The sequence below is a fragment of the Podarcis cretensis genome (genome assembly GCF_951804945.1).
Source record: "Podarcis cretensis genome assembly, chromosome: 3".
Lineage (NCBI taxonomy): Eukaryota > Metazoa > Chordata > Lepidosauria > Squamata > Lacertidae > Podarcis > Podarcis cretensis.
The window spans coordinates 31,551,216-31,681,599 of NC_137172.1; the positions used below are offsets into that span (position 1 = coordinate 31,551,216).

Consider the following 130,384-nt stretch of genomic DNA (forward strand, 5'->3'; position numbering starts at 1 on the left):
ATTAGTCATAATCGCTTCATGGGCATATCTTATTTCTGGATACTCAGGGAGATTCACAGCAAAGCATGAAAATAATGTAAGTATATCAACAGTACATTGTTCTTAATGGCACCTTCCTATTTTAAAAAAAAACCATTCAAAAGTTTCATAATTTAAAAGTTACACAATTGAAAACACTTCGGTATCTTTTTCCCCCATAATTCATTGCTAAAGGGAACAAAGTCAGATGTCCTGTGCCTTAGGAGGTGGTAGCAATTATATGCCAAATTGCTCCCCAGGTCTGACTGCCTGTGGTTGAAAACAGCATGCTTTTCTTCAAGTAAATGCAGGTGCCCCAGCTATATTCTTTCCTTGAGCATTTCACCTTTCCAGCATTTATGTAATGGATGAAAATTAGGGCTTAAATCCTTAATTAATTAACCAATAAAGCTAATCAATGGGAAAAAAAACCCACCTTTTGTTAATGTGACCCCAATAAACTGGAAAGCAGACTTTAAAAAACAACAAGCGCTTATATAAACTGCAGAGCACCATATTAAACAAAGGCATTATTCCTTCACACAGAGAGACATGTCTTTGCTTCTTCAGGCAAAGTCAGGACAGGGCAGCAGGCTGATCTGGATGCAGGCTTTCAACCTGTCTTGAACTTGGTTGCACTTCCCTCAAAGGACCAAGATAACAGCCTGGGGATTCTCCTGGAATTGGCAATGTCTATGGAATTGCAGCTAGCAGAAGTTGCTAAGAGTGCTTTTTACCAGCATCCCCTTCCCCGTAAAGGCCCTTCCACAAATATGCTTCAGGAGTCTTGGGGATGCTTCAGAATGAAGGAGGCTGAAGGGGAAATTGACAAAATTTGACCCTTATTCCCCTATCCGTTTCTACGAGCAGGATCACCTCCTAGCATGACAGACATGTGAAATGTCTATGTAATCCAAAGGGCAGTGCTACTTTATCATTCTTCCACAGCCATGTGAATCCACCTTTTCATTGAACTTCTTTCAGACTCCAACTGGATGCTAAGACTTAGGAGAAATTCATTTACAGTAACATCCAGCATACTCCCTGTGGTCAACTTGTTTGTGTGTGTGTTTCCTCAGTCTCTTTCAAATCTACCATTTCCTTCCTACTTTCCTTCCTTCCATATTCTACTTTGTTGTCCCCCCACTCATTATTTTTTGCCTTTGCTGTGCATCATCATCATTCACTTTCTTCCCAGGTGACTCAAAGCAAACAAAATATAAACTCTAGTCTAGAACAAATTATAGTAAACCACCAATAAAAATTTAAACAACACATGTTTCCCAATAAAAGGCAGGACTTGCAGATCCTGCCGTACAAGAGGCAACAAATACTTTAAGCCATTCAAATCATAGGCAAAACTGCATGTAATAAGGAACTTCTTTTGCCTGGTGTTTAAAATGGAAAAAGTTGGCACCAGCATGGAGCCCCCCTGGGGAGAGCATTCCACAAGTGAGGAGCCACCACAGAAAAGACCCCTTCTTTGTTTACATCTTCTGGATGGAAACCCAGGGAGAGGGTAGCCAGAAAAGGGATTCAGGTGGTGATTGCAGGGTCCGGGGTTGGTTAATATGGGGAGAGGCGCTGGAAGTTTACAAGAGGGGCTAGAGCTCCCTGCGTTGTTATTCATATGACACCATCAGCGTGCATAGCGCTTTACAGAGTATAAAAGGAGCAGATCCCTGCCCCGAGGGGCTTCCAGTCTAAAATTCAACACAAGGGCGACGCCAGGAGAAAGAGAAATGGGGGCAAGGCTTAGATGCCTATCCCACCCGAAGAATCCGGCATACATTCAAACCATGCATTTCAAGTATATAATCTAATCGTCCCAAGCTGCATTTCGCAATTCGATCCAGGTTTTTATGAGACCCTGAGTCAAAAAATGGTAGTATATCCCTCCCCTCCTCAAAGGGGTAAACGTATTAGAAAGGAGCAAGGGCACGCGCACCAGCCGCCAAGCTTTTCCACCTCTTCCTGCTCCTGGAAAACCCGCTGCCCTATACCAGCCGCGGCTGCAGCGAGCCTAGAGCGCGTCGGGGTGGCGCCACGCTCAAGATGGCGGGATCGCCTGCGCGCCACGCTCAAGATGGGCGGCTGCTCCCCTCCCCTCTCCCTCTCCCTCTCTCCCTGGCCCAGACCTCTTCCCGGCAGTGATTTCCGGAGCGAGAGGGATTCCGTCCCATGGTAACAGGGCCACGGCGGGGGACGCCAGAGGGGCTGCTCACTTCCTGCCCCGCAGAGAGACGCGGCGCGGAGAGAAAGGGAGAGGACGAGGAGGAGGACGAGGGCGACGAGCTCCACACGCGCCCCCTCAGCAGCAAGCCGGGCAGGGACCGCCCCCTCGCAGGGACCCAGGTAGGAATTGGTCCTGCGCTCCGCGGGGTGGGGACGGGCAGGGGGCTTCTGCCCCGGGGATTTGCACAGGTAGCCAGCGCCTCGGTTGCTGAGGAGGCCCAGCCTTGTCTGTGCGGACTGGGGAGGTGAGCGCGCGACTGCGGGGGGAGCCGCGAGGACCCGCTGGGGAAAGGAGGAGGAAGAGGGGGGCCCCGCTGCTCGTGAAGCCGCGTTTGGCCCAGCAAACTGGGGCTTGCATCTCTGCAAGCCTGGCTCTACGGTTGGCTGCAGTACCCTTCCTCCTAAATAATGCTAAAAGTGAAGAGTTGCGATTTTTTACTTACAACCGCCTCCCTCTTGAAGAGCTTAAGCATCTTCTCTCTCGGGTCTCAGTGACAACTCTCGTATGCAATTGTTTGCAAAGTGTGTAGAATTTCCTGTCTCTTACCCGCCTCACAAACCCCTTTCCAGTGGTGCATAAGGTCCAGCATACCCAAAATGAGCTTCACATCCGACTCTTTGTTAGTGCTGTATCCATCTTCTGGAACGGAGGAGGATTTCCTTAGGTAGACTGTTGCTTTCATCAGGTTTCACCCCAAATTTAGGTTTCATCACCAGAACGGCTTTGTTTCCCTGCACTCTTCACATGCAAACATGTCCTTTGTATGTGGTGTTCTGCATATTTTGGGGAGGAAACTTGACTAAAGTTCTGGCAGGCATAGTCAAGGTAGTGATGTTGATTTAGCTATCACGCTTGATCACTTTCTGGTTGGGGCTGATGGGAGTTGTAGTCCACAACATCTGGAAGACACTACTCTGGCTACTGCTGTGTTGAGTATGATGTGCTTCCTTTTGGATTCTAAATTGCACAAGGAGCATTGGAGGTGACGTGGGGAATTTAAGGGATCTTTTATTCAGCTAAATATGTGAAAAGAGCTAGGAAGGCAACACAGCCTGTGCTGTTCTCCATCTGTGTATGGGGACTTTCGTATAGCTCAGTTGTAAAGCACACATACCTTGCACAGAAAAGGTCCCAGGTTCTCTCCCTTGCATCCGTAGGAAGGACTGGAAAAGGCCACTGTCTTGAGAGCCTGCAGAGATGTTGCCAGTCATCATAGAGCTAAATGGACCAATGGTCTCAGCATATGGCCACTTCCTATGTTGCTGGTTGAGGACTGGACTCTGGGGATCGGAATTGCTGAAAAGGTGCTTTGTGAACTCTACAAATAGAGCTGTCTGGTCATGTTATTGTTAGAAACATCATCTGACAGAACCCTGTTCTACTTCGCAGGGAGATGGGAAATGTTCCACTGATGGCTCATTCTTTGATTCGAATAAGACTCCTTTAATTAGTTATTTTCTGTGATGCAGGATTTTTATTCGTGTGTGTTTGAATTGGGTATTAAGAGGGTGCTTATGCACACATACGGTATCTTTCTAAAGGGGCTTTTACAGATAAAAGATACATGTTGACTGAAGGTCAAACATGGAAGGTGGAATTTGAGGGAAAGGACCACATGGTTTGTCTGGTCCAAGGTTAGTCAATATGGTGCCCTCCAGTTCTTGTTAGACTTCAGTTTCCATCATTGTGACTGTTGGCCATTTTAACCTAGTGTCGCCTGCCTGCCCTAAAATTGGATCCAATTCCAAAGCCATCTCTGACACTTAAGTCAGAGACAGTAGGGAATTTCACTGCCTTTGGGGGTTAATTGAAATTATATTTAAATGCATTATCATATAAAGTTTCTGTATGCTGGGTCAGACCATTAATCCATTTAGTTAAGTATTGTTTACTTCGCCTAGCAGCAGACTCAAGGTCTCATTTGTTTCTCAGTCCTGGCATCTGAGAGCCTTTAATTGGAGGTCTCTGAGAGTGTACATGGGACCTTCTGTGCTGGTTCAGTGAGCCGCAGTCCCAATAATCCTTTGGTTAATTATTTGGTGTACAAGAAACTGCTACATCAGAATATTTACATTCCTGTGCTAAGCACATATTCAAAGCAAAGAAAGCTCTTTTAACTTTAGCCATAACATTTATAAAACGACTGCTGCTTGTCTTGGATTGTTCAGAATTAATAAAGGCTCTGGTCGTTTTATTACCCTGTAGTAGAAACAGAGGCTCCAGATATTATTCCACTTATTTATTTTTTACCTCAGAGGGGGCAAAATTTAGTTTGAGTTTGCAACAGGGATTGCATTTTTAAAGTACTGGAAGCTAAGGCTTATGTTCATCTCCCCTCTTCCAAATATATCAAGGCTTGACAGTATTTCTTCTATCATTGAGGTGGGTTAGAACATGTCATTTCCCACTGTTTGTGTAGTTTTTTTAAAAAATAAATACATTGACAACATTTGGTTTCCCCCTTAATTTCCCTTTTCAGTCCCCGCCCATCATAAAAGAACTCAGACATAGCTCATTGATACAAATGAATACAAGAGAAATAAATAAAGGTAACTTATTTTTATTAGGGACGTGGGTGGCGCTGTGGGTTAAACCACAGAGCCTAGGACCTGCCGATCAGAAGGTTGGCGGTTCAAATTCCCGCGACAGGGTGAGCTCCTGTTGCTCGGTCCCTGCTCCTGCCAATCTAGCAGTTCGAAAGCACGTCAGAGTGCAAGTAGATAAATAGGTACTGCTCCGGCGGGAAGGTAAACAGCGTTTCCATGCGGTGCTCTGGTTCACCAGAAGCGGCTTAGTCATGCTGGCCACAAGCATGTATGCCGGCTCCTTTGGCCAATAAAGCGAGATGAGTGCCGCAACCCCAGAGTTGGCCACGACTGGACCTAATGGTCAGGGGTACCTTTATGTTCCACATGTCAGAAGAACCTTGGCTGGTCTTCCCTTAAACGGAGGTGAACCTAGAGTTGCAACCCTTGGCATACTTACCGTATTTGTGAGTAAGTCCCACTGAACGTAAGCGGGATTTAGGTCTGAGTAAACTTGTATAGGATTTCATTACATGTATATCAACAGCATAGTAGGACCATCATAAAAATGTTATAAGGTGAACCTTTTTACGTATCGGTGCTCCTCAGCAAACCTACAATCATGTGAATTTCCTGAGTTGATGAATTTTTAAGGTAGAGCATGCCTAAATTAGAAACAAAACAATTATTCAGTAGTAATGTAAACCTTCGCACCTCATCGGCTATCCAGCTGATTTTAGTAGTTGCTTAGGTTTCCTGTTTGGAATGGGATGTAGAATTCTGGATACTTTCCAGCACATCTGGTGGAGGAAGAGGGGAAAGAAGCAACCCTTTAAACTCAGCCTTTCCCAGCCTAGTACCTTTCAGATGCTTTGAACATCATTACTGAACACTGGTTGATGGGAGTTGTAGTCCAAAAATATTTGGAAGGCACAAGCTTGGAGAAAGATGCTCTAACTTCTCTGTTGTGCCTCAAGGATTTTTTGTTAGTGAAATGGAAGTGGCCTTCAGCCATATTTTGGCCTGTTACTATTTCAGATATTGGGTTATCTGTGGCAAAAGACAGAAGGTGATCATCCCAGAATAAGTATGAACATTTCTTCTTCCCCCACACCCCCTGCTTCTGCACTGGAGATGTAGACAGTGTCAAACATTGGAACTCGGAATATGTTTTAAAGGGTTTTCCAGGAAAGAAGTACGAGTTCTTACAATGCTGACTCCTAAATCTTCATATTTTACAGCAGTATGTGTCAGTTTCCCACATAAAGCATCTCTTTTCAAATGCTATGTACAGTATTCTTCTTTGAGATTAGTCACCCTCTTAAAGTTGGCTAACAGACCAGAGTTAAGGTTTTTTATTCTTTTTCCTGGTAGCTTAAATCCTAAAGTCACAAAGTGATGGGAAACAGGTGGGGTAGGTATTCAGGAAGGATACAGTTTGTCACTCACATGCAATGTCTAATGAGTTGTACTGAATTTTTAGCCACGTTTTGGAACATTTCAGATAATTCCACTAGGTGTTAGCCAAGGGGTGTATGAATGAGCATGTGTGTGTTTGTGTGTGTATAAGAGAGACAGATGTCAGGTGACAACGTCTTGGAATATTTCAAATCTGTTGTCAAGCCTGCATGATTGGGATCATCTGAGTGTTCTTTTTCCCCCAGCAACCACCCAAATAGGGCTAGAGTTGTAAAATCTATGGGAAAAAAGCCTAAGCACAACTAAGTTTTGAAACCCTCCCCCCAAACTGCTCAGTTCATAAAATTTCAATAAATATTTTTCATCTTTCTGGAATCCTCTTCAGATGTTAATGGCTTGTACACAAAACTCTATCCTGAAGATTTGTGGCAGCTTAACAGTGTTTTAAAAGCATTAAAAAGCCTAATCAGTAAAAATAAAACCTACTATTAAAACTCTTCCACCATACCAGACACCAAAAGCCAGACTAATTTTTTTTTTAAAGCCTTAATAGCATTTCCAGAAGATGCTCACATGCTACTTTGGAGGAATCCCTGGGGAGGGGGAAATTGAGGAGCAGAACTGATGGACAGTGACTTAATGTGCTCTTGCACTCTTAAAAGTGGGTTAGTAACTTTTTGCAATATAAGTAGTATTAGAAATTCTCCATTATGTGTGGGTGTTTTTAATTAATGCTGAAACCATGTGAGGCTAAGCACTTATTTGCATGTATTGTATAGTATTGAAGAAGCTTCTCTCACAACATTTTCTGACTGTGACTTTTCTCTTTGTACTGACTGACTGCTGAGCTTGTTTTTAGAAGATATTTCACTCAAGCTTGTATTACTTCTCAGAACTAGTGATTTGGAACTGTTCTGTATCTGAAATAAGTCTTGAAAGTGGACCATAGTAAGTGTGTGTAGTTGAGCTGCATTTACATTTTAAATTTGCTAGTGTCTTGCCCATTAAAAGGTAAATGTACCCCTGCCCTTGCGGGCCAGTCTTGTCAGACTCTAGGGTTGTGCGCCCATCTCACTTAAGAGGCCGGGGGCCAGCGCTGTCTGGAGACACTTCCAGGTCACGTGGCCAGCGTGACAAAGCTGCTCTGGCGAGCCAGCACCAATGCAGCACACGGAAACACCATTTACCTTCCCGCTATAATGCGGTACCTATTTATCTACTTGCACTTAAGAGTGTTTTCAAACTGCTAGGTGGGCAGGAGCTGGGACTGAACGACGGGAGCTCACCCCGCCGCGGGGATTCGAACCGCCGACCATACGATCGGCAAGTCCTAGGCGCTGAGGTTTTACCCACAGCGCCACCCGCGTCCCTCTTGCCCAGTAAGGCCTTCCTAAAAGGTAAAGGACCCCTGACAGTTAAGTCCCATCGCAAATGACTCTGGGGTTGCGGCGCTCATCTTGCTTTACTGGCCGAGGGAGCCGTCCGCAGACAGTTTTTCTGGGTCATGTGGCCAGCATGACTAAGTCGCTTCTGACAAAACCAGAGCAACGCACAGAAACGCTGTTTACCTTCCCGCCAGAGCGGTACCTATCTATCTACTTGCACTTTGATGTGCTTTCAAACTGCTAGGTGGGCAGGAGCTGGGACCGAGCAACGGGAGCTCACCCTGTCGCGGGGATTCAAACCGCTGACCTTCCGATCAGCAAGCCCTAGGCCCAGTGGTTTAGACCACAGCGCCACCTGAATCCCAAGGCCTTCCTACACAGACACATTTTTAAATAAGTTACTTTCATCAGATGAAGGCTTATTTAAAATGTTGTCTCTGAAAAACCTATGACTGTTGTTATGAAATCCTTTAAATAAATGTAATTTCTTCACTATAGTACATAATTTTCCCCCCTCTGAAAATGTGTTGCAAACACGCAGTATTTCTATATAAGCTAAGGTTGAACCTTGACAAGATGGAGTTGCTGCAGACTGGAGTTCCCGGGTTTAGGAATTGGGTTCACAGATTGCTTTGGGTGGGGTTGCACTCTCCCTAAAGCAGGAATAGGGAATGTGTGGCCCTCCAGATGCTGTTGGACTATACCTTTCATCATCCCTGACAATAGGCCATTTTGGCTGGGGCTGAAGGGAACTGTCATGCTCTGTGTTCCTGGACAGAGATAGCTTAGTCACAGTAATCCATGCCCTAGTAGCTTCCCAGCTTGCCCACTATAAGCTGCTCTCTGTGGAGATGCCCTTGAGGGTGGTTTGGAGGCTGCAACTTGAGCAAAATGCTGTGTGGGTACTGACATATTAGTGGCATACACAATTTGGAAACATTTGCACTGGCTACCTGTTCATCACTGAGTCCAATTCAAGGTGTTAACTTTGATGTTAAGCTCTGGACTGTTTGGGGCCATTTAGCTGAAAGACTGCCTCTCCTGATATTGTGAGTTGAGATCTGCTGAGAATACCTTGTTGGTTGTCCTATCATTATACTTGGTGGGAACCTGGAACACGGTCTTCTAGAATGTGGCACCGTGGCTCTGAAACACTCTTCTTCCCTGCTCTCCCTCTCCCAATAACAGGCAGACTCCTACAATGGGTGGATTCTGACAGGTTAAGGCATTTCTGTTTCACGCTGACTTTGAACATCATTAGTGACTTAGGATTGAATTGTTATTAGATAAAGGATTGAATTCTGTACTTCTAATTTTAACTAAGATTCTTTTTTTGTGTAATTTGGCTTTGTATTATGTGTGTATTTGTACAAATTATAACCACAGGGTGAAGGATGGGATATAAATTGCTTTAAATAAAAGAAATATAGAAAACTGCTTGAACATTGTGAAAATGTTTAGTAGGACAGTAAGCCCGCAACTTACACACCTAAAGCCAAAATAGTGTATAGTCAAAACACATTGGGTTCAATGGTGGGTGGGATTGCCAAAGTAATTTCCCGCAGAACCTCATCCTCTTTCTGGCCCCTTTTTATTTATATTTTATTTTTTGCCGCGTTTGTAAAGCTGAATGTACACAAGTTGTGCAAGTTGTGAGCTTACTGCATTGCATTGCACATTCTAGTTACAAATCCACAATTTTAAAACCGTAACCACTTAAAATGGTAAAATATTTGCGCCTTGAGAAACAGGAGAAGTGAATTCTTCTGTTCCTTTTTAAGTTAGGTGTATTTAGTCCTAGAGTAAACTTACTTTAAAATTCAAGGCTCTGTTGGGGGGCTAAAAAAAATAAAAAGGATTAACTGTGGGAACAATTCACACACCTCCGGTTTAGCTGGAATGCTAAAGAATGATATTTCTCACATTACAGTTGTGCTTCAGGGTTAATGGCTGATTTAAAGGTGTGAACTAAGAATGCTTCATTGGAAACCTTGTGTGTCTTTAAGTCTGAACAAAGAAAATGCTTACTAGTCTATTCAAACAAAGTTGCTAGTTAAGACTTTGCCATAGGCTGCAAAATTGCTTGGTAGATATCCCCTTCTTCTGGCAAAAGATGCTCCTAACTGGCCAACATTGTCTCAGAACTCTCTACTGTCTCAGAATTAAAATGCAGCACTTCTTAATCCTTGTTTGTTTACTGTGTGCCATTCCCCACATCAAAAAGGCCATTTAAACTTCTATTCGAAAATCTTGCCATTTCTTGGTCTCCTTCACCACTATTATTTATAGCCTGCAGTGTATTGATTGATGGGTTAGGTTAATCAATTTTTAAAGAGTGCCCCATATTAATTGGGTAGTGGATTTTTAAGAAATTCTGTGACTCTCAGGACTGAACTATGTGTTCCTTCTACTCTTGTGGTGAAACAGCATAATCAATTATAGACGGGAGAGAGGAAACAATTATGTTGGAACATTCAGGGTTTGTTAGGGTTTATTTTTTGGAAAAGTGGCCTAAAAATAATACCATACAAATTTGTCTATCTAGGTTAGAGTATACAGTGGATGCTCAGGTTGAGAACATGATCCGTGCGGGATGCACGTTCGCAACCCGCAGCGGCATGTCTGCACATGCACGGGTTGCAATTCAGCTCTTCTGTGCATGTGCAAAGCACAGTTTAGCGTTTCCCTCAAAACCTGGAAGTAACCTGTTCTGGTACTTCCAGGTTTTGGTGGGTCCGTAACCTGAAAAAAAGCATCTGTAACCCGAGGTATGACTGTATATGAGTGAGCTTGCTCCAGTGAGAGATTATTCTGGGTTCCTTTTTTGCTAACAATACTAGAATTATAAGAGGGTTGGGTTGTTGTTTTTTTAAAAGGTGAGATGAGGTGGTTGAGTGATGGGTGGGTCCGCTCACCTGTCAAAACGACCCACAGGGTGGGGCAGCCCGGCAGCCAGCCAGCCAGATCTTTTACCCCACATCTCATTTAGTGGGTTTTATGTGGGACTTGGGTGGCTCTGTGGTCTAAACCACTGGGCCTAGGGCTTGCTGATCGGAAGGTTGGTGGTTCGAATCCCCGCGACAGGGTGAGCTTCCATTGCTCGGTCCCTGCTCCTGCCCACCTAGCAGTTCGAAAGCACGTCAAAGTGCAAGTAGATAAATAGGTACCGCTCCGGCGGGAAGGTAAACAGTGTTTCCATGTGTTGCTCTGGTTTTGCTAGAAGTGACTTAGTCATGCTGGCCACATGACCCGGAAAAACTGTCTGTGGAGAAACGTCGGCTCCCTCGGCCAGTAAAGCGAGATGATGAGCCCAGAGTCGTTTGCGACTTAACCTTTACCTTTACCTTTTATGTGTGACTTCAGATAACTGCATATTTAATCAAGAATTGTGGTATTAGCAAACAACATAGCAACAGCCCATTTTTTCATGGTATGGTGTGGTATAATGTTCTCATAATTTGTAGCTGAGGAAATGAGAAGAAAAAGAGAGTACATACCACACACACACCCCATCAGCAGGTTTGCTTATTTGGAAGTATATATCTAGGATTGCAGCCTAGGAGATGGAAAGGGTGAATTAATATCTGCACATCTAAAACTCAGCACAACCATAGTGTCTTAATGAATAGCTATGTGAGCTTTGCTTGAGACTGCCAGGAATTTAAAAATTCGTATTGTTGGAGTTTAATTGCAGGAGTAAAGATTTAGCTAGATTACGCAACGCTTTAATTACATAAGAAGATAAGCTGTCCCAAGGTTTGTCATTATCGTAAACAATAGTCCTCTGAAATTTTACTATTGGTAACTAAAAGATGTCTGTAAAAAAAACTGAATTCTGTTGCAGTTGAATGTAATGTCCCATTGACAGTTTTATGTAGATGCTTAGAGCTTTGCACTACTTGGAAGTAAGCCTTCCCAAGTTCAGGGGTGGTGGTGTTGCTTGCTAGTAAATATCCCTAAGATTGCAGCTTTACAGTTTTTGGAACCAGCCCCTCATGAAGTAGACTGCTATGTCTGAGAAACTTGTTCCTGCTTGCTTTCTAAAGTGTCACATTGGCTTCAGACATGCCTGCACATCATGCATGCTTCTTTGTCCAAAAGGGTTCTTAAAATATAGGTTTTCACTTTGGCATACATTCACATCTGAATATTGTTTTGCCTCTAGTGCTTTTTATGGCTTGAAAGCTGCCCCCCCCCCCCAATAGCTGGCTTCAAGCACTGCTTAAAAAATGTCTGTGATTTATTTATGGCCTTCTAGAAAGTGACTAGCAAGATGTAAAGAAAACTATTTTGGATCAGTTCTGAAGAAAACACATGTGGTGCTTGCTTTTCCCTTTCCCCTTTCTGCAGTGTTCACCCTTACCCCAGTCTTCTTTATTTCAGTTTTGTGTTGGCTCTGGAGGTGGTGGCTTCTTATCTAAAGTTGGAAAGTCATACCTGTTTTCATGCACTCTAGAACAGATCTACAAGCTTTATTTCTTCAGTGGTTAACTGTGGGATGGTGACTTAGCCTCTCTACCAGTACCAGCTAAAAGGCAATCATAAAATATTCCCAATTGAATTTTTAATTTTTTCAAATATTTTGAAATTTCACCAATACTTAATACGGTACTTATATTCTGCTGCTTTTTACCCATTTGAAAACCAGTGCTTGCTGTTTGTTCAGTAGTACACTATATCTATATATATTGCTTTAATGTACAGGAAGAAAATCAGAACAATCTATCTACTCAGAGGTAAAGTCAAATCTGCACAAATTAGTTTTATGGATGAATATATTTCAAGCAGCAGATGAAACTGCTTCAGTCATCAGAGCGCTGCTTATCTCCGAAACTTCAGACAACAAGTGGTTAATTGTGAAACGCTGTATAAACTGATAAAAGCATTGCTGTGGAAGAGCATGTGTAAAATTATAAATCATCCTTCACAACCAATGTTGGCCATAGCTCTGAAAGACACTTAGGCTGGAAACACATCAGAACTGGATAAAACCCGTAATGTGTTTCTTCATCACCTTAGATCACGAGCCAAATACGTACTGCTCCATATCTTCAACAGCTGCCTGGAATGCTGTGCCAATCCTAAAACGCTGTGGAAGGCAGAATTTTATTGCAGGAACTAAACCTGGCAAAACTGTTTTGCGTGAGTTTTTCAGTGACATGTCCTATGGTTAATCTATTTCAGCCTTGAGATTCCAAGCAAACTTTAGAGCAAGTTACTTGGCTAGCTAAAGATTTTTATTGATTTCCTCCCCTGCCGAGCCATTGTGCTATATATTATGCTATTCTGCCGGGGTTCCTGAGTTTAAATTTGCCAGTTTGAGCATATCTTGTCACTCTTGAAAGATCTGCAATGCACCAAATTGTTCCTGGACACATTTCAAAGTTCTGATGTTAAAACCCCAAATAATTTGAGACCTGGTTATTTGAAGGACTGCTGTTTCCCATATGAATGTGTGGTGGGGTTTTTTTTAAAAAAAAAAAATCTTAGAGAGAAGAGGTACATCTCTAGGTACCTGAGAGAGAACATGTGCTTCCCAGCAACTGATATTGAGAAGTATGCAGCCTCTGTTACTGGAAGTACTGTACAGTGGTACCTCAGGTTACATACACTTCAGGTTACAGACTCCGCTAACCCAGAAATAGTACCTTGGGTTAAGAACTTTGCTTCAGGATGAGAACAGAAATCGTGCGACTGCGGCGCAGCAGCAGCGGGATGCCCCATTAGCTAAAGTGGTGCTTCAGGTTAAGAACAGTTTCAGGTTAAGAACGGACCTCTGGAATGAATTAAGTACGTAACCAGAAGTACCACTGTAGTACATAGCCGGTGAAGACCTCTTCATTTGTAGCATCATGTCTGTGAAATGCCTTCCTTACACGAGGGGAGGGCACTTAACATTGACTAAGGTAACAGTGACTGTACCTACTTACTTAAGAGTAAACCCCATTGAACCCAATATGACTTATTTTTGAGTAGAATGATGTATAGGATTTTACTGTTCGGCACAGAGTTAAAACTTAATTTTATCAATATGTGGTTACTTCAGGATTTGCTGTCTTAGCAGCTCTGCTTCCTTACCGTTTCTGACTAAATGGTTTAATTTTGTTTGTGTTTCACTGGTTATGCTGCTGTTTTTTATTTTTCTCTCTAATGGTACATTTCAATTTTTTTATAGGCTGCTTTGTAGATCTTTTGATGTAGAAAAGTGGGATACAAATGTTGAAATAAAAGATTCCTCACATATCTTCCTTAGAACAAGACTTTTGAAATGTCCAGTCGCATGTACTTTGATTTTATTGTTCTCAACAGCTCTTGCTGACTTCTTAAAGACACACTCAAAACATTTTAAAATTAAACATCTTAAAACCAGAATTAATAAAGTTGTCTCAGCATGATGAGGAGTGTTTTCTCTAGGATGTTAATAAACTGACTTGTCTATATTGTACACATTTACACTCGAAGACCCAGTGAACTCAGTGGGTTTCGCCTCGGATGATACATGTATATAGGATTGCACTCTGAATCTTATTGCAGTGAGCAACTTGCAGTTTTGAAATACATGTACAATTCAGTAAAACTTGTATTCAAATATTGTGTGTCTGAAGCAATTTCGGCCAGGAACTTAAACATCACATATTTCTCCCTGTGTTAAACTTGGTCGATAATGACTCGTATCTGTGCATAGTGTAGTGCTGGCTCTATGTGTTCATCTGAGCAAGTGGAAGTTTATTCAAACCTTTCCCTTTTAAGTGAAATCCCTGGTGCATTACATGAGCTAAAACAAATTCAGACATTTGGTTTTCATTAGCTTTGTAACTGAAACAAAAACATATTTAATCCCAGAGTATTTTGAAGTTAATGTGCAACTTTGCTGGGAAGGTATTTAAACCGTGGTATCAGTTGCAAGTCGGCCACATGCCAATGTCTCAAAACTGTCACTGAGCAAGATGTTAAATTACTTTTAACGTGCGCAAGATTACATTTGTGTGGTGTAGTGGTATGAAGAGATTTGAGTGAGGTGCAAGAGGGGCTTGAGAACAAAAGCAACTGGTGAAAAAAGCAACTGATAATGAAATGCAAAACCAACCCTTGCAGTTGTTTCTGCAATGATGGCTTTCTTGTGGCCATTGTGCAATTTTGTCAGCAACAGGCAGGAGTCTGAAGGGTGGGCAGAGGAGGCAGGGGACAGGAAGATGACCCAGAAGAAGGAGCTGGTGATTTGTGGGGTTTGGTGCTACCTGTGAGGCAGGGGGAGAAGAAGAAGCTGGGCAGACAGAGACAGAAGAAAAGCAGGCAGAGGGAGAGCTGCAGGGAGGCATAGAAGTGGAAGAGACATTTTCACAGAGAGAGTTGGCTCTTTAGAATCTCCTCCATCCCACGGTCTCCAAGGTCAAGGAGGGGCTTAAGGGGCGACAGGAGCAGGTGGAGATGCCTCACAAGAGAAGTCGCTTGTGCACGCCACATCAGAAGAGAGGGTCTAAATCAGTGATGGCCAAACTTGTTTTGGGACTACAATTCCCATCATCCCTGACCACTGGTCCTGTTAGCTAGGGATGATGGGAGTTGTAGTCCCAAAACAGCTGGAGGGCTGAGTTTTTGCCATCACTGGTTTAAATGGTCTGGAGGAGGCCTGGTGCTCCAACTGCTGGGATGGAGCACAGGTCAGAGGAAGGAGATGTCCAGCTAGCTATTTAGCAAGAGCGGTGCTTGAGATTCTTGCACTTAGGAGCTGATGTATTCAAGTGCTTTGCCAATAAAGAAGTAAACTTCCAATTGCATGTCCTCCTTGCGGGGGACTGGATGTGCTCCGGAAAGATTTGTCCTTGTTATTCTACTTGGGAGTATTTAGTTTTAAAGGAAAGGAACTAGGTCTGTCATCTCACTAAGGAAATCTTAGCTGGATAAAAAGTTTTAATTAAATCTGCAGGAATTGGCAAATGAATTAAAAACAAGGGAAAATATACCTTATTTGTGGGGGGAGGGTTTTTTGTTATGGCGATGGATATGTGTGTTATAGCAGGCAACCTCTTAGAAGAGGCCTCCTATATAACAGTGTCAGGGGGAGGGAAAGATCATGCATTTTCCAAGATGGTGCCCACCTCCTGCAATTTTCATAAATAATTGTGTTAGAGTTTTGTTTTTCTTTTGAAAAAATCTGGGAAACATTTCTTAAAATTCCAAAAAAGGACCTTGACAATCAATCTACCCAGCCCTGCAGACCTACAAAAAACCATTGTGGACAAAGTCTGTGGAACAGCAACAGGAAAAGAGGGCATAATGGAGAAGTGATGAGGATGAGAGATCCCAGACAGGATGCAACATGACCAAAGAAATGGAAAAATGTATAGACAGGAGAACACAATGTGCTGATACAGGATGTTTGGATTGAAGGAGCATGCTATTACGGGCAATTATCACGTAAAATACTATTTATTGTTACTCATTTATATACTGCTTATATGCCAAAGTAGTTTCTAAGAGCTAATAATAATAATAATAATAATAATAATTTATTTATACCCTGCCCATCTGGCTGAGTTTCCCCAGCCACTCTGGGCGGCTCCCAATCAAGTATTAAAAACAATACAGCGTTAAATATTAAAAACTGCCTTCAGATGTCTTTTAAAGATAGGATAGGTACTTATTTCCTTCACATCTGAAGGGAGCCTGCCAGCTATTCATCTGAGAACTGCTCTCAGTGTAAATTATGACATCATCATCATAATTATCGAATGGTAGAATGTTAGAGCTGAAAGGGACCCTGCGAATAATCTCAGCCAATCCCCTGGAATGGAGGATTATACATTTGTCCCATACATACAGGGATCAAACCTGCAACCTTGGCATTATTATGAATGTTTTCTACCCAGTTTCTTATATTGCTTAAGGGATAGTGTATGTTACTGATGGAAAACTATAGAGTGACTGCACAATGTGTTTTTTGTTGTTGTTTAGTCAGTTAGTCATGTCCGACTCTTCATGACCCCATGGACCAGAGCATGCCAGGCACTCCTGTCTTCCATTGCCTCCCTCAGTTTGGTCAAACTCATGTGAGTAGTTTCGAGAACTCTGTCCAACCATCTCGTCCTCTGTCGTCCCCTTCTCCTTGTGCCCTCAATCTTTCTCAACATCAGGGTCTTTTCCAGGGAGTCTTCTCTTCTCATGAGGTGGCCAAAGTAACTGATTTTTGAGGTACTATCCTAATTGAATTATTCATATTTCCTTACCCTGATTATTTATTTATTTTATTTATTTATTGAATACATTTATATATCGCTTAATACCAGGACAGTCTAAGCAGTTTACAAAAAGAATAGTGTGTGTGTATACAAACAATGAAACTAAAATACTGCAGTATGAGATAAAACAGTAAAATCTCCCCTCCTGCCCGAAGGCAAGAAACACAGCACATTTCGAAAACATCTGAAGAGTCAGCGACCCCTTTGCTTTGTTGCAAAGGTTTCAAATTCTTCTCTTCAAATCATATAAGTTATTTTGGTGTCACATGAACTGCTATGTAAGTGGATGCTTGCAAAATTGGTCTTTTATGCCTTGGAGGGAATAGTTTAGCAAGAAGAAGAAGAAGAAGAAGAAGAAGAGGAGGAGGAGGAGGGAGGAGGAAGGAGGAGGATAATTTTAACATGGACCTGTCTGATGGAAGGTGTGAGCAGAACAGAGAGGGATGCAATTTTTAGTGACTGCCCCCCACCAGTCCCTGAACTTCCCTAAATTTACTCTGGAGGGTTGTGGAGCCCAGAGCAAATTTTGGGGGTGCAGGGTGCTTCAGAGGAGAGAGAAAATCTCCCTCCTCTTCCACCTGACTGATGCCTTCTATCAGCAAAGGGCAACAGCACCAGATACCCCCGGTTCTTCTTTATAGCAGCTCATTGGCTATCTTGACTTGAACAAGAGTTATCTCGGGGGGGGGGTGTATTTCTTTAACATTCAGGAAAAGGGCCAGGATCCTTTCAAAACTGTTTGTAGATTTAAGGTTAGGTTTGGAAAGTTCATGGTGAACATACCAGTTTGATGTTTAAAAGCACAATATATGTCAAAATGTCTTCAAATAATTGGGCCTTAATGGCAAAGTTCTGACCGTAACTGCCAGGCAGAAACAGCCATCTGTTCTCCATGTCATTTCATTATTTTCATGCATGCTTGAACCATCCTTTGATTTCCACTTGCTTACTCCATTTCCTTTGAACTAATGTGCTTAATAATTTTTAGGAATGTGAAAGCCTGAAGAATTTAAAAGATGTATATTGGTGTCTCTTTAAGGTAGCAAATTGGAACTGACAACCTTTAAAAGGTTGTAATATTAACTTGAAGCTTTTTATTTTTCTTTGAGAAGTCAGATTAAGGATGCTCAAGATGGAAATAATCCAGTTTTGCTTCTAATGCAAGTTTGCCAGCTAAAATAGGGCAAATGTGCTTCCAAAGCTAATGTAGAAGTGGTCAGAGTACCTTTGCGGAAGAGCTGCCTATTAAAATCTTCACACTGTCAGGTCCTTCAGGCTTCTGATACTGTTCTCTTTTACTGCAGGAAAGATTTCTGATGTCAATGCACTATTCCTCTTTTTTTTGGGGGGGGGGTCATTTTATAGTTCAGTACATTGCAGATCTTCGATTTATTCAGATACATTTCTGAATTTCTTGTGGCTCTTTCTGTGATGCAACTTATTTGCACTTCCTTTTAAAAATCGAAACTCCAGTTTTGGAGAGGGGTGGTACAAAAGCGTTTTATTATAACTCACCCTAAGAAAAAAAGAATGTCAAAAATTACACGTATCTGAACTGTAATATTAGATTTTGTGTGTATTTACTACATTTTAACAAATACATAAGGGACACGGGTGGCGCTGTGGGTTAAACCACAGAGCCTAGGACTTGCCAATCAGAAGGTCGGCGGTTCGAATCCCTGCAGCGGGGTGAGCTCCCATTGCTCGGTCCCTGCTCCTGACAACCTAGCAGTTCGAAAGCACGTCAAAGTGCAAGTAGATTAATAGATACCGCTCCGGCGGGAAGGTAAATGGCGTTTCTGTGTGCTGCTCTGGTTTGCCAGAAGCGGCTTAGTCATGCTGGCCACATGACCCGAAAGCTGTACACCGGCTCCCTCGGCCAATAAAGCGAAATGAGCGCCGCAACCCCAGAGTCGGTCACGACTGGACCTAATGGTCAGGGTGCCCTTTACCTTAACAAATACATTGTGGGAAGAGCCAACAAAGTTCAGTATATAGTTGTAATGGCTTTTACCATACTTTTTCCAGTAAACGTAATATTCTGTTTCATTTGGGGGATTTTCTGTTGCTGCAGCACAATGATGATCTATGTTTCCTTGATGTACCTCCAGTGTGCCCATCCAGTGCTAGTTAAAATGTATTCTTTATTACCTCAGCAGTGCTGAGCCAATGGATTTCATTACGGAACCATTAAGAAAACACCTCTTACCTTTTCTTCTACAACAGAAAACTTACCGGTACTAATCCAGTCCGGTTTTTAGAAAACAGAACAGAACAACGCTACTCCATTGTGGGCTTGGATGTTGCCTTACTTTAGAGCAGGGTTTCTCAAACTTGGGTCCCCAGCTGTTTTTGGACTACAACTCCCCTCATCTGTAGCTTACGTCATGGATGATGGGAATTGTAATGCAAAAACAGCTGGAGACCCAAGTTTGGGAAACCCTGCTTTAGGGTAGGAAACTTCCAGCCTGTGGGCCTGTTCTGGCCTGTCATGGGGTCCAGTTGGCACATGCCATTTCCCCCAAACCATGCTCACCTGTCAGTCAGGTGATGCTTGTGGTATGCAGGCTTCAGCTGTTGTGGAATGGAGAAAGAAGTGATTTGCCAGTGCGTTGCTCAGAGCTTCTTAAAGTGCTGAGCATAAGGCTAGCAATGCCCCATGAGCTGTGGTATCCAAGGTATTTTATTTTGATGTCTCCAGACAAAGCAGAGGTATCATAAAGCTATCATAAAAAGCTGAGAGAATGTTTCAGTCCTGGATGAGAATGGAGAATGAGAATGGAGCTGTGAAAACATATTTGCAAAGGGCGAGGAATAAGAAGAAGAAGAAGAGGAGTTTGGATTTGATATCCCGCTTTATCACTACCTGAAGGAGTCTCAAAGGAGGGTGGGACTACTGTAGGACTAATTGCAGTCATCAACAGGTTTACCATACCCACTGAGTCAATCACTCATCCCCTACTACCCTTCTGAGAAAAACCTCACCCCACCCTCCCACTATATATAAGGGTCTGGTGACTGCATGCACACGAAAGCTTATACCCAGAACAAACTTAGTTGGTCTCTAAGGTGCTACTGGACAATTTTTAAATTTTTAAATTTATTTCGACTGCGTCAGACCAACACAGCTACCTACCTGAATGTAAATCTACGGACTGCAATATGAGGGAATTGTAAAGGTGGTGTATTTTCTTTTTTCTTATTGCTGATTCTGTTTGGTGCAATAAATACTATCTGGTCCAGTTTGGGCTACTAAATTGTAGTTTGAACTCTGCATCAGGCAGAATGGAAAATAATCAACTATATGGAGACCACATTATACTCTCATGGTTTAAACCTCGGCACAGTAGGACGGAATGCTCATAGTGGGTTAAATCTTTTTGCAAGCATCTATAGTCTTGTGACTGAATCCTAATAGATGGTATTTTTCTTGAAACTGGATTTCCTTTCTATGTCTCTATAGAAGGAAGTGGTTTAGCCAAAGAACACATTTAAGGACACAGAATTTAATTCTACTGTAGTCGAATATTCAGTTTTGATAAGAAATAATCTTTTGGACTAGGGATATTGTGTACATTTTGAATTCAAATAAAGTTTCCAAGAGCCTGTTAGTGTTATTTTTTATCTGAAAAGATTAAAGTAGGCTGTTATTGCCTTCTGTCTCAACTTTCCTATTAGCCGGCAGAATTATTTCTGCTTCACTGTTCCAGATTGTTAAGCTGTTGCAGAGAAAGTTATGGGCATACGGCTAGAAATTTCTGATAACCTCATGGCTTAGTCCAATTGATCCTATTAAAACTATGCATAATCCACCATTGGGGGTGGGAGCAGTGGAGTTTCTTTGCTCTTACACTCCACATATTTTTACAACCAGTAGTTGTTATTGTTGTAATAGCTCTTGAAATGCATTTTTTTTTAAAATCCAAGGAAGTTATTCCCTGTTAGCTTTCACTGTATCAGAAAGCACAACTATCTCATTATTACCCTGATTCACTGGGTCCCTTTTGCTAGAAAACTGTCAGGTATGCAGTAAATAAGTTTTGTTATTTTCATTTAATTGAAGTGCATTGTATTTACAGTGGAACCTCGGTTGTCGATCACTTCGGAAGTCAAACGTTTCGTCTTCCGAACGCCAACAACCTGGAAGTGAATGCTTCCATTTTCAAACGCGCCTCGAACGGCTTCCGAGGCGTGTTTCTCCATTTTCTCAATTGATTTTGCTGACCGGCAATTGATCCTCGGTTGTCAAACGTTTCGAAAGTTGAACGGTCTTCCAGCATGGATTACGTTTGGCAACCGAGGTTCCACTATAGCACATGTGGAGGAACCTCTGGAAGAAATTGCTGTGCATGCAATGAATTGTTTCCATGAATCAGTTAGTTGCCGCTGCTTAAATAGCTGGTCTTTGGGGTGGTACCGGGCCATGAATGGGAAGGATGGAATATTTCTGATGTGAATTAAGACTGGTTGGCCATGAGCCCCAGAAGAGCCTCCTATATGTAGGGCCAGAACCTGAACCCTTCTGGACACCATCCTCTGAGTCTGAGATGCCAAATAAATGCCTTCCCAGGACCTCACCAGTGCAGCTGTGCAAGGAATGCACCAGCCAGGAGACCAGGGAATGGAGTGCCTGTATTCAATCCATCAGCACGGCCTGTCCACCAGCCAGAAGACTAAGGGAATGGAGTGCCTGACTCCAGTTCAGAAGGCTGGCTCTTTGAGAATCTACATCTGGTCACAAGGGAATGGAGCATGAGAGAGAGGTAGTCTTGAGAGCAGGAGCTTAAAAAGGTTTGGTCTGCTCTCAGTCTTCGTTGGATCAAGTTGCTCACTCGGACCTAGCTGCGGTCCTGCAACCCCCTGATCAGCTTTGTTTCTAGCCTTCGCTGGTCATGCCTGCCCACCTTGGTGTCAGACCCATAATCTTTCTTTATGACCATCCACTTTAACTTTAGCCATATTTCGATTTTGGATCAGTGGTTCTCAGATTAAGTGGGCTCCCTGAGTAGAGCATGCCTGGCGGGAAGGGGTGGGTGGGAGACACATTCCTTCCAGAGCAGTGATGGCCAAACTTGGCCCTTCAGCTGTTTTGGGACTGCAATTCCCATCATCCCTGACCACTGGTCCTGTTAGCTAGGGTTGATGGGAGTTATAGTCCCAAAACAGCTAGAGGGCCAAGTTTGGCCATCACTGATCTAGAGGGTAGACCCAGCAGTGGGCAGAATTGAGACATTTTCCTCCAAGTAGCAGGGGTCGTGTTGCAGCAATGTAGACCGCTTTGCCAACCATGGACACTACAGGGAGGGCATTGGGGAACCCTCCAGAGCTGGGGAGGAGAAATGAAAGGCCCATTATACAATTGAAACTCAGCATAGCATTGGAAACAACCCTAAGAAAGGAGATAGTAGAAAACCCACCTCTTAGCAAGGACTCTAGTCCAGGAATCAGGAAGAATGATGCATACATAATGCTATAATAATGTCTGTTCCAGATATTTTAGATAAATGAAACTCAATTTTACAGTTGTTATATATTCAAATAGTGCATTGAACATTGGCGAGTTCTTCTGTAAACCAGTTATACCCTGCAAACAAGGTGGTCCAATATGATCAAATCAGCAACAGCCTAACAGTATGTGAAACCATCACATTATGGATTACTTTTCTGGGGCCTACTTTTGAATACATGGGAGACCTAAGGGAGTTTTCTCCAGTGCAACTTAGATGTGTTTCTTACTTGCCAAAACCATCTTCCATATAACTCTGATTAGTAGTGATAATAAATTATAGACACTGAGTTAAAGTGGTCCTTGACTATCTTAGCCAAAAGCAAACAGTGCTTGGTAGATATGGATTGTATTTTCATAAACTTGCCATTTTATATTGTAAATGTATTTCAATGTGCTGCTTTAATTCACAATGTTTGCCTCAGATCTGTGAGCTGCTGAAGTACTAAGTTTGAAGTTCCGACAAGCAGATCTTGTCTTCAGGTAGATCAAACGTTTTGTGGAAGGCTGAATCAGTCTTCACTTCCAGTAAGAAATGTTGGCTATTTATTATGTCATAAAGACACAGTAAAACGCATCTTAGATTTTTGTGTTTCTTTGTTTAGAATATTTTTGTTTAAACCCCATTTTTAATTTTCTACATCAAGTTAACAGCTGGGTTAACCGTTGCATCAAACAGATTGATGTGTGCTAGTAAAATAGAGGTTCAGTTAATGTTTCCCTTTCATCAATTTCCATTGTAAAATGCAGCAGCTGGAGAACTTTGAAGAACCACAATAGTATGTACACGTAGCTACTTGACTTTAAAGCAGTGTTTATTTTTTGAGGTAGTAATTTTTTTTGAATGCTTTGAAGTTCTGGTCATCATCTCTAGAAATGGCTTTGTAAAAAGATTACATGAGAGTTGATTCTTTAACGGGATTAAATCAGTGTTTTTGTTTTTACCAGCTATTACTATGCTACAGACTGTGTGGGGCAAGGCAGGTGTAGGATTTTATCATGTTTGATTATATTCCTGTGTGGATATTTACTTTCTTGACATAACTGTATTATGATAATGAACAGGGTGGTAAGAGATTTCCTGTTTTGGCAGATTCATAATCACAGAACATGGCAAACGTGATTTTTGTGTGTGGTGTTACACCAGTCTCTTTCAACAGCAGTAAGCATACATGTACACAACTTAAAATGTCCACATATGTGGAGCTGGAACCCCTGATTGCTCCAGGCTTCCGAGGAGGATGCACACAGGTCTTTATAAATGTTTTGCACTTGAATATGATAGCCGTACTCTGCTTATGGCCTTTCCCCAGTTGATGGAGAAGTTAACTTTATTTATATTTTCCTGGATCTTTGTTGGGGTATGTTCTTACACTTTTGGGCAGCTTCACCTATACAATATATGTTTAGGGAAGTTTTTAATGTTTGATAATGTTGCTTTTTTATTATTGTTATTGGTGTTCTGTTGAGAGCCATCCAGAGTGGCTGGGGAAACCCAGCCAGATGGGTGGGGTATGTATGTATGTATGTATAAATAAATTATTATTATTATTATTATTATTATTATTAATTATTAATGCCTTTTTGAACCTTTTCTACCTGCTTTAAGACTGAGGTAGGAAAAAATAATGTTGCAGTTGGCCCTTCTCTAGGAAATACTTTTCCATAACAAAAATCACATGTTATAACTGTTGTGGCTCCATACTTCAGGTGATAATTGTGCTCCTCACTTAAAAACACGACATATGTAAAGTGTGAAGGATATTCTAAACTTTGAGCATCAAGGTATTTACATCACAGGGGCCGTTGCTAAATCAGGACTATGCGGAGATGTGCACATGGATCTGAATCAATTTTAGTTGCATAAGCAGACAGTGACTTTGGAAATTAATGCATGTATATACAGCAGCTTTGGTCTTTTGGCAGTCATTAAGTGGTTAGTCTGAAACTAATTAAGCCCCATGAAGGATTTATGGCACACCTTGTCATCTCCCTTAAATATGTTTTTCACATTGTTGTAACATCTTCTAAATGGAATTTTAATGCACGCTTTAAACTTGATACTGATTAGTCAGTACAAACTAGCTTGAATTTTGGGTGGGAAAGCCCTAGGCACAAATCCTGCTGCAAGGTCCTCCAGGGTGAGGAGGTTCGCATCTAGTGGAAAGGAAGCCCTGTAACCAAGACCCCACCACTCCCCCCCCCTTATGGGGGGAGGGAACCATGTTTAAAATTGCTAAGTAAAGATAGCTATCCACCTGTCCCCTCCCTCTCCCTGCCCTGTTTCCTCCAATTGGGGTTCCCACAGGTGCTCACCCCCAAATGGTAATGAAAAGAGTAGCAAGGCTGGTTGCGCCAGTGATTTTTGAGGTACCACTTCAGGTGACAATGGGTAGACAATGGGACCCTGCCCGACTTCCCTTGTGTGGTGGCATTTCTTTGCGTGTTCAGACCCAGAAACCTCCTCCCTAAATAAATTTACACTTGACTCAAAATTTTGGTTTGGTTTTTGGCAGAATTTAGGTCACAACTTTATTGATTACAGAAAGTGACTGGTTACATAGGCTCTGGTTCAATTAGCTCCCTGCCATGCAGGTAGCGCTGACCCAGGGCACCAGCATAGGTCAGCCAAGGGTGAACACCTGGATAAGCGGAAAGCCGGGAACAGGCTAGCTCTGCCATCCAAATGGACTCAGGCACGGGCACTACCCCCTCTCAGGGGTTGACCAAACCATTGAGTCCCTGGATTCCTTTAATGGAATACCTTCACATAGGGATGGCGAGAGTGTTCTCCCATTCCTATCACCTGAACCAGAGCCTATCCGCAACCTTACAAATTGTGATGATTTGCTACGCGGCAGGTGAAACCCAAATGGCAACAGCCTGTCAGCCAAGTGGGGAAAATTCCTGCAGTGCCCCAGTCCTAATGACAGATGGCACATAACGACATAGTAAGGTCAAGCGCAACAAGCCCTAAAAGTAGGGAGAGGTGGGTGGGTGTTCCGAATGCATGCACTGAAAGAGGAAGCTCTGGGTCACGTGCATGGGCATAAATAGGTCCCTCAAACCGTTTAGACTGCGTCCCATTGGCCAGATTGTACCCAGCTTTGAGGGACCTACCAATTGGGTGTTGTGGCTAAACAATTGTACCCACCCACCCACAGCACAGGGTGTCTGTTGTCCAGGTCTCACCGCAATACGTGCCCTCTTTAAGGGAGGACCTGATTTTCCTGAGGCTCTCTGCCTGTGTGTGTGTGTGTGTGTGTGTGTGTATATATATATATATATATATATATATATATATATATATGCAAATGCTGGTAGAGGGTGCCAAACTGGATCTTTGACCCTGGTGAAATAAAGGCTAGTTTCGCCACTGCTTGTATCTCTTTTAGTCTTGAATAAGTTATGACTGGGTATGTGCTCACTGGAAGGACAGATTGTGAAGCTGAGGCTCCAATACTTTGGCCACCTCATGAGAAGGGAAGACTCCCTGGAAAAGATCCTGATGTTGGGAAAGATGGAGGGCACAAGGAGAAGGGGACGACAGAGGACAAGATGGTTGGACAGTGTTCTCAAAGCCACCAGCATGAGTTTGACCAAATTGCGGGAGGCAGTGGAAGACAGGAGTGCCTGGCGTGCTCTGGTCCATGGGGTCATGAAGAGCTGGACACGACTAAACGACTAAACAACAACAAGCTACGTATAATGTTCAAGGAAGGTTATAAAGGATTCTGGTTTTGTGTAGGGGTGTCAGAGAATATGTAAGCTTCGCCTCTCATGGAGAACCTGTTGTAAAGCTAGAGATTCATTATGAGACACTGACTTGCGATAGCTGTGTTTTGCGATGGCTTCTGGCTTTTGTGGGGGGGAAATTAGAAACCAGAGCCCTTTCATAGTGCAGTAATAACAATATTGCGACCCTTTTCTTTGGGCGAGTTAGTTAGAAAGCTCTCTTTGACTTTAATTATTAGTTTACCCTGCCATGTGAGCAGAGCACCTCCTAAATCCAGTTTGTGCCTTGAAGGCGTGAGAATTTCTCTACCCCTTGAGGTCTGTGCAAATCATCTGCACTACAAAGGAATCACATCTCAGTCCATTTTGGTAATCTGGGAAGGACAAATATTTAGAAACGGCTGTGTAACAATAGCAAAAGGAGAAGTAAATTAAACTGTGCTGGGATCTTGTCCTAAATTGTATTTGACTTGAAGTTCAGGAAGGATAAAAATGCCTTCTTTGGTTTAGTTTTTTAAATGGGAGGAGGAACTAGAGCATCCCAAGAAAGCAAAAATAAGCATTTGATTTGTTGTTTTTAAAATAGTGTCTCAACTTTTTAATTTGATTTTTTTAAAAATACATTGGTGTAGCACAAGCTTTATTTTATAATTCAGAACAGTTGAGAAATTGTTTTATTTGTCTTGGCTGTTGCACCTTTATTTAATGTACTTAAAACATTTATCCTCTGTTGAGCTTTAGAGATCACGGTAAACATGTAAAATTAGGAATTAGCAAATAAAACTCTCAGTATAATATTACATCACTGCAATATTGTGGAGTATTTGTGTATATTCTGCACATGAGCAGAAACCTGCTGCACCTGACATAAATATGCTTCAGAATAAAATAATTAAATGTGCAGTAAAACGACACTACAATAAAGTGAAAACTCTGAGGTCCTGTTGTTCTGCCCAGTATCTGAACTAGAGACTCTGAGGCCTGATTTATAGTTGTTGTAGAGAGGAGTGATATAAAATTATTAAATAGTGAGTGACCTGACTTGGTTCTCTGAAGGTTTTAGAGCCTACTTCAGGCACAAAGAGAAATGGAGTTGTGAAAGGTTGTTCTTTGCAACAGACAGACTTTACGAAGCCAGTGGATCCTGAGACAGATGGATGCCAACAAGGGGAAAGTCAAATAAGTAGATTGGCCATGCCTGGCTTAAATACCTAAGAGCCTGACCTTTTGATCCAGCAGGGGAAATACAGCAGGACCTTCTGCCTGCTGATTTTAGGCATCCAAATATTTCTAGTTCCTTGTAGCTCAAATCTCCAGCTGTAGCAAGCGAAAAACTGATTTTTGTTTAGTAGTCTTTGTTGGAACTACAGCTGCAGAGAACATTCAGTGTGTGACTTATAGAATCATAGAGTTAGAAGGGACAACAAGGGTCATCTGGTCCAACCCCTTGCAATGCAGGAATCTTTTTGCCCAACACGGGGCTCAAACCCACAACTCTGAGATTAAGAGTCTCATGCTCGACCAACCGAGCTATCAGGATCTTAAGAGGTTAATTCTGTTATTGGTCTAACTGACAGCAAACTTAATTGGCTGGAGGTTCTAGGCTGTTGGGTTTTAGCTGTGAGTGAAGAGGAAGATTGAAATTTGAGTAATGGAGGAATTGGAGAGGAAAGTGGTTCTGCAGGCAGTTTCCTCCCTTTTTAGGCTTGACGTAACAAAGACACCCCCCCCCTTTATTTCTCATCATATTATATGCTGTTCTTGTTCAGTTGGGTAGCATTAAAGTATTATCAGAATTTCATTTTCTCTCTGGACTCGATTCTGCTTTATTCTTGTCACTCTAATAATGGTCGTTGGACATGTTAAACACACACAAACAGTTAAGTGCAAGGTATTGAACCTGAGATCTTTTATGTACAGTACTTGAATTTAGGAAAATGCCTCTTGAGCAAATAGTTTGAAGTCCAAGTCAGTCCTCATACACTAAATCTCTTTCAGCTCCTACCTTCCAGCCAGGCAAGCAGCCACACAATTTCTCTGCCATAACAAAAATATTCTGTTTCTACTACAGCTCTATGAAGACCCACTGTTTTTTTTTTTTTTTTGGGGGGGGGGGTGTTTGAGCTGGCTAGTTTTATGTTTTATTTCCTTCTCATTACTGCACTTGGAAAAGCACAAATTTGCTATAAGGTTTAGCCAGATTATTTAATGATGAGAAGCAGTACAAAGTCATGGTTCTGCTCTTAGTAGATTTTAGCAGAGCCTGTTGTATGGCTGGCTGCTTATTTAACATATCTGTGAATATTAAAAGAACAATCACATTAAAAATCACATTAAAATTACTGGTCCATGGGTTTGTCACATTCTAAATTGCTTAACTTTTTGCATTCAATTAGACCAAATGAAAGTTGTTTTTTGTCAGAACAATTTGGTAGCTAGCAATGTCAGTGTCTGCTTGCCTTCTTTTTCTTTTTCCATACTTGCCTGCTTTAAAGTGCGTTTGTTTCTGATCTTCATGAGCAACTGATGATGAACAGAGTGTGAACGAGCACTGATGGTTCTGTACTCTCAGTGTATTGTGCATAATTTCCCCTGACCTGAACTGTAGCCTGTATTGTTGGGTAGAAGTGTGATACAGCACACCAACCCTTCTGAGAAATTATAGGGGTGGAGCCAATCCAGACACTGTTTTCATTAGCCTTCAGATTACTGAGAATGCTTGTCAGAAACCTTTGGTTTTGGAGGGTGATGTCATGATCATTGCACACGTTGCTTTTACAAGGGGGGCAAATATACAAAAAAGGCCTTGTGCAGTTCAGCCCTGAGATTGGACATGATGACACTTTAACAAGTATATCTTGGAGAGAGGGAAAAGGAAGGGTCTGGCCAAAGGAAAATGTGAAACTTGTTATTTTGCATTTTATGTACCGTTGGTTGTTACTTTTTATATATAGTTACTCCACTTTTACTAAGGTTATTTGAGATCACTTTGATTAAGATCCTACAACTCAAACATGCATTTGTTTTAATATTAAGGCTGCATTCCTAAGGTTGCAAGGGAGAGGAACTGAAGGCATTTGAACTGCTTTATCCTGCACCTGGCTGGGCCTATATGCAAGTTTCCAACAACAACTGTACTCTTAACGCTTTCCCTTCCCCTTTGACTGGCAGTGGTTTTCCAGACAGGAGTCTTTCTCATCCCTACCTAGAGATACCAAAGATTGATCCTGGGACCTTTTCCATACAAAACATGTGGTCTGCCATGAGGTAGAGGAAAAGGGAAGGAGAGATTTAGACATGCTCAGAAGTTTATTTAAATTTCTCTCTGGTTTGTGGCCTGTCAGAGTGCCAGGAGGACTTTGGACGCAAGCCACATCTCAAGATAGCCTCCTTCTGCTTCTTCAGATTATGGAACTCTAACATCTGTTGGCTTTGAAGGAACCAGCCATAGGGAGGGAACCAGCCAACGTCAGATATCTGACGTTGGAGGGGTAGATTTGACCTAACTTGCAGCCCCTGGAATGCCCTTTCAGATATTGTAGGGTTACGCTCTGGGTTTTTTCATTTTGACAGTTTTCAGGGTCCTACTATAGAATCATTATATCAGCCTTTGTTTCCCTACCATTGGGGAAGGCTCAGGGGAGAAGTTCTGTTTCGCAGATGGGTTATTTCAAAATATGGATGGCTCTCTTACCCACTTGAGAAGTTGGCTGCTTCTTTGTGATGCACACTCATCCCTTTAGCTTTCAGATAATTTTCACTTCAAGGCAGAGGTGCCCCTAGTAGGCTAATTTTGTGTGTGTGTGTGTGTGTGTGTGTGTGATCAGACCAGCACCTAATTGGTGCTAAACAAATATTTAGTTCATGACAAAACTTTCTGTTTGAGAGCAGCGCCTTCATTTCATCTTTGATATGTTTGTATCAACACCAGGTGAATAGCCTTTCTGTTTTCTCAAAATTGATGACTGTTTCATGGTCAGTTACTTTACACAGGTTAACTTATGGGGAAATGAAATTGCCCTCAAGTGTATTGATCAGGAATCAGCTTCTGATTTGATTCCAAACTAGATAGGATTATGGCACTTCCATGTGCTTAAACAAGAATTGTCCTGGGAACTTAGAGCAGGGTCCAAGTTTTAAAACAAAAAGGGGCATACAGATGAAATTCAAAGCCTCCTTACCTGCAGCCCCCACTCTTCTGCTGTGCATTGGCAAAACACTTTGGGGAGAAAAGCTATAGGTGATAGGGTAGTTTTGTACTTTGCATCTGTGAACTCTTCTTGGCTTCAGAATCAGACCCTTCCCCACAAATGTTCTCGATTGATTGGGAAAGTTCATGTTTAAGTGCATGGGATTGCCATCATCAATTACATTTTCGTCCTTGGCTTCTCATTTTTACTGTGTGGATTGTAAAAGTTATAGCGCAATTGTGAAAGCAGCATCTAAACTAGCATTGATGCATATCAGTTTGATGCCTCTGTCATTGCTGTAGAAGACTGTTGTGCAGTGCCTAACTTGCTGTTTGGAAGAGTTTTTATCCTGTGCACATCTCCTTCTGGTAGCTTAAAAAAATCATTTGTCATTAGTTAAATTTATGGTGGCAGTTTTAGATTTTGAGGAAGCTCTAGTGACCTCTCAGGTAATTCAGTGAACCTGTCACTAATAATTCCATTCCTTAGCTAATAGTACAGAGTTTAATACAGAAATTATGAGCTAGGCCTCTTTCCCCCCAGGGAAGATTTTTTTAAAAAAAACGTTTTTGAAGGGTCAAGGTGCATGTGTAGTGTATTTAAACAGGGGTTAGGAGATTTTGTACTTTGAAGAGGAGTTAAGCTTTCTCTAAGCTCTAAAAGTGTTCTCTTTTTAAGAACCCTCTTGGTATAAATCAGTTATATAATAACCCTTGATTCTTAACTTTCTGTTCCTTACCATGAAACTATACACAAATTAATATGAACGCTATTGGAATATCGGTGTACTTCCAAAGTTTTACATAGTTCTAATATTACAACAGTTCCAGTTTGCCCAGCCATATACAGTATGTGGGCTCTGTCCTCATAACTTTCTGGCCTGGCTACAGGTTTTAGGGACTTGGGAATGTGAGAAGAAAGAAAGGCATTGACTGTTGAAGATGGAGTCTGAGGCTTGCACTGTCTGTCTGTCTGTCTGTCTGTCTGTCTGTCTCTGTGCTGTGGTTGGCATGGAATTAATTAGCAGGCTCATATGTTGTGTGAAATTTGTCCCCATCAGTATTTTTTGGAACCCTTTTCCAAACCCTTTTTGGAATGCCCTTTTCACTGGTATTACAGATGTTGAAAAGGTTTTTGAAAGGAAACTGAGAGCCTGTAGAATGCAAAGGCTGACAAAGTTAATTTGGAACTAAGTGTTAAAACACTTATCAGCATTACAACACACTTTTAAAAGTAAAATAACACTGAGAATTACAGGTGGGTTTCCTCCCCCCCCAACTTGGTTGTCATGGGTGCGGGGAGAGAACCAGTTTCATATGCGTAATACTAGCTTTTCTGCAAGTACAGCTCTTCACTCATTGCTGTTGGAGAAGATGGAGCCTGAAGCGCCTTCACATATAGAGCTTCCAAAAACAGCTATGATATATACTGTAGTTATATAATTGATCATCGTTCAACTATATTTTCTTACTTGTGAATAACAGTGAGGAGGCTGACAAATCCTGCATTAGTTTAAGGGCTACGGAAAGCTGTGCAGTGGGAGCATAAACCTCCTTCATTGCTCATGGTTTAGGTTTTTTGAACGTTAAGCTGGTGCAACTGTAAATGGGTTGAACGTTTCCCATAGCCTTGGTGAGTTTGGAAAGGAGCCCTGATAAATTTGTGGGAAGGAGGCACAATGGATTATTTCCTTCTGTCTCTTCAGAGACTGTCAAATCGATGTAATGTCAGAGCTTTTTTAAAAAAATGAAGGTATGAGGGTACTTTATTATTATTATTATTATTATTATTATTTTATTTATACCCACCCATCTGGCTGGGTTTCCCAGTACTTGCAAGAGTGAGCCAACACATGTTCAAATAATCTTAAATGCACATGATGATTAGCGATTTCTATGACTTATTGCCTTGAAATTAATGATAACTTTATTAAATAAGTCACAGTAAGTTAAAGTCCCTTAGTAGTGTACTAGTTGTGCTAGTGGAATGGCTTGCACAGGAGACGGGCCGCAAGGCAGCACAGTTATTAATGCTGGTTGTGAAGCAGATTATGGTATCCCTGATACTTGTTGCATAACAAGTTTCCGCTAGTATTGCGATGGATTTCTTATTGTGCAGCCATTATTCTTGTGCTTAATGCTACTGTCACAGCCCTTGCACCGACAGTCAAAAAAATGTTGAATTTGGGCTTCTGGTTTGAAAAACATAGTTGAATTTATGCATTGTTTTCAAATAATAATAAAAATTATCTCATATATTTGTTGAACTAATCCATTTTTAAAAGTTACCAGCTTATAATTAGAGCTGGTGGTTTTCATTTAGTGTGAGCTATGCAAAACTGGAGCGTCCCAGAGACATTTAACACATGCTTCTGAAGGCACTGAAGGTTAGCTCTCTCAAAGCCCGGCCATTGATTTATCTGCATGCAAGAGGAATTCCCAGGCTCCCATCTCTTTGCCAAGAGACAACTAGAAAATATTGTCTCCGCATTGGAAGAGCTGTGTTTGGGCAGTGCTCTCAAACCCAAGCAGCCTAGTGAATAAACATTTAAATTTGTGCTCAAACAACATTTTCTCTTGCCTTGTCTGCTTCAGCCTTCATTAGTGTGTCAGCAAATCTCAGATTAGATAAAACCTTCTGTATGAGCTGTTGCAATGTCCATTTACTCAAATCACTTGGACCTCTTTTGTAAAGAAAAAAACTCCTGTAGTCTTAATACTTATTTCATTACCCTAAGCAGGAAAAAGTGTAGGTGCTGAATAAAGGCAGTTATTAGAGTCCATGGTGTTACAGTTCTCTGACTTAAGCATCAACCTCCCAGGTTGTTCATTTGATAAAAGAAACATTTATGAGAGCCATATACATAGCTTAAGTTGTCCCTAATTGAACATTCACAGCCTCCCCCTTTGTGTATGGAAAAACTTTAGCACAGGCAGATTCCAGAAGCCTGCAGAGAATGTAATACAGTGTTATAGAATATCCATTTGTTAAATGCTAAAAAACGCAAATCGAGTAAACCAAACAAGCCATCATAAGATGCAAAGCAGCACAGATTTTTTTTTTAATTAATGGCTGCACTCCGATTCATCTGGCCATGTAAATAGTTGATATCATCTCATAGAGCTTAAAAGCATAGCCATGATGAAAACAGACATAAAACATCAATAACAGTCTTGCATAATGCTAGTTAATAATGAAAGGTAGTGTTCTAAATTAGCTGGGTGAGTTTTGCGACTGGCAACCATGTAGAAATCTCTGGATGCTAGGTTGGCAATGGACGTCTCCATCTAGCTGGCCCCTCCAGCTTTCTAAAGCAGGCAAGCAGAAGGGCTTATTTAATGTATTTATATCCCAGCTTTTTCTACAAGGAGTACATGGTTCTTCCACTGCTCAGTTAATCCACATAACACCCTTGTGAGGTAGGTTAGGTTGAGAAGCAAAATGTCTCATAGAAAAGGATCTGAAATATTTTCCTTGAAGCTTGAATCTGTTTTATTCTGTGTTGTTGTATTTGATGTACTGTTTTTGGGGGACAGGGAGCGGGTGGGTGTGGGGGATTCCCTGGTCCTGAATGGGGTAACTGTGCCCCTGAAGGACCAGGTGCGCAGCCTGGGAGTCATTTTGGACTCACAGCTGTCCATGGAGGCGCAGGTTAACTCTGTGTCCAGGGCAGCTGTCTACCAGCTCCACCTGGTACGCAGGCTAAGACCCTACCTGCCCGCGAACTGTCTCGCCAGAGTGGTGCTCTAGTTATCTCCCGCTTGGACTACTGCAACGCGCTCTACGTGGGGCTACCTTTGAAGGTGACCCGGAAACTGCAATTAATCCAGAATGCGGCAGCTAGACTGGTGACTGGGAGTGGCCGCTGGGACCACATAACACCAGTTCTGAGAGATCTGCATTGGCTCCCAGTACGTTTCTGAGCACGATTCAAAGTGTTGGTGCTGACCTTTAAAGCCCTAAACGGCCTCGGTCCAGTATACCTGAAGGAGCGTCTCCACCCCTGGACACTGAGATCCAGCGCCGAGGGCCTTCTGGCGGTTCCCTCATTGCGAGAAGTGAGGCTACAGGGAACCAGACAGAGGGCCTTCTCGGTAGTGGCGCCCTCCCATCAGATGTCAAAGAGATAAACAACTACCTGACATTCAGAAGACATCTTAAGGCAGCCCTGTTCAGGGAAGTTTTTAACATGTAACGTAACGCTGTACTGTTTTTAACATTTGATTGGGAGCCTCCCAGAGTGGCTAGGGAAACTCAGCCAGATGGGTGGGGTATAAATATTATTATTATTATTATTATTATTATTATTATTATTATTATTATTTACTGGTATTTGATGTTTAAATGTGTTGTAAACTGCTTTGATTTTTCCCCCTTTAAAATGTAAAGCGGTATAGACATGAAATGAATAAGAACAATAATTGGACCTGCGCCAGTAGCACAACACGCCTGGCACTGGGAGAATTTTGAACACTGCTGCAAGACCCTGAGACGGAAATGCTATGTGGTCCAGAATCACCTGGAACCAGCTATCCACATATAAGCAGAATCACTACAACCCAGTGTTGTCTCCACCCAGCTTGGACCGCTGCTCCAGAATTCCATGACTGATGATACCGAAAGCTGCTGAGAGAGATTGTTACTAGCTCTCCTGAAACTAGTAACAATAGAGATTGCCAGGACTCTTCATACCCCACCCATCTGGCTGGGTTTCCCTTGAATGGTTTCCCTTGAATACAGTGCGGCTTCCAAACTTTTAAGAGTTGACCAGGGTGTGGGTGGGTGCAGTTAGACAGCTAGCTCCGATATGGTGGTTGTGCTTTTCACCTTGTCTTAATTCTCACAAGGTAGAATTGAGAATACTTCCTTTTTTGTTCTAACAGCATTGTACATAAATGGACAGGTGATGTCTTCTCTAGATGCCTGCCAAGCAATGTAATCAGTGTGTAACATCGAGATGGTGGGATTTCTAAAGTACCAACCTTGTCCAATTTATGAAGTGTTGCATGTGGCTTTTTGCATCATTTATTATGTTTACGGGTGATGGACTCATATCATCTCCTGCCTTGGCTGCTTGTAAAAATAGCCCAGTCTGGGGGTTTGCGTATACTTGTTCAAGTTTCCTATTAGTTGTAACTCATAGTGGAAAGCCAACACCTGTGATAATGGAATGCATATGACTGTGTAACTTTGTATAAATGTTAGTACAGCTGCACTCCAGTGTAAGTCATTTATTATTGGTGCATGTTTGTCAGACCAGGCAACTTACTTGAAGTTACAAACAGGCGTGTTAAACTCTACTTTAGAAAGTCAAGCTTCTATGACTGTTGAAACAATTTAATTTCCTCATCCAATTTTATACATTTTGAGAAAGGTACACATTTTGAATGTTATTTGAAACATGCAAATTTTTGCACCTTTTTATATTTTAAACCATACGCTGCAGTTGTTTTATTTCTTTCAATAATTTTGGTTTACATCAGTTGTTTAACAAGCCTTTATGGTGTATGATGGGGGGAACGACTGAATTGATCTGCATGATTTGTTTGTGTTGTGACTTTTAAAATCATAACATAAATTTTAATATTTACATTTTTATACTTATTCTGAGATCACTTGCAGTTACTTTATGTGGTACTACAAATGCATGGCAAGTTGCTGTTATGAGTAGCCAAATACACAGGAAATGTGTCAAAATGAGAACATATTCACAAACAACTTGAAATTGTTGAAGGCATTATTCCGCCCCATGTGTGCACTGTTGCACAAGTGAGAAGGGATAAGCATAGTGTCCACTCCCTGCTTAATGCTTGGGTACCATAGATATTTTCTTATTTTTAACAGAATAATGCAATCCTCTAGCCATCTTCCTCCTCTTGTCGATCTTGCTCGGTTTAAAAAATGACGTGTCCAAGGGTTTTATCATCTGGGGGAAGGAAAATGGGCACAGTGATGTAGTAATAGTAGTTGCTAGTAGTAATTTTTCACCGTACATAGGACAATGTGATCTTGAAAGATACCATACCATCAGCTGCCTCAAAGCGACAACTTAAGTCATAGTACACACCAAACCTATCCATTCTTAAGGAAATCAGCCTTGAGTGCTCACTGGAAGGACAGATCCTGAAGCTGAGGCTCCAATACTTTGGCCACCTCATGAGAAGAGAAGACTCCCTGGAAAATACCCTGATGTTGGGAAAGATAGAGGGCACAAGGAGAAGGGGACGACAGAGGACAAGATGGTTGGACAGTGTTTTCGAAGCTACCAGCATGAGTTTGACCAAACTGCGGGAGGCAGTGGAAGACAGGAGTGCCTGGCGTGCTCTGGTCCATGGGGTCACGAAGAGTCGGACATGACTAAACGACTAAACAACAACAACACACCATAGTGCATGCTGTTATTCCAAGATCAGATGAGGTTGTCTCTTAGTTGTCAGAATAACTGGACCTTGGGGTACATTACGAAACAAATGATTGAATTAGCCAGCAGGGAAAAAGCAAGTCAGACTGTATTTATTTAATTTCTTTGGACTTATTCCTGCATATTTGCAGAATATAATATGCATGTATGCATTCTTATGTTTATAGGTCCATAAGTGCTATTAAGGTTGGCATAGGGCCAGCTATCATACCTCATAATATGCCACCAGAGCTTTTAAGCTGCTAAGGTAAGATACATATGACCCAACTCCACCAATGTCACACATTCCTTTGCTTATAACCAGCTGACTGTGTGTAGCGGAGATCAGCCTGTTTAACAGATTTTGTGGTTTGATTGAAACTCCACAGGTGTGTGTAGTGTTCCTTTTGAACTCAAGAGGTTATATTGTTGGTTAGCTTATCCATAAATAATTGAAATTAAAGCATGCCTGCTGAGGTTATTAGTCGGCCTCTATTGTATGAAACCCTTTTGGTTTCTTTACTTAAATGCCTGTCTTCACTACACGTCTCTATCACAACCACACCTATTTATTTATAGAAAGAGAAGATTTTTGTGTCTGAAAAGCAGTAGGTAGCAGAAAATTGGCCGATAAAATCATGCTTGTGGGAAATGATCATCACTAGCCATAGAAACAAAACAGACAGATTTTTACTGCTCATGAATTGTGACTTCACAGCTGAACTAGGCATCTTACTGCTTTTCATACGTGTTTAATAAGAAGTGGCTGCCATAGAGGCCAGTTGCATTTCTGTAGTCTTCCATTGGTTTTCAGCCTGTCTTCACATGTTAACAAAATGCTTGTTCTTATTTTTGAGAGTTTGGCTACATCTTTCTTCAACATTTCTCTGGTTACTAGAATGCTGCATAATGCTAAGCTTTAAAGGAGCTTACCTTTAAAGGAGCAATTGCATAACTTGGGAATTCTTGCTGCCCTGTTTAGGGAAGTTTTTAATGACTGATGTTTTAATGTATTTTTAATCTTTTGTTGGAAGCCGCCCAGAGTTTATTATTCCTGTCTCACCTTTGCTCCCGGATGCTTGGTTGACAGTTGTACCCATGAGTGTCATTCACCTCTTCTGATATAGTGTAATAAAAAATAATAATGTAATATATAATATGCCTTCCTGGAAGATGGTGATTTGGGAACTGTGGTATGTTCCTTTCTAAATTTCTGCAGTGCTCTGAATCGCAGTGGAGAGATATTTTATTTCAGTGATTTAAGTCAACAAGTTAAACGGCTGATTTAAGAACATAAGAAGAGCCCTCTGGATCAGACCAGCTGGCCATCTAGGCCAGCATCATGTTCTCACAGTGATACTATGGGAAGTCTGCATGAGCACAACATGTAGATTTGTGCTCAGTTGATTAGAACGTAGTGCTGATAGCACCAAGGTTGCAGGTTCAATCCCCATATGGGACAGTGGCATATTTCTGCATTGCAGGGGATTGGACTAGAATACTAGATGAACGTCAGGGTCCCTTCCAACTCTGTAATCCTATGATTCTTCCTATTTGTGCTCCCTAACATGCAATGGGTCTCCATCTTCAACCAACCATCCACTTCAACCACAGGATTTCTTTCCTTGTCAGTTACTGCCAGTTCAGGCACCATATATATGAGGTTAGATTTTTATTTATTTTTAATTTTTGCCCCAACATGCATCACTTTCCGCTTGTTCGTTTTGCCGTTGCAATTTTATTGCCTATTTACCACATTTGGGTAGATCCTTTTCAAACTCCTCTCAGTGCCTTTTTGTTTTGACCATTTGTTGTCACCAGCAAACTTTGCTCTCTCACTATTCATTCCTAACTCCAGGTCACTTATGAACAAGTTTAAAAGCTCAGGTCCCAATATGGATCCTGAGGGACTCTGCTTCTTACATCCTTACATTGTGAGAACTGTCTTTGTTTTATTTTTTTACCGTCTGCTTCCTGTTCTTTAACCCACTACTGATCCATAAGAGGGCCTGCCCTCTTACCTCATGAGTAAGCTTGGCTTAGCTTCCTCTTTGATGAGGGAGTTTGCCAAGAGCTTTTTGAAAGTCAGAGTATGCAGTGCCATCTAGATTGCCCCTATCCACATGCTTTTTGACACTCGAAGAACAAAACAGCTTCAAGTGGATTTGTTTAAATATAAGTGGTCTATAAAAATAATCCAAATAAATAAACGCTAAAAAGGTCATACAGGCAGGGTTTCTTTTCACTAAGACTTATTCTTCTAAGTCAGGGGTAAGCAGCCTAAGGCCCGGGGGCCAGATGTGGCCCAATTGCCTTCTCAATCCGGCCTACGGACGGTCAGGGAATCAGCGTGTTTTTACATGAGTAGAATGTGTCCTTTTATTTAAAATGCATCTCTGGGTTATTTGTGGCACCTGTCTGGTGTTTTTACATGAGTAGAATGTGTGCTTTTATTTAAAAGGTGTCTCTGGGTTATTTGTGGGGCATAAGATTTCGTTTTTTTTTATTATTATTATTATTATTATTATTATTATTATTTTCAAAATATAGTCTGGCCCACCACCTGGTCTGAGGGATGGTGGACTGGTCCACGGCTGAAAAAGGTTGCTGACCCCTGTTCTAAGTGCTTGGTAATTCTAGCTTTATTATCAGTATTGCTTTCTTTCAGTTTTCCCAGAATGGGCATGTAATTTTCTAGATCTTCCTGCCCTCTATCCCTTTATAAAAATAGCTGTTACACTGTCCAATTTTCAGCCTTCTGTAATGGAGGCTGATCTTACAAGTTAATTTTTTTTGTTAGAAGATAAGCAATTTCACATTTGAAATCTCTTGGGTGGATGCCATCTGGAACTGATGATGTATTGCTTTTTATTTTGTCAGCAAGACCTAGATTTCCATCTCTTGTCACAGCTGTTTACCTCAGTTTCTCAAACTTCCTTCCTGAGAAAGTTAGTTCAGGGACTGGGCTCTGTCCTGCATCTTCTTCAGTAAAGATGCAACAAATTCATTCAGCTTTTGTTGTTTAGAGCGTAGTGCTGCTAACGCCAAAATTGCAGGTTCAATCCCTGTATGGGACAGCTGCATATTCCTGCGTTGCAAGGGGGTGGACTAGATGAGCCTATGGATCCCTTCCAACTCTACAATTCTATGATTTCCTCCTTTTGCACACCTTTTGACCTCAGATTCTGGAAACATAAATGATGTGACCGCAGATTCAGGAGACATAAAAGAAGGTGATTCGTTTATTAAACCCACTGCCACAAGATTTGGTGGCAGTGGCATCTCCAGACTTAAATGTCTTTTAAAAGGGTAGACAAGTTTGCGGAGGATAGATCTATTCGAAATGATACCTAAATAGAACCTTCCAGGTTCAGAGACGGAATGCCTCTGCATACCAGTTGCTGGGATCTGGAGAACAATGGGAGAGGATAATTCCTTTATTCCCTGCTTGTGAACTTCCCAGATGCATTTGACTGGCCTGGCCTCTGTTGGTAGCTGAATGTTGGAATTGGTAGACTTTTTTGGGACTGACCCAGCCGTGCTTCTCTGCTGTTCTTAGTGTAGAGTGGACCTATGTTTGCAAAGTGTAGTGAAAAATCCATATACAAATCTTACAAATGAGGTACCTGGACGCTGGAGTTTAAAGTTTCTCTAAAATAGCAAACCAAATAAGGCCATCTGAAAGAGTCTTAATCTAGCAACTAGTTCAGTTTAAGAGGAAAAACACAGATATGTTTAGCAGCAATATTATGAGCTTCTCCTGCAAAAACGGTGGGGGGGGGGCACGTTAATGGTAATATCCTGCCTTTCTAACCTTGCATGGAAATCAAGCCTTTGCCATACCAGCTGTTACCACTGAGCCCTTGCCCCTTGAGGCTCATTAGGAGAGAAATTCGACTGTCCAATAGGAGAAAGCGAGCTAGAAATCCCAGCCCCCAGCAAGCCTGATTTAAGGCAATTTGCATGTGCGTGTCATACAGACTCCTCTCTGCAGTATTGCAGAGCAGCCTCAACCAGCTATTTTGTCTCTGCTGTTCTGAGCAGTTAACCAACAGCTTTTGCCGCGAAGACTTCATAAAAGATCGCGCATATAGCTTCGAGTTTTCTTTAGTTCATTTCAAGATAACGATTTGAATTCTTCAACACTGTTTTTATTTGGCAGTCAAGGAGAGATTTCCTCCCCAAATATTTATCTCTAGTTTCTGCACTACATTTTTTGATGCGGCTTAAGCCAGGAATTTCAGAATAATTGGGTGAGTTAATGCAAGTATTAAGAACTTATGGGTTTGTTTGTTTGTTTGTTTGTTTGTTTGTTTGTTTGTTTGTTTTTTGCAAAGCCGTGTTAAGTATGCAAATGATTGTTGACTTACAATGAGGCTGCAGTTGAAGGGGGAGACTTAAAAAGCCTGAGAATAAGTGGGGCAAAACTTAACGGGCTGCCAGGGAACGTGTCTAAAGTAAGAGATTTCCTGGTTTTGTTCGGACCCAGCAGAAGGCAAAATGCTTTTATAGTGATTGAAGAGAACAAATGCAAGTAGGTGTTGTTTTTAAGGAAGCAGAATGTGACTGCAAAACTGGCAGAAGGCATTCAGCAATTAAACTTGATTGGTATCTTAAATTTACTTGGGGATATGCATGTACAACAAGCAATTTTCTCATCTGATAAACTGAGATTAGGAAACCTGCACTGAATGTCATTTAAAACATGTTCATCGTATGTCTATTTAGCATACTAAAATATTGTATGGTTTTATGACTTTTTTTACAACAAAACAGTTATTAAGTGCAGAAGTCTAAAGGTATTCGAACTATATTGTCACTTTGAAAAGTATGCACATGTTTAGATACAAAAACATTTAACCAGTTATATTCTAAAATCATAGCTCAGCTGTCCTTAATGATTCCTGTGTGTCAAAGCCAGTTTAATTAATTCAGCTTTGCAACTTTTGTTAGCAGAGCACACTGGAAGGTTCTAGATAATACACATTATCCAAAATCGGTTTCAAACTTACTGTGTTATGTGCCTTTCAAATGCATGTAGCAGAACAATTCTTTTACAGTTGTGCATTATCTTAACAGGATTTTCTACTGCTGTGGGTTACTCTAAATATTGACATTCCCTGTTTACATAATTTATTGTGGGTTCCTGTACATGTTTCAGTTCATTTTCAGTACAAGTTATTTCCTTTTTCAGCTGAAAAATAGCATATCACTGTGTGTGTGTGTGTGTGTGTGTGTGTGTGTGTAGCATTTTTGTAAGAATAAAGGATTTATCATAATGAAAACTTTCCTTTACATAGCAATGAAAAGTCATTAAGGTGTGTATATAAGATTTAGTGTAATGACGGTGCTTAAAATTGTAGGGTGTATGATTTTAACTTCTTGCATTAGGATTCTTAGAATCCTTTTGCATTGTGCTAAGAGTGCACAGCTTTCCTTGCTTGATACAGGGATGTCTTGCAAGCATAAAATTTCTAGTCTAAAATGTTATTTGTAAATTTACCTAACTCTTAAAAATGGCTCTTTTGCTGTTTGGTGAAGAAGCTATTGACATATTTAGCTAAGAGTTCTGCCAGTTCCTCAAGTTACCTAATACATTTAATTTTTTCATCTCGATTTACTTTAAGTTGTACAGTGTTGTTCTAAACAGAAACTACAATTGTATATTAAAGTCCCTTCTAGTTAGTTTGTTATCATCCCAATAAAGGCGAGAACCCATTACGTGGGTTGTTCTTACACTTGCATTTAATCTTTACCTTTAGCTTCTTCTAGGTAAGTTAACCTGTTGACAGATTAAAAAATATATGGCTTTTAACTTCATCTCTCCATCCTTACTGCTATTCCCAGCAGTCATTCCTTCACTCTATTGCTGCCAGTGCTGAATTAATGTGCATTCTCTGTGCCTATCTGTAAAGCAATTTTTATTACCTTGGCATGGTGATATCTGGGAAATCCCTGTCAGTAGAATTGCAATTCCTAACCCAGCCTTCAGCCCTGGAAATGAAATAATTTCTCAAGGTCAGGGCAGAAACATCAAGTCTTTTGGGATGTGGATTGGCAGTAATGCAACAAAACACTTAAATACGAGAGAAGATTAATCCTAAAAATGTTTCGTGATTTGGAAGGTGTTGAATAATGTGATGGATCCATTTAGCTTTTTATGAGGGACTGGTGGATTATGTTGTGACACAAGAACCAGCTTTCTCTTTAAGACCATGTTCATGGAAGACAGTCTTACTCTGCTATGAGTGATCACCAAAGAAGAAAAAGAATAGGACAATAGAGGCCCAGATTTAAAACACCCTCCCCTTGGATGTTTGGCTAGTGGCACCTACAGTGTAGTAGTAGTAGTAATAATAATAATAATTAATAATACTGCACCCATCTGGCTGGGTTCCCCCGGCCATTCTTTTGGTGTATTACATACTTCCCCAGCCTTCATAGGTGTTGAGACTATATAATGCGTCCATAGCATTTTAAAAAAATAAACAATTCATTTGAGAATTGGTTTTATCTGCTTTATATGTTTATAACACACCCTGGAGTCAAGAATGATGAAAGACAGTATAAAAGTTCAGTGTGTGTGTGACACATACATATGAGGATTTTAGCAAATGAATATTTGCAACAATCAGCTGAGTGACCCCTCTGAATTTATGTGTTGTGAGCAAACGCTATGCATTAATGATTGATTTAGGTTTAAGAAGGATGTAAATTTTAAGTAGCATCTGCAATAACATATACTTACACCTGTACATAATTAAAACCCATCGCCTGTGCAAAAAATGGCTGAGGAAACATTCACATCCAAGCTTCAAGGGTGAAGAATCAGATAATGGGCATCCTACTTACCTTAATACATGAGTGCTCTCAGCTCCAAGCTCTTATTAGGAGGAGACAGAAAAGGGCTGTGCTCAGGTGGTGATGGAGGGAAGAAGGCTATGCAAGCATATGCCTCCACCCTTGTTTGAAGGAAAGGAGTTAAAATACTTCATTTTAACCATGTTGAACTTTACTTGTTAATACTTATTACAGCAAGCTTGTTGGATTTAACACACACACATTTTCATTGTACACATTAAAGTAGACCTAAACTACTTCAATTAGGGAATGGCATTCTGCAGAAACAGAGCTTCCTCGAGGAATAAGTTATCATAGTTAAAGACGAGTGTTCAGTGTATAGCTAGCGGCCTATAAACAAAATAAAAAGCAAGTGCCAGGAAACTGTGGGAGACTCCCTTGGCCTGTGAATAGCAAAGGCACTAGGGAATTTCAAAAATGTCTAGCTGAGAGCCGGAAGCTAAGATCAGTGCTTTTTTCTGGGGGGACGCATACCCCTAAACATTTTGTGAATCTAAGTTTGACCTCATTGAGGGGCAGTATTTTAGTATAAGTAGGAAAATGAGAGTACCCTTAAACTTTTTTTTTAAAGAAAAAAAAGCACTGGCTAAGATCAATGACATTAAGCATTTTAAAATCTCCTTAATTGCCTTAGGAATACTGGCTTGAGAGATAGATAGAAAATCCAAATATCAAGGGCCGTCTGTCGCTTCTCTCTCACCCACACACCCACATAATTTTGTTGTAAAACAAGAGTAGCGGAAGGGTGCAGGCTTGCTGTATAAACATTCTGTAGAAAATCATAGAATTTATTTTAATAATTATACAGGTTGTTGCATATCACTCTGTTGCATATTGCTCAGTTTGTCTGTCTTGCAGCATTTAAAGAAAACACCTTAATGAAGACTTTAGAATGAGAAGACATATTTCCATCAGCTAGCATACTGCAATCTCTTTATCTGGCAGGAATTCAATGATTTAAACCAGGCATAGGCAAACTCGGCCCTCTAGATGTTTTGGGACTACAACTCCCATCATCCCTAGCTAGTGGTCAGGGATGATGGGAGCTGTAGTCCCAAAACATCTAGAGGGCCGAGTTTGCCTATGCCTGATTTAAACAGCACAACCCCCCTAAACCAGGATTGTTTGTTTGGGAGCTTTCTTTTCCAGCTTATATATGAAATAATTTCATGTGCAAGTTGAATCTAGGTTAAATGTTATAGAACAGTTGTCATCAGTTTTTTAAGTTGAGTTTTTGTTGGATTTAGGAGAGGCTGGGGATGAATGGTTCAACAGCTAATTAGCTGGTTCCTAAGGCCATCTAAAGATTTATAATGCTCTGCAAATGAAACCACATTTCCAGTACTTCATTCCCACCTGATTTTGCACTTGTCTTTTTCAATAGTAAGTGGTGTTAGTCCAGATGGCTTTTCTTGAACCAATGTTTTTTTAAGCCTCCTTCTCCCACCCCCACACCCTTTCTTAATAATAACATAAAAAACCTCTTCAGAGTAATGAAATACGTCATCTTGGCCTGAAGGAATGGGAGAAGTTTACCCACATCTAAAATTAATATTCACTTGAGTGAACACAAAATCCTGCACACATGTCTGAGTGCAGTACAGCATTACAGTTCTTCCTTAAAGTCTTGGACCAAACACAGGTGAGAGTCTATGTGGAGGTGATGGCATCAGAGACGGCTCAGTTTATAGCCACAATTGCATACTCTGTGAACTACCTAGGGGACCTTTTCCTAAAGCTGAAGGGTCTGGTTAGTATCAGCCCAGCAGATGTAGCAACAGATCACTGAGTAGCCCACTGTACTAGTTTTGTGAAGCACTTTGAGGGCAAAGTCACTAATTTCCATCCCTAATTTGATGCTACTGTTGAAGCAGATCTCGGGGACATTCCTTGAGTACCGTCTGGTCCAGGTTTGTGGGATCACTTTCACTTGGTTTGGCCTGAGGATATGGGCATGGGTTCTGACTATCTAGAGCAGGCATAGGCAAACTCAGCCCTCCAGATGTTCTGGGACTACAACTCCCATCATCCCTAGCTAACAAGACCAGTGGTCAGGGATGATGGGAATTGTAGTCCCAAAACATCTGGAGGACCGAGTTTGCCTATGCCTGACCTAGAAGAACGTTTGGGAGTCGCTTTGCCTTCTGTGCAACTGTGGGTAGAGACTGAAGTTGCTATTGTTTGTTTGCAGTTTGATGTTTAATGCTGAGTCCAAAGTACATTACTGATGGCGTTGAAATTAAACCTGATGGTCATGAGTTTTCTGTCTGTAGTCTCAAAACTCAGATGAAAGATATTCCTGCACCTTGACATAACATCAGAATATTATTAAATCATTATTAAAGCTTTTTCATAATACAATAAGATAAAAGAGATTTGTATAAATTAAAACAGAGAGAGAAGAAAACAGAGAGTCCTGTCTCAAAGGTAGCTCTTAACCTTTGTCTCACACAGAAAGTGGTGGACCCTCCCAGCTCTCACCTGGGAACTTTCCTTTCTTCTTCCAATCTCTCATCCTGGGATGTCCTCCTTTCCCCTACCACTCACAGGGTCCTTCCATTCATCCACTGCCTTCATGTGTGTGTAATCCTTGGACCCCCAAACTGGCCCTGAGCAGAGGACACCAAAGGAAAGAAAAAAGGGGGGGGGAATGAAAAGAGAAAGATATTGCCATTGCTGATGTACTAACCATCCCATACCAAGGTAAATCCTTTACTTGAGTGGTTGTCTTAGCAGAAAGACAAACCCCCAGAATGGAGAATCAGTTGTAGGATTAAAAAGAGAAAGGAACAAAGCCCCCCCCCCTTTCTGGAGTTCTGTAATAAACTGCTACCATAGCCATATACACCTTTGCTTCTTGTATTTTGGTCATAGTGCCAGACTCAGAACAAATTCAGACAAGTCTGCTGAAGCCTGGTAAACCAGTTCTCCAGATGATACCCTGGCAGCCCCCTCTCCATTCTTAACACCAGTACTACAATTTTCAACCTTCCCCGCAGTCTGTTCTTCTCTTTGGGGCAACAGCTTGCTGAAGGAGCCCCATGAGAAGCAGGTTCGCCACCAGGTTCTATGGAATAGCCTCCCACAGTTTGACACCTTCCCTTTCAGCATTTTGCAAGCAGGTTAAAACACATGGGTTTCACTGTTCTTTTTGTTGCTAGCTTGCTGCTCTTTTATTGCTGATTTGTGTGTGTCTGCTGTGGCTCTTGTCTCTTATCATGAGCAGCCGGGAACCTGCTAATCTTTGCCCTCTCATCACAGAGAACAAAGAAACCACAAAATGTTCTCTGTAGACTTGGTAGGTCATAAAGTCATTTTTCAGCTGCCTTTTTGTGTATTTGCATCCTAACAGCAAAGGAATTGGTCTGTCTTGTCCCAGTCATGACCTTTTTGGGTTGCCCGGAGTTCAGATCAGTAAATGTTTATACCTACTGCTTTAGAAATCCTAATGAAAATATGGAAGAAGCTATTGGTTGACTTGGATGCTTAAATTTCCTGTTCAGAAGATAGTGATTCTCCAGCGTGTCAATGTGCTTCTGAATCTATTGCACAAAAGGAAAAGTGTACAGATGTCTCTTTAAGGGACAAAATATTCTTCTTTTTAATTGTGTGCTTATCCCTTTCTGTAGCCATTCTGAAATTGCCAAGCAATCCATGAGAAAACTACTCTACTTCAGCCATACAGTATTTTAAAAATTAAATATTTTCAGACAGCAACCAGCTTCATTCAGCTGCTTAAATTTAAACTTGGCAAGTGTGTGTTCAGTAACTTTTTAATGGAGTCTACTGGTTTAGGGTGCAGTGGGTCGGGAAAGAATATTAAACATAGGAATGCAAGGAATTGGATTCTGAAGGAAAATATTCCTGTCTTGAAAATGCTGTCAAGTTTTGACTGGTTGCCGTTTGGTATTAACTTTGCAGAGTGTCTGAGTGTAACATAGAACAAATAGTTTTAAGTTACATTATTCAGGGCTTTTTCTCCCCCACCTCCTTTAGCTTTAGGCATTGAGGATTCCAAACCCAAATGGCTCTGAGAATCAGTATCCAGGGTTGCTATGGGCAGCATTCCATTGTGCCTAGCACCTTCTGTTCGATATTAGTGATGAACCAATTAAATAGCTTGGCTGGCTGTACAGTTTCAGGCACTCTTAACAGCTCAGTAGTAGAGAAGAAAGGGAAAATTAATGTTTATGGGTCCCTGTAGAGCAAGCAGAATCTTAGCAAGCTATTAACAATCACAAAGCTTTAATGTTATGCACATTCTAAAGATGTTAAATCAGTGGTAGCAGTTTCCTTTTCTAGATCAGGGTAACTAACCTTTGCCCAGTGTTGTTGGACTCAAATTCATTTGCAGTTAGCTTGGTCAGTGGTCAAGGACAATGCAGAAGTCAAGATGTGGAGGGAAACGTGAAGCCAGCCAATGTCTATACTGTACTTAAAAAGGTAAAGGACCCCTGACAGTTAAGTCCAGTCGCTAACAACTCTGGGCTTGTGGTGCTCATCTCGCTTTACTGGTCAAGGGAGCTGATGTTTGTCTGCAGACAGTTTTTCTGGGTCATGTGGCCAGCATGACTAAGTCGGTTCCTGCAAAACCAGAGCAGTGCACGGAAACGCCGTTTACCTTCCCACTGGAGCAGTACCTATTTATCTACCTGCACTTTGACGTGTTTTCGAACTGCTAGGTTGACAGGAGCTGGGACCGAGCAACGGGAGCTCACCCTGTCGTGGGGATTCAAACCATACTGTACTTAGTTCCATCCTTATTTTAGACATTGTGATATACAGTGGTACCTCGGGTTACATACGCTTCAGGTTACAGACTCCGCTAACCCAGAACTATTACCTCAGGTTAAGAACTTTGCTTCAGGATGAGAACAGAAATCGTCATCCTGCGGTGCGGCGGCAGCAGGAGGCCCCATTAGCTAAAGTGGTGCTTCAGGTTAAGAACAGTTTCAGGTTGAGAACGGACCTCCGGAACAAATTAAGTTCCATTGGTATACAGCAATGTTTAGCTGGCGACATATTGTGATGGTGAAAACCAGCTATTGCCCAGCCCTAATTGTAACTGTACAGATACTTGGTGCATCCTTAATCCAGGTTTCTCTTTATTCAGCAGATCATATAGAACACTGAGACCAGTATATTATTGACAAAATTGTGCCTTTTTCATTTTTAACTTACTTTCTTTCTTTTTCTCCCTTCTAGAAGCATTGCAGACCACCAGAACTTTGGAGCATGGCTACAAGCAATGGGAGCAATGACTTTGTCGTTCTGAGCAATGGTAACATCCCGACCAATGCAACTAGTCCTGATCTCCTTGCAACCAGTGATGGCAATGTTGCCGTCCAAAACCTCCCACCTAAGGAAACCACAAGAAGAAAAGTGAGTGCAAATGGGTGCCTTCCACTTAATGGCATGCTAAAACCATCGTTTCTGCCTGTAGATGACCAAAGAACTCCACAGGTATTATCACAGTGTTGTCGCCCTTGCCCATACCATCATCAGCCTCTAAATCACCATTGTAATCAGCAAGAATGCCTTTCACTGTCTGGCAATGCGGCGCCATCTCCATTAACTTCCTGCTGCCCAAACCTTCATACAGAATATTCAGCATCTGCTTGCCAAAAACATACACCCTTGTATCAGACTGCCTGCTGTCTTCAGTCCTCGCCTTCATTCTGCCTACATCATCAGTGGCCTGAACATTTTCAGCATCAGCCTGTGCAACAACATATAGCCAATATACGGTAAGTATATTCGAATTGTAGATTGGAAGGGATTACAAGGGTCATCTAGTCGAACCCCCTGCAATGCAGGAATCTCAACATATGGTCCCCCATCCAATTTGAAACCATACCGCACCCTGCTTAACTTTGCAAATGTGCTAGCAGTTTTATTGCTGGACCACTAGGAGGACAGTGGCTCTTTGCTATAGTGTCTGAATTGTTATTTTTATAGGCTTTCTACTTTACTTGTTTCACAATGTAGATAAGAGATTTTAAAGCAAGCCTATAGTGAGTTAAATACTTCTGACTATAGTTCTAGTGCATCAGACATGTTTCATCTAGAAATATGTGCAAACTTACCCTCCAATAGCCCATGTTGAATTAAAGATAAAGAAGGTTTGGTTATTTTAGATACCTTACATAAGTCATGGCATATCCAAAATTGTAAGTCTTAATGATTGATTGGCAGGATGTTAGGGGTAGCAGAATTTCAAATTGACCCAAGTTAGTTGGTTGGGATTGTTGATGCCCCTCTGAACAGGAATAATAAGGATCATTATTTGTTTATCTCACAACGCTTGATTGTAGTAAAACAAAGTTTACAATAAAGAATAAAACAATAAAATCATCAAATTATTTAACCCTACAGACTACATAATTGTCTGGGTGAAGTGCACTCATTTATGTATGAAGCCTTCTTTTGTGTCGGTAAGGCAAGTTTAATCATCTTGGAATAATCCAAGTGCAATCAATTTTCAGTTTTAAAATGTGCATCAATTCTGAAGTTACTAAATTTTGTAGTAATAAAATCAATGCAGCATATTCTTTCACTACAAAAATACTATTTTATTACTTACCACCCCAACATCTGCTACACGTGATCTAAAACTATTTCTATCTTAAATATTTTCACATTAAGACATGCCATTTTGTGACTTATTACAAATACTTTTTGATGTGTCTTTCATGTGGTGCCTTGTTTCCTGAACTCAATCCGTTCTCGAAGTCCGTTCAACTTCCAAAACGATTGCAAACCAAAGCGCGGCTTCTGATTGGCCCCGGAAACAATGCCGACAGCCAGAATAGACGTTCGGCTTCCAAAGAACATTCACAAACTAGAACACTTACTTCCAGGTTTGTGACATGCAGGAGCCAATTTGTTCAGGAGCCAAGCCATTCAGGAACCTAGGTATCCGAAACCTTGGTTCTTGGAAAGCACTCATCTTTACCACACATTTCCCAGGGGGTACATTATTTGGTAGAAAAACAGTGTTAGGATGCAGTTCTATACCAACCTGGGTAACTCAGTGGGACTTGCTTCTGAGTAGACACACAGTATTTCATTGTTAATCATATATATGTAATATCTTATAGTGTGGCTGAAGACAAATCAAGTTGAACATCTGACCAGGACAGTAGGCAAGCTATGTGTCCTCATAAATTTACCTTTCAGATTACTGCAAGGTGGAGGTTTTTCTCTTGACTAGCTTACAGTTAGTTGTCTCATACGATCTCTTGGTTAAAATACACAGAATATAAAATTGTAATGAGAATTGTTGTTCTTCAGCAACATCTTCCATGTCAAACCCTTTTCGGATCCCAACAGTTGAGCTAAACTAAATGCAGTTAGATCAGTGTTTACAAGGATTGTGATCTGTGGATTTTAACTTGGGCTTTTTTGATTCTTTGTACTCTTCAGTATGATGATCCTAAAGAGATTTACAAACAAAAAACAAAAAACCTAACACTTGGTATTGGTAGGAAATGGCATTTCATAACCAAAATGGACAGCACATTGATCCCCACATGAACTAGGTATATAGGGTGTTTTTGGAATGATCTCTGTAAGAAAATATACACGAAATACGTAATGTCAGAATTTTATCTCCATTGTGGACGTTACTGGAAAGTTCTTTGAGCAGAATACTTGATTCCTCTTTAGACGGTCCACCAGGACTGAGCAGCAGGCTCTGATCCATCTGCCCAATTCTTTTAGTGGTCCAGCCCAAACCAACATTACACCGTGGCATCTGGCTCTGCCACCTGCTTAGGTATTTCATAATTGGGTGCTGGCATAGGCTTTTCAAACTTTCTCTGGCACTTTGGCAAGCTCTCCTATATCTCAATTTCTGTTCTTCTTCTCTATACCCAGCCTGCTTGGCTTTCTTTTAGTATGAAGACGGAATCAAATCTACTTTTCTGGTAGCCCCCCCCCCCCCCCGGTGTAAGTTAAAGTTAAATTAAGCATCCTTGGTTTGGAAGTTGAACATTGTGTGTTGTTCTATAAATATCCTTATCTTTTATTTTTAAACCTCAAATTTATTAAATGGTGCTATTTTTCAAAAGTGGACATGAAATTGACTTTTCCCTATTGCATTAGATCTATTCCACACACAAAAATGATATTCTTACATAGAAATAATGTAAGGGTTTTTTGTTTATTTCTATTTTTAAATGTGCACATTGCCCTGCACAGAGCATACAGACCTCGGTTTTGTCCAAAAGCTGGGACGGCAATTTAAAAAAAAAGTGTGTAAAACAGCCCTAGTTGGAAGTCGTTCAGCACTGCAGTGTGCATGTTCTGACAGTGTAATATTAAATGCAGGTGTCCTTCCATTTTTGTATGACACATTAATTAAATTTAGTGTATAATGAAAGCAACTTTCATTACTGTATATCTCCACATTGTTAACTTTAATTGGGAATTGAAAAAGTAGGGGGGAACCAATATTACAAAGGAAAGATCTCTCTACAAATTTAACGAAAAATTGAGACTTGGCAAGTAACCAGTTTGGCACAGCAGGTCATAGCAGGTTTTTCAATCCTTCTAGAGCTTAGCATTTGTCAGTGACCTAACATTAAAAGAATGAAGTGTTGATTCTTCGTGTTCTAAATCAGTTTTTAAAAAGTGAAGAATTGCTTCTGCTGTTTTTCAGCTGAATTGAATTCGGCATAGTATTTACCTTTGAATTACAGAAACTCTAATGAATTTGAAATAACTGTGTACACTCAGATTGGTTTCAACATTTCAAATAAATGTACTGTAGTTGGTTTTGTTTCTAAAAGTAAAGCTGACACTATAGAGCTTGATATCAATAACTCACTAACTTTTTCACTTTCTTATATTATGGAGTAGTAGACAGCAGGGACATTGTGTCCCTGTTTGCTGCCCTGGGTGGGCACGCACGCCAGGGGATGCGGTGCGCTGGGGGCGGGCTGGGCTCACCCACTGGAGCCCAGGTGCCGGTGCCCCTCTCCAATGATGCTGTGGATCAGGGGTCAGCAACACTTTTCAGCTGCGGGCCGGTCCACCGTCCCTCAGACCATGTGGTGGGCCGGTCTATTTTTTTTAAAAAAAAAATAGGAACAAATTCCTACACCCCACAAATAACCCAGAAATGCATTTTAAATAAAAGGACACATTCTACTCATGTAAAAACACCAGGCAGGCCCCACAAATAACCCAGAGATGCATTTTAAATAAAAGCACACATTCTACTCATGTAAAAACACGCTGATTCCTGGACCGTCTGTGGGCCGGATTGAGAAGGCGATTGGGCTGCATCCAGTCCACGGGCCTTAGGTTGCCTACCCCTGCTGTGGATGATGCTGTGATCAACCGCAGTTCCAGGACAGAAGCATTGGAGAGGTGGCAGTGCCCCTCTCCGATGCTGCGATCGCCTGGAGCTCTGCCCCTGGGCAACCTGCAGCCGATTGGAGAGGGGCTCCCAGAGCTGCGGCCGATCTCAGCATCAGAGAGGGGCAGACTTCCCAACATGCGAAGCACCCACTGTTGCTTCTACAGCCCGCCGGCCAGAGCTCACATTCCCCTGGCCAGCTCGATTTATCAGGTCCTAGCAGCTTGCCAAAAGAAAAAAACTTTGTCTTTGCTTTGTTTTTTGAAAAAAGGCAACCCCTGGTGGAAGGGTGGATTTTTTTCCCCAAATGAAAAAATGAAAATACCCCCCCCCCTTCCTCTCTTTTTCTTCACCTCACTTTCAATGATTGTGTTGTTGTTGTTGTTGATTACTGCATGTTACTTATCCTTCAGGGTCCGGCAGATCAGGGCTCGGAATATACCTTATTAAAACACCACACTTTCAGAACAAACAAACACACAGAACCTGAAGGAGAGGGGGAAGAAAGTGAGGTGTTAAGATAGCCTTCAGAAGCGAGAAGCGCAGGGATTTTGTTCCCCATCCTATAGGCACTTCAGGCTTTCCAACCAGTCCCCCAGATAAGACTTTTTTAGAAGGAGAAGGGGCTGCAGTTCTTGCCCATGTGTGCAAAACACACACACACACACACACACACACACACACACACACCATATTGAGTCCTAGGTTCCTGAGGGTTCTCGCCTCGCCTACAGAACTTCCGGCACAATTGCTTGAGGCCTCCTCCAAGGATACCTTCTCCCCTTGTAATTTAGTTGTGTTTAATCAGAAGCTCAAACTTGATAAGTTCACAAAAGGGCTAAACAATTGATGTAATGGATTTGGGACCCTTTTAAATTGTATTTGTTTGTTCCTGTAATAAAACAATGGCTCTAGCAACAATTGTGGCATTCTACTTCTGCAACAGACTTCCACTTGCACACGGGAACTTTTCCTTCCTCTCCTCCCCCCATGCCCCCCAAATCTGCTCTAGATAGTTGGAGGACCCTACAGAGCAGACTTGGGGAGGGACAGGGGGAATTGGGGTAAGGGAGTCCCTTTGTATCCGCTGGCATGACATTGAAGCTGGCCATATATTTTCCCCAAAAGTCTGCTTATAATCCCTTTGGTACAATGGCCCCCAAACAGGAACAAAAGAAACTTCAGAGCTCACATCTGCACTCCCAAACAGCCTCAGCTGTTACTCGAGTCATAAAAGAATTGTACTAACTTCACACGCAGCTTGCAGTGTTGGGAATGGTCATTTGGGGGTCTTGTGAGGTGTCATCAGCATGTAATCAACAGAACTTCTATTTCTCTGTAACATTTGAAGCGGGAAAGGCTGTAGAAACCCAAACTGATTCTGAATCCTGACAAGATGGAGTATGTGAGTGGTTCTCAAGGCCATTCAATTGACCAATTGCCTTATGGTGATAGTCTGGGAGTGCTCCTGGATGCATCTCTCTTGCCAGAGGCACAGGTGACCTCAGTTGCCAGGAGTGCCTTTTACCATATTTGGCTGGTGAGACAGCTATGGCAGTTTCAGGACTCTGGTAGCCTGACCACTGCTGTAGTATGTACACCACTGCATGAGTGCTATTCAAAGAAGTGGAAAGGCTGCTTGTTTTAGAATGGAAGCATAGTGTTCTGCAAAATAGAATTTGTTTCTACACCCACTCTCATTTAACATTGTCTTGTCATCTCCTCCCCCTCTACGGACAAAGTAAAAAGGAGACTGCCCAAGAAACTAATGCCCATAAAAGCTGTGGGTTGTTTGTATGCAGTGCTGTGCAAGCAGTGTTTTTGGTTGTACAAGAGGACTTCTCCTCTCCACATGTGCCCCAAAACCACTCCAGAGAATCCTGCAACCCTCTGCAGCAGATTTTGAGGGTGCACAAGGAGTTTCAGCAGAGAGATGAGAGGGAAGTTCCATTGCACAGGTGTAATGGCAACACTGGATATAATCCTATGTTTCCCCTTGTCCGCACAAAATTGGAAAAGGTTTTCCAGTATCTGACGCCTTCAGAATGACACATTTTGTACTCCAGAAACTTATGATCTATGGGTTCTCTGGAATGTCAGTGCATCATCGACACTTGCTAGGCCTGCCTAGCTCTTTGCTCAAATAAATTAGTCACAGTCAACATTAATTTAGAAAGTTTGTTCAGGCTTTATTAATATCTTTCCACAGATCCCATTTTGCTTATTTAGTGTGCATATGAAAGCAATATGCTGTAGTTTCATTAAAGCGTTCCCCATTGCCTTAGGTTCTATGCAAATATACCACACTGTATTGAAAACCATTTCAAAGTTAATGTCTGGCAAGTTAATGTCTACATACAGTCTGTAGAGGCTAAATTTTCTTAGTTTAATAAGATAGCACATTACATAGTCAACCTAAGGCCTTGTTGTAATTACTGTCTTTTTAGAAACAAAGTTCTTTGCAGTTTCCAAAAGGGTTTTGCTTTGGCCTCTGCTCCACAATCCCGGAGTAGTTTTTGACCTTTAGAATCTGGCATTTGCAAATGGTAGCAACAAAGTGTTTGAAAACTCATTTCCCATGCCCTTCATCTCTCACCTTCTAAGAAACAGAAGAATATTCAGTACTTAACCTAGTGATCTGTTAGTCCTTTGAACTGTAGCGTGCAAATGAGATAATTAATATAACAAGAATATACCTCTGCCCCACTGTTAATTATGAAAAGTATTATTTCAGTCCATTTTAAAGCTTGTAGCAAGTTATGAACAAGCTATGCTTGATAGTGCTCAAAATGTACACTGAATGAACTGTGAGCATCTTAATTCAAGGACAAAAAGGCTGAGTTATTTTGGGATGATAGATGAATAGCTTTCAAAACACTTAAGCAGCAAGGCCCTAATTCTTTAAAAGAATCAGGATAATTAGGGGGAGACCAGACTCAACAAGGGCGTCTGCTTTTCAACATTCTTGAATGTGTGCAAGTGCTAGACTTTTTATTTTTCTTAAGTTTATTTATGGAACGTGAATGCCAAATATTTGCATAGTTTCAGATATATATTGGGAATTAGAAAGGTTACTCATGACTTCATGACATTTTGGTTGGTTCTACTTTACTGTAGATCTTGGATTTCTCTCTTTCTAATGGATTATCTTCCAAGACTTCCTCTGATCTCCCTTCTTTACATAACGTTCTTAGTATGACCGCATATAATTTTAGAAGTTTACATGTTAAGTTTTCAACTAATCACAAATCAATTGCATTTTACCAAAGGAACTTCTAACACAGTGGTGCTATGAAATTTGTTCCTATGATGCTTGAAATAATCATGTTCCACTATAAATGTGAGTAGAACATGCAAGGACCCAGCCACTGTTGTTGGCTTGTTCTAGTTTGAAAAAATACAAGGGTCTGCCTTCAGGACAAAATAGACATGGTGGCAGCAGGCCAGAGTTTGAATCCCCACTCATTTGTGAAGCTCGTGGGGCAACTTTGCGCCATTTGCAGTCTCCCAGACTAACCTACCTCAAAGGGTTACTCAAGGATAAAATGAAGGGGGGGGGGGCTTCTTGGACGAAAGGTGGGATATACATGTAATAAATAAAATGTATATGTATGTAGGAGATTTGAACATGGTGGGGGGCAGTTGAGCTGAAAGCTGAACACTTCACTCCTCTCTCGTACTACATTTCACTCCACAATTTGCCAACTATTGTTCCTCTTCTGGAACTCCAGAAGCAACCCATACCGGGAAAAAAATGGCTGGGGAGAAGTGATGTTGGGAGACAAAGGAACATTGGTGGGGAAAGGTTCAGGAACCTTTTCCATGCCTCCCAACTGCACATTAAATCACAGACCCTACTTTATAGGGATTTGACATGATCCAAATGTTCCACTGTAGGGAAATAACTAGGTTTCCTTGCTGGAGGTCAATAATAACACAGTAGTAAATCAAAAACATTCATTTTGCACGTGCAAGGTGGCAACTCCAATGCAGAAGTCGCTGCAAAGGATTCAAACGCAATGCAAGCATAGGTAACAGCAACGTAAAATCACCAAACCCACCCCCCTCTTTACTGTTAGTTCAGCACAGTCTCAAAGCATCATTTCAGCAACACTGACTAATTAAAGCATTATTTCAGCCATGCTGACTTAATTAGATATGCTGTTAGTCCCCTTTGTTACTACCCTGTTTTACACCACCAGCTATGCATAAGTGCTCAATCATCCATTCTCTTTGAAGCTTCTGTAGCATGATTTGTTGCATTCTCCCATCTCCTGATGGCTCCAATATGCGTTCTTATCTGTAACGCAGCTCATTCACTCCCTTTCTATCATGTCCAACATGGCCTTGTTTTCTTTCCACCCTCCCGTGCCCCAGCTGAACCGTACAAAGAAGTTGCCTTGTCCCAGGCTCCCACTAGGTGCTGGGGCAAAACTACCTCAGCTCCCACAGTGAGAGCTGTGGCAATTTCCCCTGGCGCCTTGCAAGCTGGGGCCAGTGCAGCTTTTTTTCCAACATCGCGGTATATCACCAGGCCGCGATGTTTGGCTGGTAATATATCACAATGTTGAAAAGCTGGTATCGCCCAGCCCTATTGACTTGGGGGTTTCTCTAGCATGTCCCTGGAGTAGTTAAAAAATCCTTTGGGGGCATTTTCTTAGTTCTTTTCTGTGGATGAAAAGAAACAACTCTACTAAAAGCACACCTTGTGCATATGTGCAGCCTTATCTGACATTCTGAGTCACGGAATAATTTCTCAGGGAAGCAACATTTTGATTTGTTATACATTTGAGTGCTGCAACCTTCCAACAGCTTGACCTCACTCCCAAAGGGACACTCCTCCATTGTCTCCCTAGACAGATGGATGCCAACAGCATTTGAGGACTGTAAGGTGGACAAATCTGTATATTGTACCAAGCAAGTACAAACTTTACAGCAGCATCACAGCTCGAAATGTTAGTTTTTGCTCCTCAAACATGCATTTGGCTTAGTCATGCTGGCTCCATGACCCAGAAGCTGTACGCCTGCTCCCTCAGCCAGTAAAGCAAGATGAGCGCCACAACCCCAGAGTCATCCACGACTGGATCTAATGGTCAGGGGTCCCTTTACCTTTACCTTGAGTTTGCTTTACATAAAAATCATAATGGAGGTTCGGAGGCAGGCTAGCACCGTTTCCCCTGACATCTGTGTACAAGAACTTGTCATATCTATCCGTCCCATGAGCCTCCACCTCTATTTTCAAGTGATTCCGTCTAGACACAGATTTATCATCTGAGAAGCAGGCCCAAATTTTGGGTGTAAGTACATATGGAGAAGTGTTCTTAGTATCTACCCCCAAAACATGGTACTCCTTTCCCACAAGAGTATATGACATGATAATGCCAATCTACTCTAGTTCTCTTTGTCCCAAGCCTTTTGGAATGGCACAGAAATGTAAATAAACACTACTGTGTTTTGTATCTGGTAGTTAAATTCTCTAAATCTTTTAACTTTTGCTTTAAAAGATTAAAAACAATTCTGTACAGGAATCTCCCTTCCATTTCACGGCTCAGTACTATAAGCATTTTAATGCTGCTAATGCTATTAAATTTTATCCCACTTCTGTTCAGTTACTCTCTGTATTTTTATTTTATTTTATTTTGGTTCTTTCCCCACACATAAAATCAAATGCTGAACTAACTAACTGGCATTTTATTTGGACGTAGCCTCAAACCTTTCTTTCACTTTTCTCTTAATGAAGACACCAGATTAAAGGAAATGGGGGGGGGGGGGTTTCCCTAAGCAAAGAAAGTAAGTGTCTAAACTAGCTAAAGAAATTTAATAACTAGGTGTGTCAGGAGTGAGTCAACCCCCATTACTGGATATATAAGCAAGATACTTTTTTTATACAGCTTGTGGCTAAGCATTGAACATGCTCTGTGAAAACTACTAGTAGAATCTAGATCTCCTTAATGTTGATGCTGGGCTCCCAGTTTCTATGAAAACTGAGAGAGAAATAGCAGTAGAAAAAGAGGGAGGAATGTATAATTATATGGGCAAATACAGCACAACCCAAATTTTCCAAATGACCTAGCTGACATCTAAGTCATTCAGATATGTTTGGAGAGCAGGAATACTACTTTACGATGGTTTTGTTGACTTAGGCCCAAAGAGTAAAACGTCCAAAATTAGGATTGCAAACTGTTTTGAAGATGTGTGTTTTTGTAGGGGAGTTGCTTTGTACAAGGTACAGATTTAGCTAACACCCTTCAGGCTGTTTCTAAATTCCATCTGTTAAATAGCAATGTTCCAAAGCCGAACTACTTGATTCATTTTTAAAATCCAAGACAAGGCAAAGCAGCAAACTATAAAATGGCTTATGTCAGGGGTTGCAAGCCTGGTGCCATAGACAGCTGCAAAGGCTTTTCCTGGTGCCCCTGGGCAGATGCCGCAGACTCTTAAGCTTTAATTTTTCTTTTTGAAAATTTTTCTAGCCCTTGGAAAAAGAAAGCTGTGGGGCAGAAAGTGCAGGTATCATTTAACCGATTTCTGTGAAATGAGAGTGAGTAGTGTGGCCACCTTGTATATTTTTCCTGGCACTTAGGAATGTGGCCTGTTGCTATTAGATAGCAATGATAACAGTGAGTGAGTGTGATTGTGATCCACAATTGGGACCAGTAGGGCATAGCTGACTTCCTATGGTTTCACATAAGGCTGCCAGGGGTGGCTGCCTCTCTAATTTTGTGTTGTACCACACATATAACACTCTCTCTCTCTCTCTCTCTCTCTCTCTCTCTCTCTCTCTCTCTCTCACACACACACACACACACACACACACACCACAACAGCTGTTACATGACTGGTGCCCCAAGCACTCTCTCAAAATTTGAAATGATCCAAAAAGGTTGGCGACCCCTGCCTTGGATCCAGGCGACCTTGCAAATCACCACATCCAACACGACCCTTTCCATTCCCTAAGCTCTTACAGAGAGGCCCCTTCTCTATGTTCCAACTATGGAACTTCGACTGGTGGGGATGGAAGAAAGACCTTCTTTGTGGCTGCATCTAAAATATGTGAACTCTGCTCCATAAGGCTTGGTTGGTCTCCTCTGTGGTGGTTTACTCTATGGTCAAAATCTTTCTGTTTAAGCAGGCTTTAAAAAAATTATCTGATGCTTTTGGTTTGTCTGCTGTGTACCTATCTGCTTTGTTATATTGTCTCAGTTTTTATATTGTGTTTTTAATTGTTAGGTGCATGAGCACTAGAAAAATGTGGAATAAAAATATGTGTATAAATACATCAAACCCCCACCCCTCGCTGATCCATAATGCATGAGTAGCCTTTTGAAAGCCTTAGATGCTATGACAAACATTTGTAATATTTGGCATGTTTTCACAAATATCTTGAGGATTTCTGTGTAAGTGCATGTGTTATCTTTTGGAAGGTCTCTGCATCATAAGAAACTTTTAAGGGATACTAGGAAACACGCAGCTTTTCAAAACTGTAGTTTGGATACAGTAAAGAGAGAATTAGTATTTTTAATGAGCAACTATAATCATGCATATAACTAACAATATTCACCCTTCATGTCTCTCCTCTTGTGCAGTTTTGGAGGAGTCTGTTGTCTCGTGTGATTTTTGCTGAATCGTTTCAGTTTCCTCTCAAATATATTAGTGACCTTGACCTTGTGATGCTGCTTGAAATAGGAGGTGTAATGAAAGCATACAAATAAAGTCTTTTATGGAAGCAACTATGTGCCAAAAATGCTGCTGAAAGCCACTTGGTCATCATTTAGGCCAACTATTATTCAATTTCATTTCGGTTATGGAAGGGATGTGGAGAAGGCAGCACAAAAGAATTTCATCTTATGAAGTATTTAGTAGTAAAATGCCTGCTCCAAATTAGATGTTGGCCTGTTCTCAAATTGTGACTCACAGTGATATTAAACTTTTATTGTCTTTGAATATTTCAGAACCTTTTATTTAGCTAACCCAGCAAACTGTATCTTTTCATGAGAGGCCTGAAAGTGGGGTTGGGGGAGAACATTATATGCAGAAATGTGTGCACCAAAAAGTGTTGTTGCCATGTCTGTTAGGGTAAAGTAGACTTGGGCAGGGTTGATTTGGAGGAGAGAAGAGCCAAGGGGGCCCTTTCTTTCTACTCTGGCCCGCAGACTTCCAGATGTGTGCATTTACTCTCACAAATGTGCACCTGTAATTGCTAGAGGGAAAAGCAGTTGAGGAGGTGGAAAAGTTGCAAGTAAAAAGACGAACACCTTCCTCTTCTGCCAAGCATTTGATGTATAAGTCCTGTGCTGGGATAGATGTGAGGGATATTGGCAGTTCTAATTACTTTTACCTGGCCTTACCTTATTTTAAATAGTTGTTACCTATCTTGAAATACCATATATATATATATTATAAATAAAAATAAAATCACCTTCTTCTTTGGCGAGCACTTGTAGCCGAGTAAGATTGTCTTCCATAAACACGGTTTTAACAATGAGCCCGTAAGTGACTGTGGAGGCCAATTCTGGACATTCAGAGCATTATGCATCCATGCCAAAGTAATGCACTTTGCATCTTTGTGTAGGAAAAGGTAATGTTTGAAATGGTCCTGCTGGTTCCAAAACTGAAGACAGAGAATGTCAGAAAAAATAATTGCAATGGGCGATTCTCAAGGAAAAATAAAGATGCACAATCCTTTGAAATGCAGTATCTCATTTTTGCCTTCTTCTTTTTAAATGAAAGGTAGTGACAGCTGGAAAAACGGCGATCTGTAAATCATTTCTAGTAAATTCCATTTGTCCCAAAATCCAAAGCTTAAGCACCATTTTGGATCCCAGCAAGCCCTCATCCATTTATTTTCAGTTCCTTTGATTTTCATGCCAGAGACGAATAGCCCTAGTGTTCAAAGGCTGCCAGTACTTTGTAACAGTCTATTTGGATGATAAAGTAATGCATAGATCTCAAACATTTAGCTTCAGTGCTAGGGAGGAGGTGCAGAAAGGGGATCTGGTTTAACCATCAGTCTCTTAAGAGAGTAAAGAATGCAGACCCATTACCCAAATATGATACAGGGAAGGAAACATTAGTACTGTAAAATCTTAGGTAAGGCTAAAGGCAATGCAAGCTGTTCTAAGATACAAATCCCAGCATATGGGGACAGCATTTTCACTAGCACAACCAATGTACCAGTTTCTAGATTAAGCTACTGTAGTCACGTTTCACTATATATTTGACTGCTCTGGTGGTTTTCTGTTAGCATAGTGGCAGGCAAATTGTAAGAAATAACATGAAAATCAGGGACTTTGCAATGATATTGAAAGACAGAGTGGCAGGATCAAATTGACAATGAAAGGCACTTGGTGGTGGCGTGACAACTTTGATACACATTTGTCTTGAGTTTTTCAATTGTTTTTATTGGGTGAAAATGAGAGTACTGTTCAGTATGCATAGACCTTTTCCCTGTAACTTTCCTGCAGTTGACGATCTATATTGCCCATTTGGTGCAAGTCAGGCTCTCTCTGCTCTAAAAGTTACAGTCATAATGAGAGCTACTTTTCTTTAATTACAGCAAGATTTCCCTCTTCCATGCTATGGCACTGTGGTCTAAACCACTGAGCCTCTTTGGCTTGCCGATCAGAAGGTTGGCAGTTCGAATCTGCACAATGGGGTGAGCTCCTGTTGCTGTGTCCCAACTCCTGCCTAACTAGCAGTTCTAAAGCACACCAGTGCAAGTAGATAAATAGGTATCGCTGTGGTAGGAAGGTAAACAGTGTTTCCGTGCGCTCTGATTTCCGTCACGGTGTTACGTTGTGCCAGAAGCGGTTTATTCATGCTGGCCACATGACCTGGAAAGCTGTCTGTGGACAAACACTGGCTCCCTCAGCCTGAAAGAGAGATGAGCACTGTATCCCCATAGTCGCCTTAGAATGGACGTAGCCATCCAGGGGTCCTTTACGTTTACCTACCTATATCCAAAGACCTGCAAATACTGGGATTTTTCACATTCTGCTCAAGCAGGGATGAAGTACCTCCCCCCTCCTTGCATATTATTGGGCTACAACTCCCATTTTCCCTCTCCATTGGCCATGCTGTCTGGGTCTTATGGGGAGTTGGAGCTCATTAACATCTTGAAGGCTATGTGTTCACCTTCCATGAACTAAAAGATTTGTCTTGATATGCTGCCTCTTAGCTAGAAACTTATTTTGAACCAGTTAATCATATTGATGAACACTGGTGCAATGTGAATCACAGTGTTGTGCTTAGGGAAATGTAAAATAACTTGCAACTATTACAGAATGCCACTGTTAACGATGGAATATAATAGCGTTGGCACTCCCCAAACCACCTCTTTCCAACACGAGACCGTAATTAGGCTGCAAATACCCCCCTTCCCATCTAAATACTAAGCTTCAATTATAACAATTTATTTTGGATTTCCATTACTTTCACCGACTTCAATATACTGGAGCAAAAGACAAAGTTAGAAATCATTTGAAGCCAACATGACTGACAGGAAAGCTTCTGTTAATATGCACCCCAATCACCCATTATTAAGCAAACTACAGCATCCTGTACCAATTTTGTGCTCTATGTATACTTGAACCTAAGCAATAGAACCTTGAAGAAATACAGGCCTATTTATGAGTGACAAGACACATCGTGAGAAGAAAAGTCATGTTCATCTTTTAGCAGAGCCGAGGGGCGAAATAAAACTAGATGCTTTTTCTCAGAACTACTAGCCAAGCATATGAAGCTTTAACTGTGGCACTGTATACATTTAGAGATATTTGTTCTGCATTTGTCAGAATGCCAGCATCCTGAAATCATCTGTATTGAACTGTAAGTTCAGGGATCGGCTTAATATGCACTCATGACTTAAATTATATATATAGTAGTGGAGGCATATAAAATAACACTTGAACCCATGAATGTGTATTCTCAAAAGTTGGAAGGTAAGGGTTTGTAGGGAAGAAAGCCTCATTAAACATTATCATGTTTATAGTATCCCAGGTAAGTGTTTATAGTCGCTTTCATGTCCCCTTTATTTACAATATATATATATATATATATATATATTTAAATAATTTTTATTCGTTTTTCAGACAGATAATAAAAACAATATAGAACAATATAGCTTCAAAGTCATCATTTCATACCCTTCTTTCTTTTGACTTCCCCATACCTCCCCATCCCTGCATCCTTGTTTAATGGTTCTTTAGCAACCCTTAGGTCCATTGTCTTAATTCCCTTTCATAAAGTTTCCTTTAGTTTTTTTAATTACTGCTGCAATTCTTTACCTCTTACCCCCTGACATCTTAACATTCCTCAATTTTACAATTGTTTTTAAGATATATTTTAAATTTCTTCCAGTCCTCTTCCACTGTCTCTTTCCCCTGGTCACGGATTCTGCCCGTCATCTCGGCCAGTCCCATAAAGTCGATCCCTTTATTTACAATATACGTATACTGCTTTTCAACCATAATTGTTCTCAGAGTGGTGGCGGATTATTACTATTTTTTTAAAAAGTAATGCAACAGTAAAAAGTAGTGCAGCAATTAAAGCAATGTTTATCAAACAGTTTGCAACGAAGACCTTTATCTTACTTTTTTTCTTGCGTATTAGATTTATACCCCACCTTGAGGAGCTTCTCTGAGCAGCTTTCAATAAGTTAACATTGCAACAATACAATTTTAAAACAAAAGCATGATAAAAACACCATGATACGAAAGAGCAGTATAAAGGCAGTCGGGATTAAAAGCAAACACCAAGCAGCATAAAAGCAATGTAACAGGATTTTAAAAGCCTGGGAAACTAAAAGGATCTTGTGTGGTACCAAAATGGCAGCAACCTTTTTTTTACGCCGGCTGTCCCGGGCAAGTCAGTTCAGTATCTGCAAATGGAAATAATGAACAGTAAATACCGATTGTTCCTGTTTTCATAAATGTCCTGTAGGGTTATTTATAAAGGATGAATACAATATGGTATCCTTTTCAGATCTGTGACATGGTGCCTTTCTATGTTGGCATGCCCTGCTTTCCTTTTCCAAGAGTTTATCGGTCAGTTTGCTTACATCTGCTACAGGGCAGACAGTTAGGTTTGTCTGAATACAAGTGTTTAAATATGAAGCCTCTCCCTCCCCCCCCCAACCCCCCCCCCCCCGAATTCATTTTCACCAACATCTAAGTTGATCAGGAAATGGCTGCTCTGGAAATAATACAATTTCCCCTTTTACTTCATCTTGAAAATGATGGCAGTAGTTTTGCCAAGGCAGTCTTCTCTCTCATCATTCTGAATGTTGAGTTGGTTTACTAACTTAGCCTTGAACTCTCTCCATAGTATACGATTTAGAGAGTTAGTTTATTAAGCAGAGCCCAGAGACCCGAATTCTGTTCTTGAGCAAAACAAATTAATTTCTTCAGAGACCATAAGCTATCAGTGAGTATCTATGCCAGTATTTATTTCTTATGTCATACTTGGAGGAGACTCTCTGAAATGAATGGACTTAAGTCTGCTGATTTCAATGGGCCTATGCTGAGTATGACTTTATTTGAGATAGCGTTTAAAAATAATTCACACAACATCTTTCTGGGGGAAAAGGACATGAATCCAAATAATTGCAGTGCAGCATTTTGTTTTCAAAAAGCAGGAACCACCCATACCTTTCCCCAGCAATACTTCAAAGCAGGCCACTCTTTAAAAAAAAAAAAGTTTAAGGAGTTTGAAAAGCTTTTGGTGACATGGCATGCTGAAAGTGTTTAACACACACACACACACACACACACACAGAGAGAGAGAGAGAGAGAGAGAGAGAGAGATGATCTGTGCAGGCCAATGAATATGCCCAAAATTGTTCTGGAGAGATCCCAGCTTGCATCTATGTTTCCTTTTCTACCAACTCAGTGGCTTTAAGCATATTTGAGCTCCACAAAAGCGATGATTAAGTCCTTCAAGTCTGAAATGTTAAAGGTCACACCTGCTATCAAACTGTTTTGTTTCCAAAAGTATGCATTAAAAAAGCTGTGCACCAAAATGAAGCCCTGCACTGTAACCAATACGTTGCAGCTGTTTTATGACGACTTTATTATGTTGGTTAGGAACATTATCCATCTTTGACTTCAACAGTCTTTTCTGTTATGCTTAAACATAGAAAGGCATAGCAAAATAGAATTTTCCCGCTGCGTTAATGGATGATATGCACAGTTTTAAAAGGTCTTTTTTATGCTCCAGTTTGGTTTGTCAAGAACACCTTCCCCAAACTGCTTTGTGGAGAAGGGCAAACACTCCCCACAAGAGAATTGTGAATTAATGTAATTTATCCATGCATTATCCAAATGTTATCAAAAAGTGCATTCCAGGCAGGGCTTGGTACAACATAGCAGTATAATGAATTCTATAGAATGCCTAATTAAAGCAGTGATAAAGCACAACTAGGTCCCCGCATGCTTTGCCCTAGATCCAAGTGTAGGCATTTTCTGTTACATATTGGAGAAATGTGTATATTAAGGACTGAAGAAGATGGAGTGCATAAGACTGAGGCTCATGTGTTTAAGAACACACTGCTGTTGGTTGCATTGTCAAAAGTGGGCCACTATGTCAATTGTGATGGTCTTTGAATTCACAGTTGCTTTTTATGGTTTCATCAATAGCATTATCATATAGCAATTTTGAAAACTCTCTTTTTTCAAAACTAGAAACATTATACCTTTCTACGAATGAACTTTTCTTGAAAAAAACTATCCACCAACTCAGTAGCTTAGGAGCAAACAGAAGCACCTTTTAGAATTGACCTTCAATGTGAAGTAACTTTTCTTTTCTTTTTTACCTGAAGCTTAGCTTAAGTTATTTCTGAACATCTGTTTGTTATGTTTGCCATGTCCATATATCTGGCATTTTTCAGAGGATTTTCAGCTTTCCCAGGAGGCCCTTTTTTAGTCATCTGATTAGAGTTTGGAAACCAAAACTTGAATTGCTTTTTCTAAATCAGAGCATGACCTCTTGTTTGTTTGTTTGAAGGGAGCAAACAGCTCAGAACTCTTGGCCACGTTCTCTTACTAAAATAATATTAGCATATTTGTACTTAGGGATCCAAGTAAAGATAATGTGTATTGCATTTTGGTGTGCACATGAAATATTTTCATATTTAATGCATAGCAGTTTAAAAGCAAACTGCTTTTAAACGATCTAAGAATAGAGGTTTGTAATTTCCTATTTGTTTCTTTCCTGTTAGCCAAGAAAATCACTGTTGTATAGAGTGTCTTAGGTATGAGCTTGACTTTGGAAATCGACTTGGGAAACGTTTCCAGAATACATTCTGTAGAAAGGGAAGGAAGTGCTGTGGATCATCGCCCCCCACCCCCCATTTTCTATTTAACTTGTAAAATTTGCCTTGGTTTTGCAAGCTCTTAATGACAAAGTACATCTGATATATCTGCATCAAAATACTAGCACAGTGTAGATCCTTGAGAAGCAAACGTACTAGTTTAATCCCTTCACTGCCTCTTGCTGATCGCTATAAACATGTTGAGGGGAGGGAAATTATTGGGCATTGGTATATCTGTTATCTATCTAAGATTATTTTTTCTTTTGATTTTCAGGCCAGCCAGAACATTAACGTGGCCAAAAAGGTAAGATGTGAATTATTTCCATGCTTTATATTCTCTTCTGTGGTTTTTATTCATGGAAACATCTTTTGTGTACTAGTCCAGTCCACCTCAGGACTCAAGTGATGAGGAAGCCAAATAAGTATAAATACTGTGATCTGGTGTGGCAAGAATCCTGGGGGCTGAGGGGCACTTCGGACGATACCTTCATAGACTTGACCACATCACCACCTGATGTGACTAATTTATATATAAATTTGGTGTGCAGGGTGACGAATGATCATAAGAATACAAAATTAATCGAAAACAAGAGACAGAGGCGGGAAAGTAACACCTTCATTGTTTTAAGCTGAAGACTAAATTTCTATCAAACAATCTCTCAACCCACAATGCTCATCTAAACAAAGTTTGGAGTGATCATTCTGTGATATTATGGCAGTGGACAAAGCTATATTGTAACTCTTGAATAAATGTGGTTTTTTTTTATTTAAAAAAATCTAAACAAAGTTTGTATCAAACAGTGTAGGTAGGGATGGACCGCCGACAAGAGTGACTAGAGCGTTTTATTGTCGTTACCTTTCCCACTGTTAATTTTCCCTGTCTTGGTTATATAATACACAAATCTGCTCGTCTCACACACATGCTAGAGAAAGGTTGACGTCACCACCTTTTATCAGTTTTTGTTTAAATGTTTTTGTTTATTTTTTGTAGTAAACATTATCAGAAGCAGCCTGAAGAATAGATTCAGCTCATTTGTAAAGGGGGGGGGGGTATTGTCCCTGTTTCTAATCCTTCCTAGTTTCTTTCCTTTTTTCTGGTGAAATTGATTGTGCATCTTTGTAGTCATTCACTAATGAAGACCGTTCAAAACATTCGCTTTTTGTTCCCAGTTTGTTAATAAGAAAAACAAAAACAAGAAGCCATAAGAGTTGTTAGCAGACACAAAACAACACATGCTTATGTCCTTAGGCAGCAAACTTTTGCTGAGAGTAGCTGTTGGCATCTCTTCCCCTTTTGCTGAATTCACATTTCCTTAGTTGAGGAGGATCACTGCCTGCAAAGACAGTTAAAGCATTCTGCCTTACAGCTTATGTTAAAGAGAAATCTGTTAAGTGAAAAGAGAAACTTGCCAGAGTAGGCATTCCTAAACATTGCCCAAGATGCCCAAAACAGTCATACCGATGTCCAACAATACACTGTTGGCATATTTTTTGTGTTAAATAAAATAAAGGTTCGTCTGAGTTGCCTACTTTTGTGAGCAGTGCAATACAGCAGCTAATTCTTCTAAGATTGCCCCCTTTCAAGTTGGAATGTTCCAGTTTACAAAAGAGCAGTTGAAATCTCACATCAACTCAATATTGTCAGAACATATTGTTGGAATTAACTCCCAGCATGGACCCACACCAGTCCCAATAAATGCAAGATTCCTTAGACAGAACCAATATCTGATCGGTATTCTAATAATCTTTATGGAAGAACTCGCTGCAACGTCTCTGGGTAACTGCCCTAAAATTCTTATAGTTGGAAAATCCTTTCTGATATCCAGCTTAAATTTGCTTTGCTGCAATTTGAATCCACGTTTTTCATCCTTTTTTTTTTTTTTTTTTTGTACATCTGGTAAGCATGTGACCTCTTTGTCATGGCAATGGTCTACTTATTTGGCCCTCTTCAGTCTTCTTTCCTTTAAGTAAATATGGCCAGTCTTTTACCTTTTAATTGTGTCTTGCATACCAGATAAATCTTCTTCAGTTTGTTGGTGCTAGCCTAAAAAGTGGATATAACTCTTCAAGCACAGAGTAATACAGTACTGTTTCCTTTTATGTCCGAGCCACCGTGTTTGAGTTAACTGGGCCCAAAATTACATTTCCATGTTTTGCAATCTAATTACATTAAATCCCTGAAACCCTTTACAGAAGAGCTGGAGCCTAGTCCTTCTCATGTTCTAACATTGTATGGGGTTTACTTTTGGTATTGAATTTGGAAATACTCTGACCAGACCAAAAACATGAACTTGAGGAAGAAGTTAAAAAAATCTCACAATACCCTGGAGCAGATTTAGGGGACACAGGGGAGACTGCAGGTAGAATGAGAGGAAGCAGTAGTCCTGTTGCATTCGTGCAACATTGGTTATCAGCCTGATGTATTTTGGAAGTGCCACTTCTAAATTGCCACAAACATTGTGGTAATTGTTTTTCTTTTTTTTAATTACCTTCATGAATTAAAAACAGATTTAAAGTAAAATTTATCTTCTTCTTGGTTCTACACACACACACACACACACACACACACACACAACTTCCCCCTTTTAATAGTTATTTTCCATTTTCTTCTAGCTATGCAGCTCTGATAGCTGACTGGCCGGTGGTGGTTTTAGGCATGTGTACTGTGTTAATTGTGGTGTGTGCATTGGTTGGAATACTAGTCCCAGATCTTCCAGACTTCTCTGATCCATTATTGGTAAGTAAACATTATCATCTTGTGCTGTCAAATCGTTGTGTTATTTCCAGCAGTAATGGTAAGCAGAGAGCTGTAAGAATTCTCAGCAAATGTATTATATTGCTTTCAAATACAGATGTGTGCAAATCAAAACGCCAAATCTGAATATTTATGAAGTTTGGTAGTTGAGCCCAGATGTCTTCAAATATGTCTGCGCAGCTGCTGAACCTTTTAATCAATAACACACAAATTGAAAAGATTTCTTCCAGCAGCACCTCTGAAAATAATTTGAGTTTTGAATGTGCTGTATAGAAGGCAACTCCAGTAAAAGGAAGATTATGGGTTTATTAAATGGTAATGACTAGATTATAGAGTATAACACCATCAGTGTTATGAAATGGTACATGGAATATCTATCCTGTTAAATTTTAAAATTCGTTTACCAAAAGTATTGTGTAATCATATTTGGAGTAGAAGCATTGAAGTCAATGGGTGGAGTTCAACATTACACTATTAGAAACATTCTGTCTGTGTAAGCATAACAGCTCACCCAATGGAACAATCCTCTTCCCCTCCTGCTTGCTGACCCCTCCTGAGGCAATTTTGGGAGGATTCAGTTTGTGGGGGCGGGGAGCCTTTGTGAAGAACTTCTGAGTATCTTTAGTTTTGGGGTTTTTTAAAGACATTTTATTAATTTTACAAATAAAAAGTACAAATAAACTCACATCAGTAGAGTAATACTGTATGTGGAGATTCTCTGAATCTTGCGACTTCCCCCAATCCCATCCATGGAGTCTTATTTTGAACATCTACAACTGCATATTAATGTGTACTCCAGTTTTTATATCAAACCATATTATCCACAATGTTTTTTACACTACAAGTGTGTCAAAATCCTGCTCTTGTTTACATCAGCTTGCAATGGTCTCCTAAATAACTTGTAAATTTTTTCCATCCTTTTATAAAGTTTTAATCCTCTTGGTTTCTGAGTTTTCCAGTCAGCTTTGCCATCTCTGCATTAGTCCATCAACTTGGCTTGCCATTCTTCTCTGGTAGGGACTTTGTCATCTTTCCAACTATGGGCCAATAACATCTTTAGTTGAGATTCCTGCATTGCAGTGGGGTGAACTAGATGACCCTTGGGGTCATCACCCAGTGGGGTTTTTTATGTTACATTTATATCCCTCCACTTTTCCTCCCAGAAGGTACACATGTCTCTTCCCCCACATTTTCTCTTCACAACAACCCTGTGAGGTAGGTCAGGCGAAACACGCCCAAGATCACCCGGTGAGCTTCACGGCTGGGTGGGGATTTGATCCCTGGTCTCTCAGGTCAAAGTGGTTAGGAGCGGTGGACTCGTAATCTGGGGAACTGGGTTCGCGTCTCCGCTCCTCCACATGCAGCTGCTGGGTGACCTTGGGCCAGTCACACTTCTCTGAAGTCTCTCAGCCCCACACACCTCACAGAGTGTTTGTTGTGGGGGAGGAAGGGAAAGGAGAATGTTAGCCGCTTTGAGACTCCTTCAGGTAGTGATAAAGCGGGATAACAAATCCAAACTCTTCTTCTTCTTCTTCTTCTTCTTCTTCTTCTTCTACTACTACTACTACTGCTACCCCACAATGAAATCATTGTAGTCTTCTATTCTTGCCTGGCATTTAGCCTCAGTGGTCAGGCATTTTGTTAATCGGAGACAGTAAAGAGGATAACAGTGGCAATACAGCAAATGATCCAGGGGTTGTAGAAATCACAGCCTGCTTAACACAATCCCCATGACTGCATAACTTGGCTGCTCATGCAGCAAACTACTGGGTGCAGATTTTTGCACATGTATTGAATGTTGTCAGTTTCTCTCTGTACTGCAATGAAACTGTGATAGGGTGTTTTTACATCACATGGAGACAAACCAGATGATGGCAGCCAGTAGTGGGGCACTTTGTACTGATGGTTCGCTGCATGTAGCAACTATTATGGAGGTGGCTTTGCACAGTCTCAGGGGTGTTTTTTTCATGTGGAGCACGTCTACACATGCTTAGGTTATTGGAGCTTCATACATTTCAAAGCCCAGTGTGAGCAATATGGGAATTGTGTGGTCTCTCGAGACAGAGACAACAGAGCATGCAAACAATGGGAGCATGAAGATGAAAGAGGAATATTTGGTTAGTAATCGGCTTTGCTAACAATAAAAAACAAGCCATCAAAGGTACAGAGAGTCTTCTGGGCTGGGGGCAGGGGGAGAGAATAACTACACTATTAAAAGTTGTCGCAGAACCATCTGGTTGAACTATTTAGGTGAAGTCGGCTGTAGCGTGCTCCTCATTAGACATTACATGTGCCACTGTTGGCATAGACATAAGAATCCATAAATGGTTAAACAAGGCAAGGATTATGAGTCCAAACCCTCTAATTTTATCTTATTTTTAAAGAAACAACCGTTGGCAAGCTTTAGACAGTTTCATTTTATTGCAGGCACACCTAAAGCTATATTTCAGTCAGGGTCTAGACATCACAGTTTGTAGGCTTATTACTTGAGCAGCTATGTTTTCCCTCTTGGACTACCATAGGGATTGAATACATTGTAGGAAAATTCTCAAACAACTAAGAACCACGCTAGGCACACCATTAATTGCATGAATGGTGTTAACGAGCAGCCTGGGGACCTTGGACTAAAGAAGTTTCTCTCATATTTGCGCTCTCGCGCTCTCTGCCACAATCCCAACAAAAATTATCCCTCTGAAGTTTCAAGTGAAATCTCCATTGTCACCTATGGGACATTCCCTTTCAATGCAAATAGCAGCTTCCCAAAGGTGGCATTTGCAAGGCCCCCGGTGGAGATGGAGAGGGAAGAGGGGAGGATAATTAAACATTTCTATCCACTGGTCCCCAGAATGCTCAATCTGTGTCTACCTTCGCCTATGGAAGAGCAAGACTTGGTGGTAGTGAATTTGTTGCATAGGACTGCAGAGAGAGGGCTTTCTAATGAAGGTTTCTCATCAATTGGACTTGCTAACATCCTTTTCAAATAGAAGGATGGCATGCGCTAAAAAAGCTCTCTAATGTTTTGCCATAGGGTTTTGAGCCAAGAGGAACTGCAATAGGACAGCGGCTGGTTACCTGGAATAATATGGTGAAAAACACAGGCTACAAAGCAACCTTAGCAAACTATCCTTTCAAATATGCAGATGAGCAGGCTAAGAGGTAAGAGCTTTTCAACCATGTTCTCTTCTGCTGTTGTTTTCCACTTACATATCGTATGAAACTAAATGTGGGAACTTATTTTAAACCTCTCCTCTCCCCCCCCCCCACCATACAACAAAAATAGCACTGCACACTTTTAACATCTGGCTCTCTTAATCATAAGCCCTGGTCAGTGTTAATAACAAGGTGGCATGCTAACAAACATTTACAGTGATATAAAAAACTATTTTGAATATTTGAATTCTTAAACCCTGGAAGTCATGTGAAACTTGATTTATTTTCTTAGGGAATTCTTACTTTATCCAGCGGCCACAGCCGAAAATGCGTAATGGAGCAGTATGCCCATATTAGTATAAAAAGCAGAGAACAGAGAGTAATGATGTTGTTGACCCTGTTTTATGTTAGTGTTCTTTTAATGATAGAACTGTTCTTGAAAATCATGGTAGGAGCAGCTTGTTCTTTGTTTGGTTGTGGATAGGTATTCATCCCCCCTCCCTCCCGCATTCAGCTATATTTTAATTAATTTATTTTTAAGTGATTCATGGTGGGTTGCTCCACCCACCTGTCAGAGTTATCCTGCAGGTCGTGGGAGACATAAGTTCCCCATCCCTGCCAAAAACTGTTCTGCCAACCAGATTTTCCTGACCCTAACCAGTGACAACCTCAAGAAGTTCCAAACATCTGAGTAAAGAGGTATGTCTTTAGCACCCAACAAAACTGGAATACATTTATCTTCATGGCACTCCCCCCTCCCCCGCCACCTTTTTGTGCAGTTACTATTGAAACAAAGATAACTGTTAAAAGTGTAAGCTGTTTGACTGCTATATTTTAAAAGATGAAAAATTGTTCTCTCTTAGCCATCGAGATAACCGATATTCAGATGATCACTATGAAAGAGAGAAGAGAGAAGCAGACTGGAATTTCCACAAGGACAGCTTTTTCTGCGACATTCCAAGTGAGTGTTAAGTGTGCAAAAATGTTAGGAAATGAATCTAAAGCAGGCATAGGCAAACTCGGCCCTCCAGATGTTTTGGGACTGCAACTGGTCCTGTTAGCTAGGGATGATGGGAGTTGTAGTCCCAAAACATCTGGAGGGCAGAGTTTGACTATGCCTGATCTAAAGCATGTGAGGAAGATGAACTAATATTTTACTTACAGTTGGTGCTATCTGTTGACCTTTTCAATTTCCCAGGAAATGTTCTTTTCAGTTTGTGAAAAGCAAGGGATGATTACCAAGCTACAAGTTCTTACTACCTTTAAGAGATTATCACCATAGTAGTGGCATTTAACATGCACTTGTTTCCCCCCACCCATTAGATGATACGAAAATGTGCATGGGTGGAATTCAGTGTCCTGGTACTAGAAAGAGTGGGTCTACACAAGCATATCAGACAGAACAATCCTCTCTCCCCTCTGCGGTCACTGTCTAGGGAGTCTCTAGATACACCCCCCCAAGCCCATTGTGGGGGGCACACAGGGAAGGAGACGTCACACAAACAGAAGTCCTGCACATGGCTTCTGCTATCAGGGTTCATTAGATGAATCCTCCACAATATTTCCAGGAAATCAATTTTTTACTTCCTTACCAGCTGCAGCTTTGTGAAGTTTGTGGTGTGGGAAGAAAGGGCATTTTGCATGTCCTCCTTTCTCACCACTGGAAGTAAATGGATAGCTGAATGCTTGCTTCTCCTTGGTGCTAGAACAAATGGGAGAGGTGTAAATGCTCCTCCTTCTTCTTTTAGCCCAGCCCACTCACACCAATAACACATTGGTCCCTTTGGCGCCATTTTTCAAAGTGTATTGATACTGAAAGTGTATGCACTAAAGTAAGACACTTGACTCTAGCAACTGATTATTACAAACTCAACATTTCTGAAAATGAATGTTAACTTTATAAAACACCCCCCAGTTTCTATGTGCTGCTTTTCTTGGCAATTAGTTTCTATATGTTAATATAGTACAGAAGATGGTTTAGGCACACCAATTTAGGTAGGCTACATATTTTTATTATTAATAATAATTATTATTATTTTATTCATTACATTATAATTCCGCCTTTCCTCCATGAAGTTCAGTACTGCGTAAATGCTTCTCCACACCCATCCTATTCCCACAACAACCTTTTGAGGTAGGTTAGACTGAGACAGAGTGTCCCAGGGTGCTACTGAACTGAGAACATACCCTACACTTTAACTCTCAAGGTCTTTAACATCAGAAACCTTCTTGATATGTCAATCTTATTTCAGGTGATCGCTATTCCCGAGTGGTATTTACATCAGCAGATGGAAATAACTTGTGGAATTTACCTGCAATAAAATCAATGTGCAATGTGGATAATATGAGAGTAAGTACAGATATCAAATTTTTATACGACTAATTGTGAAACTTCGTGTTCTTGTCTTTGATAATTACTAAAGTCTTGCTTGTCACAGCGTACTTATTGGCAGGCAACCATTAGGACAAAAGAAACTTTGCCTTTTACGCTGGTAATGATAATGCTGCCCAACATTTCTTTATGACCCCTTCTCAAGGTTAACAGTGCTGTCTGCTTCATTTTTTCCTACCCATTCCTATTCTGAATACTTTGTCTGAGGAGAGGAGCAGGATTTAGTATGCATTTTTCAGAATAAGACTTTGTCTTTCTCATTGATTGTTTTGTCATCTTGGCGAGGAAGCATTTTTTGCCCGTTTACAATACTCCTTAAAGTAGTTTTGTTGTGTGTGATTCCGTGAGTTGCTTAGGTTTGTAAGTCCAAAAGGGAATAGGTTGGCAATAGGGAATGCAGACATATATACAGTAACTTGCGTAAGTACCCCCCTGCAGCCCCCCAAAATAATTCAATCCAGATCGTGGTGTTCTGAGAAAGCAAAGTTTGCTTCCTCTTCAGAGCACAGGGGGATGAAAGAAGACACTTTGGTCTTGACTGCTCTGATCAGGAGAGAATGTTTTCCATCATCAAAATAGTTAGGGCCTTTTTTTATTCCCCCAAGGAACCAAAATGTAAAAAGTAACAGGCAGCCTCAGGGACTTCGTGAGTTCCTCCTGCATGTGTTAGAAGTTAACGTTGCATATAGTTGAGAATGAAGTCTGGTTTTAACTAATGGACCTTAACTGATGCAAGGTCTTTGGTAAAGTGAAGAGTATGTTCATATTGTGTATCTATGATATGTGAGCTTGTCACTCTCTGAATCTACAGTAGTTGGTATACTTTGACAGGTGCTGGAGCCTCAAAAGATGGTTGGTTCATTGTCTTGATCCGGATTGGATCACCATGCAAACTGCATGTGCTGGTGTCCAGTCCAGATTGGGACTCTAGCAGGAGAGAAAAGGGCTGTTGTCCCCCTGCTCCTCTCACCATGGTCCCAATCTGGGCCTGGTGTCCTGTGCTGGCTATTTCCGAAAGAAAAGCCACAGACAAACCACATGATTGGTGTCACGTGTAGTTTGCCCCTCGCTGTGCTGCTTGGCGGGCTGGTAGGGAAATGGAAAACTAGATTTTTGTGGGTTATCAGATTGTTATGTCCAACAATGCAAGAATCCATGCAAGTGGAAGTATGAGCACTCAGTTGTGGGATGTGTGTGCAGGAATGAATGGGTAATAACTTATTTAGGGTTCACGTAATCATTCATTGTTGCAAGGCTTTCGCAACCCAACCTGCACGCTAGCTATAAGGGGAAATGTTTCAGTTACTGCTTAATACTAATATCTGCTTTTGAAAAAAGAATGAAAGAAAAACCTGCTTTTGAAGCACCACAAAATTGCAAAAGAAAACTGAATTCAAGCTGAAGAGCTTGTAATAGTGCTTTAATTTTTTTTCCAGTTCTAGGTGATTATAATAAAGCAAACAAGCCATTTATTTTATAACATAATTTTATTCAAGCAGCTTGACAGCTTTGCAGCACACTTGCATGGATGTTTACTTTAGAGGCACTTGAATAATTCTTATTATCATCATGATGACGAGGACGATGTCTAGCATAATCCCAACTGTGGTTGAGTTGAAATCGTGGGCTACTTTTAAACCAGATGATAGCTTCTCAAGTTATTTGCTATCTTTGTAGACTCTATCATGAGTATTTGGAGAAGTAGCAATACAGTGGTATCTTGGGTTAAGAACTTAATTTGTTCTGGAGGTCCATTCTTAACCTGAAACTGTTCTTAACCTGAGGTACCACTTTAGCTAATGGGGCCTCGCTGCTGCTGCTGCTGCTGCTGCTGCTGCTGCTGCTGCGCCGTGGCCGCGCAATTTCTGTTCTCATCCTGAAGCAAAGCTCTTAACCCGAGGTACTATTTCTGGGTTAGCGAAGTCTGTAACCTAATGCGTCTGTAACCCGAGGTACCACTGTATTACCCAGATATTAAAATGATGGCTTCTGGTTAGAAAAGCTTTCAATACTGAATGAGCTAGGGGAATGGGAACTGCATTTAGTTATTCTAACGGAATTATTTTTTTAAAGTTTCATTGGCTGTTCAAGCCATATGGAAATAGGTGGTGTTTTTAAGTGTGTGTTGTATTTAGAAAACAGCTCTATCCTATTGCAAACCTCTGGATCTTTGAACTGAGGCTGTCTTGCCCAGTAATGAGGCATTGATGTCTTCTGTGGTCTTTCATCTTTATTAATGTCTCTCTCTTGTTGCCTGCTATCCGTATCTCATTCCAGTTCATGTTCCTTTAAAGGCCTGACTCCTCCTGTACTCAAGTCAATGCCATTAACTCATGTGGAAGCAAATCCAACTCATTTGGTGTTTTGAAAGTTTAAGTTTAAGGTCTGCCATATTTCCTTTCTGTGCCATTATGTGTTTTAATGGAAACTTTGATTAAATTCCCAGCATTTCCATAAGAGGGGGCGGGATATTATAAATTGTATTGCCAGCTGTGTACCAGTCATACACAAATTGTCTTGGGCATGCAGTATCAGCTTTAGCCATCTGGCTTACTTATGCTTGGGAAAAGATCCTATAATTCTTCACACATTGCACCCACATAATCTTAATGTTAATGCCATATGCAGAATGGCTACAGGATTCAGCCCCCAGTTTGTATATTGCTAACGTTTAAGCCCTTTTAAAAATTGATCATATGCTTTTAGATTTTAACTGACCTAGAAATCTTCTCTAGGGTGCTTCCCAAAAACAGACTCACAAGTGAGATTCCAGTATAGGAAAATCCTGCTGCAAGTAGATGTATAGATTTGTCTAGAACTATTTCAATCTGGGTTTAGAAGAGGGTTTGGGACTAAATTGGCCTGGAGAGGGAGAGGGGGAGTGTGACCCTGCTGCTTCTGGTTGATCTCTCATTGGCTTTTGATATTATCAGCTCTTGGACCAACCTTGGGAGATTGGCACTGGGGGCACTGTTCTGCCATGGTTCTGGTCTTATCTCCAGGAAAGGTTCCAGAAGATAGTATTGGATGGGTGTTTCTCAGTTTCCTGGCTTTTGAGTTATGTAGTGCTGCAGGGCAATGTATTAGCTTCCAGTGCTATTGAACATCTATAGGAAGTTAATGGGATTGGTCGTTAGGAGATATGGGGTGAGGTGTCATCCATTCATTGCTGGTACCCAACTCTGTGTCACTGTAACAGAGAACTGGAACTGGCTAAGCGAGCACTGAATCAATGTCTGGATGCACTGGTGGGCTGGGCGAGGGCTAATAACCTGCGTGTGAATCCTGGCAAGCAAGAAGCTCTGTGAGTGCGCAGTTCCCCGGTGAGGGAAGTCAGACAGTTGCTTGCCCTGTATGATGTTGCACTATCCTTGAAGAAGCAGGTGCATAGTCTGGGGGTTCCCCTAGATCTGGGGGTGCCCAAACTTTTTTCAAAGAGGGCCAGATTTGATGAAGTGACCATGCGTGAGGGGGCAAACCCAAGTTGTTGAGCTTTTTTTAGCATTGAAGTTACAGTGGTACCTTGGGTTACAGACGCTTCCGCTAACCCAGAAATAGTACCTTGGATTAAGAACTTTGCTTCAGGATGAGAACAGAAATCATGCAGAGGGAGGCCTCATTAGTTAAAGTGGTACCTCAGCTTAAGAACAGACCTCCAGAACAAATTAAGTTCTTAACCCGAGGTACCACTGTACTGAGTTGTTTTTTAGGATTTTACCCCCAGACATATACTGCCACAGGGTTCCAGCGGGCCGAATTAAGCCCCCAAAACCGAGTTTTGACATGCCTGCCCTAGATGCAGCTCTGTTACTGATGGTCTTGGAGTGCCTTCTACAGACTTCTACAGCAGTTTCTCAATCAGGACAGCTTGACCATGCAGTGGTAGCCTCAAGTTTGAATTGCTGCAGTGTTCTCTCTGAGGGGGCAACCCTTGACATTGTTCTGGAAGCTGTAGCTCAGGGGTCAGCAACCTTTTTCAGGCGTGGTCCGATCCACCATCCTGCAGACCATGTGGTGGGCCGGACTATATTTTTTTTTTGGGGGGGGGGGGGAATGAACGAATTCCTATGCCCCACAAATAACCCAGAGATGCATTTTAAATAAAAGCACACATTCTACTCATGTAAAAACACCAGGCAGGCCCCACAAATAACCCAGAGATGCATTTTAAATAAAAGGACACATTCTACTCATGTAAAAACACGCTGATTCCTGGACCGTCCTCGGGCCAGATTGAGAAGGCGATTGGGCCACATCCGGGCCTTAGGTTGCCTACCCCTGCTGTAGCTGGTGCAGAATATGGCAGCTAGGCTGCCTGTGGGGAGCGAACTGCAGCCAGCACACAACACCTTGTCTGCACGATCTACAATGCTTGCTAATTGCTGCTAGGTCAAGTTCAAGGTTTTGGTACTAGCATACATGGCTTGAAACAGTTTGGGGACCAGGTGGTTTGAGGTCTTACCTCTTATATACCCAGGAGGTCGCTTTGTTCTGCAAAAGAACCCCTCTGTGAAGTCTCTAAACTGTCAGAAGCCCCCGTCCACAGCAGGGCTTTTACTGCCACTGCCCACATCTTTCTATTGTATGATTGTTAATCACCTTGAAATTTATGTGAAAGCCAAGTCATAGATTAATAAACAAACACGTAGCAACTGCTTTCAAATTGTTTTCTGAGGAACTCTGGGGTTTCTTGGAAGCGTGTCCTCATTCTCCAGTGTGAAACATAGATAAAGTCCCCTAAAAGACAGGTCATCTGCCATTACCAGTCTTCTCTTAAAACAGAGATGGCTAAACTGCTGTCCTTCTGATGTTGTTGGGCTTCAACTCCCACCAGCCCTAGCCACCATAAGTAATGGAAGATGATGGACATTGCAGTCCAGCAACATCTGCAGGAGCAGAGGTACTGTATTTTTAATACGCCCCTTATTTTGGGGGACTCCAATTTAAGAAAATGGGGGGAGATCCATCCGTGTATAAGACTCCCTGAAATTTTGGACATTATTTTTTAGGGGGGAAACCTTGTCTTATACACAGAAAAATACGGTAAGTTCCTCCTTCTGTACAATATAGTATTACTAAGAAATGTGTGGGTTCTAGAGCACATGGTCACATTGGAAGTGTAAGAAATCTGAAAACCACGGAGAGATAATTTAAGCACAATGTTTTCTTTAGATGTTGCAGAACAAGTGGAAAACATCACAATGATACATCTAATCTCGCATGCACAAAGTGGCCTTGGCAACACCTTTTGATGTAGCAACAAAACAGACCCCAACCCTTGCATGTGTTAGCAGTATTTCTAAAACAATGCTTTCATGAGGTATTTTGATAAGTTCCAGGCTAAGTCTCTCTTTCCAAGTTCTAACAGCCAATTTATCTTTATCTTTTGTGAGGCTTACTTTAACAGCAAATATGTAAGGTCTGCAATGTCTTGAGGAATAGCAAGCAAACTCACAGTTTCAGATTGAACTTGAATAAGTAAAGTGGATGATAGTTTTTTTTTCCTCCCAGCTTGTCTGGCTGACCTGAAGGGCTTTCATGTTGTATCCTCCCTGATACAACTGGACATGGGCCATGAAAAATAAAGAGATGGCATTCCAGTGCTTCCTTTTATTTATTAGGTTGTTCATTTTTTCCTGAGCTTGCATGTGTGAGTGTTTTTATCTGGAAACAATCAAATGTGAATTATCCTGTTTTTATGGAATGCTAGGTCATTATTGTTCTGAAATTGTTTGACAAAATTAAGGCCATATTAAATCTTTTATAACGATCGGGAGAATTCCTAAATCCTGCTCTTTTTTGCCTCTGCTATAAAAGGATTGCACATAATCAGCCAAAGCAATTTCAATATGACTCAAAACCAGAATGTTTGGATGTCTGAAATGTGCCTGGCTTTCAAAAAGCTTAAGCACATGTGTAAGTGACTTAGTAAGACTAATCCTCTGATAATATTGGGAAAGTACATAAGTGTATCCAGGATTGGTCCTTTGTTATGCATTCCAAGTAGGAAATTTGACTAGTGAGTCCAGATGTACATTAGGCACAACTTAATTCTGAAGCTTTGCAGGCCTAACTAATGAGTATCCTGGCCCTTTGAATAGCAGTGCCACAAAGACCCCCTCACCTCAGTAGGTGTGCCAACACAAATTAAGGAGCCTATCCCTCCTGTATTTCTATAAATATATATATTCTGATTTCTGGGAGTGATGGAAGGAGTCTACATATCAGTATATTCTCCGAAAGCATTGACCAGTTAGGAAAAGGTAACAGTGGGGTTTTTTTTGGGGGGGGGGGTTGTTACAGGTTTGTTGCTCTTGTGGGATATAGTATGTACATACCCTCTTTGTCACATCATGTTACAGTTGTTAAACTTGTCCAAGGAACTCTCTCAGATTTTTGGAGATTCATTCCCCGTGTCTGCAGTCATGGGATTGTTGCCTATCACATGACTGTGTATGTTTTGACTCCACAGAGTGGGAAGTGAGGGAGACCGTATGTTTGTGTTACTGTGTTCTGTGAAGTGGGACTATTGTCCTCTGTTCTTTCTCTTAGCTCCTTCCTCTTTCTCATCAGACAGCAAAGTCAGAATGCTCCGAGTGCTTTATATGTAAATAAACGTAGATTAGCCAAATGCTGAGCTACTGAGTTCTGTTACACCGACTGCGCAAACTCTGCGGATCCCTAAGTGTGCTGATGTCTGTTGGCATCAGTCGCTGTGATGTTCGGGCAGAAGAAAGCTTTTGAAGCTCCCAAACGATTGACCAGGAGGGGAGAGAACATGCCAGTTGGGCATGTGTCTCTGCCAGGGTCCTACTCGAGAGTAGGATGGATCCTGACAGATATCTTCCAACATTCCCATTGCAAAAAGATAGCATGGGAACTAGTTCAAAAGACTAGTCTGAAAAGGTCTTTACCTGCGTATTGAAGCCTTGCCACAGTTTGTGCCAGTTAACTTCTAAATATGTCTAGGAAAATGACTTTCCTGCGGTCATCAGCAACTTTAATAGATGTGTGATAACCCTAGAAACATTGTGAAACGGCAGCCGTGTCAAGTGATTGAGAAATTCAAGTACCACATAAACGCTTAACCAAGCCACTTACCTGCCTGCCTGCATTGTTGCCTTTTCTTGATCTGGTGAAGAAAGGATTCATAGTCCTGACTGAAAACCAAGGAAAGAAGCAAAATTTAATTATAGTTTTGTCCACACAAGTCAGCCTGTTTTATATCAGATGATTTTTCTGTTCTTGGCTGTAGTTAAAGATACACTCAAGACTTCCAGGTGACCAGTTTTAACCAATTTGCACTCACATTTGTATAAATGTAGCTACAGCAGTGTGCTCAATTGAGAATTCCCGGTGCCTGTATTTTCCTTTGCCTTCAGTATACAGAGAAAAAATATTTCTGACGGAGTATATTGACTTTTTTGGTATGTGTTCAGATGAATCTACAGTCTCCAAAGTATGTTACCTTTAAAATGACATCTCATTTGCTATCTGATTGCTTAGTATAAATTGCTCTTGCTAAATGTGCATAAGGGAAGGACAGAGCTCAAAAGTGTGTGCAATTAGTGATCATAAAGAATTGGTTCCAAATCACTCAAATGCTTCTTGAGAAATACCACAGTTGGAACTAATATTTTTAGAGATGGTAAGAAGATTTTTTTGTGGGCAACGAAAATGTTAAAATGGTGTTTGAGCTTTGCACTTCTGCTTCTTATTATAATTCTTTCTGTCTTTCTTTATGCAGATACGATCCCATGCTCAGTTTGGTGATCTCTGCCAGAGGACCACTGCTGCTTCGTGCTGCCCCAGCTGGACGCTAGGCAATTACATTGCCATTTTAAACAACAGATCATCCTGTCAAAAGCTTGTGGAGAAAGATGTTTCTCACACTCTGAAGCAGCTCCGTACATGTGCCAAATACTACTATAATGGGACCCTGGGACCAGATTGCTGGGATATGGCAGCCAGAAGGAAGGACCAACTCAAGTGTACAAATGTGCCTCGTAAATGTACAAAGTACAATGCTGTTTACCAGATTCTCCACTACCTAGTAGACAAAGATTTTCTAAGCCCAAAGACTACAGACTATGTCTTACCAGCTTTAAAGTACAGCATGCTCTTTTCACCTACTGAAAAAGGGGAGAGCATGATGAATATCTATCTGGATAACTTTGAGAACTGGAACTCTTCAGATGGAATAACCACCATCACAGGGATTGAGTTTGGAATAAAGCATAGTTTGTTCCAAGATTATCTTTTAATGGATACTGTGTATCCTGCTATAGCCATTGTGATTGTTCTCTTAGTCATGTGCATATATACTAAGTCCATGTTTATCACACTGATGACTATGTTTGCAATAATTAGCTCTTTGATCGTTTCTTATTTTCTTTATCGGGTAGTATTTAATTTTGAATTTTTCCCCTTTATGAACCTCACTGCACTGATTATTCTCGTCGGTATTGGGGCAGATGATGCTTTCGTATTGTGTGATGTATGGAACTACACAAAATTTGACAAGTCTCAAGCTGCCACTTCGGAGACGGTGAGCATCACCCTGCAGCATGCTGCCCTTTCCATGTTTGTCACCAGTTTTACCACCGCCGCTGCCTTCTATGCCAATTATGTCAGCAATATTACAGCAATCAGATGTTTTGGTGTTTATGCTGGCACCGCCATATTGGTGAACTATGTATTAATGGTAACGTGGTTACCTGCAGTCGTCGTGCTACACGAACGGTATCTACTCAATATATTTAGTTGCTTCAGAAAGCCTCAGGCAAGTGTGTACAATAACAAAAGCTGCTGGACAGTGTTGTGCCAAATGTTCCGCAAGGTTGCTTTCGCAGCCTCGGAAGCATCCCGGATATTTTTTGAGAAAGTGTTGCCACACGTAGTTATCAGGTTTCGCTACATCTGGTTGGTCTGGTTCCTGGCCTTAACTGTTGGGGGAGCATATATCGTCTGTGTGAATCCAAAGATGAAGCTGCCATCCCTGGAACTCTCCGAGTTTCAAGTGTTCAGGTCTTCCCATCCTTTTGAACGCTATGACGCCGAGTACAAAAAGCTGTTCATGTTTGAACGTGTCCATCACGGAGAGGAGCTTCATATGCCAATCACTATTATCTGGGGGGTCTCTCCTGAGGATAACGGGGACCCCCTAAATCCCAAAAGCAAAGGGAAGCTGAAACTGGATAGCACTTTCAATATTGCAAGCCCAGATTCACAGCTCTGGATTCTGAAGTTTTGCCAGAGGCTGAGAAATCAGACCTTTTTCTACCAAACGGAAGAGCAGGACTTCACAAGCTGCTTCATTGAGACGTTTAAGCAGTGGATGGAAAATCAGGACTGCGACGAGCCGGCTCTCTATCCGTGCTGCAGTCACTGGAGCTTCCCCTATAAACAGGAGGTTTTTGAGTTATGCATCAAGAGGGCTATCATGGAACTTGAAAGAAGCACAGGGTACCATTTAGACAGCAAAACCCCGGGGCCTCGCTTTGACATCAACGATACCATCAGAGCAGTAGTACTGGAGTTCCAGAGCACCTACCTCTTCACCTTGGCTTACGAGAAGATGCATCAGTTCTACAAAGAGGTAGATACCTGGATTGCGGATGAGCTGAGCACTGCCCCTGAGGGTCTAAGCAGTGGTTGGTTTGTGAGCAATCTAGAGTTCTATGATCTCCAGGACAGTCTCTCTGATGGCACTTTGATTGCCATGGGTCTTTCAGTGGCTGTTGCGTTCAGCGTAATGCTGCTCACAACATGGAATATCATACTGAGCCTTTATGCAATAGTTTCGATAGCAGGAACCATTTTTGTCACAGTTGGATCATTGGTCCTTCTTGGCTGGGAGCTAAATGTTTTGGAGTCTGTCACCATTTCTGTTGCTGTCGGCTTATCGGTAGACTTCGCGGTCCATTATGGCGTTGCTTATCGTCTAGCTCCCGATCCTGACCGAGAAGGGAAAGTAGTCTTCTCCCTCAGCCGCATGGGTTCGGCAATTGCTATGGCTGCGCTGACCACATTTGTAGCCGGCGCCATGATGATGCCTTCCACCGTTCTGGCATATACTCAGCTCGGTACATTCATGATGCTTATAATGTGCATTAGTTGGGGCTTTGCGACCTTCTTCTTCCAGTGCATGTGCCGTTGCCTTGGGCCCCAAGGCACTTTTGGTCAGATTCCTCTGCCGAAAAGGCTGCAGTGCAGCGCCTTTCCCCAGGCGTTGTCGGGGAACAAAGGAGATGGGGAACAAAACAAAGCTCAGCCTGTCAGTAAGTATCAGTTGGACTCTAGAGGTCAAACAACGGGCATGGAACATGAGCATTACGAATTAGAGCCTTTGGCATGCCATGCCAACAACTGCAGCGCATTAGAGAAGAGAACCTATGAAGAAACGCACATGTGCGGGGAGTTCTTAGATGGCAGGCTTGCAAATGAGCACGTCCTTCCCCAGTCAGCGTATAACAGCGACCTGAACGTAAGCAGCAAAAATGAATTCAGGATAGGCATGTTGTCTTCCGGTGAGCAGGACACCACTTGCCAGCTCTTATGTCAAAACCAGCAGTGTAGTTGCTCAGTTGATTATAAGCATGTGAGCATGAAATGGAGCCCCCATTCATGTCAGCAGTTAAAATTTGGGGTCAAATGAAACTTCATGCTACCTCTCTTCTCCTTTGTCCGGGAATGTGCATAGCCAGAGTTCTGTAGTTCGCGCAACTGCTTTGCATCATTCTTTCGATAGTTATGTGACTACCGCCCCAGCAAGTTCTGCACTGTAACTGTCTACAAAGCAGGTTAAAATTGCCCCTGAAATATTTTTTCTCCACTTACAGCAACTGTTTCAATCCCAAAGTCTTCCAAATGCCAAGAAGAACTTGAGAACTCCTCCAAAGGAAGCAAGTTCTTCTCCGTTTATCTTCAAGGGTGTTGGTACACTCTTGTTGTGAAATGGAGAAAAACGTACCTAATAATCGGAAGGGACTCTTGTGATAACTGCAGAGACAAATGGGTTGTAAGAGTCACTGAAGTAAATGGGAACGAAAACAGAACGTCGAAATAAAAGCAAAATCCACAAATTGAAACTGAGTGCCTCCAGAACTTACAACAAACTGCTTCAGGTGTGAGGGCTAACCAGAATAAATGGAAATATACAGAAAACAGTACATCAACAAAGGCTTGGTTTTGAGTTGTGGCCTGAAAATTCCTGGTATTGTAATAATAAAGTGCAATTCTGTTGAGTGTCATATGCCAAACAGTGAAGCCCATGTGCCTGCTGTTGTTAGCACACCCAGAACTTTCCCATGAAAGTTTGCTAATAAAAAAAACACTATAATAAATCTTAAACTTGTTGGTTCTGTCTTTTTTGTGGGGGGATCTTTTCTCTTTTTAAAAGTAAGAATATTCCAACCTGCCCAAGCTGTCAAACACAAAGACATTAAAGTTAACACTCTCAAATTAAATGCTTCCTTAACTCATACAAATTAATTAGGTATTGTTCTCAAGAATATGAAGCCATGTTTAATTTAGGTCTTGGTGGAAAAAACAATGCATCCACACAAGTTGAAAAATAAAACATTACTAATCACCTTTTGGCAAGAGAAGATTAGTCATTGAGGTTATAATTATGCTGCTGAGGGGTTCTTGCAGTGTGGTCTGCATAAGTGATGGAGGCTCCGCCTTCCCCAGAGGAATAAAGTCGCAGCTGGCAGGGAAACAGGAAGGTCCCAAGCAGAGGAAAGAGACAGGCAAGGTACTTGAAATGAGCAGAGAATCAACATGTGGGAATGAAAGAAGCAGCAAGAAAAAGGAGGAGGAAGCAAGAGAATGCATTACAGGCGGAAAAAACATTTCCTGGTCTGCCAAGACTCTCCGCAATTTGCAAGTGGTGTGGGTGTAGGTGTGGAGTTTCTAAACCAATGTGCTGTATTATTCTGCCATTACTTACTATTCTCTTCTATTATCTATCTATTTACATTGGGTCAGCTAGAGACATCTCTTAAAGGATCAGGGAGGCTAATAAAACGACAAAATTCCCTGCACACAGATTATCTCATCTGCTTTTAACATTGTAAAAATAATCTGCTTCTACCATATGTATCATGTTGCACGTTGACTTGGATCTAAAGAGATTACAGGTTTAAAATGGCACCAACACGCATTAGCTATTGGCATGATTTCATAAATGAGATCTGTTAAAATTTATTGCTTGTATAACATTCACAAAGAAGACTGAACCTAATCAGAAGCACAAATTGTACAGACTCTAAATGTTACCAATCTGTTTCACAACTCACAGAATAGTACCATTGGGTAAATTAGTTCAAACAAATGCTTGAATTTTTATGTGTTTCTCACTTTACATTCCCCAAGAGTTCCAACCAAAAAAGCACTTTCCTCCTGCTCTTTTGGCATAAATGAATGTCATGGGCACCTATTTGAATAGCAATTAAATATAGCCCGCTCTTCATGAGTTACACTCCCTCTGAAGGAGCAGGTATGCAACTTGGGGATACTTCTGGACCCGTTGCTGTTGCTTGAGGCTCAGGTGTGACACAAAGTGCCTTTGATCAGCTTCAGCTCATGTTCCATCTACACCCTATCTGGACACAGGTATCCTAAGTTCTGTCGTCTATGCTCTGGTAACCTCTAGGTTAGTTTACTGCAACACATCATATATAGGGCTGCCTCTGAAGACTGTTCAGAAACTTCAGCTGGTGCAGAATTCAGTGGCCACGTTGCTCTCTGTTGCTGGATGCTTTGAGCACATAGTACAAATCTATATTGTGGCCAGTTATTCCATAAAATCAAGATACCAAACATCATGGAGAAATTACCAGGTTGCAAATATCCTATACTCTTTTTTGGAGAATTCAGGAAGAATTCGTTGTTTGCTACATTCCAGTCGTGTTATTTTCCCATGCAAAATTGGATCTAAATTCATGATTATCATTGCTCTCTTCTGGAGAACACAGCGCATGCATGCCCCCAATACTGCTTCATCACCAGCACAATGACAGTCCATATCTGTTTTCCCATAGTTTTCTACAGGGAAAGGAAGACAAGGAGTAGTCTTCCTGCATAGAGGAGGGAGAAAGGTTGTTTTCTGCTGCTCCAGAGAAGCGGACACGGAGCAATGGATCCAAACTACAAGAAAGAAGATTCCACCTAAACATTAGGAAGAACTTCCTGACAGTAAGAGCTGTTTGACAGTGGAATTTGCTGCCAAGGAGTGTGGTGGAGTCTCCTTCTTTGGAGGTCTTTAAGCAGAGGCTTGACAACCATATGTCAGGAGTGCTCTGATGGTGTTTCCTGCTTGGCAGGGGGTTGGACTCGATGGCCCTTGTGGTCTCTTCCAACTCTATGATTCTATGATTCTAGGATGTTCGTCCCACTTGGCTACATCCCAAACAGGATAAGTGCTGCTACTTCTTTTTCACCTTCCTCCTGCCCACGCCCACCCACAGGCCATCTGACTATTTTATGTGGTTGAACTGGCATCGATCTACACACAGGAGGAGGTATTGGAAGGCTCTGGGAAACCAAGATTTGTAGAAAAATAAATGATATTGTGTGAGGAGCCTAGGTGGGGTACCCTCCACCCAAAAGATATATCAATAAGGAGAACATACTCACTGGAATGGAGTATCCTGGAAAGGGATGTGGTCCACTGGCAGGCACCCTGAACAGGAGCACACCACGCAACAGCATTTAAAGAGTACTACCAATATATTGAACTGTGCCTGAAATAGAAAGCCATTACAGTTGTTAAAGTGTTGCCGTAAATACAACTCTCCTGTTATACAGATTGCTTCCAGTATGTCAGCAAGGTAGAAAGGCACAATTGGAAACTAAATCCTGTCACTTGTTTGAGATCCTTATCACCCATAGCCACCCTAAAAGAATAATAATTATGACTTGCCTGTTGTTGCTTGCTTTAATGCCAAGGGAGTCTTTATTTAGAAGGTTTAAATAATAATAATAATAAATTTTATTTATACCCTGCCCTCCCCAGCCAAGACCGGGCTCAGGGCAGCTAACACCAGGTATAAAAACAATTGATTGAAATACAACTTAAAACCACAATTAAAATACAACATTAAAATGCAGCCTCATTTCAGTAGGAACTCAAATCAAAAACTTTTTACTCTCTTGGGATGTAATTCTGAAAGCGCTAAAATACAACAGTAAATCAGGGCCAAATCAAAGCCACAAGCGTTGACACAAATAAAAACAAATGCTAAAACATGGAGAGGCTGCCTAAATAACATTTTTAGCCACCTGTTTAAAAAAGGGCAGGCTCATGGTTCCAGAATCTTAGAGCCAGTCCTGAAAAAGATGGTTCAGCAGCGTTCTCCAGCCTGAGACCAGTGAAAGGTTCTCCGAGTGAGAAGGCATCCCTGGTCCAGACCACGAAGGTCTTTAAAGGTGAGCATCACCACAGCCCAGAAACAAATCAGCAACAAGTGAAGTCTGTGCACATCGTTCCTTTGGCTCACATTAAAAAAAACTTTTTGCCACTGCATTCTGAACTAACTGCAATTTATATGAATGCTGCCTTCTAGGGCAGCCCCCTATAGAGCACATTAGTGCAATTAAACAATTACCTGGACATGTGTCACAGTGTTCAAGAACAACTTTCTCTTAACTGAACATGTTGCATTAAATTCAACATGGCGGTAAACCAGTTATCTCCAGTCTTTCACTGGACTTAACCATCCAGGGGTCCTTTATCTTTTATCTATCTTTGAAGTACAAAAAGTGTTTTTCAGCCTTGGGTCAGAGTGTGTGTGTGTGTGTGTGTGTGTGAGAGAGAGAGAGAGAGAGAGCAGGTACTTTAAGAATTCTAGTGTGAAAATCTCGTAATTTTGCTCACCTCTTTAAGCAGAACTGAGCACTGAGTGGGTCTTATATGACTCAAATACAGGGATCTCTGTTGGCCGGCATCTGTAATCACTAACTTCCGTAGTGAAGTGACTGACAATCGTTTTCTGCAAAGGAAAAGGCAAGTCACACATTGCTGGTTCATATCTCACTAGTGTTTATTTTTGTTCTTTTAAAGACTAGCCCCAAGCAATGTAAGGGAAGAGTTTAGAAGAGTAGCTGTGTTAGGGCGAAATTACATGTGTTATTAGTCATGTGTTTAAACAAGTGTGCTTAACCTTTCAGAGAAAAAGCAACCTCAGGGCCCCAATCCACGACTGATCTCACACTGTTATTGTTTTTCACTGAAAAGTGCTTACGTCTTACCTTTTCATTTAGTTTCTGTCTACTCCAAAAAAAAGTAAGGCAAGCAATGCCACATTTTATTAATTTATTTTGGAACAGAAAGAAATTGAATATGCAGCCAGCTTATTCATGGACATAACCATGCCTGCTCTTCTCACCTTTGGAGTTCAGATTTCACTATTTTGCAGTATAAAACAGCCAAACCTTTGACAGACAAAACATTTTAGTAGTGAGCAGCCATACTGAGGAGAGCTGGTTTAAAAAGCGATTGGGAAAAAAAAACCCTGAACAAAATTAAATGCTGATCAATTAAAATAAAAAACAACTGAACACTCTTACAACATAAATGCATGAGGAGAAGGTAGAGAAGAGAATGGAGAACACTATTTACTACCTATAATCAAAATGGTTTAAAAAGTTTAATTTTATTATCTTTTTATATCCATTTAAACACATTCAGGATTGAAATCAGAACAGAAAAGCGTAGTAGCAGCCAAAATCCATCTCAAGTGTTTCCATTTGAGCTAGTACTGCAGAGAGCACTAACATGGGGGCTCTCCAGTCCCAGACCAATCTTTGATCAGAATAGAAAGTGAAGTGGGACTCAGTGTGAGCTAAAAGCAACAACAAAATGACAAAGGAATTAGGATTTTTGTTCTGCTCAGAGGAGAACCCAGGACAGTTAAGTCTGGTGACAGGATCTAGGATGAAGTTCACGGTACTTGATAAAGGGGGGGGGGGATTTACACTTGTTTCTTAGTACCAGCTACTAAGCACCTTTGATGAAATATTCAGCATATCCCAGTGGTTTAATACACCACCTTGTCCTAGAATATTTAGTTTATGGACATCAAACTACAGAAAACGGTCAGTTGCACTCCCGTTATTAAACACTTCATTACCCTGTCACAGCTGAAATAAAAGCATTCTAAATTTAGTTCTGTGATTCTTTGTAGAACTTAAAATAAAACAAAGGGGGATGTAGCCAAATGTTTGTTTACTTTCTTCTCTTTCCAGTATCCTCCATCCCCAGTCCAGTTCTGAACTCATCGCGGGACATCTGGCATAGACTCTAACTTGCACTTGATTAAATTAGAATGAGGATGTTCCCTTGAAAATACATTTGGAGCACATTGCTTTCTGCCAGATGGAAATGGAGCAGTCAGTCCAAGAAAAATCTGTGTGAAATTCAACAGGACCATGGCTTTAATATTTGGATAGGGAGAAGGGATTTATCTAGTTACAGAGAGCTGATTAAAGATGGAACAATGATTTAATTTTCGGTGGTCAAGGAAGCAGTACAAAATGTTAAAATACACTGATATAAGTCTGAAATATAATATTCACATTTATAATGGAGAATGTAGGGACACAGGTGGCGCTGTGGGTAAAACCTCAGTGCCTAGGACTTGCCGATCGTATGGTCGGCAGTTCGAATCCCCGCAGCGGGGTGAGCTCCTGTCGTTCAGTCCCAGCTCCTGCCCACCTAGCAGTTCGAAAGCACCTTTAAGTGCAAGTAGATAAATAGGTACCGCTTTCTAGCGGGAAGGTAAATGGCATTTCCGTGTGCTGCGCTGGCTCGCCAGCTGCAGCTTCGTCACGCTGGCCACGTGACCCGGAAGTGTCTTCGGACGGCGCCGGCTCACGGCCTCTAGAGCGAGATGAGCACGCAACCCTAGAGTCAGACACGACTGGCCCGTACGGGCAGGGGTACCTTTACCTTTACCTATAATGGAGAATGTGGCAATGAGAGAACTGAATCAGAAAACTTAAAGAAAGGCAAACTTCAATTGTCTAAGACATTGGTTCCCAAATGGGTGTCTGGTCCGCAGAACACACCCAGGGTGTCCATAGCACCATCCCCTGCCAGGGGACTCACTTATCTTGTTAAGCGTACAGTGAAAGCTTCTGACAGATCATCCAGCCTCTGCTTCTGACCAGTACCTGCTTGCTAGCCAGGGAAAAAACTTGTGAAAGAGTTGTTGGATGGCAAGTGAGCTGGGATTGAGAAAAAACCTCTGACGCAGTTTCTTAGGGCTCTTGCATTTGGGGCGAGGAGCAAATGGCTTGCTCCACAGGGCAGGTTCACATGCCTATATTTTTAAAAAGTAAGGGTTCCCTTCCCCTTGCTCTCTACTTTTTAACTGCAAAGAAGTTCTAATTGCTTTCAAGGACTAGCAGGTATAGAGTACTCTCCCACTGCTTGTGAATAGGGTTTTCAGTGAATCTTGCCTTTTGAGTTTGGGATTCATGTCTCAGCTTGGAAGTCCAACAGGGAAAATAGTTAAGCAAATGGCCACCCTCTGATGATTTAGGTAAAGGTAAAGGGACCCCTGACCATTAGGTCCAGTCGTGACCGACTCTGGGGTTGCGGCGCTCATCTCGCTTTATTGGCCAAGGGAGCCAGCGTACAGCTTCCGGGTCATGTGGCCAGCATGACTAAGCCGCTTCTGGTGAACCAGAGCAGCACACAGAAACGCCGTTTACCTTCCCACTGGAGCGGTACCTATTTATCTACTTGCACTTTGACGTGCTTTCAAACTGCTAGGTTGGCAGGAGCAGGGACCGAGCAACGGGAGCTCACCCCATCTCGGGGATTCGAACCGCCGACCTTCTGATCGTCAAGTCCTAGGCTCTGTGGTTTAACCCACAGCGCCACCCAATTTTGTTTTCTTGTTTTCTGTGTGAAGCTATGCGGCTACATTTGGGGGTGGGAGGAAACAGATGTACGGCAGAATCCTAATAAATTAAAAAGTTGATAGTTCTTATTGGGTAATCAGCAAGAATAAAATCCTCACTCCAAATAAGTACTGTATTTAACTAATTAATCTCTTTAAGCCAGGGATGAAACTTGGGCACAGAAGGACTGTATTATTATAAATTACTACTACTACTATTACCAACATTATATAATTCCAGCTGTTTTCTATTCGGTCCTCACCAATACTTTATCAAGCCCTGACCAAGCCTTCACCTATGTCTTGAAGGTGCAAGATCCCTCAGTTAGCTGCAAAGCTTTGCTAAAATGTACCATCTCAGATTACAAGTAAGGAATAGCATGTTTGAATACTCTCTCATATAAAAAGCCTTCTGCATACAGAACACTTGCAAGCTAGGGACACAGTTTCTTTTTTTTATTCAGTTGTAGAGGAGCAATGAAGACAAGTTTTTTCTACTGTCTGGGGATAAGCAGAGCTCAGCAGTAGAGCATCTGTTTTGCACATGCCCTGGCATCCCTATCTGAAATCCTGGAGAACTATTTACTGCCAGTCACTGTAGAGACAACACTGAGCCAAATGGATCAGTGGTCTGACTCAATGTTTTTTTCCTGACAGATTCAAAATTTCATGCGATCAGCTGAATAACTTTGCATGGTCGTGTATGGTAGCCTACTTAGCAGATGTGGTCACATACGTGAGCTCTCTCAACACAAGCCTTCAAGGTAGTGATGTGAATATTTTTTATGTTGAAGATAAGATCGAGGCAGTGATTTTAAAAATGGTGGTTATGGGCAAGCTGAGTAGAAGGTGGCAGCCTCACTAACATCCCAACACTGGAGACATTTCTGGGGGCCACTGACAAAGAATTGATACCAGAAGTAAAACATTACATCACTGACTACCTGCGTGATTTAGTGACTAGCTTCAGAGATTACTTCCTGGCACCAAATCGTGAAAACTCATGGGTAAGGAATCCTTTTGAATGTGGTGATGGTACAACTAACAACTATCTGCGGAAGAGCAAGATGTACCTGTTGACGTGATTTGTGAGGGTTCATTGAAAGCATTTTTTCAAAGAATGTAGACTGGGCCAATTCTGGGCAAAGGTTTTTTGCTGAAATGCCTAGTTCCCTTTTGTTCCCTTCCCTAGTTGCTTTGAAATGCCTAGTTCCCTTTTGTTCCACATATCATTGTGAAAACACATTTTCAACATTTTGTTATATGAAGAACAAGCACAGAAAACGACTTACTGTTGAACCAGACTGGAGAATAAAAGTAGGATGTGGAAGGGATGTGGAACCGGATGTGGAAGGGACAAAAAGAGGCATGGTTTCTCCCATCACATTTAGGTTGACTGTGCTTTTAACATTTTGTTGTGAGCTACCCAGAGTGGCTCCCAACCAGATGAGTGGCATATATTTAGGTTTAGTAGCTGTTGGACATGTCATAATTTGTTCACTTGTACTATGCATCAATAACATTTAATTTGCCCCCTCCCCCAACTAAATCTTTGCATTTTGCGAAGTAATGTCACAAATTTTATGGTCCTAAAACCCTTCGCTTATTAGGGGTTACCTCACATTTCCTTAAAAAAAAAAATCTTGCACAGGTAACTACCGTAGAGTTATAAAATTTTTCAAAAGTAGGGGGTCTGTGGCTTGCCTTTTGAAAAATAGGGGGTCCTTTAGCTAATTGGGAGCCACTGATCTAATATATCTCCTCTGTTAAAGTATGATTGTGAACAGGAAAACATAAAAGAGTATATGATAAGGTGAGCTCAGGACATAGAAAATAACATAAACCTAAAGGTGTGGGAGAAATTGTGGTGAAAAGATCATCCATTTTATCTGAATACGAAAGGAGGAAATTGTTTAAACGTTATGGTATGATGGCATCTGACACCTATAAATTATTGGAGCAATAAATACATCATAGTCAAAAATGTGCTGGAGATGCAAAAAGGAGAATGGAAAATATTACCGTATTTGGTGTACGTGTAGTTATGCGAAAAATACTGGAAGGTAATAGCATCATAATAACATAGAATAATAAAATATGAAGTTCCATTAGATCCATTATTAATTTGGTGGACCATATATCGCCTATCACTGGGGGGCGGGGACCCACAAAGAATTTGCATTCCTATTTGTTAACAGCCACAATGATGTTATTTGCTCAAAATTGGAAAGTTACCTCCTTGGAAATAATGGCTTGGTAAAGTTTGGCGCTTGGCTATGAAGGCAAAAATAACATTTAAGAGTGAGAATTGCAAGTGAATATAGGAATAAATTTGAGGGAAACTGGTTGCCCTTTCTACAATACTGTCAAGAAGATAATTACGGTACCTGCTATGAATGCAAAATTAAGTCGGTTTTGAGTTGGTGTTAGAATAAATATTGTAATTTTATGTTTTCACTGGATAGATCATGACCTACAACCTAGCCACACTGTGACAATTTATCTCACTTTATTTTAAATTCAGAGGAGAAAATAAATAGAAAAAAACTGAAACTGGGAGGAGAGAAATGCATTAACTTTTTCTTTCTTTCTTCTTCTTCTTTTTTTACCATAAAATGACTCATGGGTCTGAAGACAGCTGCTTTAAACAATGAGAATCTTATGTGTTTGGGCAGTTTTGGACAGGACTTATGATTGTTATTCACATCTGCTTACTCTCAAATATAGTCTGCATTTCAACAGTCACTGTAAATATCACTTGCTATTTTATTGCAGAGTGGATACAAAAAGTATTCTTTTATGGTTGGTTTATAGTGCCACGCAAGTGCTTTCTGAGCCTATTTAATAACCTATCTCTGTGATGATGAGTTTTACCCCCTTCAGATCTTTGATCTTACGTAGCTCTATCCTTTTGCTTAGAAATCGACCTGATCCTGGGATCTTCAGCAACATTGTCCAGGCACTTTACTGCACCCCGTGAGTGTCGTTTGACATCTTCTTTTACATTAGCATACAGGAACAAGCATTGAAGTTCTTATTTCACGCCTCACCTTGACTGAGAGTTGTAGAGAACCAACTGTAGGGTCGTCCCTACCATTAGGCCGAGTGAAGCAGCTGGCTCAGGTGGAAAATGGGAAGGGCAATGGTGGCAATCCACTCGCCACTCCTGAGACTTCCAGCTCTTCCCCAATGTTGGAAGACGGTGTCCCATGTAGTCTTGTCCTGCACCTCTCAAATAGCCTGCTGGACTGGAGGATGGGGTCCCAAAGTAAGATTCCACAGCCAGCCTAATCTTGACATTATTGACAATAGGCAGGTGCCCTCAATATATTATTTTAGACACCTGCTGCAAAATTATCAAGCCTATTCAGACACATGATTTAGTTACTTGTGTTAGTTTTAAGTTTTATTGTTTATATCTTTAGTTTTTAATGATGATGGTTGTGGGTATAGTTGCATTGAATTGATTTATGGCTTTAAGCCATGTTTTATCTATATTTTTAGCTTGGAGAGCTATTGTCATTTTCTTAATAAGTGGTTTTCTAAGTAAATAAAATATTGTACAATAGGAAGCATGGAGGGGAAGGCGGGAAGTCCTGAGATTTGGAGAAATCTCAAAATATGGATATGCAATTTGGATTGTTAAAAACTAATATTTGTAAAAACCAAAACCATTATACAATGCTAAGTAAATGAAATAAAATAAATAGCCTGATTTTTGTATGTGGAAGGGTATCCTTTGTCTCAGGGAGCAAAATGTCCTGGGCTGGCCTTGAGCAGCTGTAGGCAAAATCTAATTTCTTTCCCTTTGCATGCTCTCAAGATGACTTCTTTTGTACATTGGGAATGATAATCCACTGTCATTTCTCCTTTCTGGAAAGCAAAGGCAATTAAATAATGATCATAATTAATCATATGCTCAGTGAAAGTAGGCCAAAGAACCGCAGAAATGGCTTACAAGGGTCCCACATCTGCTGGTGAGCAGATGTCCCTACCTAGTCTCTTTTCCTGATGCCTTGCTAAGGAGCCCAAGATTCCTTTCAATTCCTCTTCTGTGTAGCCCATTCATGCCATTACAATCACCTGCTTTTCATTAAATCAAATAATGATGGTAAAGCGAATGAGTGGCTTTTCTCCTTACCTCCCCCCCGCCCCCCGCTTTCTCTTTTTCCTCCCTCCTTTTTTCCTTTCTTTCTTTCTCCTCTGGGTGAAGGGAAGCCATCTGCACATAATAAACAGTTTCCTTACCCTTTCTTGGGAGGGAACTAATTATTTATATTTTAAGAGACTTGACTCTAGGAATAGCTATGTAGGCACAGATCACAAATCCTCTATAAAAACTGGAAAATTCAAAAAGCCAAGCCTTGGCATCTATAAAAGTTATCAGGAAAGATTTGGGGTAAATTCAATTGTTTTGAACGAGCGTATCTTGCCAAAGGGGGGGAAACGTCTTAATGAAGACAATCTCTCAAGTGTTACTTGGCTGATCTCATTGTTTGCAGAGAAAAATCGAGGCATGAGGTTTGAAGTAGGATATTTTAATGGCAAGATATATAAGCCCTGAAGCCAGAATTTGAGACAGCGCAGTGGGCAACCTGGACAGCTTGGATCTACAGCCTTCAATTATTAGACCAATAAAAAGCAAAAGAGCTGTGCCCCAGAGCCCAAGTGCTTGTCAAAATATACTGGTGAAGTTTAGTTTAACACTATTTTTTTTAATTCCTCCAATTCCAGTTTTCTTAAAAAGCATCTCAGGGTATGAGCTCTGAGCCTTAGGCCAGCCATCTTACTTCGGCCCTCACCCCTTTGCAATATGGGAATAACAGCTGCCTGCCTTTAAGATGTAAGTTGATTGTGTTTAGGTCCCACTGAAATGAATGGGGAAAGGTAGTCACAGCTAAGAGAAGACTCACTGGTTGCATTTGAAACTAAGTTCAACTAACCAATGCTCTTGTGAGGATTCCTGAGGTGATGGTTGAAATCCAAAAGCCATGGTGAAAACTGGTCAAGTATGTGTGCTTTGTGTCTTTGGCTTCACTGTTTTTGAAACATCAGTATGTTCTAAATTGCTACATAACTGCCGAATTGTTTTATGGTGTTTTCTAAAGTAAAACATATTTACTTGAAGTTTGGGGCTTAAACAGGGACATTCATGATGTGCAATTTTTATCCAGAGGTAAAGAACAGTGGCAGGCTTTTACACATTAGGATGGTTTAAAAGAAAGAATAAACTACTTAAAATGTAAACACAAGCAAAATATCATTAACTAAAAGGCTGGGGGGGTTTGGTGCTGAAAATGTAGTTTGGATATGCAGTTTGGATGCCACCACAGAAAAGGCCCTCTTTCTGGAAGCCACCTGTTTGACCTCAGAAGGCAAAGGCACCTGCAGGAGCTCTTACCATGAAGATCTTAATATACAGGTAGATGGAGACTCTTTGAGTACATTTAAGGTATGATTAAAATGCTAAGCTCTGTTTAGTCTGAGTGAAGGCAATGAATACAGGCTGTGGGGAAAACAGAGAATTCATATTCTGAATCAACTGAAAATTTAAAGAAACAGTCATGTTGACGAAAGTCATTCTCACAAGTGATGCTTATTTTCTGCATCTGTAATTTTGAAGGCAAAACAGGCATTGCCTAGAAAGTAAACTTGCTTATTTTTTTAATGTATTTATTTCACAACATTTATATACCACTTGATTATACAGTGAGTGGTACCTCGGGTTAAGTACTTAATTCATTCTAGAGGTCCGTTCTTAACCTGAAACTGTTCTTAACCTGAAGCACCACTTTAGCTAATGGGGCCTCCTGCTGCTGCTGCGCCGCCGGAGCACAATTTCTGTTCTCATCCTGAAGCAAAGTCCTTAACTCGAAGTACTATTTCTGGGCTAGCGGAGTCTGTAACCTGAAGCGTATGTAACCTGAAGCGTATGTAACCCGAGGTAATGCTGTAATAAAATCTCAAAATGGTTTACAAAAATGATGGAGTAGTTTACAAAAAGAATAAAATTGGGCCCACTTTCAGCAACCATCCATTATCAACATTCCCAAGTGTTTCATTCCAAATGAAAATGTGTTTTTAAGTATTAATTCTAAATCATCTTTGGCAGAAACAGCCAACTTTGGTTCATTAGTCTAAAATCCAAGAATATTCTTTGAAAGTAGTGATGTCAAAAAACAAAACCTCAATCCAAAAGAGCGCTTGTCGAAGTTCAGGACACAGGATGTCCTGAACTGTTGATCACTATAGGTAACTCCAAGGTGAAAGGGTTACTTGTAGGCTAGTTTAAGGAAGCCTGTGTTGTTTTTCCTGCCTGTAACAGGATGAGTGTTGTGACCTGTATTTGAACTGAGCCTGATCCCTTTAAGAATTGTGTTAGGACATGCCAGTGAAAAACTGTTGCCTGGGAAATTGTGGATGCTCTGAAGATCTTGCGAGAACATATACCACTTACTTTCCAGTGTATGCTTTGTATAAGTGTCCTAGAATGTGATTGGTGTGCACAGAATTTGTACCTAATACAGGAGATACCCTTTTAATGTGGCACTAAAATTTACTAATCAGATCTTGCCAATTTGCTTGAAGTTTTGTCATAGTACTGCTTCTGTTCAGGGCCCAGAACATTTAAAACTGTTCACCCATGCTTTGCTCTGACCGCGTGGAAGGAGGCTCTCAACATGAATGTCAGCTGTCCCAGTGAACACATTGGCACTGAAGACTTTCCGCTGGATTGTTAACTTACTTAGAACTCTATCCCCACTATATAGCTCCTAGATGCTCTCCGAGCAGCTTACAAAAAGTTATTGCAGTACAATTGCAATGAAATGTAATACTGGACAGAGGAATAACACTGTCCATATGGTTCTGGGATTCCTATTCTCATCCTTGCTCTTTGGGGAAGAATCATAGCTCAGCGGCAGACCATCAGCTTTGCATGCAGAAGGGCCCAGGTTCTATCCCTGGCCAGATGTCACGAACTGGTTGGGCACAGAGGAACCGTGTGAGAAGCCCCCAAGGGAAGAAGGATCAGAGTCCAGGGGTTGGTGGTGGGACAACAGTGAGTGGTTTGAAGGAGTAGACTGGGAGGCGGAGGTGTCAAAAGCTGAAATATGCTCGGAGTCGACATTATTTACACAATGGGCCCCATATGATTGGCTAATTCCGGGATTCACCTGTAGGCCAATCAGGTTGTGGATTCACTTCTACCTGGAGCTGGATTGGGTGGCTCCTGTGGACCAATCAGACTGCTGGATTCTGGACCCTATTGTTCTAGGACCAATTCTGCATTCTGAATCCTATTGTTCTAAGACCAATCAGACTACTGCCTTTTGGATCCTATTCAACTCAGGACATAACAAAAGCAGAAGAGGTAACAGGGCTGAATGAGCAGGAAGAATCTGTGGCAGAGAGCAGTCCAGAATCAAAGGCAGAAGCTAAAGCAGGACAGGAGAGGCAAAGATGAATCTGGCTGGTGAAGAGGCACAGGTGTCTCCCCCTCCTGCTGCGACAAGTTCCCCTCTCTCCTCGTCTCCCAGAACTGGGAGAGGCATGAAGAGGGCAGAGGAGCAGTTAGCGTCATGCAGGCACAGTCTCAGATTGCTTGGCAAAAACCCTGGAAAGGAGGGAACTTAGGCAGCTGTGGGAAAGCAGGGACCTTCAGCCTCTGCAATTGCTTCAGACCTGCCAGAGATGAGTTGCTGTGCTCATTAGACCGGCCACTCCTGTACTGTTTGTGTTTTTGCTAATAAAGAGTTAATTCCAAATTGCTCAGTATAATTTACTGCTGGCTTGATCCTGTCACCAGGTGGGACTGGGAAAGAGAGTCCAAACCCCTGGAAGCTCCTGCCAGTCAGTGTACACAGAGCAGAATGAGATGGACCCAATTGCCTGTCTCACTATAAGGCAGCTTCCTATGTCCCTTCCCTTTGCCTAGTAGGCAGCACAGTCACTGAAAACCTCTGAGGCAAGGGAAGAGGGCCTAGCAACAAGATCTTGCTCAGCTAATGTCAGAAGAAAGTGTTGCCAGGCTGCCTCACCCACCGTGATCCTCTGAGCAAGGGAACTGGGTGGAGTAGCTGGAACCTGCTCTGCCTACGATGGAAGCAAGTCTTCTGTAATGGAGTGATCCACATGTCAAGGAGCAGCTTTCCAGCATGATGGCCTTTGCAGAGCTTCTGTCATGTGGCAGCATTTTCATGTGACAGCCATAGTGTTTGAATTGACCATCCGTTCTCCCCATGTCCTGTCTGCTGCCCCTAGCAACAGAAGCCAGCATGGTCAAGAGGTGCTATCAAACTTCAAAAGAATCTCCCCGGTTTGTTTTAATCTTCAGCTTCCTTCCTGTATTTTTACCAACACTTTGTTGAAACGGTGGGCATGCCTTTGTTCTGATTTAGGCTTTTGATTAACAGGATATGCTTGTTGCTAAGGGATCTTTCTGCCTTGAGACAAGACGAATAATTATTTTTATTTTTGGTCCAATTGGCATGCATCAATTCAAGATATTTCAGTTTTCAATTTCCAAATCTTACCCTTAGACAGTGGGCTGCCACAAAGTGATCCATCTACAAACTGAACCCTGTGATCGTAGACGAGGACAGTTTGATGATCTACTTAAAGCCTTCAGACCTGGATTCTCTACATGTCTTCTTTCGAAAGAAATGCAACATTCCTTGCAAAGGGGACAAGTGATTCACACATCATGGCCTGACATTTTGCAGTCAGGGTCATCTTTTTCTTTCTTTCCCCGACAGGCATCAAGGATTTCATAATTTGTGTGAAATCCTCCCCAGGCCTGTGTAATATCAGTTCCCTGTGAAAAAATATTTGTTCCTGAAACACTTGCATGAGGGTCCATTTTAGGACTTGGCAACTGAGGAGGGGAGGAGCGAATGGACCATGAAATGCACAATCTATTGCCATGAAAAAGAATACAGCCTAATTGCACAGAAATGAAGCTTCTCCTCCTTTCCCTTGGGGGGAAAAGTTAAGGCTCCAGCCTAATGGATATTGCAGCAATTTATTTTCCTGACATTTGGTCTGAATTCTTCCTTTCCTTGCTGTCCTTTGGCTTCTCTGCTCGCTCCACCAAGTGTTATTCGCACTCTGAATCCCCTTAAGAGTGTGTTTATCATCGCCGCACCTCATTACACAGAACGGAGCTTTTGGCGCTCTCCTTCCCCTTAGCTGGCAGCAGCTGCTCTTGTCCATCATGGCACCTTCCTGGTTCACATTCCAAAACGCTCACGCCACTGCGTTGCCCCCGAAGTGCTTGCCAAAGGGGAGGGAGGCTGACAGGGCCTGCACTTTGGACGGCATCCCAGCTGAATGCAGCTCTTTGTTTCTTTCGTTAACAACAACAGGGATTTCAAATACATCTCGATGGGAATTGGTTGACTTGGTCAATACCTCTGCCGGAGCCTGCGCCATCATCACAGAGGCTATTCTGATTACACAAACATGTAATTTCTTCCCTTGTTGCATGTAACGAACGATACACCCTTTCTTCGTTCAACATGAAGCAGAGGAACCAGTGTGAATTCCAGATGGATGCTACAGCTCTCGTACTTGCTCTGGTTTCACACTGTTATGATTTAGGATTAAGAGAACAGAGATCAATATCAGATGTTTCTCATGACCTCCCTCCCTCCCTCCCTCCCTGCCTGCCTCTTTGCACTTTTTGCTTTCTGTGCATCTTCTCTTCCTTGGAAATTCAGAAACCAAAAAACTGGAGGTCCTTTGTGGTTTAGGGGAGAAGGGGCTGGGCTTTTCTTTAAGGGTTTGGGGCTTTTTTGTAACGGGTATTTGTAGGGTAGAAAGAAAAGGTTTGAGGCTCAGAAGCTACACTTATAACCAGCTTTGTGTTCTCTCTAGTGCAGGGTTTCCCAAAGTAGTTGAAACTGACCCCACCACAAGTCAGTGGGACTGCCCAGAGGGTGACTAAGGATTGAAACAGAGTCCAAGGTGACAGAAAAGGAGCTCATGAGGCACAGTGTGAAAAAATTACTTAGGAGCTATGGGCCTCAGAAATAAAGGGTATATAAAAAGTAGACCTCCAGTGAGGAACCTCCCTATTTAATAAGATGATATCACAATGCAACAGTATTCTCAGACCGTGCTGCTTTCCTGTTGTTGTTTTTTTAAAAAAATACTGTATTCAGGTGCACTACTTTTGTTTACAGTGGCAAAAAATAATTCCAACACTCCTTTTAAATATAGCTATGTCTTGATTTCATTTACATTTCTAAGAACTTGGGTTGGAGTCAGTAACAACTTTATAAGCTCATAGAGGGGTTAATGAACTCAGAAATTTGGGGCACCCTGCTCTGGCGAGAGATTAGTTCTTGATGAAGGGCTGTGTCAGATGAAGGCTTGCCTCCTCCTTTGCCCTGAGTGGAAGGTACCGTATTTTTCGCTCTATAACACGCACCAGACCATAACACGCACATAGTTTTTAGAGGAGGAAAACAAGAAAAAAAAATATTCTAAACGAAATAGTGGATATATGATTTTTGTGGTTCATGCTGTGGCCACAGACATGTGATCTGACAGTGAGTTTGGAATAGCCCAATGCAAAAATCCTGAGGATCCATGTGGATCCATGCTTTGTAACCATGGAGGAGGGAAGGAAGGGGAAACAATGGATCCTCTGCTCACAACTGCAGCAGATGCCCCCCCCCCCGCCACCCGCAGGCATTCGCTCCACAACACGCACAGACATTTCCCCCTACTTTCTAGGAGGAAAAATGTGAGTGTTATGGTGCAAAAAATACGGTATTTACTCTTTGAGTAGCATGAATGGGCTGAACCCCTGTAAGCAGCATATTTGGTTTCATTTGCCAGTGGTGTGAAGGATGGAAGAGCAAAGGGGAACCCAAGAATAAAATCCAGACTTCCTCACATGTCCAAACCATTAATGGGTAATTCCTGTGAGCTGACGTCCACTTCTCAAGGGCTGATGCATCTTTCTCGATAATAACTTCATAACAAATGTGTTTCGGTGCATCCTCCACCTGTTCTGTTACCAGTGTGATCAAATTAATTGCCCGCCTAAGCTAAACGCTCTGAATCTCCTGCTGTGTTTCCCCCCCTTAAAAACTGGAGATTTATCCAATCAGATATGAGAGTTAGCAAAGCTGCTATCAATGTCTCTTTCCAAGGGAGGTGTAAATCCTCTTTCTGTATGTAGTGTAATCATATTATATTCTCCGATGGCAGGGTATGGATTCCTTCTGGCCCTCAGCTGGGGATCAGCTTAAATCTTTTGAGTTCCAACAATGCGGAGCTATCCTAATACTTATCCCATCTAGTGTAATGCCAGATGCTGCTGCTCTTTATAGAGGCTGTCTAATCCGGCTTTGTATTCTTCGAGCTGCCTCTCTAAAGGCTAAATACGGGAGGAGAACAAACCAGAGATGCAGTTGTGGTGCTGGGTGAGCACAGTGTTTTGTCAATTTGTGTGCTAGCAGTTGCGGGTTTTCCCTTCTTCAGGGTTTTGCTTCCTTTCGCCTGCAGCCTCTCTGAAGATCTGGCATCAGCCTCTCATATTTTTGTGTGTTCCTAATAATAATAGTGTTGCGGAGAAGTTGGGGCCTCCCCACTGCAAAATATTGACACGACCTCAGGAAATTACATGCGCTGCTGCCAAAGCAAAGTTGTGCTCAATCAAAACACAGATCAAACAACTCCAGTTCAAGTGAGGTAGGAAGTCGAAGTCTTCCCCCAAACCATTGTGGTTTAGGAATTCCTTCTGCGTGCTTGCCAAAACCCAAATTTGTCTGAAAAAGCTATTCAACGAGTGCAGCAAATTCCGTACAGGATCTTTAGAGCGCCATTGTGATGTTCTTAGAGTGCGACTGAAAAGAGTGCTACTGTTTTTTGGTGTCCCTCTGCTATCTTCTCATTCTCTCCTGCCAATATGAACATCAATGCTCTGGGCTGTATGAGGACATTGAAACAGCTTAGCTAGTTATAACAGGGATGGGGAACGTCCCGATGCACATTGCAAATGTGGGCTTCCACACCCCTCTACCTGGCCATGCCCCTCACCAGCCTCCTTTGATGGTGCTTGCCTGGCTGAAATGCATTCTTGAACTGTGATCATGCCTCTTGGCTGCCAGAAGGGAGTAGTGGATGTATGTTCTATAAATAAATTGATGGGTGTGCGTTTGTGGGTGTGCATGCTCTACCTGTTGCCTCTGCTGCATGTTGCTGTGGGGAAGGATTTTTTTTTTTAAATAACAATTTTATTTTATTCTGAAAGTATAAAATTATAACAATACAACCAAAAGCATCCACATTTAAAGATTCCTCTGAATCTCTGGGGGACACGGGTGGCGCTGTGGTCTAAACCACTGAGCCTAGGGCTTGCCGATCAGAAGGTTGGCAGTTTGAATCTCTGTGATGGGGTGAGCTCCCGTTGCTCGGTCCCTGCTCCTGCCCACCTAGCAGTTCGAAAGCACATCAAGTGCAAGTAGATAAATAGGTACTGCTCCAGCAGAAAGGTAAATGGCATTTCCTTGCACTGCTCTGGTTCTCCAGAAGTGGCTTAGTCATGCTGGCCATGTTTGCAGACAAACGTCAGCTCCCTCAGCCTACAGAGTGAGATGAGCGCCGCAACCCCAGAGTTGTCCGTGACTGGACCTGACGGTCAGGGGTACCTTTACCTTTACTGAATCTCTGGACTTCCCACCTTCCCCTCTGTGGGTCCTATTATTAAACCTTTTCTACTGCATATTTTTCAATAGTCCATATTTTATATAAATCCATTATCTCCATAGTACTTGCTGCATTGCAAATGTTATTGCAATCCTGCTAACGTTTTCATCTGCTTACAGTGGTCTCCAAGATAAATTGTAAATTTTCCCCATTCTTTGTTGAAGTTTTTTTTTTAAAAAAATAATTTTTATTGATTTCCAAATTTTTAACATACACAAAAACAACATAAAAACAAACACAAAAAATCATATTTTCTTTACCTTATTTCCATAAACCTCTTTTCCCGGACTTCCCCATACCTTCCCCTTTTTGCATCCTTAATTTTAAACAATTGTTCAGCAACCCTTTTTAACCAATTAAATATAAGTTCATTCTCCTTTTCAATTCCACCCTAAAATCAAACACAAATTACCGCTGCAATTCTACGTCTTCCTTTCCCTCAGCATTTTAGCACTCCTCAATTTTATAATACTTTGTTGAAGTTTTGGTCTTCTTGGTTCCTGAGCTTCCTGGCCAGTTTTGCCATTTCGGCATAGTCCAACAGTTTGATTAGCCATTCTTCTCTTGGTAGAGACTTTATCTTCTTTCCATCTCTGTGCTAATAGCATCTGTGCAGCACGGATGTGGGGAAGGGATTAGCTGGGTGAAAAGAAAAGGACCTGGAGGCTGCACCTACTGACGTGGACTGAAGAAGAGGTGAATGAGGGAATTTATCCCATGATTCCTATATTGATATTGCCAAGGATTTCATTTCCTAACAGAGTTGACTCTCTGCCTCTAACAGGTGAGATACAGTGTCAGAAGCAAAGGCAATAAACTCCCCCTTCTCTCTGAAGCTTCCTGTTTGGAAGTGTGGAGTGAGTGGGAGGGTAAGCTTCCCCTGTTGAATTTGTGCCCGATCCTGACCACTTCAAAACAAAAAGAAAAAGATTGCCCTGCTACATACAGAGACTTGATGGCAAGGAAAGAGCAAACTTGAAATGGGGATTGGCCATGCTCACGTTATGGCCTTCAGTAGTAGTAGCACAAACATTCCCTAAGGCTTCTGTAGGAAGTTTTGTTATTTGAAAACTGCAGTTGAAAATGGAAGCAACAGCACTGAAGAAACCTGCATTTGCTGAGATAGTACATGCCCTGATTGGATGTGTAGTTCTGTCGGAAACTTTTGCTGAATGTAGAAGGCCTGAAGGAAGACAAAACTTCTCTGTTCCCTTTTCCTTAAATTCTACAGTGTTTTGGTCCAGTTTCCTTTGTAACTCGGTAAAGTGTTATCAGGATTTATTTTCTCTCTGGACTCCATCTGCATTATTTAGGCAATGTTGCTACCAAATAGCATTCGAAGCAAGCATTTTTACATGGCATATGTATTGAGCTGCAAACTATATCATCAAATTCAGAGAAATGCAAAAATCGGAGGATAACTTTGTTATGATTCTGAATGAAGACCTCAAGAACAATTGCTCTATGTCAGGCAGTACCATTGATCCAGTTGACACTCTGCCAACTGAGTTTTCCAAATGACTCTCTAGCTTTGCTGCTCAGTTTTTGCTTGACCTGGCCCTACTTACCAGGGCTCAAAGGAGACTCCAGTTGTTGTGGAGTCGGCAGTTGTTGTCTAGGTGAACCTTACTTCCGAATGATATAATTGCAAAGGGAGTATATACTTTTCATTTACTACTTTGCTCCTGGAAAGGATTTTTATAACTGGACGTTTAACAGCAAGGCCAAGTAATATCCTTAACAGTGCCATGCATTTAACAGTTTAGAAGACTGCACAGCAGGCCATGGTGAAACATTAGTTATTTCCTTTCTTTGCTTTGAAGAAGAATTTTGTGTCACCCAAAAAGTAGGCTTTTCCAGCATTTAATGTGCTAATCATGCCCAATAAAGACATTGTTCAATTTGATGTACATCTTTTGCTTTAGTTGGATCAACCAAGCAATGATGATTCCTGTTTTACTCATGATCGGCTCTTTGGAATTTCCTAAATTGGAGGGGAGGGATCTCTGCCTTGCCCCAGAAACTGAATGCTATTCAGTTAAACCTGCATCTGCATAAATCCTCAGCTGCTCAAGAGAGAGAGAAAGAGAGAGTCAACCACTTCTGCTCTTTATACAACACTCTTCTTTCCATTCTGTTACACAAAGATCTCCTTTAATGAAGGCATTCTGCTTTGTCAAATAACCCTCTGAGGACTCTGCCTTTTTGTTTTTGTTTTCTCAAGATGGGATGGAGTCATGCAGCTTAATTGGCCAGTTATTGACATTTTGTCCGAACAAAACACTTCTGTCCAAAGGGAAGTAGTAATAGGTTTGGAATGGTGCATTTCAGCTAGGAAAAACATTTTTTTTAAAAAAAACCTAATAGCATTTGATTGGGGACCATCAATGGCAAAATGCTTAGTTGATAATTTGATTCACTATAACAAGACATCATCAGACTCTCATGGTGAACCCAGAATTGCAAATGTGTCACACAAGGCATCACATTTGAGTTGACAGGAGTTTTCCTTTCCATAGCGTATGCACACCATTTTTTGTCCCATTCTTGTTTGTGGCTAAAAAATGTATTGTAGGTTTTTGAAATAATACAAAACTTCTTTGCCAGAGACTATAATGCAGTGTTCTCTTCAAGTCTTAGGACAGGAGAAATCACCTTTCAGCTTTACAGAAGTCTAGAGTTGAAGGTTAAATTCCCATGAACACTGCCACAATCCATCACACAGATAGTGGGACTTGATTATTGTTTCACAAGATTTATTGCTATAAAACCTCAAAGTGGTTTACAAATGAAAAAAAAAACAACTACTGAAAATGTTCAAAAATATTTAAAATCAATGAAAACCTGAAAACCAAATTAAAGCAACATTCTACATGTCTGAATAGGCTTGCCTAAAGAAAAATGTTTTTAGCAGGCACCAAACAGAGTAGTAAAGCAATGGAGCCTGCCTGATGTCAATAGGTAGGGAGTTCCAAAGGGTAAGTCCTGCCACACTAAAAGATCAACATCTTACCAAAGCAGAACAAGCATTATGTGGCACTGCCAGTTTCAAAGCAGTTGAATATGCAATCTTGCAATTATAAGCAACTGTGCATCGGATTTTATCCCAGGTTAGCTGCACCTTGTAGCTGTCTGCCTTTGGGGAGTTGCTATCTGTGGCTTAGGAGCAAGATTATGATGACGGGGGATACATGTGTAAGGATATTTCGTGTCACAGAGATCATGAAAGAGGGCCACTTGATGTGGCTATAGCACGGCTGTAGAGAATGTGTTTTGCATGCAGAAGGTCCCAGGGTCCATCCCTAGGTAGGGCTAGGAGAGACTCCTGCCTGAAGCCCTAGAGAGCCATTGCCAATCCGTGCTGACAGTCCTGGTCTAACTCTGTATTAGGCAGCTTCCTGTGCTCTTTCCACCAGCCCATACATCCTCGTTTCATCTTAATGCTGCCAGTGCTCATGGACAAGCTTTGTGAGTTTACATGGCCTAGTAAGATGTTCAGGGCTTGCAGCCATATATTTTCATGGACAGTCAAATAGATCACCATGCATAAGTAATAACCCACTATGGTTCTGCAGCCCTCCACAGGTTGGGTTGTCAACCATCCATTATTTTACTTGCCCAGCTAATAAAACAGCATTCTGGCAGGCAGCTAGAACTGGGATTTGAGCAGCCAGTGAATTCCAGAAGCAGCCCGACAGTTTCTTTCTTTGCTATGAACCCTGTCCCTAGACCCACCAGACTCTACCAGGCTCTGCCCTTGACCTATCTTGCCCCAGCTGAAACCTGCCAACACCATCTCTGCCTCAGCACCTCAGGGATCCTTCATCTCTGTAAATTGAGGCAAGAATGCCTGACTCACTAGGGCTATGCCTGTGCTTGCAGAGCAGCTTGAAATTTCTAATTACTTTCTAATTACTGATTATTATCATTCCACCAGTAAGCAGAGCTGCTTCGACAAGAGCTGCTGTGCTTGACATTTCGGCACAACTTGATACAGAAATGCTTTCCTAGGGCAGCACACACACACACACACACACACACACACACACACTACTCACTGTTGCTCTGGTTGGGATGGGATTCAAGTGAAGCTTAAGCACCTTCATGTATTATCCTAAATGTTTTTAGGTTTACATTCTGCTTGGGAACACATTTGCATTACCTTGTGTCTTGGGCTTTTCAAACTTCAGCTCTGCTTTCAGGGGCTATTAGAGTTTTATTCATATGTGTTATTCCTCCTGTTGTTGCCAATGTATTTTCACTTAGTATCTCAAGCTGGTCTCTGACCGTAATAAATTTCATCACTTAGTATCTGAGTTACCAAATGCTCTATCCTGCATCTCAGACCATCCAAGTTCTAATTGTTCCACCCAGATACATTGGCAAAGAGTCCATTACAAGACTGTTTTTCTTTACTGATGAGAACAGAAGCTGGGACAGAACTCGGAGGCTTCAGCTGCTGCAGAAAGGATACTTTTCTAGATTGAGTCCCACAGAACCAAATTAGGCTTCAGTCAAGGCCCAGACCCTATTATTAGGCAAAGTGAGGCATCTGCCTCAGACACCAAATACTGGTGGGTGGGGCAACAACCCCCCAACTTTCCCCAAGTCCCCTAAGTTAGGCAGCCCTGCACCTCCTAAGCTAGTTTACTGCCCTCAGGAGGGGTAGAGGTAACTATCTCCTTGCCACGGAAATGGGTTTGGGGACCATGTTGTCTTGTGCCAGTCATGCAGCTTCTGAATCTTGGATTGCTGGTGTTCCTGAAGCATGAAGAGGCACTTGGGGACAGGAGCTGAGGAACCATTCTGTGTAAGCCACCAATATACCTTGTCATATTGAGAGAAATCCATAGAGTACCATTGACTTGAAAATGAAGCTGTGCCAGCATTTAAATCATTGTAGGTGGGATCGTAAGAACATAAGAAGAGCCTTCTGGATAAGCTGAGCATCCTGTTCTCCCAGCAGCCAACCAGGTGTGTGGATAATGGTATCAAAAATAAAACCTGCCTTCATTTTTCTCAGTGAAAATGGCAAACAATGTAGAAAGGGACAAGGTGAGGCTAGAGAGTAGATCATACAATATTGGGGTTGTTGGATCAAAAGCAAGCCAGAATGCCCATAGTAACTGCATGTATGAATGCTGAACTAGCATTCCAGTGCTTTTAATACTGCCTATGGGAAATACCAGAGGAGAGGCAATTTTCCTCTGAGTATCAGACCTGAACAAAATAAGGTACCATATTTTTTGCACCATAACACTCACTTTTTTCCTCCTAGAAAGTAAGGGGAAATGTCTGTGCGTGTTATGGAGGAAATGCCTATGGGTGGCATGCCTACGGATTTTCCTCCTCTAAAAACTACGTGCGTGTTATGGTCGGGTGCGTGTTATAGAGCGAAAAATATGGTAAGTAGTGGTGGGGATGCTCACAGGTAACAGCAGTCAACCAATATCTAAGCAAATGTGTTGCACTTAGGGAGGACGGGGACACACACAGCATACCTCTGAGCCCTTAAGGAAGGAACACGAAGCAACTGGTTGAAGTGACAAAGCAGATTTACGTTGGATATCAGAAACTGCTTCCTAATATTAAAAAAGTCATGCGGTGAGGTGAGGCCTATGCTCTGGAATTTCCTTTCCTGGAGGGTTTTAAGAAGACTCAATGGGCACATACTGAATGCAGCAATTAACTTCCAGGCGATTGAAATAGATTACCCATAATCTGTCTTCCAGATCCACAGTCCTATGATTTTCTGTCATAGCAATCATCTCGCAGGCTTTTTATTACAGTTGCAGTACCTCTGGGTTATCCATCCCTTCCTCAATTTACAGATGGAAGACAGAATGACAAAAATATGTACGTGCCTGCATGCTGCCTATTGGCATTACAGCCATCATGGTTTTAACATCTGCAGAGGGCCAAAAGTGGTACTTTCCAGACCTTGTTACCCTTTCGCAAGAATGTACAGAGAGTCCTGCTGGATCAGGCTGAAGGCCCATCTAGTTCAGCACTCTGTTCTCAAAGCAGCTAACCAGATGCCCATAAGCAGGACCACATTGCAATGGTCCTCTCACCACTTCTGATTCTCAGCAACTGATCTCTAGACATACAAACAGTGGAGTTTGAACATAGGCATCAGAGCCAGTAGCCACTGGTAGGCTGATCCTCCATGAATTTGTGTAACTCCCTTTTAAAGCCAACCAAGTTGGTGGCCGTCACTACTCCATATAGGAACAAATTCCATGGTGTAGCCATCTTCCGTGTGAAGACATACTGTCATTTGTTCATCCTGTATTCAGTTCATTGGAGGGCACTGGGTTCTAATATTATGAGAGACAAAACTGCTCTATGTCTACTTTATCAGGCATGTCCAACCCATAGATCTACTGGTAGATCGCGGGGAGCTCCTGGTAGATCCTGGTTGATCTCTGGCCCCTCAGCAATCTCCTTACAAAAAAAACAAAAACAAAACAAAACCCAACTTTGGCTTCCTAAAAAAAACCTCCACAACTTTGGGTAGATCACTGCCAGTTTTTTAAATATTGTGAGTAGATCGCAGTCTATTGGGAGTTGAACGCCCCTGATCTACACCATACATAATCTTCTACTCAGTCATATCCTCCCTGATTCGCATTCAAAAACAACACTAAAAGGCTCCAAATGTTGTAGGCTTCCGTCATAGGGGAGATGTTTCATCCCCTTAATCATGTTGGTCCTCTTTTCACATGATTTTTTTAGCTTACACAAGAGCCATGTACTTTGTCCAAAACCCTTTGGAAGTCCTAAGTACACATTGTTGACTGGATCACTTCTATTTTTCATAAAGTTGAGACAGGGCTCATCCTTGGAGAAGCCATTCTTGTTCTTGTAAGCCGCCCTCATTCTTCTAAATGCTTGGTAGTTGTTGTTTTTTAAATAGTGTCGGAACAGTTGTGGTGTGCGTCTTTTTTGTGCTGCACCAGCAGCAGTGTTAGACCATACTTACCGTATTTTTTGCACCATAACACTCACTTTTTTCCTCCTAGAAAGTAAGGGCAAATGTCTGTGTGTGTTATGGAGGGAATGCCTACGGGTGGCATTCCTATGGATTTTCCTCCTCTAAAAACTACGTGCGTGTTATGGTCGGGTGCGTGTTATAGAGCGAAAAATACGGTAAATTAGGAGTCCACAACAAGGCTCTTTTACATACAAGTGCCACTGCTGATGGAGAATGTGGCACCTGCAAGGTGAATTCAGGCTTCTGACAGGATCAGAGCAATGCAAAAATGGCATGTGTTGCAGTGGCTCTCACACTGCTAAGGTAACTTCTGAAGGGGCCTTCAGAAGTCACCTCAGAATGGTTCTGAAAGTGATGTGCGAGCAGCTTCCTCATGATGTAGACTTTGAGCTCATCTATATGGGAAAATTCTTTCCCATGCTCTCATTCCATGCTGTTGAATGCTTCATAAATAAACAAACAATTCCCAAGCCATTTTTAGGTCCAAGGTGGTGTGCATTAGTTCGTGCCAGAATACTGCATTAATGTGTATGAGTGCACACTTAAACAGTATCTATAGTCCAGAATGTCTCACGTCTACTGTTGAGATAAGATGGGACTGTGACACTGGCAACATGCACGGGTGCCATGTACAAATAAAAATATGATATTTGTACCCAACAACTTCAAAAGCTCTGTGCAGGAGTATCCTTTTTGTGCCAGATGATTTAGCCAACATGATTTACCAAGACAGCTATAACAAATCTAGGATTCAGATCTAGACACCTTAAGATATTTCAAATCAACAGAGTTATTTCTTTCCCCCAGTAGAGTAGTTTTCAGCCACCAGGAATGTAAAGTGAGGGGAAAACAGCAACTCATTCTGCAAGTTCTTGCTTCATTGCTCTTATTAATGATGAGGGTTTAAAAAATATCTGCTACTTGAAAACATTCCCCTCTTGCTGTTTTTCAACCACAGCAGAATGTTATTGCTACATTTAAAGACAATGACAAGGTCTGAAGCACAGGGAGGAGAACCAAACAAAACAATCATCTGTCTAACATGAACCGAGAACTGACTGATAGTAATTAATATGTTCCTGATCTATCGCATCTACAGACATGTTTTTATCTGCAAAACTCAGATTCCATGCAAATTGCTTAAAACCGATCCATTAAAAGATCATCATTCTTTTTGGCACTAAAATGCAGAAAACAGGATAAATTTCCTTAGTCAGTGTTCAGAGAATATGAAGTTTGATTCTGGCTTTAAAAGAATAAATAAAAAAGCTAAATTTTGAAATGCTAACAAATCTTAACAAGATTTGGGAGAGACATAGGCCCCTCCTATTTGAATCACTGATGCAACAGCTTCAGGGGATAATACATCAATGAGTGGCAGGATGTAAAAGAGTCTTGAAAATTATTTTGGCTTCAGGGATCTGCCTGTGTTGCTGTTTTGGTTCATTTAGGGGTTAGCATCATGACACAATCTGAACACACATTCTGAAGAAGTACCCAGTTCACTCTGGTTGCATTTGACACCAGTGTAGAAGATTTTTCCTCACACACTCTTTCTTGTTCATCAGCAAACATGATATGAAATTGGACCAAGGCGCATGGCATGCTTTAATTTCCCTACTCCATCATGCAAAGTCTGCTGGTGCAATGGACATGGGTGCAGATATGCGTTGTCATTTTGGAATTAATAGCCATCTGCACTCTCCAGTCCCCAAATGCGTACCTAAACAAATAAAATGTATACTAGAACATCGGGTGCACCATCTAATTAGACACATTTGAATTTGAAATTCCCATGGTCTATTTTGAATAGTAAATAGTGCTCTTTTACTTCTTTAATACCCCCTCCCCACAAAAAAAAAATCCATGTTAAACTTCAGAGTTGGTGAGTGGAATGGATTTATGTGCCGAGAGTATTGGGCCAACGGCACTTCAGTTTGTTTGTTTCAAGTCAGTTTATTTGGTCACTTAAATCTTAAACAAAAACGGCATAAGGTTCTCAAGACAAGAACAGTTGGGGGGGGAGCACAATATACATGCACACAAATGTAATTCAAACTTTTTGAGGAGGGTAAGGAATCTCAGTATGTAGGATTTGCTTCAAACCCCAGGTCTAAAGGCTGGCTCTCGGAGGCACATTTACTACACCAGGGTCACAGAACTCAACAACATGCTTGCTCGGTGTTATGTACTGAGTTGAATAGGATCCAGAATGCAGCAGTCAGATTGGTCCTAGAACAATAGGATTCAGAATGCAGCAGTCTGATTGGTCCGCAGGAGCCACCCAATCCAACTCCTGGTGGAAGTTAATCTGCAACCTGATTGGCCTACAGGAGAATCCCGGAGTTAGCCAATCATGTGGAGCCCATTGTGTAAACAATGTATATAAAGCAGACATTTTGGGGGAACTTGCATTCCTCACTACTATGAGCTGAATAAAGAGCATGAAATCCACACTCGACTCCGAGTATATTTCACTCTGCTTGAGGTTCGGTCACAGAAGTATGATCTTACATGTGTGAACTTGCCTTCCAGAGGTCTGGCACATTTGATAAAGTTTTAGGCATCCTCTCTCCTCCCCCCTTCCCTGCTGGTTTCAGGTATTTGAACTTGCCTATGAGAAGCGGGAGACTGATATCTGGCAAAAGGTGCTCTGAGGCAAAGGTTTGGACTTGGACTTCCAAACCAATAGTTCTACGGTTTATTTTATGGGCTTGGCAGGAAACAAATTGGGTTCAACATCCTATTTTATCCCAAACATTCTTTTTTAGAAGAAAAAAGAGGTTCCAGTACTTGCTTGGATAGAGTTTGTGCATTTAATAGGCATCTTCTCACAACATAAAAAGAAAAAGAAACCAGCTCTGTTTGCATGGCTTTCCTCACAGCCGGTTCTGATAGTATTTTAAGCCTTCGACTAATGTGGCTGTAGAATAAATGTTTTGGGGTTCTAATATGACATGCTCTCCAAGGAAGCACATTTTGAGGACATCATTTTAATGAGTAGGATCTTGGTTCTGTTTGTTCACCAACAACCCTTGAATTCTGTTTTTGGTTCCTTTTTAAATAGGTGGCAAGATTTTATCCTTGCTCCATAAATATGGATGAATAGTATATAGAAAGCCTGTTCCATATTTAGGATCTGCTAAAACCGGGCACGGCTTCCCCAAGTGATTTGCCTACAACTGAGCAAACAATAAATATCTGTATAGGGCATGCTCCAGCAAAATTAGTTCCATTGGTTTTAATAGGCTTACTCTCTGGTGTGTTTAGGATTGCAGACTTTATGGGAGATAACCAGAAATAGACTGGGCTATGTTCTCCACCATCCGCAAGTTACCTTCTGCCCACATAAACCGTCACGATTATCCCCATATAAACGGTCCTGGACTCTGCATTCATCATCTGAGGCCCTTTGTGTGCCTCCCCTACAAGAGGTCCAGAGGGTGGCAACACGAAAAGAGGCCTTTTTTTGTAATGGCTCCCTGTTTGTGGAATAAAGGTTTGCCTGGCACCTTCATTATATATTTTAGGCACCCAGCGAAAACGTTCCTCTTCAAAAAGGCCTTGGGCTGATTAATATTCTACAGCCTTTTAAATGCGTCTGTAGGAAGGCGGTGGGTGGGGTGGGTCATGTTGTGCGGATGCCTGATTATCGTCTTCCAAAGCAACTACTCTATTCCGAACTTAAAAATGGAAAGCGTAACGCTGATGTGGTCAACAAAAGAGGTTTAAAGATTCTCTCAAGGCAAATCTAAAAAATGTAGTATAAACACCAGCAACTGGAAAACACTGGCCTGTGAGCGCTCCAATTGGAGAACAGCCTTTACCAAGGGTTTTGAAGACGCTCAAACTCAGGATGAAAGGGAGAAACGTGCTAAGAGGAAGGCACATTTGACAAACCCTCACCATGATCAACTCCTGCCCCAATACTTGCATCCCCACTGTGGAAGGACATGTGGATCCAGAATTGGCCTCCACAGTCACTTATGGACTCACTGTTAAAACCGTGATTATGAAAGACAATCTTATTCAGCTACGATTGATCGCCAAAGATAGTTTTGTTGTTTTTGTTTTAAACCTTGTGTTTTTATCTTGTATTTTATTCTGTGAACCGTCCTGAGATCTTGTGATTTACCGTGGTATATAAATTTAGTAAATAATAATAATAATAATAATAATAATAATAATAATAATAATTAATTACCTTCCTCCTTTTCCTGCCACCACCAGAGATTGCTTTTAGGTGATGTGTGTCTTTTTTTGCCACTACAAGACTATTTGTTGGGCTGGCTGGTGGGGAGCTATACAGCTACAGTACATGCCAGGAGGCTGAAAACATTACTTGGCCACCAATGTTGCCGTGCTTCTATAGTGCTCCCAAGGAATAGGAGTGGTGGACTGAAGCCACATTTCTCTTGGGCAGCTATGGCTACTCTTGTCTCCTGCTCATTCTGCTTCACTGTAGTCTAAGCCTCTTGTAGTCTGGTCCAATGCATATTTACGCAAAAGCAAGCCTTGTGGATTTCAGTGGGGCTTGCTCCCAGGGAAGTGTGTATGATTGCAGCTTTAGATGCTTCAGCTAAAAGTCTTATTTTTTATAGCCATAATTAACTTTTAAGGTTTGAGTTGCAGCTAGTGCCAGGTTCCAACAGGTTTGGAAAGCCACACAGAATGCATAAAAGGCAAGTGGCCCTGCCAGGAGATCTCGCCTACTTATCATGCTGAAACCTTTACTTCTCTCTCTCTCTCTCTTTGCACTCTGCCATCTGTGTCTGTGAGTACATCACGTTTTCTGTATAATCAGTGTTCTACCAATTAGGATAAATTACCGTTTCATTACTGTTAAGTACACTATTAAAATGCCATTCATGTCTCTTGCTGACAAAGCAATGCCTGCAACTCTCCCCATTTTCAGGGAGATTCATCTAATTTCAGAATGTTGATGGAGGAGCTCATTCAACTGGCAGGATTTGCCAGCATTTTTGAGCATTAAAAGCTTTCAGGGCACTTAGTTGCATGCCAATTTCACTCTGGGGACAGGCCTTCACAAATGGCAGAAGATTGCACTTAAATGTCTGTCTTGGGCGTGATTTACAGTCTAAATGCTTGGGGCAAGGCCTTAGGAGCTATGCTAGTGGATGGTTGAAGAAAGCAACACTTAGAGCAGGGCTGGGTAACCCTGTAGCCCTCCAGGGACCGTTAACCACAGCGCCCATCACCCCTGAGAATCGGCCATGATGTCAGGTGATGGACCGATGGGCAGCCCCTCCCACCTCAAAGCTGGCCTATAGGAGCTGGGGAAATTAGGGATCCAGCCTGCTGGCTGGATCCAGTTCCCAACCCCTGACCTAAGACATCCTTAGCCTAAAGGGGAGCTTTCCACAGCAGGACTGTATGATTCATAACATCATAAAACTGTGCTACACCTACAGTAGAGGTTCTTCACGTGTTTTTGGTGGCATTGGGCCCAGGATGTCGTAAAACATTTTATCTCTCCCATAATTTGCTTAGGCAACAGTCTTCCTCACACGGTGTACTGTACATGTTCTGGCTAGGCACAAGTTGTGGTTGGGAAATACAGATGAGCTGCCAGATCTTCTAGATGTAAAATCCCCAAGCCAAACCCAAGGCTTAAAATAGAATGTGTATCTCTGAGTAAACTTCCTTGATGTTCCCCCCACCCCCAAAAAAGTTGTCAAATAAGTGTGCATTTAGTATTTGAATAAAGCTGTGGACTTAAAAATAAATAAAAAATCTGTGAGGCCCATGTGTTCTGCCACCTAGGAATATGATGAATGAAACTCTTCAGAGATGAACACCAATGAAAAGGACACTGTTAAGTAGAAATTACCACAGAAGCAAGAGCACATGCTCCGACATTTGCACAGGTTCTTAGTGAACCGTGTTGTCTCTGGGCCTGGCGAATTGGAAAATGTCCTCCTTTCCTGAAGGAAGTTGAAACAGGCATGTCTTGTGTCTATAATTATAGTGGTAGCTCGGGTTAAGAACTTAATTCGTTCTGGAGGTCCATTCTTAACCCAAAACGGTTCTTAATCTGAGGTACTACTTTAGCTAATGGGGCCTCCCACTGCCACCATGCGATTTCTGTTCTCATCCTGAAGCAAAGTTCTTAACCCGAGGTACTATTTGTGGGTTAGCGGAATCTGTAACCTGAAGTGTCTGTAACCCGAGGTACCACTGTAATAGGGAAGAGACTTGAGGTAACAGACTAGCCTGCTGGTTGGGGGTAATGGGAGATGCAGTCCAACAGACAGGGGAGGGGGCCAGATAACAGGACAAGGTGAGAAAAGCTACTGCTGCCTCATATTGCAATGCCTTTGCTTTTAAAATATGTTTGTACTTCTGCATTAAATGGTGCATGCCTGCAGCGTGAGCTATAGTTCCATTCTTGGTAGAGGGTGTTTGTTCCTCAAATTGTTCTGAAGCGCTTTATGCAATGTGTTAACCTTTCACATGTTTCACAATTTGCTTGAATCTCTGTGAATTAAGTTACTCACTTTGTTTTAACTCACTTTGTTACTGTATTTACTCGAGTCTAATGAACCATCGAATCTCATGCACACCTCAATTTTTCAGAACCTTGAAGCCAAAAAAAGAATCTGTAGCGAATGTAAACGTGCCATCAAATCTAATGCACACCTTTATTTTCACAACATAATTTGGCCAAAAAAGGTGAGCGTTAGATTCAAGTAAATATGGTAGTTGTATTGAGCCCATGGGGGGAAAGTGGGATATACATGTTTATTTATGTGACTTTGTTAATCATTTAATGTAGAGAGTCCTGAGAGAAAAGTCTTGAAAGTGCTTTACTGTGGAAACTGAACAGAAACAGTGTATAATTTGAGGAGAAAGGAACAGAAAGGTTTTGTCGTTTTTCCTTCAGCCTTGTGCATAAGACGGTGACATTCAACCAAACATAGGAGCCAACTCCTAGGTGCTGAGGTCCCTTCGCATCCCCATAAAATATTTGAGGGGGCTGCCCCCTCCCCAAGTTGATGGACATTGCCATTCAAATAGTGTGTATGCTGTGTCTTGTGATCAATTATGAGGGGCAGGGTTTACCTCCCCGCCCCACACACAATATTTTATTTAAGTCGGCACCTCTGCAACCAAACATACAGAGGAAAACTCCCTCAAGAACTGTGCAGCCAGTCAGAGCACACACTCCCTCAGTGAACATCATGGGACTTTGCCTGGTTCCTAAGCAACACCTCCACCCCTCCCCTCTTGGCAAGGTGACTTTTAACACTAACAGAATGACCCCTGCTGTTGCACTTCCCACATAAATAAGACACAGCTGCATAAAGGAAAAGGCACAGATCAGCCCTAAACTATGTCTGACAGTTTAAATTTCAGAGAGAGCAGAAACGTGAAGATCCTCTTCCCACCTATGGTTAAGAGATCCGGAGCAGGGATTATACATTTTTTTCACCACCTCAGCCCCTCCTCTTTCCTAACTAAGGGATTATTGGTTAGCATGTTAATTGCAGCTAACATCAGGGTGCCGCTGTATTACAAAGGGAAGGGAGTACATGTGGCTCTTTGTTTTTAGCAATGTGTGGGACTGTTACATCTGTACTAACGAACTCATATCTGTGATTCATGAAAATATATCAATCCTTATGCACGACTGCTGTTAAAACTTCCGCAATTTAAAATAAAAAAATTTTTGGTTTGGGACACTGTGTCCAGACAGGAAAAGCTATTCTTTCCGTTCAATAATTGTTCATTTCTTGCAGACTGTTTTCCATCCTTACTGCCTGTATTCAAAGGTTCTTATTAATAGAATAGCAAAACAAACAATGGCTTACCTGGAAGGAAGGAAGGAAGCACGGTCTCTGCTGTGAGTAGATAATTGGCCTTTGCATAGCGAAATGAGTTAGGTTATAACTGGAGCACCTTCTGCATTTGAGGAAGCCAAGGATCCTTTCAATGCATCACTTAAATTAGCCCTCAATCAGCTCAAAAGTGAGGCCTTATTGAGCCCATTTTGTGATTGCAGCGATCACAGGAGATGACAGAGATTTGTTCTTCCTTCTGGCATTCTGTTCATATATCCGCTGAATGCTTTTGCTTGCTGCAGTCTCTGAATTCAAGGACTCCTGGAGAGCTACTACTGCAAATTCCCGCTGAGTGCAAGTAACGGCGGGATGCTGCGCGGTCTGCCATAGCTGCAACCCAGCTCCATTTCTGCACATTCATAGTGGCACAGTTGTGTGGCAACAGGCATAATAGCAATTCAGAATGCAATCAGTGCAGGGACTTAGCAGCATCCTCCTGCAGGTTGAAGGCCTCTTGGCATCCAGGTGTACAGGGCCTGATTATAGTGGTGTTCAAGTTGGCTCCCTACTTCCTATTTGCTCGAAAGCTCAAAAGTCCATCTGTTCCTGTTGTTGTAGTCTCGTTGCTGAGCGACAATGTGCAGAGCTCAGTGGAGTGGGAGGCCAGCCAACCAGAAGACTCCCTGAGGTGTACTTGCCTGGAGGCAGAGTCAGTATCCAAAGCCAGGTCCAGTCCCAAGGGCAGATGGTTTAGGGGTCAGGGGCCCCGATGATCATGGGGTCAAGATGAGCAGGAAGCAGCTAGGTAGGGCCAGGAGCTACAGGCGTTGTTACCAGCAACTGAAGGCTACTGGAAGCTCTGCTTAGGCAGACTGAAGCCAGCTGGTTCTCATCAGTCCCTTCTCCTTTGTGTCATCGAAGGCTGATCAGTTGCAGGTGGAGTCATTCCTCCTTTTCCTCCTTCAAGCTGTTGTTCAGCAGGTGAAGCTGACTTTTAATTAATTTTATTATTATGGTCACAGACCAGTTCCAGCTCACTTACAATATCAGAAAAATAATAAAACACAACAGGAATACACTGGATTGCAATTAGGTATAACAGAGACAATTCAGATACAGCGTCAGTTAAAAATATATATTAAATCTTGATCACTAAAATATAACCTAAAATTGTCATTTAAAATCTTCATCATTTTGGTAGTGAAGCTAACTCCTAGCCCATGACACCTGAACTCCATAGTAATCCCTGAAACCCCAAATAAATGCTGGGATGCCCCATGTCTTATATCAGGATCAGAGGACTCCCTCTTTGAATCACAACAATGCAGATAATCAATTGAAACTAACATGACTGCAAAATGCTCATAAGTGCATGGTGACAGCACAAAACCATAAAAAATTACTAACTTAGCGTGCACTAGTTCCTGAAGCAGGGACAGGGGTGGCACTGAGCCCCTTGGGCTTGCTGATCAGAAGGTCGGCGGTTCAAATCCCCACGATGGGGTGAGCTCCCATTGCTTGGTCCCAGCTCCTGCCAACCTAGCTGTTTGAAAGCATGCCAGTGCAAGTAGATAAATAGGTACTAAAAACGGCATTTCCGTGCACTCTGGTTTCCATCACAGTGTTCTGTTGCGCCAGAAGCAGTTTAGTCATGCTGGCCACATGACCTGGAAAGCTGTCTGTGGACAAACACTGGCTCCCTCAGCCTGAAAGCCGAGATGAGTGCCACAACCCCCATTTAACAGGACTTAACCGACCAGGGGTCCTTTACCTTTACCTTTTTTTACTAGTTCCTGTGGGTGCATGGCACACACTCAATGGCAGAGACAAAAAAGAAGAAAATAGCTAACTTATGTAGGGGGAAAATAAGTAATGGAGAGTGCCCACCCTCAAATATGCTTTGGGACAAGAAGAATCATTTGTTGTTGTCGTTTAGTCGTTTAGTGGTGTCTGACTCTTCGTGACCCCATGGACCAACTCATGTTGGTAGCTTCAAGAACACTGTCCAACCATCTCGTCCTCTGTCGTCCCCTTCTCCTTGTGCCCTCTATCTTTCCCAACATCAGGATCTTTTCTAGGGAGTCTTCTCTTCTCATGAGGTGGCCAAAGTATTGGAGCCTCAGCTTCACAAGAAGAATCATACCCCCAAGCAAATCCACTATGCATCCCATCTGGCCCAGACACATGGGGACACATTGCATGGTCAAAGGGAATCTATGCATAGCAATAATAGGCAGTGTGTAGGGGGGGGAATGTAACTGGGGGTGCCCACTCCAAAATATGCTTCATGTCAGGACAAATCATACACCCAAGCAAAGGGGAGAGTGTCATATACAAGATGGCAAGGCATCTCACCTGCCCTGGAGCTTCCTGTGGGCGTAGGGCATGAATAAAGGTCTCTGTGCACACCAAAAACAGCCAAAATATGTAGGAAAAGTAAGTGACTGGTGATGCCCACCTCAAACTATGCTTTGGGCCACCCACAGATATGAAAGCATGTTCTGTACAAGATACCGTTGGATCCTGCCTGACCCAGAGATTCCTGAGGACAAAACATAAGCTTATTTATCCAGCAGTTCAGGGACAGGTGAACGTTCCTTCCTTTCCAGTGCTTTGAACTTTCAGGCAAGGAACTGGGAAGTGGGAACAAGCTTTGATATCATCTGATTATGCCTGGTTTTTGTGCCTGCTTATCTGGGTGTGTTTGCCTGGGCTGGAACGGAATGTGTCCTTGCAAGCTCATACCGTTTTTTCAATTTGCCTGGCTGCAGAGGTGCGTGCGTGCGTGCGTGTGTGTGTGTGGAAACTAGCCTATCCCACAAAGGGGAAATTGTTCTGCTTGCTTTTGTCTCTGGTGCCACCCCTGCCATGTGGCTCCTGGGGGCAAATGCAGTCCTTGACCTGAGAGCTGAGAGGGATTCCCCACACACAGTTAGATGCTTGCATTGTTTCCTAACCTGATATCTTTGGATAAAGGGTGGGTTATAATTTTATTTTATTTATTTTATTTTAAAGAGGAAATGACAATCCTACTGGATATTCTTCTCCTCTGTTACCCTCTTTCCCTTGTTAGGGGGAGAGGAAGAAATGGTGATAAACAATGCCCCAGAAGTGTAGATCTTTGGGGAGATGGAATCCTGAAGGGCAGAAGAAGACACTCTCATAGAACTCATCTTTACCATCTTGTGGTTTCTGGTACTGAGTCTCTGGTCTACATCAGTTTTTCTAGGTCACGTTGACAAATAAACTTAACAGAGGATCGCTCTATCATACTCTGTGCCCCTGTTGGAAGCTACTTTCTCTGCACGATAACATTGTTCATCTTCTGAGCAAAACTAGGGAGGGCGTCCTGAACAGGTGCCATAGAATTCTAATAAAGCTGTAATGTTCCCACTGGGGCTAAAGGGAATCCAACTGATAGTTATGAGCCCAAGTCTCAATTTACATGGGCTCAATTAATCAAGCTGTTAAAAAGCACGCACTCCTAGAGAGAAGCCTGCTGCAAGTGCTTCTTTCTTCCATTGTTGGGAAACTGCTAAAATAGGAGACAGAATTGAGGGCACCAGTTTAATAGCTGCACTGATCTCAAAGGAAGCAGCATAGCTCAGTTGGGAGAGCTTGAGGCTCTTAATCTCAGGGTAGTGGGTTCGAGCCCTGTGTTCGGCAAAAGATTTGTGCATTGCAGGTCTTAGATGAGCCTCGTGGTCCCTTTCAATTCTATGATTCAGCAACCATGTACAGCCTGACTTTTGTGTGTGTGGGGGGGGGGGGGGGGGTCAAATATACCAATGTTTTATATAGTTCAGCAATGTACAAGAGCCACAATCTCTCCTCCTCCTCCCACCAACAGCAACCAGCCTAGCCCTTGCAGCTTGCACCATGAAATCCACCAGGTCCTTTCCTGCAGGTGCTTTTTCACACAGCATCTGTAGTCTGTACACCAAGGACGCCAGAATCGACTTGTGTATGTACTCAAAATAAACAGTAAATGGCTTCCCTCCAAGAACTGCTTTCGCTAGAGCAGGAGATGGGGGGCCCCAAGCCCATGACCAAATGTGGACTCTAGCCATTATAGCACACTGTCTACTCTCTCCCCAGGCTTCAGTGACACACTCCTGCCAGGGGAAAGTCACTTGGGGTATGAGGAGTGTGACCTGGGGAAGGAAGTGTGGCCTACAAAGAGTTTTGAGGTCCTGATAGGTGTGGAGGGCCACATTTGAACCCTGGGCAGACACTTCCATGGTTCAGGGCTTAATCGACAGCCATGCTCCCTCTTTTCCTACAGGTATTAAGTTTCCATAATGCCATGAATATTATGGTGTTACCCATTTTTGCTGTTGTGAATGGTCAAAATGCTGCATTTCAGCTTTTTTGGAGACATATCAGAGATTCGTGTCTCTTGAATTTCATGGCTTTCTGCCCCCAGCTGGCAGCTCCCCCCCCCCCATATTACCAGGTGTGTGTGTACTGTATCTGTAAAATTACTGAGTCAAATTCATTGGCTTAAGTGGGCTCTTGTTTGTAAAAAGCTAATGCCATCACAAATCTCTTAGCCTACAAGGAGCCTTTGCTGTTGTTTTTTGCAATAATTTGTCATTGGAGATTAAAATGGGAATGATAGAGAGCTGGGTCTAGTGAAAAATGAAGTGCAGCCTAATAGACAACCCTGGAGGAAGCTATTTTTTTGCAAGTCTTCTTAACAAAATTGCCTATTGAAATGCAGTGAGCAGGAAACTTGGCACAACTGGCAGGGCTTTTAAAATCCCACAGCGCCACCTGCAGTACAAGGACTGTGCCACCACTTTCTAATTTTTATTAAAGAATCAACAGCAACTTCCTTTATGGACAGAATCATATGATATAATTCTCAGATATAAATCAGTCATTTAATGTTAGCTTGAGAAGAGTTGACTGCACCTTAAGAAATGTAAAGATGTATTTGTAACTCTCATTTCTAGGCGGCAGGTCTCCACCCCACCACCCAATGGTGAACCTTTCTAGCCAGATCTTAACTCCAACCCCCCCCCCCCCCGTGGGCCAGTTTGGGCAGCTAGGTAGGACTACCCACCTGTAAATCATCTGGCATAATGTCATGTGATTGACACCTATCAAAGTCGGTCTACGGGGGTGGGGGTATAGCTCAAAGATGGGACGTGGGTGGCACTGTGGTCTAAACCACTGAGCCTCTTGGGCTTGCAGAACAGAAGGTCAGTGGTTCAAATGCCCGCAATGGGGTGAGCTCCCGTTGCTCTGTCCCAGCTCCTGCCAACCTAGCAGTACAAAAGCATGCCAGTGCAAGTAGAAAAATAGGTACCACTGCGGCAGGAAGGTAAACGGCATTTCCGTGAGCTCTGGCTTCTGTCACAGTGTTCTGTTGCACCAGAAGCGATTTAGTCATGCTGGCCACATGATCCGGAAAGCTGTCTGTGGACAAACGCCGGCTCCCTCGGCCTGAAAGCGAGATGAGCACCACAACCCCATAGTCGCCTTTGACTGGACTTAACCCTCCAGGGGTCTTTTATCTTCTTTCACCATAGCTCAAGGGGCTTGCTCAGCTCTGTCTGCAGTGCTTCTCAAATGCCTGACAATCAGCTGCCTGCTGGATGCTTGGGAAGTCCTATGCAAAGCCTCTTTCCTTCAAGCCCTGCCCTCGCTTTCCCTACAACTGATTGTCAGAGGGGCATGACTTGTCCAAAACAGCCTTTTGAGCCAAATGGGGAGGCCTACTGGCCCAAATTTGACCATTCCTTGCCTCTGGTTTTTAAGGGAAAAGACCTCTGGTAAAATTTCAGAAGATGTGCAACATTCTCAGTACTTGAGATTTAACATCATCCTGCACACACATAATTCCAGAGGAACAAAGTTTAATCATTATTAATTGAATTACATCCATTGTTCCCACTAGGCTTTATGCACTTGCTGCAATTTTATTCATGGTCATTTACCTTATTCTCTCAAAGAAGAGGCCCTAATAGAATTCCTTCCTTCCTTCCTTCCTTCCTTCCTTCCTTCCTTCCTTCCTTCCTTGCATTAAATATCCTGGCTGCTAGGCTTATCTTAGTTACTGAGTGAGCAGATTTTGTTTCAGCTGATCTGTTTGCATCACTGAACAACACCGGCTTAGCGGACAGAAAACCCTTTCTCCCCTAAGGCTTCTCGAATTGCTTGTTCTTCCCCAAGCAAACATCCAATCCTTCTTACAACCACCAACCACGTATAAAATCTTTACACCTCCAGCACTGCATAATTATTTTACCTCTTTGCCTCTCGCTTCTGGTTGCTCGGCTTCTGTGCTGGATGCGATGGGTGGAGCTTCACTGACTCCTCCATCCAGGAAAGGACTGGTGATGAAGGGCCAGGTCGCTCTGGCCCTTGGTCACCACCAGCCCACTGCACTTCTGTGTGAAGGCTCGACCTGCATGCTCAGCTTAGAGAACAAGTGGCCTGTGGCTGAGACCTGGATGGCTCCATGGTCTGGTGCTGCATATCTGTGCTGGACATCCGGCATAGAAACACAGCAGAAGGTGCTGGTGTGGTGCAGGGAAGGAGTGCAATCTCCTCTATGCCCAGTATAATGGGGATGCAGTGGGCTACCAGAGGAGGAATGAAGCACCCCATGCTGCCTCCACTTCTAGGCTGGGGGTGGGGTCTGTGTTTCCTTGCTGCCCAGCTCAGAAATACAGTGGACTGCTAGAAGAGGGTCATCTGCCAGCTCACTCATTTGTCTGGGAGAAATGCTAGGTTACCTATGGAGACCATATGAGGAGGGCTTGATGAGGAGGGCAAGACTGATTTATTCCATTTTATTTACTTCCAATAACATTCATAAGCCAGCAGCTCATTAAAACCATATATAAGGAAGGTGTACCATAAAATCAATGAACCATCGTAAAAAAGCAAGATCATAAAATACAAAACAAATTACCAACAGTGAATGTTATTAGGTCTCTTAAAAAGGTTTCCATCAAGCGATGGAATATCAAGAGTCGTGGGTGCTAGCTTCATTTCAATAGGAACGGTGTTCCAAATAACTGGTGCCACTGCACGACAAGCCTTTGTTCTCATAGAGACTAAATGAAGACTGATACCCTGAGTTTCCATTCCCTTTCAAGCTGGTAATGAACATCTGTGAATCACATAACTAATACCAGCTATAGATGTACAGCACCTCCAGAAGTCATTAAACTCAGTTATGCACTTACGATTTCAGAACTTCGCATTAAGCAACAGTCCCAAGATTTCTGCCTTGAACCAAAAACCTAAATATTTAAATTCATTTGGGCACATGTACAATAACCTGATGTCTTTAGGTCTAAGGAGGTTGCTTTAATATTCCCTTTCTGTATGCATGAGGGGCGAGGAACCTGTGGCCCTACAGATGTTGCTGGACTTTCAGCTCTCTTCAGCTCCAGCCTGCACAGCCAATAGTCAGCGATGATGGGAGCTGCAGTCAAACAACATCTGGAAGGCCACGGGAGTCCCTCTGCCTGCTTTGCAGTCCTTCAAGCTCTTAGGTAGTTTGTTTGAAATACATTCAGGCAGGCACTGGAATTTGTAATGGTCACTACAGTGGTACCTCTGGTTAAGAACTTAATTCGTTCCGGAGGTCCGTTCTTAACCTGAAACTGTTCTTAACCTGAGGTACCACTTTAGCTAATGGGGCCTCCCGCTGCCGTCACGTGGCCACAGCGTGATTTCTGTTCTCTTCCTGGGGCAAAGTTCTTAACCTGAGGTACTACTTCCAGGTTAGCAGAGTCTGTAACCTGAAGTGTTTGTAACCCGAGGTGTTTGTAACCATTATGTTTTAAACTGTATTATGTACACTATATACTAACAGAGGTGCTGAACTTGGTTTCTAAACCAGTTCAAACCTTGAGGTAGTTGACATATAAAAATAGTTCTAATATAGAGTTGCTTTCCCCCACAAATGACAAACATCAATGTGGGGCAGGGCAGGCTAGGCTCCACCCCTGGTTTATCCAAAATGAACTCCACAATGCATGGGGGGGGTTCCCCTATGGACATTGTAATGAAAATACATAGGTGAGGAGCGGAGCTTGCCACCACAATGCCACTTTCCCACTGGAGGTGTCCGCGCATTGCGCATTTGATGGGCAATGAAGGCCCAAAGAGGCCACCATCTTTCACTGACTCAATACTGATATTGTACAGGAGATAGGCTTAAGAAGGAGTAACCACCTCTGTTAAGATATGAAAAGGTCACAATGGAAAACATAGCTATCTCATGTTTCAGTTTAAGCCTATGCACTCACACTGCTTTTCAGTGCCAGGTTTTTAATGCATATTATTGTTATCCAACATGCATATGTATCCCCTACTTTTGTTATAAGATACTATGGTTTGATGCGTCATTTTCCAAACCAGCTTCACAGTGATTGGAGTCCCTGAGCCATTTCTAATTCGTCTCTAGCCAAGGTGTGAACACCTTTCTTTAGGGTGTACACATCCTCGTTCCATGAATGCCCACTGGTGTGTACACAAACAGAAATGGACTGGACACTAATTAGGCTGTGCTGATGTGAATAGCTAGTCAGGAAAGAGGTTTGAGAACTTCACTGTGCTCTAAGGCAGTAATGCAATTGGCAATATGTTTTCAGGTCTATGGGCAAAGTAGTGGATCCCGCCCCTCTTAACTAAGCAACTCAATGATTAACAATCCTTCAACCAACAAAAGCTTACATAGTTGGAACTCACATAATTGTTACGATAAACATGCAAACTTCCTTCAATTTCAGTCCAGTGTGTGCAAGATTCATCAGATGCAGCATACTGATCTATGGAAAGTCTTGGCAGTGAAGGAGGAAATGGCACGAAGATCTTCAGAGTGCTCACACAGTCTTCTCAGTGCAGGATTTGCCTCGCTCATGTAGAGAGATTAGGGCTCAATGTGTTTAAGGAACAGTATGACACATTTCTCTGACTGGCGGCCATTTCAATGGCCTGGTAGTTAGAATTGCCAACTAAGAAATGGTAATAACTTTCATTTCCAATGTCTTTGATTTCTTCCTCCTGAGTTTCTTCTTCTTCTTCTTCTGTTTTTTTTTTACTTCCTTCTTCCTCAGTATTTGGTGAGAAAGTGCATTTAGAAACCATTCCACATCTTGGGGGTCTTCAGGCCACCTCAAGTATTGACCCCTTTGCAAAAACACTCTGACTGGTTGATACTTCATAAGCTGATATTGCGAAAGTGATCCAGCCACCACCATTATGAGGACATCTTTCAGGTCACAAAAATACCGACTCTGAGCAAAATTAAAAGCTTCGACGCACCAGCCATCCTTGAGAAACTGCTTTGTCACTACGCAAATTGTTTTCCTACAGTTCCAAATGGCATCACGAATGTTGGTGATGTGATCCTCTCCTGGCAAGAAATCTCGCTCTTCAAAGCAGAGAGCAAATTTGTTTTTATCAGAATACTGGATGTCTAGGTGCCTTATCAAGGAGTTCTG

At 41.8% G+C, this 130,384-nt stretch overlaps 2 protein-coding genes and 1 long non-coding RNA gene across 7 annotated transcripts in view; 1 reads left to right on the forward strand and 2 right to left on the reverse strand.

The window, feature by feature from the left end:
• The first annotated feature begins 2,074 nt into the window (after positions 1-2,074).
• DISP1 (dispatched RND transporter family member 1) lies at positions 2,075-86,636 on the forward strand. 4 transcript variants are annotated; one of them, XM_079969163.1, is made up of 8 exons: positions 2,075-2,373; positions 48,720-49,261; positions 67,461-67,490; positions 69,800-69,923; positions 72,970-73,097; positions 73,955-74,052; positions 75,344-75,441; positions 83,231-86,636. In XM_079969163.1, exons 1-8 carry the CDS (start codon positions 2,200-2,202, stop codon positions 86,138-86,140), a joined length of 4,104 nt encoding a protein of 1,367 aa, XP_079825289.1. In that variant the 5' UTR covers positions 2,075-2,199; the 3' UTR covers positions 86,141-86,636. The 4 variants fall into 4 exon arrangements, with proteins under 4 accessions (XP_079825289.1, XP_079825290.1, XP_079825291.1 ...); XM_079969164.1 differs by having other exon boundaries at positions 2,237-2,373; positions 48,720-48,896; XM_079969165.1 differs by lacking the exon at positions 2,075-2,373 and adding an exon at positions 40,629-40,906 and having other exon boundaries at positions 48,720-48,896.
• Positions 12,219-19,645, reverse strand: LOC307212285. Its single transcript, XR_013836939.1, has 3 exons — positions 19,359-19,645; positions 18,048-18,120; positions 12,219-14,821 (listed from the first exon to the last, which is right to left on the reverse strand). It is a non-coding gene; the product is annotated as an uncharacterized lncRNA (long non-coding RNA).
• Positions 86,637-127,701: 41,065 nt separating the features above from the next.
• The window catches only part of TLR5 (toll like receptor 5), a 20,051-nt gene continuing 17,368 nt past the window's right edge, over positions 127,702-130,384 (reverse strand). For both annotated transcript variants that reach the window (XM_079969206.1, XM_079969207.1), the window contains exon 2: positions 127,702-130,384. This exon is cut by the window's right edge and continues 2,148 nt beyond it. In XM_079969206.1, coding sequence (XP_079825332.1) covers positions 129,896-130,384 — 489 coding nt within the window. In that variant the 3' untranslated portion in view covers positions 127,702-129,895.

What these genes read in the sequence shown, in the direction of transcription:
- DISP1 (XM_079969163.1), top strand. Translation starts at nt 2,200, where the DNA reads ATGGTAACAGGGCCACGGCGGGGGACGCCAGAGGGGCTGCTCACTTCC. An exon ending in ACTTCTCTGATCCATTATTG is followed by an intron (nt 69,924 to 72,969) that starts GTAAGTAAACAT and finishes GTTTTGCCATAG; the next exon opens with GGTTTTGAGCCAAGAGGAAC. An exon ending in GCAATGTGGATAATATGAGA is followed by an intron (nt 75,442 to 83,230) that starts GTAAGTACAGAT and finishes TTCTTTATGCAG; the next exon opens with ATACGATCCCATGCTCAGTT.